General features: G+C 46.5%; 4 pseudogenes; 2 read left to right on the top strand and 2 right to left on the bottom strand.

Moving 5' to 3' along the window:
• The first annotated feature begins 53170 nt into the window (after nt 1-53170).
• LOC134390210 (ski oncogene-like) lies at nt 53171-87894 on the top strand (annotated as a pseudogene).
• A 1599-nt stretch (nt 87895-89493) lies between these two features.
• Nucleotides 89494-99828, bottom strand: LOC134390209 (mortality factor 4-like protein 2; annotated as a pseudogene).
• A 15218-nt stretch (nt 99829-115046) lies between these two features.
• On the bottom strand, nt 115047-135404 carry LOC134390208 (transport and Golgi organization protein 1 homolog; annotated as a pseudogene).
• On the top strand, nt 131250-132032 carry LOC134390877 (Parkinson disease protein 7 homolog; annotated as a pseudogene).
• Nucleotides 135405-144179: the final 8775 nt, after the last annotated feature.

Genomic DNA, 144179 nt, shown 5'->3' with positions numbered 1-144179 from the left:
TTTGAGTTCCTCATATTTCTGGATATTAATTCCTCATCTGATGTATAGTTTGTAAATTCATTCTCCCATTCTGTAGGTTGTCTTTTCAAATGATTCCAAAAAAGTGAAACAGGCCATTCTCCCAAACTCATTCTATGAGGCCAGCCTCACCTTGATAACAAAATCAGACAAAGATACAACAAAAAAAAGAGAAAACAGGCCAATTTCCTTGATGAACAAAGATGCAAAGATTCTCAGTAAAATATTACCAAATAGAATACAACAGTACATTAAAAATATTATATGCCATGATCAAATGGGACTCATCCCAGGGATGCAAGTATGGTTCAACATATGCAAGTCAATAAATATGATACATCATGTCAGCAAAATCAAGGATGAAAACCGTACAATTATCACAATAGATGTAGAAAAAGGATTTGATGATGTTCAATATCCTTTTATGATAAAGACTCTTAACAAATTAGGTACAGAAGGAAAGTATCTCAACACAATAAAAGCCGTATATGACAAACCCACTGCCAATATTATCTTGAGTGGGGAAAAGCTGAAAGCTTTTCCTATAAGAACAGGAACAAGACAAGGATGCCCACTCTCACCACTACTATTTAACGTAGTATCGGAAGTACTAGCCAGAGCAATCAGGCAAGAGAAATAAATAAAGGGCATCCAGATAGGAAAAGAAGAGAAACTGTCCCTGTTTGCAGATGACATGATCTCATATGTAGAAAAACCTAAAGATTCTACCAAAAAACTCTTAGAACTGCTAAACAAATTCAGTAAATTTGTTTAATACAAAATCAATGTACAAAAATCAGTAGTATATTTATACTCCAATAACAAACTAGCAGAAAACGAAATCAAGAAAGCAGGCCCATTTATAACAGTCACCAAAAAAAAAAAAAACCTAAGAATAAATTTACCCTCCAGTGTCTTTTAACTTTGTGATGAAGTAAACGTGTGGAAATGAATATTAGGAGAAGATTATAGGGGGACAAGCAATAATGTTTCCTATTGCATAGGAAAACACAGGCATAAAATTTTGTAAATTCTAATATAGTATATAGCCTAATTATCTTTTTTCTTCCAGACAATGGCTCATCATGACAGTAGAGAGAATTTAAAGATGGGACAACAGCCTGAGAAAATTTAACTCATCGAGTGTGTCGGCCTGGATCACAGACCACTCTGCCCTGTCCTGTACAGGTCCTGAGTCAGGGAGTCGAAAGAAAAACTGAGCAGCCGGCGGCAAAGTGGACATGCTTTATTCTTCAGCTGTGAGCTCTGCCGACCAGCAGTTCAGAGCCGCTGCCTTCCACACTGAAGACTACACACCGGTGGCAACGAGCCAAGGGGTACACAGGGGTGCATGCACACTAACTCTGCTCTTACATAACTTTACAAAGGATGTGCTGAATCATACTCAGCTGGACATGAGGCGAGAGGGCCTGACTGAGCTAACTCCGTTTCCCTCACACAGAGTCATTTAAGAAGTTTTAGTTTATGAAGTAATTCCTAGCAGCACTATCATCTTCAAGAAATGTGAACTGAGCACTATGAAGAGCATTTATTTTCAATACTGAAGATATGAAATACATGAGACAATTCGTGGTCTAGGCAGACTTGCATTGCAGCTGGGAGACCAGCTGTACAGGAGAGTTGGTAGTCAGGGAAAGTTTTGCATGGAATGACAACTTGAAATGGGTACCGTTGGGCTGGACCACAGACCCTTCAACCCTATCCTGTGCAGGTCCTGAGCCAGGTAGTCAAAAGAAAAACCAAGCAGCTGCCAGCAAAGTGGACATGCTTTATTTTTAGTTGCGAGTTCCACCGGCTAGGGTTCAGAGCTGCTGCCTTCCATACCAAAAGGTACACACAAAAGCGGCAACAAACCAAGGGGTACACGGGCGTGCGTGTGCACTAACTCTACTCCTATGTCACTTGTTTGCAATGGATGCACTGAATCATACCCAGCAGGATATGAGGTGAGAGTGCTTGACTAAACTGACTCCATTTTCCTCACATGTGCGAAGCAAGTCTTGTAGTGGGAGCAAAGAGCGGACAGAGGGTCAGTATGGTAAAGAAGTCAGAATGTTAAGAACAACATGGACATTGTGAAGTGTTCATGTGAGAAAGAGAGAAATTTGGTGGAATCCAGACTGAAGCAGACAAGGAGTAATTATATAATGTATGCCAAGCTGAGGTCTAGGACAGGGGCAGGAAACCACCGCTGAGACCTCCTGTAGATAAAAGGCGGCATTTGGCTGAATCAGAGAGTCGAGGCAAGAACACTGAAAAAACCTCACTCCTGGGCTCTTGAGCATAGGGCTTCCCTAAGACTCAGAGTATGTCAGGCCAACAGAGAAATAATCCCCTCTGCTCCCACTATGTGCATAGCACAGAGTGACAAGCAACAGGTGTCTACGGACTGCTGAAAGTGAAGGGTGAAGGACTAACACTGAGAAAAAGCTCGTGCACCCAGCTCCTGGGCAATCATAGCTGACCTCTAGAGGAACGTGAAGCCTGTGGTCCACTGCAGGTAACTCTACCAACAACATAAGCCATACTCAGTTCAGCTCCTGACTAGATTAACAGCCTGATTAGCCTCCAATACTAACAGCCTGATACAAGATGAGGCTTGTACATTCCAGGAGTAAATGCTGTTTACTTCAGCTCTAAATTTCTGGACACAATTCTGGCATTCAATTAAAAATTACAAAGCACTTAAAATGCCAAAAGGAATAACCCATGGTCAAGAGACAAAACAACTGATGGATTAGACTCAGAGATGACACAGATGTTGAAATTATCAAACAGTGACTGTATTACTCAGCTGGGGCTGCCATAACAAAATACTGTAGAATGGGTGACTTACACAGCAGAAACTGACTTCTCATAGTTCTGAAAGCTGGAAGTCCAACTTCAAGGTGTCTGCCAGTTTGGCTCCTTGTAAGAGTGTCCTTTCTAGCTTGCAGAGAGCTGCCTTCTCACTGTTTTCATATGGTGGAGAGAGAGTGTTCTGGTGTCTCTTCCTCTTCTCATAAGGGCATCAGCCCTATTGGATTAGGTCCCACCCTTATGATCTCACTTAACCATAATCATTTCCTTACAGGCCCTGTATTCAAATACAGTCATACAGGGGATTGGTGCTTCACCATATGAATTTTTGGGGAACACAAATATTTAGACCATAACGGAGACATTAAATTATGTAACTGAAATGAAAATGGTTTTCAAATATCTAGTAAACAGGTTGACAGCATATCTGAATAGATATGAAATTTCAGCAGACAGAAGAAAACTAGAAGAAATCACCAAATTGTAGAAATACAAAGATGATATTAGAGATGAAGAATTTCTTTGATGGGCTCATCAAACAAGTTGATATAGCAGAGGGAAAAACCAGTGAACTTGAAGATAAGTCAATAGACATTATTCAAACTTAAAAACTAAAGGAATAAAGTGTGGGGGGGGCAAATTTCAGAGTATCTAAGAGCTGTGGAACAATATCAAATGGTCTAGTACATACGTACTTGGAATCCCAGAAGGAAAAAGAGGAAAAGTGGGTGAAGAAATAATGGATGAGAATTTCCCCCAAATGATGAAATACATCAAACCGAAGACCCAAGAAGCCCAGAGAACCCAGAGCAGGACAAATTAAAACCACAAAAAAAAAAAATACATAGTCACATTAGAGCTGAATTGCTGAAAATCAAGACAAAGAGAATAGTTTGAAGGTAGCCAGAAAAAAAGACACATTTTGCTCAGAGGGAGCATAAAGAATTAGAGCAGACTTCCTGTCAGAAAGTTTGCAAGGCAAAAGATAATGCAGGGTTGTTTTGCAAGTACTAAAACAAACACAAGACAGGCTGGAAATGCAGAGTTCTATGCTCAGTGAAAATGTCTTTCAAAAATGAAGGTGAAATAAATACCTTTAATCCCCCCCCAAAAAATAAATAAATAAAAGATGACAATTCACTGTCAGAAGTTCTGTGCTAAAAGAACTATTATTAAAGGAAGGTCTTCAGGAAAAAGGAATTTGATATGAGAGAAAATCTGGTTATATACAAAGAAATAAAAAATGGTAGAAACGAAGCTAAAGATAAAAGACATTTTATTTCTCATTTAAAATTCTAAAATATAATTATGTAAAGCAAAATAGTGACTCCGTTTTGTGGGAATTATAATATATAGAAAAATAATATATACTATAAAAATTATGAGGTAAGAATTTGGGACATATTATAAGTTTCTTATAGTAAATGTGAAGTAGTGTAATATATTTGAAAGTAGCCTGTGCTGTATTAAAGTTATATATTGTAAACCCTAGAGCAACCCTCTAAACATTTAAAAAAGAGGAATGACTAGTAAACAAATTATGGAGATAAAATAGAATCATAAAAATGCTCAGTTAATTTAAAAACAGGCAGAAAAGGGGGAAGGAATTAAGAATAGGTGAATCAAAAAGAAAATACCAAGAAGGTAGATTTAAATCTAAACATGTGAATTATCACCTTCAGTGTAAATGGTCTTAACATCACTATTAAAAGTGATATGGGATAAATAAAAAATGACTCAACTTGATTCTTTACATACAGTGACATAGAAATATTAAAAGTAAAATGATGGAAAGAGATATTATATGCTAACACTAAACAAAAGAAAGCTGGAGTGGTTATATTAATATTAGACAAAGTAGACTTCAGAACAAAAAATATTACCAGAACTAAAGAGGGATATCACAGCATGCTAAAGAGGTAAATTCATCAAGAAGACAAAACAATCCTAAATGTGTGTACATCTAACAGTAGGTCTTCAAAATACATGAAGGGAAGATGGACACACACCCAATTATAGTTGGAGACGTCAATACTCTCCTCTCAGCAATTGCTGGGAACAGACAGCAATTGCAGTGTCACAGAAGACTTGATGGCACAACAGTCAACTTAATTGACATTTATAGAACACTCCATATTCTCTACCCAAACCCTGAACACACTTTATTTTCAGATGAGCATGGGATAATTACCTTAATTAATAGTATTCTGAGTCATAAAACAAATCTCAACAAGGTAAACAGAATTGAAATCATAAAAAATATATTCTCTGACACCAATGGAATTAAAGTAGAAATCAACAACAAAAAGATGTTTGGACAATAGCTAAATATTTGGAAACTAAAAAAACACATTTCTAAATAGTACGGATTTAATGAGTGTGATACCCAGCTCAGCACCTTAAGAGCTGTTTGACCTTGAAAAAGTTTGTTCTCCTTATGAGAGAAAGGCATTCCTTGTAGGATTCAGTATGAGAATTAAATGAGAAAATGAGGGCTAACTATTTAGCACAGTGCCTGTCCCAACAAATGCTTGCTTTCTTTATTTTATTTTATTTTTTTTTAACAAAGCAAGTCACTACAGCCTCATAAACTGTTTGGTCAAGAACACATTTGTTCTTTGAAGTGTTAGGATTCCACTGGAAAAGTGTTCTCTGGTGGAGTAAATCTGGGAATTACCGGATTACCAAAGTGAAACAGATTACCGTGCCCCTGTGCCTTATGTCTCTTTGGGGGATTACAGTATGCAGATTCTAACACTTCTGTGTGCAGCAGCCCCTTTATGGCAGGACATGCACTAACATCTCACGGGACACAGTGCTGTCAGTAGTATGGTGCGTAAAGCATTGACCTAAAGGGTAGTATCCTAACAGTTCTAAAATGCTAGACATAAGATCTGTCACTGATTCAGGCTCTTTGGGCAACTGTTCAGGCTCTGTTTGCAACTCCAACTTCATCTGGGAGCTCCTCCTCCTCAAAGACACTGATAACGCAGGTGACAGAGGACAGTGAAATAAATATACAGCAGGAGAGACACGGGGGCCAGGTGCCCTGATTAAAGACAAAAGGTGAAAGTATAAAATACCTGTGACTACCACTCATCACCTGAAGACATGGAACCATTTGCAGGCACATTTTGAGGACTGGCCAGATTACCCTTAATTAAATTAATTAGTTAATTAAACTGAATTGGCCTTAACTTTTTATGCCAATAGAATTAACCACAATTAATTGCCAGTTCTGGGGAAAAAAACTGTTGAAAGACCAGTGAAACAACTTATCTAATTTATGTTTATGGTTCACTAATACACTTGAAATGTGAACTTTCAAAATGGAGTGATAAACATCAATAGTTATTTTAGAGAAAGCCATGAATATTATTTTGGACCTAACCCAGCAGTGCAGTAAATAGACATCCCAGGATGATATACTTCTATCAGGACGAAAAAGTACCTTATCCGAATTAGAACAGAAAATCATGGATCCCTAAGAAGAATGTTTTCATGAGAAAAGTAGGTTTAGTATAAGAAATGCTGTGATTAGGAAGCTTGGGAAACTATGATTAAGAGTCTTAGTGGCAAGGTGAAAGCACACGCTTGTTATGTTAACGATTGGAAAGCCAACTACAAGTCCTAGTAAAAATAAATTTATGCAAGTCATTTATAAATTGGACAAATATAAGTCCAATTAAGATGAGGAATAACTTTGAGCATATAAGCAAGTATTACTTTGAGCAATTAAAAAATTGATAATTGAAGGAATTTCTTTAGAATTATTCAGGGCTGTTTTTTTTTCCTTCCTCTCTATCTCTGTTTCTCTCTCCTTCTCTCCTCTTTCCCTCCCTTTTTCCTCCCTTACTTCTTTCCTTCCTTCATGTCTCTTTCTCTTTCTCTCTTTCTTCCCTTTTCTTCTTTCTCTTTCTTTCTTTCTCTTTCTTTTCTTTCAAAAGAACTATGCATATTTAATGTGTATAATGTGGTGAGTTTGGATACATGCGAACACCCATGATACCATCACCACAATCAGTATGATAAACATGTCCAACATCTTCCAAATCTTCCCTGTGTCCCTTTGGATTTTTGTTTATTTATTTATTTTTTTTTTGGTAAGAACACTTAACATGAGATCTACTTTCTTCTATATTGCCAACTGTTGGCATTATGTTGTACAGCTTTAATTTTTCTTATGACATTTTTAAAAACAATTGTGATAATTAGGAGGCTCCAGACACAAGGAAGGGCTGAGAAAGGGTTTGCTAGGGCTGAGGCAGAGGAGGGTTATGCACACTGGCTCAGATAGCTCTTCCCCAGGTTCTATGCTGCAGTGGATGCTGTGGTGTGCTGCTTGCACCTGTTTCTCAGCTGCTGGAAGTTCTGAGGGTTAACAGCTGCAGCTGAGTCCCCCTTCTGGTGATTGTTTTTACCTGAGGAGAGCCACCTCTTCTGAGGTTAGTTCCCATTCCTGGGGCAGCCTGTATCCAATGACTGTCATTGTGGGAATATAAACACCCAGCCTCCTTTTCCCAATTTTAGAAAACTTTGCAGGACAATCGTAGCTTTAGGTCTCTCAGTGGAATTGCATGAGGCCCTTGTTTTAGCAAATGAAGCTCAACCTTTCTCTCCGTCCATTCCTGCCTCCTTTACTCCCTCACAGTTATTGATCTAGAAAGGAATCTCCAGTAAACTTCCTGCCCTGCAATCTTCATCTCAGAGTCTGATTCTCAGAGAACCCAACCTGTGATACCTGCTAAAGACCTGAAGGTTGTTATTTTGGTGAAGAAGGTGGCTCACAATACTTTCTCCTGCAGATTGTTACTTCACTCAAAGACCTCAATGCATACAGGCTTCCCTGTTAGAAATCCTAGTAACTAAATCCAAACGCAGACACCAGATGAATGAAGGCTGGCCCTTTATATTTTAAAAGGCTCTAAATTTTATAGGAGGATACTTTTTTTTGCTTTTATTTTTTTATTTTAATTTATCAATATACACTGTAGTTGATATTCACGTCCCTTTACCAATTCCTCCGTACACTCCCCTCCCCCCATCAACATCATATCTGTTCACTTAACAAGTTCAAGGAATTATTGGATTGTTGTGTATTCTTCCCCGTTGCCCCATTTGTATGTTTATTTATTTTTATTAGCTCCCACATATAAGTGAGAATATACAGTATTTGTCTTTTGACTTTGGTAGTTGGCAAGAGGTACAGGTCTAGTTTCATTCTTTTACATATGGATACCCAGTTTTCCCAGCACCATTTACTAAAGAGGCAGCCACTTCCCCAGTGTGTAGTCTTGGTGCCTTTGTGGAAGATCTGATTGCTGTAGGTGTATGAGTTGATTTCTGGATTCTCTGTTCTGTTCCATTGGTCCATGTGTTTGTTTTTATGCCAGCACCATGCTGTTTTGGTTACTATAGCTTTGTAGTATAGTTTAAAGGCAGGTAGTGTTATGCCTCTGACTTTATTTATTATTTTTGCTCAGGATTGCTTTGGCTATTCATGGTCTTTTGTTGTTCCATATGAATATTAGAATTGTTTTTTCCATTTCTGAGAAGAATGCCATTGGAATTTTGATGGGGTTTGCATTGAATCTGTAGATCTCTTCAGGTAGTTTGGACATTTTCACAGTGTTAATTCTTCCAATCCAAGAGAGTGGGATTTCTTTCCCTCTTCTTGTGTCCTCTTTAATTTCTTTCAACAGTGGTTTGTTGTTCTCAGTGTAGAGATTTTTCACATCCTTGGTTAAATTTATTCCTTGGTAATATTTTTTCTTTTTGATGACTATTATAAATGTTCTAGCTTTCTTGTTTTCTGTTTCTGCTAGTTCATTGTTGGGGTATAAAAATGCTGCTGATTTTTGTGTATTGATTTTGTATCCTGCAACTTTGCTGAAATCATTTATCAACTCTAAGAGTTTTTTTTTTTTTTTTTTTTGTAGAGTCTTTAGGCTGTTCTATGTATAGGATCATGTCACCTGCAAATAGGGACAGTTTGACTTCAACTTTTCCAGTCTGGAAGCCCTGTATTTCCTTCTTTTCCCTAATTGCTCTGGCTAGTACCTCCAACATCATGTTGAATAGGAGTGGTGAAAGTGGGCATCCTTGTCTAGTTCTTGTTCTTAAGGGAAAAGCTTTCAACTTTTCCCCATTCGGGATGATATTGGCAGTGGGTTTGTCATATATGGCTATAATTGTGTTGAGACACTTTCCTTCTATACCCAATTTATAGAGAGTCGTTATCATGAAAGAATGTTGAATTTTGTCAAATGCTTTTTCAGCATTTATGATCATATGGTTTTTGTCTTTGATTTTTTTGATGTGGTGGATCGTATTTATTGAGTTGCATATGTTGAACAAATCTTGCATCCCTGGGATGAATCGCAGTTGATCGTGGTGTATAATTTTATGTTTGTGTTGCTGTATTCTATTAGCTAGTATATTATTGAGAATTTTTTCATCTGTATTCATCAAAGATATTGGCCTGCAGTTTTCATTTTTTGTTGTATCTTTGTCAGGCTTTGGTATCAGGGTTATGTTTGCCGCATAGAATGAGTTTGGCAGAATGGCCTCTTTTTCATTTTTTAGGAATAGTTTGTAGAGAATTGGTATTAATTCTTCTTTAAAGGTTTGTCAAAATTCTGCAGTGAAGCCATTCAGTGCTGGGCTTTTCTTTGTCGGGAGACTGCTGATTACAGCTTTGATCTCTTTGATTGCTATTGGTCTGTTCACATTTTCTGTGTCTTCTTGGTTCAGTCTTGGTAGTTTGTGTGTGTCCAGAAATTTATCCATTCCCTCGGGATTTTCAAATTTGTTTTCATATGGTTGTTTATAGTAGTCTCTAATGATTCCTTGTATTTCTGAGGTATCCCTTGTAATATCACCTTTTCCATTTCTAATTGTTGTTATTTGTGTCTTCTCTCTTCTTTTGATAGTTAGCCTTGCTAATGGCTTGTCAACTTTATTTTTCTTCTCAAAAAAACAACTTTTTGTTTCATTGATCTTTTGTATCATTTTTTGGGTTTCTATTTCATTTAGTTCTGCTCTGATCTTAATCATTTTTTTCCATCTACTCACGTTAGGTTTGGATTGTTCTTGTTTCTCTAGTTCTTTAAGGCGAAGTGTTAGGTGTTTACTTGCGATCTTTCCATTCTCCTGAAGTAAGTTCTGCTTTTGCAGTATCCCACAGGTTTTGGTATGCTGTTTCATCATTTTCATTAATTTCAATAAATTTTTTGATTTCCTATTTAATTTCTTCTTGAACCTGTATGTTATTAAGTAGAATGTTGTTTAATTTCCATGTGTTCGTATAGTCCAGAGTTTCATTTTTTTGATTTCTAGTTTTAACCCATAATAATCTACAAAGTACATGGAATAATTGCAATTTTTTTGAATTTGTTGAGACTCGCTTTGTGACCTAACATGTGGTCTGTCCTGTAGAATGTTCTGTGTGATGATGAGAAGAATGAACATTCTGAGGTTGTTGGATGAAATGTTCTGTAGATGTCTGTCTTGTCCAATTGGTCTAAAGTCAGTTAGTTTGTGTTTCTCTGCTGATTTTTTGCCTAGATGATCTGTCCAATGTTGAGAGTCGGGTGTTCAGGTCCCTTGCTATTACGGAAATAATGTCTATCTCTTTCTTCAGTCTAACAGTGTTTGCTTTATATATCTGGCTGCTCTGATGTCGTGTGAATATATATTTATGAATATATCCTTATGTCTTCTTGCTGGATAGACCCTTTTATCATTATGTAGTGGCCTTCTTTATCTTTCTTCATGGTTTTCAGTTTACAGTCTATCTTACCTGATATAAGAATAGGTACTCCAGATCATTTTCTGTTTCTGTTTGCATGGTGTATCTTTTTCTATCCTTTCACTCTTCATCTGAGGTGAATCTCTTGAAGACAGCACATTGTTTGAGCATGCCAGACAGAAAAAAGGGGCCAAACTTACCCTCTTATCAGGAGCCCACTCCTGAGATAACTAACCCACTCTTGCAATAATGGCATTATTAATAATCACCTCTTGAAGGTCCCAACTCCCAATATATTACATAGGCAATTAAATTTTAAATGAGTTTGGGAGGAGACATTCAAACCATAGCACCCACTTTGCCAATTTATTCAACAGAATAAAGGAAAATTACCAAATTAGCACAGGTTCATTGTAATATGCGAAATAATCCAAAAAGGTGTACAAAAAAAGCTAGTAATCTACTACCCAATACCCTCAAATCCTATCATGAAGAAATAATCAGTGTTAAAATTCAGATGCGTATACTCTTCAAGGTCTTTCTTAATGCTCATAAAGCCCACACAAACATATATAACTTGTGTAAGTTTTCTACTCTTAACACGGGTTCTTACTATATAATATTCTCTACCTTGTACTTTTTTCCCCTAAAAATGCACCATGGGCTTCCCTCCAGATGAGTAGATGTCTCTAACCTCTCTGTCCAATACAGTAGCCACTAGCCGTATATGGCTACTGAGTACTTGAAATGTAGTGAAGTCTGATTTCTAGGACTTAGTGTGTGAATAAAACGAGTGTAAAATATCTCATTAATAATTTTGTTGAGTGTAGGTTGAAGTAAAGTATTTTGGATCTATTGAATTAAATGCAATATACTATAAAAATAGATTTCACCTGTTTCCTCTTAAAGATTTTAAATTAAAAAAAAGTAAAGCTTCTAGAAGATTTAAAATTACTTGTGTTAACATTTGTGTTTGAAACACTGCTCCAGCCCAGTCCTTAAATAGGCAAACTGTATTTCAAAGAACTTCATATAAACATTAGTTAAGTTTTGGGATCTATTTCTACAGCAGAAGTATTCTGTTCGAAACTCTTCTGGTGGAGAATTGCTTATCTGACTATTATAGTGTATAAAAGTAGCTGTTTTTCTTGAAAACCACACCAAAGCAGTCACAGCTAATGAAAAATATCTATTTCTATATGAATATTAAGCGACCAGCAAAATCACTGAACTATGCCTGTTGTACTAGCAATTCCCCTGAGTCTTGTTCTTTTTGAATAGCTGTTATGTCTGCAAATAATTTTGCAGAGTTGCATGTATTCATTGTTGAGGCTGGACCTGGCTAGAGCAGGTGAGCTTGGAAGGCTTCAGGGAGGTTTTAAATTTGATGTAGGGTTTATTGTAAATAGCAAGGATATTCTAGGAGGGGCAATAAACTGCAGGTTTCATGAATAAGCTGTGCAGTATCTGTAGCATCTTCCTTTCATGTAGAATAAACCATATTTTGGAATCAGAGATCTTGGGATGGAATTTGGCACCAGACATGTAAAAGCTGTGAGATCCTGTGTAAGCCATTTAACCTCTGTGAGCCTTGGATTTTTTTCTCATTGGGTAAAATGAAGTAAAATGACCCCCATATACTACTCTTTCCTTCCATGCCATGATGTCTGTTAAAGTTGATGGGAGAAGCTAATAATTTGAAATGAGTAAACTAAGACATTAAATTATTTTAGTTTATTTTATTAAAAGTGCAGTCCTTTTTTATAAATATGCAACAATAATAATGTCATAAATATGTGCATCATCTTTACTTCACATAAGCTGCATTGTGTTCCTAGTTCTTCTCTCATTTCCCTCTATGGATACATTAGGTCTCGTGTCACAGATGCAGATGACTCAGACTTGCTCATTGTTGTATCATTAGTAGTGGAGATAGGTCTAGGTTCTTAGTCCTGTCCTTAATTTGGTTCCTTGTTGTTTAAAATATAGTTTCACATTGTTTTGTAATACCTTCAAGCCTTTTCCATGCATTTTAGTGACTAAATCCATCCAAGAAGGAAAACCATTTTAGGAGTGGAAAATCTGGGTGATATGTGTCTTGGACATAACATTTGGCTGTATCATAGGGAAATATTTATAAGCAGGATATTCCTCTGATAATGACTATAACAGCAGGTCTCACATTCATTGGCAGGGATCTTCTTTGGTGGATTCTGGCTGCCCCTGTGCAGTGGGCCTCACTCTTAGGCTCCAGTGTCTATCTGTGATGCCGTAGGCCAGAGGAAAAGTGGAGTTACTCCATGGCCAGCAGACAGCGTCAGCCTAGTGATTCCTGATTTGGGTTTAGCTGATTGCTCAGAGTTAATGAGCTTGTTGCAAAGCGTCTGTCAGTCACTGCAACAGGGTTGGGTGATTTCCACCAAGCAGGCCAGGGAAAGTTCAAAGCTACAGACCAAGCATCCCAGGGAGAAATGAAAAAGCAAGCAGAGAGATGTCAGAGATTCTGGTTGGGGCAAAAAGCTTGTGCACAAGCACATGTGTGTGTGTGTGTGTGTGTGTGTGTGTGTGTGTGTGTGTGTGTGTGTGTGTGTGTGTCTCCCCAGAAATGCTCAGGTTACCCTTGGCTACCAGGCAAAGGCCACCCTACTCTTTCAGGTTATGTCTCAGAGCCCATCTAATCTTCCAAGAAGAAATTGAGCTGTCAAAGCTCTGATAATCCTGGGGTTGACTGTACTTTCCCAGAGTTTCACATTATTCATTTCCAGAAAGTAATTTTAGTTAATTGCCTGTGGTCTTTTTGAATGAGGCATTTTAAGAAATAGGAGAAAATTGAAAGAGTTGACTCACCATCAAAATATATCCCTTCTGAATGCTCCTAAGGGCAGTGCATCTGCCAATGAGGGATGGAAACTTGTTGGGTTTTTTGTCTCTGGAGGTTTTTAATACATGGCTAGACAACCATCTTTCTTGGCCCATTTAGTTGGATGCCTCCCTGGGACAGGAGTATCAATGACCTTGTGGTCTCTTCCAGTACTGACTTTTTTAATGATTGGATGGAAGATTCATGAGACTATATTAGGCTGAAGATTTTACCTGTCCTGCCTGTCTGCTTTAATATTTGTCCAATGCTTCTTAATTTTGTCTCTCCAAGCATATTTCAAATTCTTTGAAGTCTGGGGTGCTGCCCTGTACTACTTTCATGTTCTCCATAGAAGAGAGAGAGGGTGGGATAACTTTTAGATCAAGGTTCTAGAGGAGATGGTGTCCAGGGAGATGGGAGTAAGGTCCCAGGTGGAAGGTTGACTATTAATGGGAGTGGGGGAAGAATAACACCTCTTCTGAGTTCAGAGGGAAGGAATCTAAATAGCTGTGGCTGTATGCTATGGGCTAAATGCGTGTGACTCTCCCCCACCCCCCATTCATACATTGAAGCCCTAACCACCAGTGCAGCTGTACTTGGAATAAGGAGTTAATTACGATTAAATGATGTTATAAGGATGGAGCCCTGATCCCGTAGGATCATTGTCCTTATAAGAATTGACACTAGAAAGCTCTCTCTTTCTCTCTCTGTGTGCACATGTATGGAAGAAAAGCCATGTGAGGACACAGTGAGAAGGCAGCCATCTCTACAGGCCAGGAAGTGGGTCCTCATCAGAAATTGACCCCTGCTGGAGTCTTGATCTTGGAATTTCCAGCCTTCAGAACTGTGAGAAAGTAAATTTCTGTTGTTTAAGCCACACAGTTTATGGTATTTTGTTATGGCAGCCCTAGCAGAATAATATACTGTACATAAGTTAACAGGTAGGCATTAGAAAAGATGAGGGAGGCCACACTTCATAACCTCAGTTTTATTGGTAAAGCATGAGGCAAGATTATCTGTGGGAAAAAAAGGAACCTAAAGGCTGAGTGGGCAACAGATGATGAACATTTGGAATAATTATCTCAGGAGATGGAAGAGGGTGCTGACCAAGGACAAGTGAAAGGTTTGTGGGGTATTGCCCAAGGCTCAGATGAATTAGGAAGCCATGTATATGCAGTGAGCCAACCCTGTGAGCTGCTGGGTTTTAGTCAGCCGCGTGTAGCTGGTGGATGTAGGGATGGAGAAAGGGGATTGGAGCATTGACTCAAGACTGGGAGTTTTCCTGAGCAATATGGTAGAAAAATAGGGATGCAGTATAATCAAGATCAGCAGACATATGAGATTTCAAATAACCCATCCGCGGACATAGCCTTGGTCGGGAAGGAATAGTGCTGCTGGTTGTGACAAATTAGAGAAGCCAAGAAACTGGAATACTCTGTGAGGCCGGGGGCAAGTGTAGCAGGAATAAGGAGGTGAGAGAGAACTCAGAACACAGGAGAATATTGCCAAAGAGTAGAATATCAGGGTTCAAGAATTTTGGGTGATGACAAAGCCCAGGGTGTGGCCATGAGGACGGGTGGATCAGACGCAGTGGAGTAACTGTGAGTAGAGCTAGGGAGACCCATGAATTTCAAGGTGTCATCATTGGAAGGATCATCACATGAGTGAGTGGTTTATCTTCATGGATGTGCGTATCTTCTAGTTGGTAAAGAGTGGGAGTGGGAGGAAGGATTGTGAAGAAGGTTTTGTAGAACTGTGATGGAGGGTTTCTTAAGCCAGATCTGGGGAGTCAGGTCAGACTTTTAAGGGAATGATAGCTAACATGAGCCCCAAAGGACGAGTGAGGGTAGCCAGAGGAGGCAGAAGCAGAGCAGGGAAGAGAGAGAGAAGAGGGGATCGTTCCAGGGAGAAGAGTGGAATGCTTGATGGATCAATGCTTCACGAAGTGCCTAGGTTCATGAAATGAAAGCTAGCCTGCAGGTGCAGAGCCTGTTATTAAATAACGTGGTCTATAGCTTAGTAATCCTCTCCACTTACAGCAGCCTTATTATTGTTATTATTATTATTATTAAAGCTATAAAAAAAATTAGCTCAGGTTCCTGGGGGCTGCAATTCCCATTCTCACATTCACAAACGATTGTGAAACTGTCCAGGGTGTGGAAGGAGAGGTAGTTTCCCAGGACCTGTCTTCCTCACACACTGCAAGACTTACCCCTCTCTGTCCAGACTCATTTTCAATTACAGAGCAAGTGTAGTTTTATTCTACATGGCTTACTTGAAAAAAAAATAGACACGGACTGGCAAAGCGGAGGAGAATTTACAGGGGAGGGTGGGTAATGATGGTGGGCACACACCCAAGGGCACTTGTACTTTGACGAGATGCAAATGAGGGTGTTATTAATATGTGCAAATGTTCATGTGCAGAAAGTAGATTAAGAGAAAAGAAAAGCACTCAGAGTAGAAAGCCAAAATGTCTGCAAGGAAAAAAGAAACTTATCAAGGAAGCCAACTCTATTTCAACCACACACCCTGGCTTATCAATTATTTCCAAGGAGATTTAGCTAACCGACACATCGGACTTGGAACCCATGTTCCCTTTTCCACTTCATTCTCACTGTGAGAAGGGCTGACGTGGAGCAGCGTGAGGAGCCCAGGCTTTGCATCGAGGTGGATCTGCGCCTACATCCTGGCTCTGTCGCACTGCTGGTGAAAGAAAAAAATTGAGTCAGAGGGCAGATGTGAGGATTGGAAATTATGTACATAAAGTACTTAGAACAATACCTAATACATAAGGTACGATGACTGCTGCTGTGACCAGCACTCTGCTCCACAGACGGATCTGCATGATGGAGGGAATGCCCACGAGGCATATTGGACAGTGTGTGCTGCGCTCTTAAGAACTTCTTGCCTCAAAAAATAAGTCAGAATGTCAGGGGCACCTCTGCAGTGCTGCAGACAGGGCCCCAGTTCCTCTGGGAGGCTAAGAGGCGTTTGTCAGTGAGCTTGTCTATATGTGTGTGTTTGTGTGGACAGAGTCTCGGACGGACGGGAAGTTGACTGGGAGGCTGAGAGCGGGTCCTTTCCTTTCAAATGACAGTTCAGAAGTCTAACCCTGTAGGACTTTTCTCAGACGGACTTAGAGAAATAATCCAAGCAGTGCACAGATGCCGCTGGGATTCCTTTTTCAGAGGGAAAGTAGTGACTCTGGCAGAATCCCCAGCTCTTTCTCTGAGGAGGGGCTGGGGAAGGAATGGTGTCGCAGTGGCTGGCATGAGGGCTGTGGCCTGCTGGAAGGGAGATTAAGTGCTGGTTCTCCGTGTAAGGGCCCACGTGTTACAAGTCTGGAGCGGGCTCCACTGTTCGCCTCCTGGTTTAATCCCCGGCACCTGTCCAGCTGCGTGGGGTAAGGCTTCTGGTTCTAATTGTGCACCTGTCCCGAGATACCAGGGAGCTTCCGCCTTCCCGCCTGATAAATGAGTTAAGGATGTTTAGACTTGGCTGTTTGCATAGCCTCTAGAGAATACGTTTTACAATGTATAATCCCTGTTTTGATGCCCCTGGAAATAAAGCAAATTTGATGTATTAGAAAATCTTTATGAATTAGTGTCATTAGGATATATATTAGGATATACCAGGGATAAAGCCAAAATAGAGAAGGTAAGGTCAATGTTGGCTTGGTGATTTTAGAACTGGGAAGCACGATGTCCAGGAGAAGTTCCTCCCTCCCCCCTCCAGTAACACGGTTAAACTTCTAGGGGGGCTGGCTGGTTAGCTCAGTTGATTCGAGTGTGGTGGTGATAAAACCAAGGTCCCTGTACTGGTTAGCCACTAAAAACAAAAAAAAGAACAAAACAAACTTCTAGGAAAATCACCTGGGAAATCTGCAGGCTTGTCTTCTTTGGACTCCTAAGGATAGACCTTCATCTGCTTGGTCTAAGTGAAGGAAGACTGCCTGTGAGCAGACGGATTGATTAGGTAACTGCTAGTCCCAAACTGTAAATTTTGAAGTCCACATTAGAAAATAGAGCTACACATTTTAAGCAAAGTATTTCAAAATATTTAGATGAGCAGATATCTGGAGTTTGCAACTAGGAAAGTATTTATTTTGTCCTATTCTGCTTAAGTGAACCTGGCTCATATTGGCAAATGCATGCTGGCAATTGACAAGATGCTCCCCACAGGTATTGGTTGACCCTGGGGATTTTATCTTGGTTGAGTGACATCTCTGTTTGGGCCACTACCTTTATTCCATTGCTGGCTAAAGCCTCAGGATTGACAGTCTGGTTTTGACATCCATTTCCAACTGGCCCTGACACACTCCCACCCTCTGAGGACGTGGTACCTGAGTTTCCTCACTGGCCTCACCACTGTAATTTTCTCCTGTTGATAGCCCCCCATCCTGGGCCCCAGGGAACTGGGCGAAGGACTGCCTGGCACCTTGTCCCATGGAGCTCTACTCTGTTGGAGGAGAGAGAGTTGTATTAATCTTTTAATATCTCTTAAGGGAAGAACACAGAAAATTCATAATACCTATGACTGTTTCCTAAAACAAGGGCATTCATCTCCTTTATAGACTTTAGGAAACAAAACTATACTTGCAATTCTGCAAATTGCATTTAAACTTGCAAAATATTGCATATCAAGCTAGAGAGGTGGGTTCAGCAAACCTACCTTCAAAGCTAACAGTTCTTTTTTTTTTTTTTTTTTTTTCTATACCTAGCTGTGATTTATTAATTGGATAGATTAATTCAGGGCACAAAGTTTCTGATATTCCAGGGAATTAGGTCGCAGTCTCTGTGAGGTGATCAATGTATATGGTTTGCTATGGTCTGAATATTTTTTTTTTTTAATTTTATTTTGTCGATATACATTGTAGCTGATTAATGCTCCCCATCACCAAAACCTCCCTCCCTTCTCCCTCCCCCCCTCCCCCCCAACCATATCCTTTCTGTTTGTTTGTTGTATCAACTTCAAATAATTGTGGTTGTTATATCTTCTTACCCCCCCCCCGGTTAGTGTGTGTGTATGTGTGTGTGTGAATTTATATATTAATTTTTAGCTCCCACCAATAAGTGAGAACATGTGGTATTTCTCTTTCTGTGCCTGACTTGTTTCACTTAATATAATTCTCTCGAGGTCCATCCATGTTGTTGCAAATGGCAGTATTTCATTCGTTTTTATAGCTGAGTAGTATTCCATTGTGTAGATGTACCACATTTTCCGTATCCACTCATCTGATGATGGGCATTTGGGCTGGTTCCAACTCTTGGCTATTGTAAAGAGTGCTGCGATGAACATTGGGGAACAGGTACACCTTCGACTTGATGATTTCCATTCCTCTGGGTATATTCCCAACAGTGGGATGGCTGGGTCGTATGGTAGATCTATTTGCAATTGTTTAAGGAACCTCCATACCATTTTCCATAGAGGCTGCACCATTTTGCAGTCCCACCAACAATGTATGAGAGTTCCTTTTTCTCCGCAGCCTCGCCAGCATTTATCGTTCATAGTCTTTTGGATTTTAGCCATCCTAACTGGGGTTAGATGGTATCTCAATGTGGTTTTGATTTGCATTTCCCGGATGCTGAGTGATGTTGAGCATTTTTTCATATGTCTGTTGGCCATTTGGATATCTTCCTTAGAGAAATGCCTACTTAGCTCTTTTGCCCATTTTTTAATTGGGTTGCTTGTTTTCTTCTTGTAAAGTTGTTTGAGTTCCTTATATATTCTGGATATTAATCCTTTGTCAGATGTATATTTTGCAAATATTTTCTCCCACTCTGTTGGTTGTCTTTTAACTCTTTTAATTGTTTCTTTGGCTGTGCAGAAGCTTTTTAGTTTGATATAATCCCATTTGTTTATTTTTCCTTTGGTTGCCCGTGCTTTTGGGGTCGTATTCATGAAGTCTGTGCCCAGTCCTATTTCCTGAAGTGTTTCCCCTATGTTTTCTTTAAGAAGTTTTATTGTCTCAGGGTGTATATTTAAATCCTTAATCCATTTTGAGTTGATTTTAGTATATGGTGAGAGGTATGGATCTAGTTTCATTCTCCTGCATATCGATATCCAGTTATCCCAGCACCACTTGCTGAAGAGGCAGTCCCTTCCCCAGTGAATAGGCTTGGTGCCTTTGTCAAAGATCAGATGGCAGTAAGTGTGTGGGTTGATTTCTGGATTCTCTATTCTATTCCATTGGTCAGTGTGTCTGTTTTTATGCCAGTACCATACTGTTTTGGTTATCATACCTTTGTAGTATAGCTTAAAGTCAGGTAGTGTTATGCCTCCAGCTTTATTTTTTTTGCTCAGCATTGCTTTGGCTATTCGTGGTCTTTTATTGTTCCATATAAATGTCTGAATAGTTTTTTCCATTTCTGAGAAAAATGTCTTTGGAATTTTGATGGGGATTGCATTGAATTTGTATATCACTTTGGGTAGTATGGACATTTTCACTATGTTGATTCTTCCAATCCAAGAGCATGGAATATCTTTCCATCTTCTTGTATCCTCTCTAATTTCTCTCAGCAGTGGTTTGTAGTTCTCATTATAGAGATTTTTCACATCCTTGGTTAACTCAATTCCTAAGTATTTTATTTTTTTGGTGGCTATTGTAAATGGGCAGGCTTTCTTGATTTCTCGTTCTGCATGTTCACTATTAGAGAAAAGAAATGCTACTGATTTTTGTGTGTTGATTTTGTATCCTGCTACTGTGCTGAAATCATTTATCAATTCCAAGAGTTTTTTTGTAGAGGTTTTAGGCTGTTCGATATATAGGATCATGTCATCTGCAAACAGGGACAGTTTGACTTCATCTTTTCCAATCTGGATGCCCTTTATTTCCTTCTCTTCTCTGATTGCTCTGGCTAGTACTTCCAACACTATGTTGAATAGGAGTGGTGAGAGTGGGCATCCTTGTCTGGTGCCTGTTCTTAAAGGAAAAGCTTTCAGCTTTTCCCCATTCAGGATGATATTGGCAGTGGGTTTGTCATATATGGCTTTAATTATGTTGAGATACTTTCCCTGTATACCTAACTTATAGAGGGTCTTTGTCATGAATGAGTGCTGAACTTTATCAAATGCTTTTTCAGCATCTATAGAGATGATCATATGGTCCTTGTGTTTGAGTTTATTAATATGGTGTATCACATTTATTGATTTGCGTATGTTGAACCAACCTTGCATCCCTGGGATGAATCCCACTTGATCGTGATGAATAATTTTTCGTATGTGTTGCTGTATTCTGTTTGCTAGTATTTTAGTGAGGATTTTTGCATCTATATTCATCAAGGATATCGGCCTGTAGTTTTCTTTTTTGGTTATATCTTTACCTGGTTTTGGTATCAGCATGATGTTTGCTTCATAGAATGAGTTTGGGAGATTTGCGTCCGTTTCAATCTTTTGGAATAGTTTGTAAAGAATCGGTGTCAATTCCTCTTTGAATGTTTGGTAAAATTCTGCTGTGAATCCATCTGGTCCTGGGCTTTTCTTTGTTGGGAGCCTTCTGATAACAGCTTCAATCTCCTTTATTGTTATTGGTCTGTTCAAATTTTCTACGTCTTCACGGTTCAGTTTTGGGAGCTTGTGTGTGTCCAGAAATTTATCCATTTCCTCCAGATTTTCAAATTTGTTGGCGTATAGTTGTTTATAGTAGTCTCGAATGATTCCTTGTATTTCAGATGAATCAGTTGTAATATCGCCTTTTTCATTTCTAACTTTTGTTATTTGAGTCTTCTCTCTTCTTTTTTTTGTTAGCCATGCTAATGGTTTGTCAATTTTATTTATCTTTTCAAAAAACCAACTTTTTGATTCGTTGATCTTTTGAATTGTTTTTTGGTTTTCAATTTCATTCAGTTCTGCTCTGATCTTAATGATTTCTTTCCGTCTGCTAACTTTAGGATTGGATTGTTCTTGTTTTTCTAGTTCTTTAAGGTGAAGTGTTAGGTTGTTCACTTGCCATCTTTCCATTCTTCTGAAGTGAGCATTTAATGCAATAAATTTTCCCCTCAATACTGCTTTTGCAGTATCCCACAGGTTTTGGTATGATGTATCATTGTTTTCATTAGTTTCAATAAACTTTTTGATTTCCTGCTTGATTTCTTCTTGGACCCATATGTCATTAAGTAGAATGCTGTTTAATTTCCATGTGTTTGTATAGTTTCCAGAGTTTTGTTTGTTATTAATTTCTAGTTTTAATCCATTGTGGTCTGAGAAGATACATGGGATAATTCCAATTTTTTTGAATTTATTGAGACTTGATTTGTGACCTAATATGTGATCTATCTTGGAGAATGATCCATGTGCTTATGAGAAGAATGAATATTCTGAGGTTGTTGGGTGGAATGTTCTGTAGATATCTGCCAATTCCAATTGGTCTAGAGTCTTGTTTAGATCTTGTGTTTCTCTACTGATTCTTTGCCTAGATGATCTGTCTAATATTGACAGTGGAGTGTTCAGGTCCCCTGCTATTATGGTATTAGTGTCTATTTCCTTCTTTAGGTCTAATAGAGTTTGTTTTATAAATCTGGCTGCTCCAACATTGGGTGCGTACATATTTATGATTGTTATGTCTTCTTGATGGATCAGTCCTTTTATCATTAAGTAGTGTCCCTCATTGTCTCTTTTTATGGTTTTTAGTTTAAAGTCTATTTTGTCAGATATAAGAATAGCCACTCCAGCTCGTTTTTCTTTTCTGTTTGCATGGTAAATCTTTTTCCATCCTTTCACTCTTAGTCTGTGTGAATCTTTATGGGTGAGGTGGGTCTCTTGTAGGCAGCATATAGTTGGGTCCTGCTTTTTGATCCAGTCAGCCAGTCTGTGTCTTTTGATTGGGGAATTTAAGCCTTTAACATTAAGAGTTGTTATTGAAAGGTGTTGATTTATTCTTAGCATTTTATTGGTTGTTTGGTTGTCTTAGGTGTCTTTTGTTCCTTGCTTTCTGATTTACTGTTTGGTTTCTTTGTTTGTTGGTTCCTTAGGTTGTAGATAGTGTTTTTGTTAGCTTGTTTTCTCTTCATGAATGCCATTTTTATTGTACTAGCGGGTTTAGATTTTTCTTAGGTTTTTATGGCAGTGGTAGTTATTTTTCAGGAACCAAACCCAGTACTCCCTTGAGGATTTCTTGTAAGGGTGGTCTTGTGGTAGTGAACTCCCGCAGTTTTTGTTTGTCTGAGAAATATACTATTTGCCCCTCATTTCAGAAGGATAGCCTTGCAGGGTAGAGTATTCTTGGCTGGCAATCTTTGTCTTTTAGTATTTTGAAAATATCATCCCATTCCTTTCTAGCTTTTAGGGTTTGTGATGAAAAGTCTGATGTTAACCTGATTGGGGCTCCCTTATAGGTGATTTGACGCTTCTCTCTTGCAGCTTTTAAGATTCTCTCTTTGTATCTGAGTTTTGCCAATTTGACTATGACATGTCTTGGAGAAGGCCTTTTTGGGTTGAATACGTTTGGAGATCGTTGAGCTTCCTGGATCTGAAGATCTGTGATTTTTCCTATACCTGGGAAGTTTTCTGCCACTATTTTGTTGAATATGTTTTCAATGGAATCTCCATTTTCCTCCCCTTCTGGAATACCCATGACTCGGATATTTGAGCGCTTGAGGTTGTCTGATATCTCTCTCAGATTTTCTTCCATGTCCTTGATTCTTTTTTCTTTCTTTTTGTCTGCTTGTGTTATTTCACACAGCCCATCTTCAAGTTCAGAGGTTCTCTCTTCAACTTCGACAAGCCTGCTGGTTAAACTCTCCGTTGTGTTTTTTATTTCGCTGAATACCTTCTTCAGTTCAGCAAGTTCTGCTACATTTTTTTTCAGGACATTGATTTCCTTGTATATTTCCTCTTTCAGATCCTGTATACTTTTCCTTATTTCATCATGATGTCTAGCTGAGTTTTCTTGTATCTCATTCAGTTTCCTTAGAATTATCACTCGAAATTCCTTGTCAGTTATTTCAAGGGCTTCTTGTTCTATAGGATCTAGAGTATGAGATTTATTAACTTTTGGTGGTGTACTTTCTTGATTTTTTGTATTTCTGGTGTCTTTTTTTTGATGTTTATTCATTGTGGCAGGAGGTTTCACAGTCCACCGGTTTAAGACTAATGACTAACTAGGATGTTGCTGTGGTTGCAAATTTGGTATGGCTCCCGCCGTGACTGCTCAGTTGGCCTCTAGTGTCTTGTGTGTGTGGTTGCCTCGGGTCTTGGGCTTCTCCGGGGATCCACCTTTCTGGTCAGCTTGTACTCTGCTGGGCTGGTGGATCACGTACCACAGGGTGTGTGATCTCTGTTGAGCTTTCACTTTCTGTACAGGACTTCTCCCCGTTCCGTGTGCTCTGGCCCAGGCTGTTAGATCGTGCAGTGGCGACCCCACCGGGTGTGTGGTTTCTGTCGAGTCTCCGCCTCCCTGGCCGCACATCTCCCCCCTCTGTGCACACTGTGCTGGGTTGGGGCGTGTCTTCTGCACCCCTCATCTATCAGCTGGGCCTTCAAGACCCTGCTCAGCACCGCCTCGCCCAGGAAGTCTACCAGGTTTCTGCTAGGCACAGACGACCGGTCTCTCTGGGTGCCTTTGTAGCACTGTGTAGATCTTTCTTGGTTCTTGTTCACCTCTGTATCCCCCCGGTATAAACCGAGTCTAGTGCCCGCCTGCAGCCTGCTCTCCGGCAGGTTCAAGCGGACCTGGGAACTCTCCTACCACACTATTCCCAACCAGAAACTCGTTAGGCTTTTTTCCAAACTGGTGGTCGCAGAGATGGTATCTGCCTCCCAGTAACAGGAAGTTTACCGGGGCCGGAGTCCAGGGTGTGGTGGAGTGACAGTCGGCCCGCCCGTACTTCCTAGCCCTCACAAAACTGGTCGGGACGCCCCACACCCCCAGCCCTGCCAGAGAACCGCGGAGGGAGTGGGAGAGGAGGCCGGCCCGCAGGGTCCGGAAAGCCCCGCGCCAAGCCAAGCAAATGGGCTCAGTCAAAAGCTAACAGTTCTAATGATAAGTCCTTTTAATTGAAAATTTAGCTTGTGCAAGAGGTATACAAACACACACTTGGACTTTACTAATTCATCACAGACATAAACCTTTTGCAAATATAACATGGCATCTAACTTTTTGTTGTCCATTGACTGGGCCTTGAAGAAGTGGGAAATTCTGGAATCAGTCTCTTTTCACTGTAGGAGTTCACTGCAGGATATTACTGCAATCTCATTTGTAGAAAAGAAAAACCTGTTTCACTAAGTTCTAATCCTGATTATTCTGCTTGCCAAAAATGAATATGGTAATAGGACTTGTGCTATGCCTGTGAATCAATCAGTCGATTGGTCATCACCATCATGTCATTGAAACTTTATGTCATATCCCAGAGATCACAAAATACTGTTAGGTGAGTGTTCTTGTTTGATTCTCCTGACAATATCAGAAGCAGACAAATCAGGCATCATTTATCCCCGTTTTGCAGATAAGTAAACTGTGGTGCAGGGAGGTTGAGACTTGCTTGAGTTCTCACAGCTAGAAAATGTCCTGGTTTAGACTAGAAATGAGCTCTTTGAAATCAGAGAATGTCCTTTTGCGGCTGTGCCATTCTGCATTGGAAGTGCATGCAGTAACGATGCAGAGTCCTGCCAAGTGCTTTCTAACGCTGATAAATCATCACACTAAGTGCTCTAGATCCATTCAGCATTGTTATCTCTTCACCTGCTGATTGTGGGCTAGACTCTCCAGAGAGGGGATCCAGCCTGATAACACTGAGAATCCCTTGGTCATGCCCTATCTTGTGGTGGTAGGAGTTTATCTGTTCTGATGTGAAGCCATGAGCTACCCCAGCCAGGAGATGGAGACTACAGGACCATCGTTTATCATGCAGCTTGATTGCGGCTTTATATGGCCCCATAGACTAGTGTCCACAGCTAATGATTGTACAATGAAAACATTTCCAGGGAAATTAAGCCACCACAGGCAAAAGGGGAAAATGCGTTTACAAATAATGGGGACACGATAGTGATGATGATAATGATGATGGTGATGATGGCACAGTTTTCTACATCTTTTACTCCACACCAGGGATGATAAAACATGGCATTTTATTACCTGCTGATGCTCACAGCCCCTTAAAAAGAAGTATGCAAATGGCTGGAAAGAGCCCTGAGCTGGCAGCCATCAGTCTTCTGGTTCTCCTTGCCAAGTGTCTTCAGCTGTAACCATAAGCATCTGTCCCTCACATGCTCCTCTACTTTGCCTGGCTTTCCCCATCTGTAAAATGGGGATGATTTTGCCTAAATCTTATCCTCTATCACAGAATGAACCAGACTGCAGATGTGGAGAGCCTGAATGAAGTACATCACACAACAGATACAGCAAAGATCTCTGACTACTTGGGCACACGAGAGGGAATATTTGGAAGATATCACCAGCTGGTATTTCATAGGATTTCATTTTCACATGATTCTTCCTTTTTTGCCTCAAACTATCATACCTTCCTGCCTTTTTCACATCAGGCAGTGGAGGCTCATGCTCAGGCCATGTCACTGGTGGAAAAGGCAGACTTCCATGTGGCTTCTGACTCTGGAATACCTGCCCTTTTCCCTGCATGGTACTCCTCCTCTCATGTAACGTCCAGGTTAGGTCTTGGGTTTTACTCCAGTCTAAGTACTCTGTGTTTTGGCCAACTGCTTGGGTGTTTTATTTCTGCTGTTGCCCTACAGTTTTGGGAAAGTTTATTTCCCACTTTTTTGGGGGGGTGGGTGGGAGGAATGGCTCTTTGATTGGGGTTTGAGCCCCTGCACTAGGCAGAGACACAGACCTAAGATGCTCCTACCGGAGATGATTAACACTGCCAAGCACAGAGTCTCTAGTGCTAGTTCATGACAGACATAATAAAGGCACCTAGGAGCCCACCATATCCTTAGGTGAGAGGTGAGGAGTAAGCAAGTGTTGGCTCATGACACCCGAGCCTTTGGGTGCACCACTGTCATTCATCACAGTATCGTTATACTGAGAAAAACTTAGAAATCTAAATGTCCATCAATAGAAGATATGTTAATATTTTCATAGCATTGTTGAGAGGCTTGAACATTAAATACTATAAGGCACTTAGAGTGATGCCTGGCACATAATAAATGCTCGATAAATGTTAGCTATTATTAGTTTTGGAATTTTAATTTAAAAAGAATACTTACATTTGAGTTTTGCCAGAACCATATGTCTGTAAATAGAATAATTTCAGGGCTTTATTTCTGGGTCCATCCTCACTTGAGCCTAAGTGAGAGGTGGCAACAGACCTAGGCTCAATGTGCTGCTTGTCTCTTTCCCCTTTGCCACCACAGATGGGAGCTGTTTTGTGTCTTAGTAAGGTAGAAGATGTCATGAAGGCCAGGTGGATGGCATTTTCAAAATGTTTGTATCAGATTGAGGAACAACTGATAAAGTATGATAAATAATATTGGGCCAGGTTCCCGGCACAGAGCTTCAAAAACTCTCAGAACTTCCTGGAGGGGAGCCTGGATGTTCTCCGTAGCTGAAGGTCCCCCAGCATGTAAGAGGCCAAGCTGGAATTCAACACTCTCTACATCTGGCTTTTTCCCTGGTGAGGCTGGATTTCTTTCCTCTTGAGGAGTTCTAGTCATGCTCTTCACCCATTTTTCCATTGCCATTTTTTTATTGACTAAATAGACCCCTTCCTCCAGTCTTACTTTGCAAATACTTGTTTCTTCAAGTCTTAACCCTGTCTGGTCTTGGAAGTGCTGTTGACATGAATCCGTGGCTCTTTGTGGTTTCTTCCTTTGCATTTAAGCCAAGCCCCTCAGCCCCCATGTCCCTGGATTTTTATAGGACAAGACTGCAAGAGCCATGTATGCCCAGGGGTTTCCCTGCCCTTCTCTTGGGCTTGATCCTGACTTGGGGTGGGAACCTTGAATTCAGCCACAAAAAGTATGATGAGAAGCCACCTGGAAGGAGGTGGCCGGGTTGTGTTCTAGTCAGGGACGTGCCCATGGCAGCCTCTTGGCTGTGGTCCCATCACAGGCTCTGTGCCTTCCTTGATCTGTGGCCTACTTCGTGCTCGTGGTGGGTGTCCCAGAGGTACTGTGTCTTGGCCTTGTGCTGTGACTCTGAGCAGGTGCCAGGATGTCAGCTTCATCAGCCACAGGTTGAGGCTGATTGTGGGGCTGACTGAGGAGGAGCATTGTCAGAGTGAGAGCACTGTCCCTGGACACTCCAGTGGTTGCCTGTCCCTAGCTCCTCACCCCCCTCCTATCCCCCCCACCCATGACGGTGGCAAAGTGCATGTTGAGCATACCCTCCAGCCACTCTGGGGCCAGTGCACCCTGTCTCTGGAGAGGGTGGGTGGTGGGTGGGCCCGAGAGCCGGGGGGGCAGCATGGTGAAGGGCAGGGCCCTGGGGTATCAAGGCTGCCCTCCATGGCCAGAGGTTCTCAGCGTGGCCCAGGACACGCCTTCTTGGTCCCACCAGACTCCTCCATCTGTGCTGGGGGCCATGTCTGAACAAGCCCCCCAGGGGATTCTGGTGCCCACTCAGCTTGAGAACGTGTTCATCGTGGAGACTTCCTTTCTGAAAGCTGACATCAAAAGCCCACCTGCAGGGTGGCCAAGAGATGACAGAGGCTCCGCGATGGATATCAAGGTGGGGCATGGGCCATTCCCCATGTCGCTGACCTGCCTATGGCAGAAGTCCCTTCACGTCAGATGGACAAACCCATCAGGTGTTTCTGTATCAATAAATGGCCAGGGCAGGCCAGTCTCTCTTAGGAAAACCACACCACTTGAACCCAAAAAGAAAAGGCACAGAGACAGGCGTCCCTGCTGGGCAGAACTGCCCACGGTCCTCCACAAGAGGCAGAGGAACAGAAGCTGGCAGAGATGGGTGGCTTGGGGCTGAGAATTTGTTTTCTTGATGTAGAGGGATGGAGCCCCACTGTGGAGAGAGAGATTCACTCACCTGAGCTCAGGGCCACAGACCCGGGAAGCGCCATGGGCCCCCAAGGTGCTTGGGAGGGTGTGGTGCTGAGGTGGTGGCCGGCCAGGGCGGCAGGAAGAAACCCACCCAAGGCCTGCGATCAGTGCCCTGGGCAGGTGGGAAGCTCTGCCCAAGACACGGGCCCAGAACTTGCTGGAGGCCATGTGGTTGGCATCCTGTCACAGCAAGCGTCTCTCACACACAACTGCTGGGGGACATGCACCCACTGAGTGGCCGAGTCTACAGAGCTATAAGCAGCGATCTTGTGTCCACTCCTCAGCCACGCCATGTCTCAGCTCCCAGGCTTCCTGCCACACTCCTTGTGCCAGAGATGGAGCCCTGCTGCCCCAGCAGCATCTAAGTGGCCCACGGAGCCCCGCTCTCCTGTCGGCACTGCTCTGCATTCTTCCTGTGGCTCCTGTAGCCTGTCTGTGCAGCCACCACAGCCCTTGAGTTCCTTTCCCCAGACCATGGCTGGAGGATCCCCATGTACACTTGTTGGAGCTGGTGCCAACTCTGGTGACCTTCAGCTGCGTTCTCAGTAGGGGCAGACCCCAATCAGTGCACTCTGAAGTCCCCAAGGCCACGCAGCCCATCCTTAGGGCCAGCTCCCCTCCACATGTTTCCTCCAAGGCTGCCAGATGTTATAAGATCAGACCCAAATCATCTTGTCCAGGGGTTTCCAGGCAGTGTCCCTCGGGTAGGGGGCCCTCTGGCATTCCTTCACACCCTGCCACACAACGAAAAGGCTGGTTTTGGCCTGATCTGTTTTGCGCACCGAGCTGCCTCTCAGATGCATCCAAGCCCTGTGCTGTGGAGGGGCTGGTGTGGCTGCAGGACAGCGGGGGCTCAGCCCGAGACCATACACCAGCTTCTGAAGGTGAACGGGGCCTCAGAGCTGCTGGCATCCCAACAAGTGCCCCAGGCCTCCCTGTGTCAAGGAGACAAATCGCAGGCTCTGGTCCTCGGGGTACTCATCAACCGGCCTCTCTTCCCAACTGCACAGGTGATCGATGTTATTGGAAAATACATGGTTTGTTAAATCCAGTATTTAACAGTCCCGTCACATCTACAAATAAAACGGTTCTCTGGATGGCAGAAGACACTCAGGCTCTGAGATCTTCTTGCTGTGTGGTCCCTGCAAACTTATCCTCTCCATGAGCTCAGGTGGGCAGCAGGGTCTTGAACAACATTTCAACTTGGAATCCAGCTGTTAAACCAGACCCTCCCATGGCCAGTGTACCTCATTGCCCTGGGCCCCACCCCGGCCATTACATATGTCCCTGTTGCTTGGATCCCAGAGCACTCCTCCGAGGACACAGGACTTGTATCCACCAGCCTGACGACGCCACGGCCGCAGCCTCAGGGGTGAGAGTTCCGATGAGGGAGCACAGTCTCTCCTTTACAATCAAATGGAAGAACATGCTAGAAACATTCCAGGCAGGCCGAGACCTGGGCCTCACTACATGACACCGACTTTGGAAAAATTGAGACACTTTGCCAACCCTTCATGCCACTGCTTAAAAAGCTCAAAACAGGAAATTTTTCCTCTGAAACATCTTCAGGAGTCTCTTTTTAGGCTGTCTAGAAGTGCAATCGGTTGGAAGATAACAGGCCCCCTTAGAACGGGGAAGAGGGGCTGGGTGGCTCTGAAGGAATCTCAGGAGCTTCTGCCAAGAAAACGAATTTCCCTCCAGGGCTCCCAACAGTATCTTCGGCCCTGGGTTTCTTTTCACAGGCAAAAATCAAGAAGAAAGCTTTCACTGCTCCGGCAGATTGGCAAGCGCGTCAGCATTTGGAGCTTACTGCGATCTCGAAGCTTCAGTGAGAGGTGTGTGAGAGCAGAGGCTCCACCTGGTGGGCTACTGCAGGTTCTCCAGCACTGCGGGAGGCTCGGCGTGACCAGGCACGCGTTGGCAACTGGCCCGGCTGTGGACATTGTACTACCTACACCACCAAGCCCCACTTACACCAGCTGTGGCTTCTCCTGCGTCCACAGGACCCCACCTGGGCACAGCCGCCACCTCGCCCAAACCAGCCCACCCTCCTCTCCTACCAACTTCCCCCAGCTGTCTGGGTACAGAGCGCAGATGGGTGGGGGGTTGCTGGGCTCACCCACAACACCGGGCTCTTAAGGGCTTGGTTCCGATAAAATGTCACATTTTGGAGGAGCCTAATTGACTTGTCTGGGGATTTCATCTCTACAGGTGAACATGGTTAAACATCTTCCTGTACTAGTTTGATCGTTTTGTGTTTTTGTTTTGATTTTCTTTATGCTGTCCTTAGCTGCTGGTTTTGGAATCCATCCCCTTCTCCCTCCCGGGCTGTTTTGGCCACAAGACCAGGGATTTAGGGCATGACTTAGGTACACAGCCTCCTGGCCTTGTGAAATCTGAAACCTGCTGCCCGTTAATTGATGACATGTTGAGAACTGACCCCTTCATTCATGATGTCCTGACCCCCACGCCCATGTCCTTGGCTGTGTCTCCCAGCAAGAAGGCCTCAGCAGGAGGGTCAACAACTCATGGAACCAGGTGGCCCAGCAAGCCACGAGGTCCACACTCTGGGCATTTGGGTTTAACTTCTTAGCAAAATTGGGTTCTGTCCCCCTTACTTAAAAAAAATATATATATTGGATTTTAAAGCCATTCATTTTGAAAACCTACAACCCACCACCCGGAAGGTGTTTGTGTGGCCACTTAAACAGCAACCGGAGCAGGGAACCCCAGCCTGCCTTGGCACGGCAGGCCATCTCTGGGCCTCGGATGCTGGACACCACCAGCTACCTGGAGTGTCAGGGCAGTCCAGGTTTAGAGCTCCCTGCCCTCCTCCTGTGGGTGTGCTGGCCCCAGATGGTGGAAAGCAGGTAGACCCCCAAACCTGTGACAGCAGGAGCCACCCGGACAATCGCATGGTCAGTGCACTCTGCCAGCTTTCTACATGTGAAATATGACTTTAAAAGTCCAAAGTTGAGCTTGGACACCCTCTTTGCCTTCTACACTCGGATGTATGTGGTTTCCAAACAGGGCTGGGGTGGTTCTGGCACATGGGGCAGCTCTGCAGGGCCGGTGCCCCCTCCTCAGAAGGCTGCTCCTTGGCACTGGGGGTCCCACAGGGATCTAGCATGGGGAGTCGTTCTGGGGACCAGGCAGGGGACCCCGGACACCCCTTGGCCCTGCAGAGTAGCCGGTAAGAACTTCCCATGGTGCCCGGGCCGGTGGAAAAGGCATCCAGGGAAAGGTCTTGGGTCCGACGGTGAAGACCTCAGGGGGCACTGCTGGCTCCTAGCCTCGTCCCGGCTCCTGCGAAGCAGGGGGTCGTAGGGTGGTGCCCAGCAGCACCCCGCTCCTCCCCGGCCTGAAGACCCACCCAGGCCACCCCAGGGGCCCCAGAGGATGCACCTGGCCGGGGAAGGCGGGCAACGGCTGGTCGTCCAGGGTCAGATCTGCGCCCACCAAGCGCAGCAGCCCGGCCCACGGGTGCTCACGCTCGCCGCCGCCCTCCTGGAGGAACCAGGGCCCGCGGCGCCAGGGGACCTGGGGCTGCATGGAGGGATCGAGCCGGGGCGGATGTCAGCAGGGCGGGAGCGCGCTGGGGGGGGGGTGTCAGGGCGTCGGGAGCGCGCTCGGGGGCGGAGCGCGCCGGGGCGGTCAGGGAGGCGGGGGCGGTCAGGGAGGCGGGGGCGGGCACGGCGCGCTGCGGGAAGCGGGTGGGAGCGTGAAGCGCTCGGCCGGTGTCGCCTACTCCCCGGAGGCCCCTCCAGCGGCGCCGCCGCCCCACCCGGCCCCGAGGGCAGCCTCCGGCGGCTCAGCCTCGCCGCCTGCATCCGCCTGAGCGCGTCCGGCGAAGTGGGGCCCCCGACCCCGCCCGCCACACGCGATGCCATAACCCCGCCCACAGGGGGACCCGCCTCCCGCTTTGGAGACACCGTGTCAGGTGTCCTGACTCCAGCCTTTGGGGAAACTGAGGATGGGGTTTCTTCCTCCTACGCAGAGGTGGACGGGGGTGCGGGAGCCCCATCTTCCAGCTGAGGGGGAGGGTGGTGGGACAGGCCTGAGCCCGCTGTGTCGCCTCATTAATCCCGGGTGTCGGGCTCACCCGGCCCTGCTGCCCCTGGCTGCGCTGCACAGTTCCGTGCCTCAGTTTCCAGCTCTGTAGACGGGGCTGTCCTTCCCAGGAGGACTCCACCAGCAGGCAAAGCACCTAAATCACTTAGGGTCGCCTTTGCCACCACATTTCCCTACACAGTTCCTTACACAGTTCCCTTAAATAAGAAAGTAAAGGGACAGAGTGGACGTGACTAACCAGGGCCCAGGGGTCCTGCCTAGGAGAGGGGACGGGACCTTGGGGGCTGGGAAGCGGCTTCCCTGAAATCCCATTTCCTGCCTGGGCCCCAGCGCTCTGCCAAGCCACTTCACAGTCGACCACTTGGTGGCAGCAGATGCCCAGGCACCCTCCTGCAGCTCTGGGCTGTGTCCAGTACCCCAGGGCCCACCATCCCCACTCCCCTGCAGGCACGCTTGGTCCCTGGGTGACCCCCACCCCCACTGGGACTGGGGTCTGCAGGGCACGGATGGTAGCCAGCTCCTCTCCATGGGCCCCCTCACCTCCCTTGCCCCAGCAGCTCCTGCAGGACACCCCACCAACCTTGGCCCCTTTCCCCGCCTCCCTCACCAAGCCCGGGGTCATGCACGCGCGTTCTTTCCAGCACTCTAGCATGGGCCAGACCCTGAGCCAAGGCCACTTGAGTGGCCCGCCATCCTACAAGGGGCCCCGGCCTGGAGGTGGGAGGTCGGTGTCCAGGGTAGGGGGCAGGGCAGGGTGCGGACTGATGGGGTCGTTTGTTCCCCGGAGACCTCAAGAGTGTGAGCAGGTTTATTCACCAAACATTGCCTGAGTGTCTACCTGTGCTGTGGAGACCCCTAGCAGGATGAGATGGCTTCTCCATCCCCAGAACCCACCCAACTAAGCTCCACCAAGTAAGTGCTGCCCAGGCAGATCAGAAAGGGCTGCCGTGGCCAAGGTGGCCTGGAGGGACCTAGAGGAGGCAACCTGAGACTAGGCCTGCTCCGAGGTGAGGGAAGCCCAGGTGGGGGTCTCCAGGTCCCTGCAGTGTCAGCCCCGTGTCTGGCACATTGTAGGTGCCAGCTGACCAAGGACGCCCCAACGGCCTGTGTCCAGGTTTCCCTACACAACCCCTGCTGGCCCTGGATTCAGCCTCGAAGCTTCAGGGCCTCTCCTGGGAATGTCACCATGCTTCTGCAAGGTGGCCTTGGGACGTCCGAGAGCACTGGCACCCACCTTCCAAGGCAGGAGGAAAGCTCGCAAGGACTGGAGTGTTTGCTCGGCTCCCAGGGCCGTGCTGGGGAGCTGTGTCCTTGCCCCTTGCTCTCCTTTTCTCCCTCTGCTGCCCCCCACCCACTTTCCTGTCCCTCACATGGCCTCATGATCCTGTGCCAGCCCATCAGGCCACAAGATGCAATGCCAGCCTGCCATGGACTGGCCTCTGGAGATGGGCTCCAAGTCCCTGGCCCTGCTCTTGCGCTGTGCTGTGTCTCCCCGGCAGGGCTTGGCAGCCCCTGGAGGAGAGATGGACGGTGCCCAGCAGGAACGTAGGAGGGACACCTGTGTGTGCAGCTGCTGCTCCTGAACAGGGGCTTTTCTGGATGGGAGGACCCAACCCCTTCCCTGCACTGGGAACCTGAACACAGGAGCTTTCCTGGAGTCTTCAGCATCCTGGCCCTTCCCATCCCCCAATCCCCCACACAAGTGTCCCAGCCACTTGGCCCAAGAGGGGCAGAGCGAGGTGGGAGCAGGGAGGAGTCTCAAGTGGCCAGGACCCAGGACGACCAGGCTGACCCGAAGGCTGACCCAGAAAGGCTGAGGGCTCCTTAGGGAGCTCTCACCACAGGGGCCCCGAGGCCAGGGAGGCGGGGCGTGGACGGTGGGGCACCCCACTCTCCTTGAGCCTTAGCCACCAGGGGAGAGGGGCCCAGACCCCAGGCCAGGTCTACACCAGCCGGCAGAACAGAAGGCCTGTGGGCCTGTGTTCTGGAGACACAGAGCCAGCAAAATGTGTAAAAATCATCCTTTTGGGAGCTGGTTTCATCTGCTGCTCAGGATTAATCCCCCTTCCTCCCCCATCACCACTGGAGAGAGTGGGGGTGGGGGCCCCTGTAACCTACAGCCTGGAACGCTCACACAGAGAATGGCGCTGGGTGACCCCTGCTCCCGGCACGAGGCAGGTGCCCACACTTGTCAGGGAGCCTCTGCCCAAGCCCCCCCTGCGGGTGATTTCCATGATGGCTGCCCGCCTGGGTCTGCACAGGACTGTCCACTCTGAGCCCCCCAGGAAGGGGACACGGGAGCACATGGACCTCCGACAAACCCACTGTCTCCCAGTTGTGCTGTGTTATCAGCAAGACAAGGTCACGGTCATGGTGGTGGAGGTTTAAAAGCTGAACTTGCTGAAAGGCCTTGCTCTTTCCAAACTATCTGCTGAGGTGACGGAGCATTTAGCTGTATTGGAAAATACTTTCTGGTTGGGACTGACGCTTGCATTGTGGAAACCAGTTTTTTATGAGCCAAAATTGATGTTTACAAAAGAATATTTCAGCCTTTTGGAGGAGGCACCCCTCGGGCGAAGGTGAAAGTGCTCAGGTGGCCAGGGTGTCAGAGCCCCTGCACCTGCAGACTGGCCCAGCTGCGAGGCCACCTTACTCTCCTCGGTTTCATCCACCATTAGATGTTTGTGGGTGACGAATCGGACCTGCCCCTCCCCCCAAGGACCCAGTTGCAGAAATGAAGTGAGGTCTGCCAGCCAGCAGATCAAGGTCCATCGTCTCCCATACCTTCCACTGCCAGGGAACAACCGTCTCATTAACGGCGTCCTTGGAGTGGTGTTAGTGGGCTCCTCGCTGCCACAGGGGCACGGTTTGTCTCTGTCCAGTGCTGATTCCCTGGGGTCCCTGCGAGGGTCCTGATCGGCCTCCATACAGGGCAAGGGCCGGTCAGTCACCCATCTGGCAAAACCTGTCAGCCAGACCCCAGCCCAGAGCTATCAGAAGTATCAAGCCCCCTGTGGTTTCCCCACATCCTCCTTTGGTTTCCCGGGGCTTGGTTCTGCCATTGGGCCACCCTGCAAATTGGGTCAGGAAAGCAGCGGAGCCCTAAGGCTGGCAGCGCAGACTTCCAGCTTCCACGTGAACCCATGGTGGGCAGGCATGCTCGCAACACTGGGCTACCGCCACTGTCATCCTGTGGCAGAATGGCACAGCATCCATGCGGGGTGCCCTGGTGGTGCCCGCTTGCTGGGCACGACCGGCCTCCGCCAGAGCGGCTCCTGACACAGCCAGACCGCGGGCTGTGCGCAGCCACACCTGCCGCCTGTGTGTGCCAAGCGGAGAGGCTGCCTGGAGCCAGGTGCGGGGGCATTTACAGGGTGTGGGAGTGCCAGGCAGATGGACTGTGTTGAGACAGTTGCCTAGGAGACCACAGCATCCCCCAGGCATCAGAGTGGGCATCCGGGGGCAGGAGTGAGGGCACACTACGGCATCCCCGGGCATCCAAAGCCTCCTCGTGGCCTGGGGGCAGTCATGGCCTGGACCTGCCAGTGGTCAGCAGGCTAGAGCTAGCAGTGGGGCACAGCCTCCAGCCCCAACTTCAAGAGCCCAGAAGCAAAGGGACAGCCGGGGAGGGTGACTGGCCTGGTAGAGACAGTGGCCCCATTTCCATGCCCCTGTCCCAGCCACAGCACCCCTCCTGGACACATCCCAATGTGACCACCTCTCTCAGTGGTCCTCACACAGTCCAGGAGTCCCATCACTCCTGCTCAGACCCTCCCACACCCATTCTCCATCCCAGTGTCTCCAGCTCAGGACCTCTGTCCTTGTAGCCCCCCCCCCACCGAGTGGCAGGCTCTGACCCTCGGCCCTGCTCTGATGTCCACTCCCCAGCCTCTCTCTGCATCTGCTGCCCTGCTGGGTTCTCCTCCAGCACGCGTGGGACCTGCAGGGCTTGGATGTCAGTTTACCTTTCTAGGAGGGCAGTTCCCAGAGCCACATGGGGTTCCTGGCACAGAAAAGCCAGTGGCCAATCCTCGGGGTGAGCGGGACAGGGGAGGACATGGAGACCCCTCAGGATGCCTCTCTTGTGGGAAAATAAGTGAAGCAGAAACCAAGCTTTGGTATTGTTGTGGGTTGAATAGTCAAAATGTCAAAACACTTCCCAAAGTTCATGTCCGCCACGCACCTGTAAGAGTGACCATATCCGGAAATAGGGTCTTTCCAGATGTCATCAAATTAAGATGAGGCCATACTGGGATAGGTTTGCCCCTAAATTTAATATGACATTAAAAAATGGAAATTTGGATAGAGAGACATGGTGAGGAGGCCACGTGAAGATGGAGGCAGAGATTGGAGCGATGCGACCACAAGCCAGGAAATGCCACAGGCCACCAGAAGCTGGAAGAGGCAGGAAGTGTCCTCCCTTAGAGCCTTTGGAGGGAGCACGGCCCTCCCAACACGTTGAACTCAGACTTCTAGCTACCAGAACTGTGAGAGAATAAATTTCTGTTGCTTTAAGCCCCCCAGGTTGTGGTCACTTGTTACAGCAGCCCCAGGAGACTCATACGGTGGGCCCTTGGGCCTTTCTGAGCTATCCTGCAACTTGAAAACACTGAACAGTTTGGGTGGGTGGAGCTGAGCATCGTGAGCCCTGGGGTCTCATCCTGCTAACCCCCTCATCACCCCCCCCAAAAAAGCTGAGAAAGCCTCTACCATCACCACAAAGCTCTTTCCTCAGAGCTGGGAGGGGATGGCAGATCCTTGACCATCCAGGAAATCCTCTGTGGGTCAAGAGGGTGGTCAGGAGCCCTCCTCTGGACTTGCTAAGGAAAGTGGTTTCTCGGCTCCAGTGGAGTCAGCTTTGCCCCCAATCCAGTGCCTTTTTACAGGGAATTTTCTGGCTGGAGGAGGCCCTTGAAATCCTGAGATGCCAGCTGGTCCCTGCACCTTGTAGGCCCCGACCAGCCAGGCAGGGCACAGGTTTCCCACAGCACTTGTAGCAGAAGAACCGTGTGTGGCTTACCATGCAGGTGGCATAGCCGGCTGGGAGCTTTGGGCTCCGTCCCTGCTGCGCTGTGTTCACCTTTTGGAACGTCCTGCAGAGAGCTTCACACAGGAGTTGGCACCGTCAAAACGGCCCCATCACAGCTCCCCGCAAGGCGGGCAGCTGGACTCTGTACATGGCTTGGAGGGTCAGGGACACTCGCACAATCAGCAACCTATCAGGCTTGAAGGCACATTCCAGAAGGATCCAGAACACCCATGGGTAGAGAAGCGAGAAGGCGTGCCTGGGGACTGTGACTTGTGTTTGTTCATCTGGTAGAATTGTTAAGTTTTAGAGAAAATGACCTGAAAGATACCCACTCTGTTTCTCTTTTCCGCCCACGTGCTCCCTTGTGAACTGTCTGGAGAGCCAGGCTCAGGGACGTGTCAGCGAGCCTGGGCCTGCATAAGCCCTTTGACCTTGGCCTGTTCACCCTCCTGCACACCCTCGTCACCTCTTTCTTCCCTGGCGTCGAGAAGGAGGTGCCCTCTGTTCCTCCAGCTATGCCCCTCACCTGTGCCACTCTGGACCCCCATCACCAGAAGCCCAGCAGAGTGTCACCCCCACTTCTGTGTGAGCAATTTCTGACCTCGTGGCAAGCGGGAGGGCTGAAGTGGAAGGCACTCACCCTCTGTCCTGGGGCCATACTCCGGGCTGGCTGGTGACTGGCCCACAGCACTGGGTGTCTCCCTGGAGCGAGACCCTGGGCCTCAAAGCCCTCCCCCAGCCCTTTCCCCCAGGTCAGAGGGCAGCCCAGAGTCCTGAGGCCTTCAGGCCCACTGGAGCAGTGACTGATGCCTGGCCGAATCTCTGAACAGGCCTCATGCTGCTGCCCACCTGCAGCCCAAGGTGGGGCCAATACGTGGATGGAATCAGGACAGGCCAGAGGGCAGTGTCCACCACAGGAAGCTGCCCCAAGTCCCCTCGGGCCACTGCACCTCCCCTCCTGCTGCCTCCTTCTCCCCAGGCTTCTCCTTAGCACAGACTCTCCTAACTCATCTCCCCAGTGAGGCCCACACCACACTCATGGCCGCCCTGCCCAGGCCTGGTCACGGCTGAGCTGGGTGTCCCTGGCAGTGACCATATGTGCAAGTCACCCTGGCTGCAGCCAGCTCGGCCCAGCATGGTCACACTCTCTCTGGTCAGCCTGAGGCTGATCTGTCCACCCCTTCAGGGAGGGTGGGCACCTGGGGTCTGAGCAGCCCCTCACTCCCCAGCTGGCTGGTGCCCCCAATGGCCCTACCAGGGGTAGTGGTGGAAGCAGGTCCCTGATCTCAGAACCACAGCAGATGCAGGCTGTGTCTGCGGCCTGAGCAGCTGGACAATGCCAGGACAGGGCTGGCGGCTGGGCCTGTCCTCTCTGAGCTACCTCCCGAATGCCCTGTCCTGTGGCTAGCCCTGGTGCCAACCATCTGTAGAGAGGCCAGCTGAGGCCCAAGGCACCTGCCCACTTGCCATAAGTCACATGACAGTGAGTGGCCAAGCTGGACTTGAACCCCGGACTTCTGTGTTGCTGCCAGAGCTGGAGGGCTTGCCAACTTAGTGTCAACCAGTGGCCTCCTGCTGGGGATTGGGTCAGAGAGTAAAGTAAGTGCCTGGCTCTCTGAACACGCTGGGGTGACTTCTCCAGCCTGGGAGTCCCAGCCCAAGGTTGGGCAGCTGGTGAGGCCGACTCGTGACATCCAGGGTCCCCATGTACCCCACAGGCTGCCTCCCAAGCTGTGGAAAGGCCCTTGCTGTCCCCTGGAGATCCTTAGGCAGAAAGCTGTCCTCGCCTTTACTCTGCTCCCATGCCTCACCACTCCCACAGACAGCCACCCAGCAACCCCAACTCTCCATGGTCCATCAGCCCTGTGGCCAGCATGTGTGGTCAGTGTCCCTTGGTGTCTCCAGGACTGGGTGTCTGACATGCCACCTGTCCTGCCAGCAGCTCTGGCTGCAGCTGCAGTCCTGGCACAGCCTGAATAGGCTCCCAGAGGCCGCCCTTGAATCTCCCCCACCCACCTCCTTTGAGGGTTCTGTCCCCCTTGTGACCGTGCCCTGGGTACAGTCAGTTCCCCCACATAGCAGCTTCTCTTCTCACACAGCGAACCCCCACATAGCAGCTTCTCTTCTCACACAGTGAAAGTGTCTGGCTGCAGCCGGCGGGGAGGACCAGGAAAAAGCACCCCCCGCCAAATGGACAGGGGCGTGGAGATCCGGGTTCACCCAGGGAGGGCTTCAGTCGGGCCCCCAGCCCCCCACCCCAGCCCAGCGGCTGCCCACCCTCCCGTGCATCAGGGAGGTGCTAGGCACTTGGCAGGGTGACAGCTGGGGTGAGTGCCCTTGTCCGCACTGCCCAGCGCTTCCGGAGCAGTGGGCGATGGACGGTGCTAAACATCCCCGAGGATGCCCTGCGGGGTGGGGTCCTGCGGGAAGGGGCGCTGAGCTGCGCGGCCTCAGCTTTTCCGCGCAGGTCCCCTGCGGGCGCTGCTTTCTGTCAGCTGCTCAGGGTCCGAGCTGCGCCCTGAGGCACCCTCCGCCCCGACATGCCCTCACTCCCAGCCTTTGTCCCTTTGCCGCCCCGTCTTCCCGGGCGCCCCCACGCCCCGCCCCCTCCTCCCTGTTGTCCCCACGCCCCACCCGTCCTCTCCTCCCTCTGTCCCCGCCCCTGCCGCTCACAACCTCTCCGCCTGCGTCCGGGGCCACCCGCCTGCCTCGCGCCCTTCTCTGCACACCCCCCCGCCCCCCGTCCTTGCACCGCGACCTCGGGCCTCTAATCCGTCCAGGTCCCCAGAGCAGAGCCTGACGAGCTCGCTCCCTCTGCGACTTCCATGCGGGAAGTGCTTCTGGGGCGCCGGCCCAGTGGAGGCAGGAAGCCACAGAAGTCGTTTTGAACATATAGCAGCCTCCTAGGAAAGGTGGAGGGAAGGAGGTGAGACTAATCCCAACGATCCGCATTTCGTTTTAACCAGCTTGTCCGACGTGGTACGTCCGTGTGCAAATTTCGAGCGTGTGATCGCGCGCTCTTTGGTTCACACTAGGCCTCTGCGATCCAGTGCGTGTCTTGCAGGGAGAGCACATTTCAGGTCCTCGGTGGCTGTGTGGCCATGAACTGGGTGGTGCTGGGGGACCAGAAAGGACGAGCGGACTCCGGCCTCTGTGTCTCCTGCAGCGCGTTGTCTTCCATGGGGACACTTTCTGCCACATCGAGTCTGCGGAATGCAGGGAGTCTTTCCTTGACTGTCCCAAAAAATGCCACGTTAACGATCATGGGGATTCTGTGAAGGGCAGCAGGAGACCCTGAGCCCCAGCCTTTTGCGCCTCACCTGTCAGTACACCTGGTCCCTAGGACCTGAAAAGGCTTTCCTGCAGGGACGATGAGAGGCGCCTGGCTCTGGTTTCTCTCTTCCTTTCCATCCTGACCTGAGAGCCAGTGCTCAGAGGCAGGGTCAGAAACTCAGGACTTGGCCTGCAGGTGCTCTGCCAGTCACGCTCCAGTTGGGAGCAGGGTGTCCCTGGATCAGGGCACTTTCATCCCAATTGTCTGTGGAAGGCAATTAATGGCTGATTTTCCCCTTGAGAAACACAGTGTGAGGGGGCAGGAGAGGCCACAAGAGGTATCCCATCCCAGAGACCCTGTCTCTAAAGGGCCACAGTCTGGGGTCCCCCTGAGTCTCCTGCCACACTGCACGGCCCCAATCAAAGGCACCTTTTGGAGGGAATAGACTTACTTTGTCCTGGCCCTTTGCCCAGCCCATGAAAGCGTCACTCTTGTGGGTTCATGAATTCAAAAGCTGTGACACAGACACTGCCTGTCCTGGCTGGGAAGTTTAAAATGAAGTTTAACTCTAGAGAAAGAAGAGTTATAGAGCACAGATAGCAGATGTGGGAAAGCCTTCCTCTGAGCATCTTCCATCCAGTGCCTGTGCCTCGGTGAGTCTGAGGCTCTCAAGCCCCGAGTATCCCCTCCCCTGGGTGAGAACCCCCACTCCGCCAGCTGCTGGGCCCCAGGCTCGTACCCGAGAGTCCCAGCTAGCCAACTTCTGCCCTTCCTTCAGTGCAGATGATATGCGCCCCACCTCCCAGCCCAGAAGTGGTGGTAGATTGTTTTGCCCAAGAGCAAATCAGGAAAAACCTGCAAGGTTAGGGGAGGGGTGGGTGGGATTTTTTCCTGGCCTGATGGAGTCAGAGGCATAGGTTCCAGGGCTAGGTTCTTGTGCGGTAACTGGGCAGGCTCCAGGTGGCATGGGGACCCAGGGCTGCCTTTCCCCCTTGGTCCTTTAGGGCAGGCCTGCCCCACTGATCCCTTTGGCCTTCTCGGGCGTGGTCTGGTCAACTCCTGGAGCTGGAGGGAGGAGGTGCTGGAAGACAGTCGAAGCTCTCCTCTCATTCCAGAAAGCTGCTCACAGGTCATCCAGGGAGTCAGGGATGGAGGCAGAAGAGCTCAGTGCTCCTGCCTCGGCTCAGCTTCCTCCTCCCTCTGCGCTGCATGGTGGCTGCCCCACCTGGCGCCCACATATGTCAAGATGGGCCAGCACTGGAGATGCCCGGGGAAGCAGACACTGCCCCAGAAGTGGCCGTGCTTCCCACAGTGGGTGAGGTACACTGGCCAGGGCACCGCACAGTGGGCACGTGGTGGTCGACCCTGCAGGCACTGACCCCCTGGGTGGCAGGGGCTTGTGCTGCCTGCAGCATCTGTGTGGGGACAGCCCTGTTCTGGCTCCAGTCCTGGACTCCCCCCACCCTGCTGGGCTGGGACCTCATCCCTGCTCCAGCATCATGGGTTTTTCCTGCCTTGGAGCTGCAGGCGGGGCCGTTCGGTTAACAACCATGTGTGTACGTGTGTGTACGCGTGCGTGCATGTGTATGTGTGTGGGTCGTGTTCTCTGACCCATAGCTGGCTCCCAAGGCTCCTCCTTCACCCAGGGTGGTTCCTGCAGGGGAAACCAAGGCTTGGGGGCTCAGCCACATGCTCGCTGTGTGCCTGCCAGCTGGTCAGCCTAGGAGGTCCCTCTCCTGGGATGCGGGAGTCCTGTGGCCCTAGGCCCAGGCTTCTTGGGCATCCAGGAGCTTGGCTACACAGGGACCATGGCCCTGAGGTCCCAGGCCTGAGCCATCCCTCGAGCCCCGCCTCTGTGCAGTGCCCCACCCCGCCTTTCTTCCTCTCAACTTTGCCCTCTCCCCCTTCCTCCCCCTGCCCCCCTTCTGGCAAGCAGATTGCAATCCAAGCTCGCTGTGAACTTCTCCCCTGCAGTTGTCCGCCAGCCCTTCCAAGTTAAATATTACTTGTGGAGATGGAGCCCGTGGCAGCGCCCGGCCCGGAGGTGGACCGTTCTGTGGAAGTTGTGGGCTGGGGGAGGAGGCCGAGCCTGCAGCCACCAAGGACGCTCCCTGTCGCGTCTGTGGGGCAGCCGGTGGGTGCGGGGCAACCTGGGCACCTGGAGCCCAGACGGGGATCCTCCAGCCTCTCCCCTTGTCCTTTGAAGTCGTCACTGTGCCTGTTTACTTAACCCCCATGCTTTGGCCAGAGTGGATAGGGCCATGGGCAGCAGGTTCCTGGGCAGGGTGGGAAGGGGCCAGCCAGGATCCCCAGAGGGGCTTGGGCTGGGCCAGGTGACGCCCCCCTCAGCCAGTCACTCCAGCCCTGTGCCAGGCTGGGGGCGGGACTGGGAACAAAATGTTCAGAAAAATAGCCTTGTCTGTTTTGAATCGATTCCTCTTATCTGGCTCTCAGTTTTCCTGGCAGGGAAGTGGAGGCATGGGGAAACAGTCTGTGCACCTACCTCAGGGAAGCCCCTACAGCTGGGGGAGGCATGAGGGCCCTGCCTCCACTCGCCCCACCCGGCAGCTGCTCGACCCCAGCCTATCAGCAATGGGCTGAAGCTTATGGGGTTTCTCAGGTTTAGAGCTGTGCCCACCCAAGCCCTGGTCCCCCAGGGGAGCAAAGCTGGGGATTAATGACAAACAGGCCTGTGTCATCTGTCCACCCTCCTGCCACCCTCCCAGCATCTTGTTCCCCACCCCGCTACATGGGCCCTGAAGGGACCAAGATGTGCTCCTGCCTTAGGAGCTTTGCACCTGTGGTTGGTTCCTTCTGCTGGGAATGCTCACCCCTCACCTATTTTGGGACTTTCCTCAAATGGACCTTGTAGGGAGATACCCCCCACTCGGCACCCCACCTGCCTCACCCTGGTCTATTCCTCTTAAGAGCACAGACCCCGCACAACATGGAACACGTGAAAATGTAATTTTTCATTGTCTCCCGTGAAACTGTAAGCTCTTAAGAACCGGAACACTTTTCTGCTTCTCTTTGTGCTTGTCGTAGGCAGGCACTCCATAAACTCGGTGGTGGAAATCATGTCCTCATTCATGCCTGCGGTGGGGTCTCACACCCACAGGCACCCACTGCCCCTCAGGCCACAACCCCTCAGCCTGCACCAGGACCCCTGCCTGGTCAGGACACACCTGGCTGACCAGAGCTCAGGCCAGGGGCTTCCTGAGGGGACCAGTGGGGACTTAAGGTCAGGAGGGCAGAGCTAGGCAGGGGCGGGGGCAGTACCAGGAGCCTGAGCCAGCCTACGAAACCCTGGGTAGAAGGGCAGGAGCACAGAGGCACACAGAGTCCAAGGGGGCTGCCTGTGGGTGCTGCTGGGGGGCGGCCACCCACTCCCTCTTGGGCTGCGAGCCCATTCATCCATGAACTTCACACCCTCAAGGGGCAGCCTCCCTCCCACTCTCATTCACAGTACATAGGACCCTGGAGCCTCCCTCCCGCCTTCTGTCCAGTCAGAACTTGTTGGAGTAGGTACTTAATTGGAAAAGCCATTTCCACATCCCTGCTATAGCCACATTCACTTCAGGGGGCACAGCCGCCTGCCCTGGGCACCAGACTCTCACAGGGCCTCTGTCCAGCTGGGCCCTCTCTGGAGGGGCCTCTCCCAGCACTTCACACCTGAAACACAGCCTTAGGCCAGGGGGCTCCTGGGGCGGGGCTGGCCGGAAAGGCCCCTTGCGCACCTGGTGTGTGGCTGGGTCTGCATGGGGCTCTGGAGATGGGCCGCTCACCTGCCTGCCCCGTGCCCAGACCTGCATGCATGGCTGCCAGTGTCAGACAGGGGCGAGTTGGGGCTTTGTACCTGAAATCAAGTGGGGGGCAGGAATGTGAGCTGCGAAGCCACCTTCATTCCATATCATTTCTGGAGCACAGGCATCGGCCAGTCGGCAGCTAGGGAGGATTGCTGAGCGCCCTCTTTTCCCACATGGGTGCTGACAGGACAGAGTGGGACCTTGGCCTTGTCCCGGCCTGCGCCAGGGGCTGCAGCCCCTCCCAGGGCCCCCACAGCCCTGCCTCTCCCCCTGCTCTCCTACCCCAGTGCCTGTTTTCAGCGCTGAGGCTGGGTGGAGGAGGGGCTAAGGTTTATTTAGTCCCAGGCCCTGCAGGGCGATTGGGAGGAGCAAGCCCTGCTTAGGGAGCAGGACCCAGCATCCTACCAGGCAAGGTGGCAGGTCTCAGCAAGCCCAGGGGCTGGGGATGCTGGCTCCAAGGGGCTCCTCAGCTGCCGGCCACAGTGAGGGATGCAGAGTGTTCTAAGCAGCCTTGTCCATCCTGCAAGGCACTGCCAAGTCTCCTTGTTCATTTCGGCACATGTCTGAGTCCACAGCAAAATATGCACTGGGGGTGGGGTTCTTTTCCTGGAAGGGGACTCAGGGAGCAGGTAGCTCACCCTCCCTCCCCCTTGTGGTCACAGGTGGCCTTTCAGCCCTGAGTATCCCCATTCTTGGTTTGGGCTGAGGGCAGACCTCAGGCTGCCCTTATGGGAACAGCTGGGTAAAGTGTGGTTCCAGTGGAGACACAGGCTGGTGATCACTGCAGGAGGCCTGGACATGGGCTTAGGGGCTACGGCCCCATGTCAGTTCCAGATGCCTCATCAGGACCAAGGTGTGGCACAGGGCCCTGCAGAGACCCCTTGCCCAAGCTGGGGACTAGAGCCACGCGACCTGTGGCAGGCCTAGGCCCTGTGGCTGGGGTGTTCTGACAGCCTCACCTGAGGGGGCTGGGTGCCCACAGCTGCTGCAGCAGGTGCCTAGGCAGACACCACATCAGCTGCGTCCTCCAGGTCCTTGGGCCCCTGTCACTGTCATTGCCTCTCTTGGGAACGAGTTTCTGATGCGGGGGAAACATGGGGTTTCCCAGGCCAGACAGGTGCTGGCCTGTACCTTCCTTCTCCGGCGCTGTGGTATGTGGCGGCTCTAAAGGGCCGCCGGCATGGCAGGGATCCTGGAGGGGGAGGATGGTCGCTTGGCCCCTAGAAACACCGTGTATATAACTGTGTACATATCCCTTCAGCTGCATCCCATGTGGGTCTTCTGTGTCTTCATGGGTCCCCCCTCAGTTCCAGGCCACAGAAATGGAGCAGGAGATCTGAGGGTCCTGGGCTGCTTTCCCTAGATGGTCAAGTCCTTGGAGGAGCCCCGCAGCCAGGAGGGGCCCTCTGGGCTGGTGCCGCTTCTGGGAAACAAGATACTGTTCCAGCATCTGTGGGGGCTCCTCTCCCCCAAGTAGGAACTTCACGGGGAAGGGAGACCTCTGTTCTGACCAGAGTGAGGTGTACTTGCTTCTTTCTCTAGAGAGCACAAGTCCTGAGTGAAATGTCACCGGGCTCAGGACCCAAGGATGACCCAGGTGCCCTCAGATGGGCCTAGAGCATGGAGGGCAGTGGGGGGGAGCACCAATCAATCCAAGAGGCAATAAAAGCCCATCCAGGGGAGGGCGGCTGTCTCCAGGACAGCAGCAAGCATTGCCTTGGGCAGCCTGGGAGCCCCTTACTTCCTTCATGCCTGTGGCAAGGTGGGGCTGGGTCTCTGCTCCTGCTCCCACAGTACTGAGACCTGGGATATCTGCAAAGAGCTGCGGTCCCTCCTCTTCTGCAGACACCATTGTCCTTGGGGCAGTGGGAGCACTGGGGTCTCTCCTCTCGTGCCCAGGCCTCCCTTGGCTTGCGGTGGTCTGTGGTTAAAGAGGGGAAAGGGAGCTCCATGTAAGGGAGCTCACTCCCCCAAGAAATAGCTCTCATGCCTTATGTAATGACTGAGCTCACTCGAGGGCCTGCCAGAAATGACGCGGAGAGCAGGAGGGGGCCTGCTCGGGAAACCAAGTGCGGCTCAGATTTACAAGCCGGCTGGGCCCTGCCTTGAAGCAAGAGGGGCCCGGGGCCGTACAGCGGTACAAGGCGATCAGAGCACACACCTGGGTCCTCATGGGGGCAGGGGGACAAGGAGGGGCATGAGGGCAGCGAGGGCCGGTGGGGCTGTGCTGTGGCTGAGCCTGGGGAGTGGGCATGGCTGGCTGCTGGGCAGTTCATTCAGCACGCGTGTGTCTGGCCAAGCAGGCCACAGTCCTGGGTCCATCCTTGCCTCCCAAGCCAGGCACCACAGGACCAGGATGCCACAGAAAGGGGCCCCTCCTGAGTCACCCAAGACCCTCTGGGAGCAGCTCTGCGGTGGGCTGGCAGAGCGCCCTTTCCCCGCAGCGCCCACTGCCTGCTGCCCGCTGCCCCTCCATTCACCGGACACCCAGCTGGGAACCAGAATGAGGCCCGTGGCTGCCTGGACTCCCCTTCCTCTCTTCCTTCATTGGAGACCCAGCCCCAACCACTGCTCCGCCTCTGCTTCCCTGGGGCACATGCAGTGTCCCCCGCCACCGTGCCAGGCCCCAACCCCAGGGCCAACCCAGAACCCCCGTCTCCTGGGAAGACCACAGGTTCAGAGAGTGGAAGGTGCTCCAGAGAGGCTTTGTCAGGGGCTGCGGGGCAGTTCTTGGGGCCTGAGTGCGCAGTGGGGGGTCCTTAGGGTAGTACCCACAGCCATGTGGGCACCATCCTGCCAATGCTGTGTGGGTGGGCTGCCCAGCCTGAAGATACCTGGCTGGCCAGTGGCTGGGCCTGGGGAATGTGCCTCACCTCGTCCATCTATTCACACAGATTTAATGAGACTCTACTTGGTGCTCGCCACCAGGCAGGCCAGCCGACCCTGACAGGCAGAGTGAGGGGGCCACCAGGCAGGAGGAGGCCAGCCCCATGCCTGGGTCACTGGCCCGGGCAGTGAGCATGGCCAGAGGCCAGATCTGCAGAGGTCAGCAGCCTCTGGGAAGGGTCTTGGACTATGCTCTAAAGGCTCAGGCAGGAGAGAGAGAAGCCCGCTGCCCCTCCATCCACTGGACGCCCAGCCGGGAACTGGATTGAGGCCTGTGGCCAACTGAGGGGGTCAAGCATTGTGCTCGGAGCCCAGCATGGGGCAGACCCTGTGCTCAGGAAGTGTGGCTGGAGGAGCTGTGGGTCCAGGAGAGGGGAGGTGGACCATGTCCTGCTGACAAGGGGGAGGGGTGAGCATGGGAGAGTGGTAGGTAGCAGGGGACGAGGGGCAGAGGCTTCCACAGAGGGCTTGTCTGGGAGTGGAAGGTTGGATTCCCTCCGGATAACAGGAAGGTGGATGTCACTGGCTCCTGAGAGATAAAGTGGGTGTCTGGAGGGCAGGACCTGCATGGAGGGGACCACCAAGCCACTGGGGTCTGGCCCTCACAGCTCACCCTGCCCTGTGCCCTCTCAGCAGAGCCCACCTGTCTGTGCCCTGCAGCAGGTTGTTGGGCCTCACCTGGGCTCCCACTGCCTACCATCCAGTGACGTGGGCAGGTCCCGGGTGCCCTGAGCCTTGGCATGCTCTGGTATGACACAGGGACAGTGATACCACCTGTCTCAGTACCGTGAGGGGGAAATAAGCCCTAGCACTGATGCTTGTGACATACGAATTTCTCCTCTTCTTACCAACAGCGTCACAGCCTCCGGCCTCCGGAAGGTGCTGTGGGCAGTGGCACTCCACTTTTAATGGCGCTGGCTGAAACCCTCATGTGGGCAGGGACAGTGCTGTGCTCAGCGCTGTGTGCTGTGCTTGGAGGATACTAGTGATGACCAGGCCCTGGCTGGGTCCCCAGCTCCCCTCCCCCACTGAAGCCTCCATGGCCCCCCATCCCTTGCGTTTTTCCATGTGATCTCTTTAGCCAAGTCAGGACTAGACCCCACGGGGATGAGGCGGCCTCCCTGTTATCGGCATGGTATGGCCGCGGCCCCAGGTGGGCCATGGCCAGCACAGTGCACATTCCAGAGCAGCACAGGATGCTTTGGGGGACAGGGTCCGGTGGGCAGGGGTGGGACCTCAGGGCAGGGCGCCCACACAGGCTCTCTTCTCAGCTCAGCATGCAGCTAGCTCCTCCAGGCTGGGCCTGGAGGGAGTGTCCCACCCACCGTCTACAGGTGGGGGCAAGTCCCAAGGGACAGGCTGTGGGCTGCTCAGGGGGGACCCCTGGGGGGATCAGGGCCATGTGCCCCTCCCTCACTCATGCTCATTCCTGCTGCTGCGGCACCCTCAGCCCTCAAGCTTGGTCCCCTGTGCTGGCAGGGCAGGTGTCTCCTGCAGGGGAAGGGGTCCAAGAGCCAGCCTTGCCTCCCCAACCTGGGGCCTGGGCCAGGCCACATTGCACCCTGGGAGTGGGCCTGGAGGTAGGGTTGGGTGACCATCTGGCTTCCAGGACTGCCCAATGTGATGCCCAGGCCCTCAGATGCCAGGTGGCTTCATCGCTACCCCACCCAGCTTTGTCCAGCAGCTGAGGCCGGGCCTGGGTCCTTTGGACACATCTTGTCATTCTCTGAGCCCTTCCTTATTTCACGTCCTATACTCTCTCTCCCTGCCCCAGCCCTGGGATCAGCTTTTTCTCCAAAGGTTTCTTTCAGAAGAGAATGGAATTCAGAAGCCAAAATCTGGGTTTTTGCTGTGCTCACTGCTGTTAGGGGTCCCTCCTCTCAGGGCCTCTCTGTGACAGAGCTAGGTACACACATCTGTGCAACACACACATTTACATCTGTAGTTCTGTTTATAAAACCTAACATTTCTGAGATCACATAGGTATTGCTAATTCTAATCCAACACCGCACGGTCCTTTCCATATTTTAAATTCTCACCTCTAACAGTGAGAAACCTGACTCTTGTTGCCCTAAAACACTTCCTGGTTTGGTCAAACCTCCCTCCACGCACCACACACACATAATCCATCTCCCTGCTCCAGTGGATGTCCCCTCACCCCCTTGGGCTCTGACCTCTTGCTCAGGGCTGCCCCCTGGGGATGGCTCTGAGCCTGTCTCCAGGTGCCTGGGGAGGTAAGAGGCTTTGCATCTTACCCCAGAGGGCCTGGCTTCCCTTCCCGTCCCTCCCTCACTCCCTCAGACCCTACTTCTACTTCCTGGGACTGCCTCGCAGATAATTTACTTGCACTCAGATCTGTCTCGGTCTGCTTTGCAGGGAACCTAAAACAAGGCAAAAGTCTTTTCTAGGTTTCATCAAGTTTGTTTCTTGAGTAACTTTTTTTTCAAATTTGAAGTTTTAAAACAGTCACTCAGCACTTTCCTGACAATGGAAGTTCATCCGTGACTGCTACTAGGCTTTTCTTTCTGATCCCCAATGAAGGAGGGGTGGCATGGCAGCGTGGGGACAGCAGGACAGGGTGGAGCAGAGCTGGTCTGCGGTGGGGAAGCTGTGTGTGTTGGGGCTGGTCTGATGCCCATAGTACATTTCTCCAGCTGGGCCTCTGAGCTCCCTGACAAGTAGGGGTACCTCTTTGAGTGCTGGCACCCTCATCTCTCGGTCCTGAGGGCTGTCCATCCCATCTCCAGGCTGCTGGCTTCTTGAGGTTGGAGTCTCAACTACAAGGCCAGCCCCCAGGGGTCCTTCCCTGCCTAAAGCCAGCTCCAGACCACTCTTGCCTCCCCAGGGATGGGATGGTACTGCTCCTACACTAGCGTCATCAGTCTCCCACACAGGAATGGAAGCTGCACAGGGCAGGGCTCCTCTCCTTCTGCTGTTCTGGCGCCCAGCTCAGAGCCTGCAGGGGTAGGAGCTCCACACATGCATGCTTATCCAACAAGGGGACAACCATGCCCAGCTGCCCAACCCATCTGTGTGCCAAGGGCCAGGGAGTGAGCAGGAGGGCCTGGCACGGGGGTCCCTACCCCTGCCTAAATGTGGGGGCTCCTCTGGATAGGCACCAAGCCCATCCCACCCCACTCCCTGAAGTGGCTGTGCCTGTGGCCTGGACCCTCCACGGACTGGCATGGTAGCCTGGCCCAGTGGGCTGGCCCATGGCATGAGTGGGCGACTGGCCAGACCAGCTGTTGGAAGGGGGTGGGAGGGAGGAAGGCCAGCAGGTGGGAACCCCCACTGGGCTCAGGGAGAAAGCAGGGTCCTGCCAGCTCTGCCTAGGCACAGCAGCTCTGGTCTTTGGTGGGGTGGGGTGGCCTACTCTGGAAACTCCATTTTTTGGGGAGGAGGCTTGGAAGTCCAATGAGGGCAGAGGTAGCTTCAGAGGCCAGCCGAAGGCCCTCCCTGCTTCCTAGGGCCCTTCGCCGCCCCTGTCCACAGTACTTTCACCCTCCTGCACACTCCTGCCTGTTTTGCTGGGGAAAGTGTTGTCACCTCATCTGGGCCCTGCAAAGCCAGAGGCACAGATGGAAGCGGAGCATCTGAGTGGACACTGCCCATGCTGGGGGCCATGCTCGGAGCCCTGTCCAGAACTCCTGCTTGGCCAGAAAAGCAAGAGAAATTCCTCCCTTGATTGGAGACACTTCTCAGCTGTCTTAGGTTCTCCAGACACCTTCTTTGGTTGTACAGAATTCAAATCCAGATGGAAGGAAATGACTCCTTCAGGTGCAATCTTACCTTTTTCTGGGTTCCAAAATGTGGGCCAATAAGACCATCTCTAGGAAAACAAATAAGTCCTTTTTCTTTGTTTTTTAAGCATTTGTTTTAAGGTAATACTCTTCTTGGCCTGTCTTCTTACGTGGGAACAAATACAGATGCTCCTGGTGGGGGCTGCCGATGGTGGGGGCCAGCAAGTGAAAGGAAGAGTGGGCGGGACAGCAGGGGCTGTGATCACAAGGAGGGACAACCCCCCAGGGCACTGGCCAGTAGGGACCAGGGAGAGGGCTCACGTGTCTGTGGCGGGAGCAATCATGTTTTCAAACACCCTGAACCTCAAGCCCTTCCTGGGGTGGTCGCTGCCGCTCGACATCTGCCCCTGTCTCGGGGGCGACCCGAGGCCTGCACAGACTGGCTCCCCAGGGCAGGAGCTGTGCACCAGGGGTGCTGGTTTGGGGCCGGTTCCAGCCTCCACTGGGGAAGAAAGGAACAGAAGGTCACGAGATGAAGGTCACCCAGGACAGCTTCAATACCCCTGTCCTGTGAGAAAGTGCCATGCCCAGCTCGCTGGACTGCCCACCTGCATCAGGTTGAGCCAGCTGGGGCTGTGCCCCCCATTCGAGTCCCCACTCCCTGGGCGTCTGCTGAGTGCTGCCTTTCTCTGGGGGCCCCTGGTCTTCTCCCTCCGGCCCTTCCGGGAGCGTGTCTCACCCACAACACAGCCAGTGTCCAAGGGACAGACAGTGGCCTCTCAGTCCGGCCACGAGCCCAGCAGACGTGCAAGCCGCTCCCGGCCCTGGAGGCTGCGAGGTGAGGGCACGCCAGCTGCGCCCCGGGCTCGCAGGCCTTCCAGCGAGCGGGCCGGTTGGCGGCTCAGAGAGGTGGGGCCGTCAACCCAAGGCCCGAGCCCCTAGCCCGGGCGGCGGGGAGGGTCACACCGCGAACGGACCGCGGGGTCACGGTGTGGTCAGTGCTGCCGGCCAGCAGTGCTGGGGCTGGGGGCTGCGCCTCGCTGCGTCCTGTGGGGGTGTCCCAGGTCACCTGCCTGATGTCTGTCTCCTAACGTGTGGAATCCCCTCGCCGTGGTGCGGGGCGCGCCGGCCCCGGGGACCCTGAGCCGTGGGGCGGAGGCTGCGCTGACCGCCCCGCCCGCCGCTCCGCTGGTCTGCGGTTGTGGCGGGGCCCTATGGGTTTCTGGCCTGGGCGGCGGTGGCGGGACGGGCGCCTTCCCAGCCGCGCAGGAAGCGGCCCCCGTCGGAAGGTGGACCCTGGTCGCCGCCGCCGCAGCTGCCGCCTCCGCCAAGTGGCCTTCGGGCGGGCGGGGCCGAGCGGGGCCGAGCCCGGGCGGGGGAGCGCGCGCTGCTGGAGGAGCGGGGCCGGGAGCGGGACACTTTCTTGGCCGGCGCTTGGCTGAGGCGGACGCGCGGCAACAAACGGCTCAGGCACCGGGCGGCGGCGGCGTGAGCTCAGCGCCGGGCGCTCAGTCCGCCGGAGCGAGCCGCCGGGAGGATGTACGCCGAGCGCACCGAGCCCCGCGCCGCCGCCGAGCTCTGAGGGCCGCAGGCCAGAGGCGCCTCCGCCGCTCCGGAAACTGCGCGGGCGGGCGGGCGCGGAGCTGGCGGGAGCGACCGCGGCCGGCCAGAGCCGCCGGGACGAGCCGGGCGGGCGCCGCGCGGTGGGAGGAGCGGGGCGGCGGCGGCGGAGGCGGCCCCGCGCCCACGCCCTCGCTCCTCCCGGACCACTCGGCCTCGGCCACCGGGGAGATTCGCGCCTCGCGGCGCCGGCACCTGCGCGGCACCCCCTCCACCGCGAGTCCCAGGCCCGCGACCGTTGGCGTTGGCCGTTGGCGGCGCGCGCAGGGTCATGTCCCGCGTCTAGAGCGCGGGGGGCGCGCGGGGTCCGGGCGGCCCCGGCGGCAGGCGCGGCGAGGGGCGTGTGGATGTGGGGTCGGCTCTGGCGGCGCCGGGCTCCAGCGGCGGGACCCTTTCGCCCCGCCCGCCTTCCCCTTCGCGCCCCCGGGCGAGGCTGAGGGCACGACCGTGATCGGCCGGAAGCCGGCGGCGGGAGGCGGCTAGGATCGGGGTCGCGGGCGCCGCCGGGGGGCGTGGCACGCGGGAGCAGGAGCGGCCCCGGGAACCGGAGCGCACCATGGAGGCGGCGGCGGGCGGTCGCGGCGGGCGGTCGCGGCGGCTTCCAACCGCACCCGGGGGTGCAGAAGACGGTGGAGCAGTTCCTCCTAAGCTCCATGAGCTCGCTGGGCGGCCCGGCTGCCTTCTCGGCGCGCTGTGCCCAGGAGGCCTACAAGAAGGAGAGCGCCAAGGAGGCGGCCGCCGAGCCGCCGCCCGTGCTGCACCTGCCCGCAATCCAGCCGCCGCCGCCCATGCTGCCCGGGCCCTTTTTCATGCCGTCCAACCGCTCCACCGAGCGCTGCGAGACCATGCTGGAGGGCGAGACCATCTCGTGCTTTGTGGTGGGCGGAGAGAAGCGCCTGTGCCTGCTGCAGATGCTCAACTCTGTGCTGCGCGACTTCTCATTGCAGATCAACTCGGTGTGCGATGAGCTGCACATGTACTGCTGGCGCTGCACGGCTGACCAGCTGGAGATCCTCAAAGTCATGGGCATCCTGCTCTTCTCAGCGCCCTCCTGCGGGCTCATCACCAAGACGGACGCTGAGCGCCTGTGCAACGCGCTGCTCTACATTGGCGCCTACCCGCTGCCCTGCAAGAAGGAGCTGGCCGCCAGCCTGGCTCTGGGCCTGGAGCTCAGCGAGCGCAGCGTCCGCGTATACCATGAGTGCTTCGGCAAGTGCAAGGGGCTGCTGGTGCGTGCACCAGCAGCCCAAGCGCCGCCTGCATTCAGTGCCTCGACTGCCGCCTCGTGTACCCGCCGCACAAGTTCGTGGTGCACTCGCACAAGCCTTGGAGAACCGGACCTGCCACTGGGGCTTCGACTTGGCCAAGTGGCGAGCCTACCTCCTGCTGAGCCAGGACTACACGGGGAAGGAGGAGCAGGCTCGTCTGGGCCGCTGCCGGGACGACGTGAAGGAGAAGTTCGACTATGGCAACAAGTACAAGCGGAGGGTGCCCCGGGTGAGTGTTCCCAGGCCTGGGAGCTGGGCAGGCCACACCCGGTGTGAGGGGCCCTCCTGCGCCAGGGGCTCCAGTCTCCCAAGGCTGGCACCTGTGTTACTTACTGCCTTACCCCACGTCTTAGGGTTTTGTTTTGTTTTAAGGAGATTCAGGGCAGCACCAGTGTCCCCATCAACAGGGCCAGATGGCCTGGTTGGAAGGCCCTCTTGCCTGACCACCATGACAAGCCTGCATAGGGGCTGGAGGCCTGGCCTGGTGGGTGGAAAAGCCCCTCTGAGGCCCACAGCCATTGCTTGGATAGGCCGGGAGGGTGCTTGAGAGAGAAGCCTGCCCCATACTCAGCAAATTCGATCTGGCTGGACCCACCCAGGCCTCGAGCCACAGCCCAGGCCTTCTTTGGGGTGTCCAGATGGGTTGGGGTGAAGGTTGCTCCCTCACTCCAGAAGGCTCCCAGATTGCAGACAGAGGGGTGCCTGCCCTTGGTCCCCAGGAGACAGTTTTGGCAAGGCGGTGCCGGGTTTCCCTGTTTGTGCCTTGAAGTCTTGGGACACAGACACAAAAATGAAGCCAGGTGTCCGGGCTGCAGGGGCAGGGGGCCGAGACTTGGTGACTCCAGCCCTGGGCCTGCCAGGGAGCAAGTCCCAGAGTCCCTGGGCAGAGTCGAGGGCGAGGGCCACTGGGCTCCCAGCTTGGGGCCTGATCAGCGGGCAGTGTTGGAGTTACTGGCGCCTGCGATTGGTTTTGGACTTGCCCAAATCGTTTCCTTCTCTGCCTTTCTGAAATGCAAAAGGGCGCCAAGTGGAAGGGTCCTGGCCATGGCTCTGTTGTTTGCCAGGCGGAGGATCTGTGGGATCCGGCTTGGACAGCTTGTGGCCCACTAGATGCTGAAACCGGTCACTGGGGGTCCTCAGGGACTTTCTGTTGCACGCTCCCCCAAAGTATTTGTAACTTTTCTTTTACACGTCTAGGTTTATTAAATTGCACACACACAGTGCTGCATTGGCTCAGCTATTTTGGGGAGGCCTGATTAATTCAGCTATTGCATCAAACTTTTTTTTTCTAAATCTGTGAATAGATGCTCCAGCCTGGTTTTCTCTGGGCACCCCTCCAGTGGAGTGTCAGAGCTGTGGGAGGAGGGGCTGCAGAACTGAGGGACTGTCGCCTCTGCTTGGAGGGGGCTGCATGCGTGTGTGCATCTGTGTGTGTGCAGTGGTGTTTCTGTCCTGGGCTAGGCCAGTTCCCCAGTGGCCACTGTGTGCAGACCCATGGGGGATGGGTGAGGATGCTGGTGGCCATTTCTTTCAGGTGGGGAGGTGGTTGTGGGTGGACATGATAGGTGCTCCCAGTGAGCCGAGGGCCTTTCTGTTTGGGGTGCCCACACCCTCGCCAACTCCTGTGGCCAGAGGAAGCCAGTGTGCTCCCCAGGGACTGTGGTGAGGAGCCCGGGCGGACCGTGGCACTGGTCGTCGGCGAGGCCCGAGCTGCTGGGAAACGTTCATGTTACCGATCTCCAGCGTGTTGAACAGGGGATCTTGTCTGAGCAGGGTGTGTTTTGTTTTTGTCCGAGTTTGGGTCATGTGTGTGTTTGTGGTCTTTTTGTCTTCCTGGGCTTTGCAGGGGCCCGGTGGAGTGGCCAGCAGAGCCTTTTTGTCATAGCTGCTGTAGAGTGGAGCCCAGGACTGGCCTCTCCTTCCCTTGCAGCAGGCCCTGTGATTCTGGGTGAGGGGTCCTCCGGCTCAGGGTAGGCCTGGCCAGAGCTTGCGGCCCAGGTGCCCCTTGAGGGGAAGGTAGGACGTCCCCAAGATATGGTCCTAGAGACAGACCAGGCCTCCACTTGGGTCACCTTGGCAGATGGTTTGGAGAGGCCTTTCTCTCTCAGTGCCTTCTCTAGCACGGCTTTGAAATCCACTTTACTGATTAAAAAGACATTCCCTGAGTGGTGAGTGTGAGTGACTGGGGTGTCGATGCCTGAGTGGCAGTCCCAGCCCTGCCCTCACAATGGTGGCGTGGACTGGGTCCCTGCACATTTGCCAGGTCCTGCATGCTTTCCTGAGGAGGGACCAGACGGCCACTGTCCACTCCTTGTGGGGTGCTCGGGCTCCCAGCCTCGCCTCTCTTTAAGTTCTCGATGGTGCAGCGGCTGGGCTCCCCTTGCTCAGTGACCATGCCATTGGGAGTTCTGAGCTGTGTGGTCCCCTTTAAATCTCCCTCTACAGCAGTGTGCTTGTCTCTGTAAATGCCAGGGGCATCACGTGAAAAGGGGGTGGCTCTCTCAAGGTGGGTGTGGACCCATGGCTGCCCAGACCCCACTGGTCCTAGGAGGAGTGGCCTGGGAGAACCCCCCGAGCCCCACCCATAGCCCCACTGCTGATCTCCTTTGGGCCCTCCTAGTTGCCTCTTGACAGCTTAATGGGATATGTTTTGATTTCTTCACTTCTTTTGTAGCTTATTTTAATATTTTTGATCTATGGAGGATGAGGGCAGAAGGAACAAAAAACGTCCTGGAACTCTCTTTGCAGGGGACGCTGCTTCCAGCAGGCCTTTGGGCTCTGCTGAGTGGGAGTGAGCCTTCTGGTTGTTTGTGTGAGGCGAGGTGTGGGCTGGGTCTCCTGCTAGGGTGGACTCGGTGATTTTCCCAGTTTCTCTGGAACCCTGATTACCTCTGCCCACCCTGCTTTGCGGGCAGGCCTGGTTGTGGTGCAGTCGTGGTTCCTGTGGTCATCCCAGTGTGGAACTGGGTGGGAGGCAGGGCTCCAGCTTTGAGCCCTGGGGAGGCCCTGTGCAGGCAGGAGGCTGTGCCCAAGGCCTGGCATGTCAGTGGTGCTGTGACAGTGTGAGGGGTTGGCAGTCTTCCTTGGTCGTGTCTCCCTAATGTCATAGGGGGCTCAGAGGAAGTGTTCACTGCTGTCCCGGCTTCCTGCTGGTGTAGCTTGGATGACCATGTGCACTACCTGGGAGTGCCGTAAGTCACCTCTTAGAGATTCCTATGGCTGTTGTCATTGGGGGCTATCTGCAGTGAGCCAGCCCAGCTCTGGAACCTGGGGTGTTGGTCTCACATCTCCACTCTGTCCCTTGCTGTGTGACCTTGAGCGAGTTGCCTAGCTTCTCTGTGTTTCAGTTTCCTCATGTGTAATCTGGGGACTAATGTTTTATTGATCTTGGGTGTTTAACGTGTTGAGTGTCAGAGGTGGGGTCTGTACGGGTCATTGCTGCTTGGAACACATGGCAAAGAGACAGGAGCCTTTACCTCTCCATCCTTCCCTTTTCTTTGGCCTGGTCAACTCTGTCCCTTTCTCTTGGGTTGTCTGATGGGTGTTGCAGGAAATTGGACTAAATCTTTTCATTGGCATAGATTGCTGTCAGTCAGAAAAGTAGACAAATGGTGGCAGTTTGAGCTGCCGCTTGGCCCGCTGCCTGGGACACGGCTTCTTGTCCCACAGAGCGTCTCGCTGGGTAGCCAAGCACTTCCTTTCAGGCTGACGACAAGGTGGCACGTTGCCTCCCTCGGCCAGAGCAGTCTCCACCGCTTCTGTGTTTGACAAACAGGCTCCTAACTACTGTGTGTGGTTTTGAATGTCCTCGTGAGTGAAGAATATCTGTTGTTACATTATTTCACCTCTGTCTCCAGATGCCTGAGGTCTTCGAGGGGTCTGTTTGAATTGCTTGTATGTGTGACCAATGTCAGTCCGTGGTGCATGGACCCGTGCGCAGCAGGCATGGCGGTGTGGATTGTCTGAGTTCCTGACAATTGGTAACTTTTTCTGGCCAGCCTCAGTGAGCATTGAGTCTTGAAGAGAGCATTGAATGACTGAATCTTTTAGGTACAGAGGCCAGGAAAGGGTTCTGGACGCAGGAGCCCACTCTGAGTAAGTTGTATTTTGCTCTTTTAAGCTGAAATTCCTACAGGAAGCGGTGGTACTGGGAACTGGGAATGCTGGAAATAGCCTGCTTATTCCAGGACCCCTCTTTGGTGCAGTGGCGGACATCCTCAGGTCTGGGGGGTGCTTCAGAGGGTGGGCTGTCCCTTTGCCTCTGGCCTCCTTTTGGAGAAGTGTATTTACTGTGAGGGTGTTTTGCTGCAGGTTTTCGTGGGGTGCAGCGCTGATTTCCCAGCTTCCGATGCTTGGCTCAGACAGCAGGCTGTCTTCTCGGCGATGCTCTGCAGTCTGGCTCCTGGATGAGCCCCCGCCCGTGCACAAGGATGGGGTCCGCGGGTCTGGTCTGATCACCAGGGCAAGGGCTGCAGCACGAAGGCTGGTAGGGTCTTTCCAGACGGGGGAAACGGCAGCCTGAGAGCCAGCTCTGGCTTCTTCCTATGGCCAGAGCCAGTCCTGCAGTGAGGGGAGCTGGGGGCCCTGCCTGTCCCGCCTGTGCCCTTCGCTGGCCTCTGCTGGGTGCAGAGCCTCACACAGCTCGTTCTCTGGGCACGGTCCATTGCCCCATCCATCTGACTGTCTGTCCTGCTGGTTTCCAGGATCCCCTGGGAGCTGGGCTGGGTGCCTTGCCTTCTGGGGTCAGCAAGATCACTGAGTAGCTCCCCTGCTGCTCCTTGGGTGCCACAGTCAGCATGGGGCTTTGGAGAGTAAGGTCGCTGACTGTGCGGCGTCTGTTTTTCCACCTCCCTGAAGCCAGTTTGTGTAATGTCTGTCTGAAACGTCAGGGAGACAGACAGGGTATGGCGCGTGAGGAAGTTTGGGTGAAATGTAAGCCGAGCCCCACCCTGGAGCCGGGCGTGGGGGGCAGCCCCAGCCCAGGTTGAGCCCTGCGCCCAGGGGGGCCTGGGGGGAGGTGGCAGCAGGTCCGGGGCCTGCACCCTGGCCATCTGGAAGGAGGTGTCCGCAGCCTGGCGGCTGGGCTTTCTGCGGCAATGTGTCTCTTTCTAAGGATTGCAAAAGTTTAGGGAGGATTTCTCCACTAGAAGGATTATGCAAGTTTCAAGTGAAATGTTTTTTAAAAGTTTCTTTGTTTTGAGTCAAAATACAGAGGCTGAGTTATTTCCTTAAGATCTGGGACAGCTGAGAAAGAAGAATGTCCCGCTCTTCCTCATCCTCTCGGCACTAGGGCTCGTGGAGCTGGGGACCGACCGGAGACAGGCCTAGGTTTTCACCGTCACACCTCCCTCCCAACTGCTGCTGGGGGTAGTTGTCAGGTGGGGGCTCCATCCCACCCTGGCCATCACCTGTCATGTCCCTGGGGACACTTTATTGCCTGTGTAAGCCTGGCCGAGGTCTACCCCTACCTTTGCACCTGGCCTCAGGGCAGCTTGGTTCCTTGTCTGGTGACTGGGTGCTGCTCTGGCCACCTTTCTCCTTGCTCTCTGTTGTGGGTAACTCAGGTCACCCTCAGGAAGTACTTGGCACGTCCTGGGGGCCGGCGCGTAGTAAGCGATAGCTCTTAGAGCTGCTTTTTTGTGAATACGGAGACAGTTCCCGAAGAGCTCTGCTTTCCGGAGCCTGTTTGTTTGTTGCACTGTACGGTACCTGATGCTTTTCCAGGAGGCCTCGCTGGGGGAACGGGGTCTGGGGGTCCCCCAGCTCCAGGCTCATCACCACTTGCATCTGCTTACTTACTGAAATGAAGGACCAAGACTTGGGTGTGAATTTTTCGTGAGACTTGTGGGTGACAGTAGTAAAACCTAGGAGAAGGCCCAGCGTGGACGCAGCACCCATGCCGTTCACACCCTCAGGGGACTTGGTGGCACCCGGCACCTGTAACCTGCAGCATGTCCTACCCTGCGTGGAATGAGTTATTTAATGAGTCACGTGGCATCGGGAGGCTGATTTTTATTATGTCGTGGGTGCGACTTTCCCGGTAGGCACCCCGTGTGTGCTGGGGTCAGGGGCTTCTCTGTGTGGCGCAATGTGCTGGGGCTTCCTGGTGGGGCTGCTGCAGAGTCAGGGCGGCTTGGCCTGGGAAGCTTGCAAGGAATTGCACCTGATCCTTCTCATCCAGAGAGCCTGAGCCTTTCTCGGACAGCAGTTTGTTCTTGCACTCTTGTCAGTGATCCCATGGCCCGAGGCTCCTCAGCATGGCAGTGGGCTGGCACCGTCGCTGCCCTGCCACTCACAGCCCACCCTCGGCTCTCTGGCTCTAACAGTTGTGGTGGGTCCCAGCTGACTGGATCGTGTTGGGCCTCTGTGTCCTGGACATGCTTTTCTCTGTGCCACCCTGACAGGTTCGTGGCCCTGCCCACCTCCTGTGCCCCAGCACTGGTTGTGCCCCTGGGCTCCCCCTTCCCTGCCCATCCCTGACACCCAAGGGTGGTGCTCCTTGGTCTGTGGCGTGTCCAGCCCCACAGCTCCCCTCTTCAGAAGTGGCGAGAGCCAGGGTGCCAGGGTGAGGGACTCATGCTTGTTTGTTGAAGGTGAGCATTGGGTCTGGACTCTGACCCCTGGCTTGAGTGTGAGGGGGAGTGTGCCGGACAGGGTGGGGGCAGCCTGGCCCCCTGCACAAGCTGTGGGTAGCACACGCGACCACATGTGGTGCAGAGTTTGTGCATTTCCTGAAGCCCCTAGGGCTTGCTTCCATGCGTCCCCCCGGACCGGCAGTAACCAAAAGAGGGTCACGCCTGGAACCTGTGTTGTCAGAATTCGGGGCTGCATCAAGGTCTCTGTGCCAAAGAGGCTGCAGGGGGTCCTGCTGTCTCCCCTTCGTCTCTCCCTCCAAAGGTGTGCCCTGCTGGGGCATTCTGTGTACCTGGGTGGGGGTGGGGGTTTTGCAGAGCCCGCCGCAGGCTAATCAGCCTTTCTGGGGAGGGGGCCTGGGTGGAAGATGCCCAGGACCTCCATCCTGGTGTAACTGGACACTTGGGAGGTGGGGACCCAGGGCCGTTGCCTAGGGCCTGAGGCACTGTTGGCCCCATCTTTACTCTGCCTCACCTGCTGCCTCCCCTTCTGGGAGTTACAACCTGTGTTGCCCAAACCGTTAAAAAAATTATACTCCCAAGTTGAATGATATGCAAATGTAGTCAATTAAGCGAGAGGATTTTAATTAGCAGTTTCAGTTCATGTGTGAAGTGCCTTGCCTTAATTACTTGACAGTTTTGTTGTAAATTTCCTAAGTGTTTTTTTGCAGAACTATCAAAACTGTGATTTTTTTTTTAAAAAACATTCTTGTATGCAAAAAGTGTTGCCTAGCTGCCTGACCCTCGTGGATTTTGTCTCAATTTATAAAGCTTTTTGAACTATGAAAACAAGGTGAGCCCCATGGGCTCCCTTGTGGTGGCTCTGTGAGTTCAGCTGCGATCTGTGTTTTGCCGTGCACAGGCTGGTGGGGGGGCTTGCTGGTGGGGGTCTTGGGCTCCCTGCATGGAGAACATGCAGAACTTTCCTCCCAGGTTGGATCTGGGCAGCTACTGGCAGTGCCTTGCCCCAGGGTCGGAAGACCTGCAGAGGAGTCAGGAAGGTGGGGCCCCTGAGGGCCAGCAGTCACAGATGTCAGGCTGGGGGACCTACACGGGTGGGCACGGGCACACCCCTGGCATCCCTGAGGCCTGCTGTTGTGGCTGGATGTTTGTTTGCACTGCCTTGGGGGTTCACGGTTTAGTTTTTGAGAGGCGAGAATTCCTGATCTCGAAGTTCCTTTCCTGATCACCGAGAGCCTTTGTCCCCGTTGGCTTGAACCAGAGGCAGTTTCCACAGCACTGGGGTTGGGTAAGACCTGCCTGTGTCCAGGCTCTGCCCACTGGTGCCCTTTTCAACCACTGGCTGGGCCCCTGCCCTCTCTGCCAGGATGTCCCAGTGTGAACAGGAGGTTGGTGCAAATTGTTATTTCAGCTGGATTCAGAATATGCTTTAATTTGCTTGTTCTTAAAGTTGTCTCCTGTGTGGGGCAGGGGGTCCTGTATGATTTTTAGTGTCCCATGTTTACTTGCCTGATTAAGCTTGATGTCTCTGGTATAGACAAGTTTTTAACAATTTAAACATTTTTATTTGGGTTGTGATTTATTTGGTGACTTACTCAGCTCTGAATGAGGACTGGATCTGTTTTCTCTCAGGCATGTCTGTGATGTCCTGTGCCCTCCTTTTCTCTATGAGGCATGCTCCCCTGGGGCATAGGAAAGAGGCCTAGGACCCAGCAGGATAGCCCCATGAAGTGGACGGCTGTTTCTGGAGTTCCGTCCTGTTTGTCCGGCCCAGGCTTCTGGGATCTCGGCCTTTGGGAGGGTGAAATGGCCATGGGGGTGTGTAACGCACAGGAGGAGAAGTGGATGGAGGGAGTGAGGGAGGGAGGGCAAGCGAGCAAGGTCCTGGAGCAGTGGGGGAGGGGCTGTACCCAGAGCGTGCTCATGTCCTGGGGGGAGGTCCCATCTGCGCCTTTCCGAATAGCCTCGAGAAATGTGGCCTTGGTTGGCTTGGCTGGCTAGATGGGAATGTGTTTGCGACACTAAATTTTCAAAAGCAAATGGCAGGTGAAGAGCTGGAGGTGGGTGGCCGCTTGGCTCACCTGCCTAGGCTGATGTGTAGGTGGTGGCTGCAGGGCTGAACTCACAGGCTGTCCCCCAGGCAGGGCTTCCTGGGCTGCTGAGATCCACAGTAAAAGAAACCAAGTGGATTTTAAGATGTGAAGCTCTCTTCAGCCTGAAGGGACTGCTCAGTAGTAAAAGTGCACTTGGGGCTGTGGGATGCGAGGCTGCCCTGACGGCCCCCCCCCGCAGCTGTAACCCACCTGAGGAGCCGCAGTGAGACTCTGCATCATGGGGGAGGAGTGTGCCATCTTGTTTCCATGGTCAGGTAAAAGGCAGGAGTGAACCACAACTATTTCCCTGGAAACGTTTGAAGCCAGGGTGGAGGCTGCCCACGTGTGTGTTCCAGCCCTGCCACCACAACTCCCTTCCTGCCCTCCAGCAAGGGTGGCCCTGCCCTGGCCTCGGCGCCTGGGGCTGCAGTGAGGCCTTATGGTCTGGACCCTGTGGTGCCTGGCCACCCCAGGGTCCCACGCAGGGCCTCAGGAGGGCTTTGCGGAGCTCTGTGGCTGTGCTGCACACTTGGCCTCTCTGTTTTCTGCTGAGACTTCAAAGCTCATGGGAGCAGAAGACCAGGAGGCCGTGAGTCTGGAGAGGCAGGGCTAGCCAGGTCCCTCTCCACTCCCCGCACTTCCCCACGGGCCGGTAGGGAACGTTTCCTTTCACTGTCTTTGTGACTGTGGGTCTTAAACTTGTCCGTGCACTTATATAAAAACAGTTTTATGTGGAAGATTTCAAGCTTACCCCAAAGTAGAGAGACTAGCTTAGTGCACCCCATGTACCCAGTTCCGCAGTTATCAGCACTCTTACTAATTTGTTTCATCTTTCTTCCTCCTTTTTTTTTTTTTTTTTTTGCAAAGGGTCTAGGTTTTTAAAGCAAATCCCAGGCATCATCTGATTTCATATTTAAGTGTTTTAATATCTATGTTAATGGATATGGAATTAGAAAAAGTCATAACCATGACACCATTAAGATGCCCGACAACATGAGTGGAATTCCTTAGCGACAGCCTGCGTTCAGGTCCCTCCTGTCTCAGAAAGGGTCTGTGCTACTGCTTTTCAGAATCCAGGGACAACATCGCGTGTGGTTGACGGATCTACTGTGTTTGCATCTGTGTGCATGTCTGTGTGTGTCTTTGTGTGTGTGTTTGCATGTGTGTCCGTGTGCATGTCTGTGAGTACTTGCCCGTGCATGTATGCGTGTACTTTTATCTATGTGAACATATCTGTGTGTACATGTCTGTATGCATGTATGTCTGCATTCATGTTTGCATGTGTATGTGTGTGCATGTCTGTGTGTGTCTGCCTGTGTATATGTGCGTGTACTTGTTTGCACATATCTGTGTGCATGTATGTCTGCATTCATATGTGTGCTTGTGTGTCTGTGTGTGTGCATCTGCCTGTGTGTGTACTTGTGTCAGTGTGCACTTCTTTGTGCATGCATTCACTAGTGCCTTTGTGCATGTGTGTGTCTGTGTGCATGTCTGCCTGTGTACATATGTGTGTACCTATGTCTGTGTGCACGTGTGCCTGCATTCACATGCATTTGTGCATGTGTGTGCACATGTGTCTGTGTGCATGTCTATGTATATGTGTACTTGTGTCTGTGTGCGCACATCTGTGCGCATGTGTCTGTGTGCACACTTCTGCGTGCATGCATGTCTTCATTCACACGTTTATGTGTGTGCCTATGTGCTTGTCTGCCTCTGTGTGTGTGTGTGTGTGTGTGTGTATGTGTGTGTGTTTGTGTGTGGTGCTGTGATGGGCTTGTATGGACAGTCCCAAGGGCTGTCCTGAACATGGCAGAGGTGACATTTTTTCCTGTTGAGAGGCAGCAGGGGTGGGAGAGGGCAGAGTATGGTCATCAGATCTGCTGGCCTTGGAGCCCGATTCTCCCCCTTGTGGAGGGACAGCCTCCTCGCCTGGTGTTGGGACCAGGTGTGCCCATCAGCGCAGCCACCAGCACCCACCAGGTTCTCTGGAAGTGGAAGTGGTGAGCCCTTGTAAATGTATGAGCTTTTCCCTGTACACATGTCATCAGAAAAGCAGTTGGCACATGGTTCGCTGAAGGATCCTCAAATGGTAGAGAAAAGGGCAGAGTAGAGTGGCCAGTCCCTGTGGTACTGCCCTCACCTTAATCTCCACCACACTGACTGGAAGTGTTTTTCTTGACTGGGTTTTCCCTTACTTACCCCATTTTACAGTCTGCCTTTCCCCTGAGTGCAATATTGAAAGTACTTTCCTCTCTTGCTAGGTTTTCTATAGGAATATTGTTCATTCTTCAGGAGATAAGCGAAAATAGCACATGATGACAGCATTCAAGTGGTACAGAAGGCCATGAGAGAAAAACAGAGATGCAGCACGGGTGATGTTGTTCTCGGTTACTGCAGGTGGATGCGGCATGCTGTTCTGTGCCTGTCCTTCCTGCTTCCTGTCTTTTGGGGTATCAGTGGCGCTGGGTGCTGCCTTTGGCTGTCCACATGGTATTTCTGAGTGTTTGCTGGTGTTGAGGGTTCTGGAGTTTCTCTAGTGTCTAGGGCATATGCTATTTTTTGTTACTGTAAGTGGTGCTTCAGGGCTTGTCTTAACAAACGTGCACCATAGGAGCTTCCTTATGCAACACGCACCAGCAGGAAATGTCATGTACTCTGCAGATCAGCTGCTTTGTCCCTGCCCTGTTAAGAGAGGCAGCATACCCCTGTTTCTGTCTTCCTGTGCCCCTGCAGGATCTCCATCCCAGGAGCCTCCCTTCCCTGTGTCTGCCCTGTGGGGCAGCAGGGTGGTCGCCAAGCTGTGTCCCAGGATCCCTAGTCTTTGGTGCTTGTCTGTGCAGGGCCCTCTTACTCGGCGCTGTCATCAGTCTGGCTGGATCCCTGTCATTGCTGTGTGGCTTTGCTGCATCCCTGTTCTTGTGTAGGTGGACATTTGGGCTTCCAGTGTGGGTGGCTCAGTATAAGTGTGTAGAGGGTTGTTGGGTACATCTTGGTGCATGCGTGTGCACGAGCTGCATGTGTATGTGGACCATGGGACTAGGAGTAAAATGGCTTGATCAGAGGGTGTGTAGATCACACCAGGCTGTCTTCGGAAATGTCCCTGTCCTGCCTTCCCCTTTGTCATGTGACACCGGGCATGGTGAGTTTCTTGCAGATCTGGCAGGTCAGAGGGATGCCCGCTTGTCACCCTTCTGTTTGTTTACGTTGGACGCGCACTTACACAGACACAACTTACGCCTGGATGGATTTCTTTTGCATCTTAAATCATGTGGGTTGACCACGTTTGTGCTTAAGTCTTTGTGCACATTCTGATCACTTATATAATAGGTCCTGAGGTCCCCAAGAGGCAGGGCCATTTCAAAGACTGTCAGTTTTACGTATTACCAAAACTTTTTTCTAAATGGTGTGCCAATTTACACACCCACAGAACTGTAAAGAAACTACCCATTTTCCCACCTCCTTAAGGTCCTGTTATTTAGAATAGCTTTGTTAGTTTGGCAGGTGGAAAGTCACATTGAGTTGTATTTCTTTGCTTTCTAGTGGGATCGACCATTTTGTTATTTTTAGTGCTCTTTTCTGTAATTTGCCTTGTGCATGTTATTTTGTTGTTGTTGTTGTGGCAAAATAGACATAACGTAAAATTTACCATTTTAACCATTTTTAAATACACTTCAGTGGCATTAAGCACATTCACTCTGCTGTGCAACCATCACTGCCATCCATCTCCAGAACTCTTCGTCTTCCCAAACACGATCTCCGACTGCATTGAACAACAGCTCCCTGTCTCCCTCCCCGAGTCCTGGCAACCTCTTTCTGCTGTCAGTCTCTGTGGATTTGACTCCTCTTGGGACCTCACATGAGTAGTATCAAATGGTACTTGTTGCTTTGTTTCTGGCTTATTTCACTGAGCATAGCATCCTCAAGATTCACCCGTGTTGTAGCATGTGTCAGAATTTCCTCCTTTTTTGAGTCTGAATAATAATTCCGTTGTATGTGTGGTGCACATCTTGCTTACCCACTCATCTGTGGGTGGACACTGGGCCGCTTCCATGTTGTAGCTGCTGTGACTATGCTCCTGAGAGCACGGGTGCGCAAATAGCTCCTTGAGACCCTGCTTTCAGTTCTTTTGAGTATAGACCCAGAAGTGAATTGCTGGATAATGTGGTAGTTCTATTTTTAACTTTTTGAGAAACTGCCAGACCGTTTTCTGCAGCGGCACCCTGTTTTGCACTCCTGCCAGCCGTGCACGGGGCTCTCACTCCTCCACGTCCTGCCCATGTCGTTATCTTCTGTCTTCCTGATGGTAGCTATCCTGTGGGTATGAGGTGGTGTCTCCCTGTGGCTTTGATATGCATTTCCCTGTTGAGCATCTTTCCATGTGCTCATGGGCCATCTGTGTGTCTTCTTTGGGAGCTCTGTCCAAGTCCTTTGCCCATTTTGAATTGGGCTATGTGGATCCATTTTTTTGGTTGTAGTTCTCTCTGTTCTGGGCATTCATCGCTTCTCACTGTCATAAGTGAGTGTCTCCACTGTTGTAAGTGACCTTCTCCTGGTGCATCTGCTGAACGTACCTGGTTTGGCTGCTCTCTGTTACTGGTGGGCTGCCCGCAGGTCTCTGCTGTGGTATGTTGGGAGGCAGAAACGTCTTGGTGCCAGAATCTTCTTCATAAGAGGAGACCCTGCACATGATAGTGCCCAGGGCTGCCTGTGAGTTTTCTGTCCCCCTGTGCTGGGCAGGGACTGTGCCTGGAATTGCCAGGTGCTCAGCGAGAGGGTTCCTGCCCCATGAAGAGGTGACAGCAGCCTGCTGGGATGGAGGCTGTGAGAGTCATGGTGGGAGTGAGTCTCTGAGTGGAAGTGTGGCCTTGAAGCACAACAACAAGCAGGCCTGGGTGTGGACACTGTTTTCTTTCAGAGCTCCTGCTGTGTGCCTGGCCTGTGACAGCCACGAGAGAGAACGTGCTGGTGGGCCTGGGGTCCAGTCTGGTGGTCTGGAGACCCTGCCTTGCCCACTGTGCCTGGACTGCCTTTGCCTCTTGGGGAGGCCTGTGTCAAAGCTGTGTGTGTGTGTGTGTGTGTGTGTGTGTGCACGTGTGCGCACATGTGTGTGCAGGTGTGCACAGCTGGAGAGGGCAGGGCCTGGACAGATGGCTGTCTCAGCCTGGGGCCAGGGAAAGGCGGCAGGAGGGCTTCAGGTTCCAGGTGGGCCTGGTACTGATTTCACTTCTCACTCTTCAGTCTGCCTTCTGCCAGACTTGGAGAAAGTTCTTCAGGAAGAGATGGGCTCACCGAGAGTGAGACTTCTCGCCACATGGAGGCCTGCACTCCTTCCTCCTCCTTAATCTCTCTGCCAAAGGTGGGCTGCGTTTACCCAAGGCAAGGTGTTGGTGTCCTGGTAGCTCCTTGAAATGTCTCCCTGGCATGGGGTGCAGCTGCCAGGCAGGAGGGACATCCCTTCCCTGGCCACTCAGAGTGGGGACAACCCACTGGCTAGACCTCGACATTCTGTGGAGAGTGGGAAGAGGGGAGCCCCGGGGCCTGCTCCCTGCCCCAGCACTGCGCTTTCTCCTTCCTGGACTCCAGAGGTGCTTGGGGCGTGCACAACTGACCTATGGCCAAGTCCAGTCTTTCTGTGGGAAAGAGGTGACCCCAACCCTGGCCCCCCTACCCACCCGCTGCCGCTGCCTGGTGTTGGTGTTGGCATCTCCCTGATGGTCTAGCTTGCCTCCGTCACCTGGGCCTGTAGGCTAGGGCCCTTTTTCATCATGTGTTCAGCTGTATGACTCTGTTGGTTCCCGGGAGGCTGTTGGTGAGCATGTTGTGTGAGTGACTGTGGATCTGAGACTTGTAGAGTATGCTTGTGGGACCTTGTGTGGAACAGCCACGTCCCTTCCCTGCAGCCCAACAGGCTAGGCCAGCTCCCTGTCCAGGCAATGAGGCCTCGAGGATTGGGGGGTGGAACCTGGGGCCTGGACAGTCACCTCGGCCAGAATGGGCGGTGCCCATGCTGCCCGCTTCCCCGTCCTCGGGGTTACACTGAGAGCAAGGTGGTGTGTGGAGAACCAGCTTGGAGACCCCTGATTCCGTCTGCTGTTGCTGGGGCTGAAAGCTTGGGAGAGACAGACTCAGTGGGAAGGGTTATGGCACCAGCATTGTAGATGGACTCTGAGCTGCAGTATCCCTGGAGCCTTCCCATCCTTCTGCCACTGTTGTCTAGGCCCACAGGCAATTTGTATTTGTCCATTACTGCACTAGAGAGTTGACCTGGAATTTGAGATCTGTTTATAGTGGGCCAGGGTTTGTTGCAGTTGAGAGAATTTGGAATTTTGGGAGTTGAATGTCATAATGCTGTTTTGGTCTGCGTGAGTTTTGGCTGCTTGCTTCAGAGAAACCGCTAAACACAGCTTGGATGTTAATGGCGCTCATTGTCCTGTACAAGCTGAAACAGGCTTGGGGCAGCCTCGAGTTACACCGGGGCTGTCCCTGGGGCCTGACGTCCACTCAGAGGTGTGCTTTGCCACCCCAGGTGTGCTGCGGTCAATGGCTGATGGGGGAGCAGAAATGAACCTGTGTGCAAGCCTGCTGCCTCTCTTTGGGTTAGGACTTGATGTTTGGAGAAATCTTCAGATGTATGGTAATGTGAGAATCAAGCAGCGTGGCGGCCCTGTTCACCGTGATGCACCATCGCCGATGCTTGCCATGTTGGCTTCCTGTCTCCATGTGAGAGGTCTTGTAGTTTTTTGCAGATCCTTTGAGAACATGTTTCGGTTCTTCTCTCAAGCTCTTCTGAGTGAATCTCTTAAAAGCTAGGGCATTGTGGTCACCATATCTGGGAAGCTGACCCCATGACCACCTGTGGCTGGGCTGCAGCCATCAGCCTGCTTGCCTGCTGTCCCAGTCCTTTTCCACTGCTTACTTCTGCCCAAGCCCTGCCTTGCAGTGCAGCCGATGACTCTCCTGAGCCCTGTTGTACCTGGGCAGTCCCTCAGCTGCCCTTTGTCCTTCACGATGCTCGCACATTTGAAGGGCACCGGGGGCCGTCGTGTGGAGCACCTCCAGCCTGGCTGTGCCCAGTGGTCCTTGGTTGGATGCACGGGAGGCGTTTTGGGTAGGAGCCTGGCATCCATGCATTATCTTCAGGAGCCTTATCCCTCGGTAATTAATGAGTAATCCACAGGAAGACTTTAGAACCTGTAATGTTTCTGGCCCTGTGAACTTGCTCCCTGTGGGTTCAGGGTCCTCTGGGGATTCTGCCGGGCTCGGCCTTGGAGACTGTGGTGTTTTCCTCCTTGGCTGTAGAGCGCTTCCTCTCCTCTCCTGCCTCTTGCTGGTTGGTATCACTGTGGACCCTTCTTTTTAAAGCATCACCAGTACGATCTGTTCTTGTCATTATTTTGATGCCTAAATTGTCATTTTGGCTGTTTGCTGGTGTCAGTCCTCGCTGGTGTCTTTTTTGAGAGCGAGCAGAGCTTTCCCTGCAGTCCCTCGGGCACCCTCACGTCTCATGGCAGTGCCGTGTGGCTTGTTGTTCCTGACCCGCAGGACCTGGTATGTAGATTTGTGGACACCCTTCAGCCAGAGCTGTGTGATGAGCAGATACCCACCGGCAAGTGGACGGCATGTGTGTCTATGGTGCCAGGCAGCTGAGGTGCCACATGTCACTGGCAAAGCCCAGTTTATCTGACAGATTCTCAAGTCTCAATCACAAAGTTGTGCCTGCACAAGACGGCTTTTCTAGAAAAATGAGCAGCAAGGCATTTTTCTGCACATGAACATTGGCCATTTTTCCAGGCCTCATTGTCATTGATCATTTACAACCGAACACCTTCCTCTCTTTGCTGGACTCCCTCTCTGCTCCTTGGCTGTGGGCACAGCATGGCGAGTGCAGCTTATCTGGCCCTTTCTCCGGAGGCCTCCCTGCTGTTGTGCCCCATTGACATTTCACTGTCCCTGGCAGTGTCTGTGCCCAGACAGGCCGAGGCACGCGGGGACTCATGCTCCTCTTGCTGTGCTTTGCGCACCTGACTGCGAGGCCTCCCGAGGTCCTCCCCCAGGGTTGTGTGGCCCCATCTGGGTGAGTGGGGTCGGAGGGAGAAAAGCGGACTGGGGTGGATGGTGGCTCCTTCAGATACTGAGGACTGAAAACTCTCCTTTCTTGTCCAGTTTTAAACCTTATCCTACCTTTAATTTTTGGAAGTCCTATGAGGTAATGACTAGCTCAGTTCATTTCCAGCTGCTCTAGGAAAAGCAGGAAAGTCTTGAGTGGAGTGGCTGTTGTTGTACGATGGGGCTCAACTTTGGCAAAGCTGATGGGTCCTTTAGGCCCCACAGGGCTCCTGAGCTGGTGCCTGTGGCAGCTGGGGGCTGCCCATGTCCCGGAGGTCCTGGTGCTGGGCTGCACTCCCCTTTCTGGGATCATCCTGGGCCCGTGGTCCTATCTGGCATTCCCTGAAGGGTCCCCACAGGGTTCTGTGTTTTCTCCCTACTGCAGGCTTTTGTCTGCTGGAGCTGCTGACCTCAAAGCAAAGCCATGACTTTAAACCTCAAGTGACTCAGTGATCAGGGCCAAAGAGAGGATGGAGCTTGGAGAAGTGAATGGCTGTCTAATGTGGTCCTCCAGAGAGTCAGGCCGGCATCCCCACAACCGTTCCTGAGCTCGGGTGTGGGCTCTTCCTTTGGACCAGCGCCAGGCAGGTGTCAGCTTGTCTGGAAGAGCCTCCAGGGGTTCCAGTTCATCAGCAGAAGGCTGGAAATTTTGAGCATTACACAAAGGAAGTGAGGATTACTGATGTGGAATCAATATTTTATGACGTGAGTCACGCCTTGTGAATATAGCTCTCCACACACTGCCTCCGTGATCTGAATCCAAAACACCCAGACTTGGGCTGGAACCACCATCTCTAACACCAGCCACCACATTTAACAAAAGTGGGTGTCATGGGGGAGAAGCCTGGAGGCTCCAAAGGTCTGGGGAGTCTGGAGTCATCCTTAAAGAGGTGTCCTGAGAGTCATCTTTTTATTTTAATTTTGATGTATCCCTTTGTTTGTTTACACCCAGGGAGCGGCCCGTCCAGGCCTTCTTGGGGGTAAAGGAGCATGTGAGCCCAGGTCTGTCCTCAGACAGGCACTGTGAGGAAACAGTGTACAGAGCACACACGTGTTCTCTCAACACCCCCCCCCCCCATGTACATGCACGTCCCAGAGGCTGCTGGCGTCCCCGGGGCTTCGCTTCTCTTCTTGAGGACATGTTCCCTGCACAGGTGCATTTATTTGTAAATTAGCCACATGCTCCCTACTGCTAGCAGTTAGAAATGGTACGAAGCAAAGGAAAAAACATCACTTTGAGAGGACTAGGAGGCAAGAACTGGCTGATGCTTTCTAGTGAGTCTGTGTGCCGCCTCTGATGTCCCTGTCCACTGTATCTGCAGAGGCCTGGGGAGGCAAGGCCACGCACCCCTCCGTACGGACCTGGCACGAGGCCCACGTGTACGTATGCTCTTTGTGCTCCATGCAGGAGCAGAGGAGGTTGTGTGATTCTGAGACCTGTCTGAAGACATCCATGTTGATGGATATGGTGAGGAGTCTGCTGGGGTGGCAGCGTAAGCAAAGGCCTTGCTGGGGGTTCAGCTCTGGTGGCTCATGGACACCTAGGTACAGGGTGCTGCCCATGGAGCTCTCATTGCAGGAGTAGAAAGTTCTGTGTTCTAGATGCTCATCTCATGAGATAAAAAACCTCATGACAGCATGCCTATCATCTTCCTGCGGGCACCCTGCTGAGCTGTCAGCATCTGCTTTGGTGGAAGAACTGTTCCCTGGCTGCAGCCTTGCCCTTGTAGCAGGAGGAGGAGGCGAGGGCCGTGCAGCCTTTCAAGGCCGTGGTTCTCAGCCAGTGTTCAGGGCTCAAGTGCTCGAGCGTCCTTATGGGTGCTCAGGTGTCCCAAGCTGCACCACATTGTTCTCTGTCAGAATCGTTGCTGCAGGTGCTCCTGGCAGGTTCACAGTTATGACAGTCTGGGCTGGTGCTGCCCCTGCGAAGTGTTGGGCACACATAGGAATTGCTGTTCACCTGGAGACATTGATTCTGAAGGGTCTAGGAGGCCTCTGTGTGGAGGATGTGATGGCCTGCCTGGGTGCACCTGCTGGAAATGCTGGCCTGGGCCTGCGTCCCCCACATTGGAGCTGACCAAGGGGCAGGACGACTTGGCTCTGCCCTCCTCCCTGTGGCCTCCCGTGTTGTTATGCCCTGTCCCTTGAGCCGCCCTGCAGCTGCCTCAGTTCTGCCTGATTCTAGGAATTGCTGACTGTGAAAGCTGAAGATCCTATTTTGATGTTGATTTGGCTGCATTTCCTCTTCATTTACTCAGAATTCACTCTGGACATATTGAAATTGCAGCCCACTGGCTGTTGGTCTGTCCTCGTGCACATGTGATCGGTATGTTGCCTGCCTGGTGCGGTGCCTGTGCATAGGTGAAGTGGAACTGGCTGTGGGAGCTGACTTGGAATCTTATTTATTCTTGACGACATCACAGTTGGCTAGGCTGTTTGGATGTGACTCTGGGCATTTGCGATAGGACAGTACAGGCCATCAACACATTCACTTGATGCATGTGGCCCCTCTGCTGCATACCTGTGGGGTCCCTACGGTCTCAGTGAGCTCTAGGTGGTTTTTGAGAATGGAGACAAGAGACCAAGATGGTAGTTCTTTTCCTCTAGATGCCTGTGCCATCCAGTTGGGCACAGGGGGCCTTCAGGTGATGGCAGCCTGGTGCTGCCCAGCAGTGTCACCTCTCAGTTGTGTGATGCTTGGTTCGGACTGGCTGCCCCACCCTGCATACCCAGTAGTCAAGTTCAGGCCACTTCTCCTTTTGTTTGGTCTGTCATACCATTATACGGGGTTTCTTCTTCTCTTTTGTAGTCATTTAAGGAATCCATGGACAGTAGCTAGAGTCAGAGTGCCAGAAGTCAAATGAAAACATGCAGGTGTCCCCATCCTGTCCTCCCCAAGTCAGCTACAGGCAGGTACTTTTCCATTCTTGCTGAGTATTCTTCTGTCAACCCCATGTCACTGAGGGACCAGCACGGTGCTGTTTGACCTTCAGTTCAGCTGTTCAGAGCTCCCACATGCCAACATCACTGCATCTCCAGTTTTGATAAATCCATTCTTTCTGCTGATTACTAGGACTCAGTGGCATCTTCTCCTATCATTTCCTGTGTGGGCCACTGTGTGTCCTGACCTCATTGCCTTCTGGGCCACTCTGTGTCCTGACTTCATTTCCTGTCTGCACCACGGTGTGTCCTGACCTCATTTCCATCTAGACCATGATGTGTCCTAACCTCATTTCCTGTCTAGACCACTCTGTTCTGACCTCATTTCCTGTCTGGGCCACTGTGTGTCCTGACTTCATTTCCTATGTGGACCGTGATGTGTCCTGATCTCATTTTCCATCTAGACCATGGTGTGTCCTAACCTCATTTCCTGTTGAGACTACTGGGTATTCTGACCTTCTAGACCACTGTGTGTCCTGACCTCATTTCCTTCTGGGCCACTGCACGTCCTGACCTCATTTCCTGTCTGCACCACAGTGTGTCCTGACCTCATTTCCTATCTATGTGTGTCCTGACCTCGTTTCCTTCTGGACCACTGTGTGTCCTGACCTCATTTCCTGTCCAGAGCAGTGTGTGTCCTGATCTCATTTCCTGTCTAGATACTGCTATATGTCCTGACCTCATTTCCTGTCTAGACACCACTGTGTGTCCTGCCCTCATTTCCTGTTGGGAACACTCTGCCCTGAAGTTGCGTGTCTGACCTTATTTCCTCTCCACTTTGTGTTATGGAGTTGGTCCTCATGCTTTTGCTCACTTGCTTGGCTTTCTCAGGATCTCTGGCTACGTGCTTGCTCTGGCGCTATTCCCTGCCTCTTTGCACAATTGTTTGTGTGATCCAGCAGCCACATGGCCTGCTGGTCCCCTCCGCCTGCCCTCTTGTTGCTAGTTGCTGCTCCTGGGTTTTTCTTTGCCCTTGGTGTCTCTGGGCCTCTGCCAAGTGTGGGGTTCCAGGAGCCCCCCTCCAGGGTTCATTCCCTCATCTGAATGACCACAGCATGTGTGTGAACAGGCGCCTGGGAGGTTGGTACTTTGGATCTTGCACAGCTGAATGTTTAATTTTCCACCCTGTGGTTTTTGGTTTAAGAGCAGGATGTTCAGTTGACCTTGCTCTCAGCATTTTGCCTCCAGTGTCCTAGTGGAGAATTCCAATACCCTCTGATTCTGGCCATGGCATGTAACCTGCCTCTGTCCTGTGGGAGCTTTCAGGACCTTCTCTTGATCCCCGTGTCTGACCTTTAGGCCAGGCGATTTTGGTCCTGTGCTGGGCACCCACTGGGCCCAGGGGGCTCATGCCCCCATTTTCAGGATCGTGTTAGTGGCGCTTCTTTGCTGTTCTGTTCCTCTGTTTTCCTTTGGAGCCCCTCCTGGCTGGATTGTGTTCCACTTGGATGGCTGGTCCTCTAACTGCCATAGCTGCCCTGCTTTCTCCCTCTGTGTGTTAGTTTCTGTGATGTCTTTTTAGTTTCTAAGATGTCCTTTTTTGTTCTTTGTGTATTTTGTAAAAGCCCCCACCTGCTTTGTTTTTGAATGCATGTCTTGCCTGTTACTGCCACAGCTATTAATGATGTTTATATTGACAGTGTCTTCTGTGGGTTCTCCTGAATTCTCTTCTCTGGTTGGTTTCAGACCTTGGCTTTAAAGGGGCAGCTTTCCCTGGGTTGGCAATTCTTGACGGGTCACGTCAGAACTGAAATGCTGTTGGGCAGCAGGGGGGCAGCAAGGCCCCAGGGAGCCCCTCCCCCCAACTGTTGCCCATGCAGACTTGCAGACCAGTCCCTGATTTCACTCCCTGGAAACTTCCTTTCCACCTCCTGTGGTAGCTGCGTCTTTGCTCCCTGGACTCTTCTGCATGGTTCTCTGGCCCCTGCCTCTGCAGCGGCTCAGCCCCAGCCTCCTCCCCACTGCCTCCTGCCCTGTGTATGCTACAGGTCAAGACTGTTCCTCCTCCATTGAAGAGCAGGGCTTTTGTGATTTTTGAGAGGAGAAGGGGATTGAAGTGTTTTCGTTCTTCCATCTTGAAACTGCTTTTCTTTCCTCATGATGCTTTTGAGTTATTATATCTTCTTGACATGTTTCACTGGATTTGAAGGTTTTTAGGTAAGTGTTTGCATTTTAAGCATTGAGGAAGAGAGGGCATAAAGAACGGCTTTAAAAAGGAAAATACGCTTTCTCTCTGCTCCACCATTTTCACAATGCGATAACCTGCCATCACTGTCACCACCACCAAGACATTCACCAGCTGTGTTTCCCTGGACTTTGGACTTCCTAGCCTCTGAAATTGTAAGCAATAGTTTTTGTATTTTTAAAAATAAAATAAAATTTAAAAGAAGGAAAATACAGTAAGGCCAATTATTTGTGACTTTAGCCAGAAGTAATCCTCAGATCATCAGGTTTTATTTTCTTGGAGTGTCCTACTTATTTCATGCTAGTGTGGGTGTGTGCATGCATGTGTGTGTGTACATGCAGGACTCATGGTCCTTGAATCCTTACATTCAGTGTCTGCAGCATAGTATAGTCTTGACTGATGTTTGAAGGAATGACCAAGATACTCCAATTCTGAGATTTTAAGGTTTAATCATCCCCACGGCATGATTAAACAATGAATTCTGTTGAGTGACACAGAGTCAAGGAAGAACGTGAGGTGAAGCATTTGGGGTTGCTTTTTGCAAAGGTTTGAAACTCTGGTCAGTCCAGAAGTGGAAGGAACACCAGCCGTTAGTAATGGAGGTTGCTCAGTGAGGCTCATCCCCTCCCTCCTTTTTCACTGCCCCCACCCCCACCCCCATGAGTGTTTTTGACTTCTGTTTTTTAATCCAGACTTCCCACGGCCCAGTGTTTCTACTGGGAGTGTGGTCTGTAGCTTTTAGCTGCTGAGAGTTTGCCTAAGCTTTGTTCCTTTTGGGTTTTGGATGAGTCCATCATTCTGCAGGTTTTCTGGACCAGTGAGTCAAACTGGGGCTTTGGAATCATGGGGTACCTTCTTAAACAACATGTTTCTGGGTCCTGTTCCCAGAGCTTTGACTCCCAGGTCTGAGAATGCGCATTTATAACAAAACCCAGGTGATGTGGCTGCTGCTGCTGCTCCAGGAACCCCAGATCTACAGCTCCGCCAACTGTGGCTGTGCGCCAAATCCAGCTCCCACCTGTTTTTGTGAATAAAGTTTTATTGACACACGAATGTGCCCATAATTGCACGTGTTGTCTATGGCTGCTTTTGCACTACAGCAGCAGACTGAGTAGTTGTGAGATCACACGGCCTGAAAAGCCAAAAATATTCATTATTTGGCTCTTCCAAGAAAAGCTTGAAGATTCCTGATCTAGAGAAAGAAATGGTTGTAATGCCGTGCTGCACAATTTTTGTGAAACTTTCTGGGATGGAAAAGGATATATTTGGGGTAACCACAGAAAAAATGGTGGTCTTACGTTGCTAGTTCACATTTGTGTTGACCTGTGGAGATTGTTTAAAGCAAGAGAACAAACAAATCCTAGAATACAAAGGGTGTAGTTGGGATAATTGCTGTATGGTTGTTTTTTAAAGCAGCTTTTTTGAGGTATAATTAAAATATGGTAAATTCATGTATTTAAAGCAGTTTGGTAACTTTCGATGTGTGTATGCACTTGTGAAACAATCACTGCTTGGACATCATGAACTTATCCATCATCCAGAAGTGTCTTCAACCCGTAGTGGGCACCCTGCCTGCCCCACCCTTGCTCAGGCAGCCACAGAAACTTCCCTACAGCTTTATGTAAATGAAATCATACGATGTGTTCTTTTTTTGGTCTGGCTTCTCTCACAGTGTAGTTATGTTGAGACTCTCCTGTGTGGTTGCGTGTCGGTAGCTCTTCCTTCTAACGGCTGGGTAGTGCTCCCTCATGTGGATGCCGCACACGATTTATCTGCTCACCCGTTGGGACATTGGGTTATTGCCAGTTCCTGACTATTACACAGAGAGGTGCTATGAACATTCATGTGCAAGTTCTAGTGGTGACATAACAAGTTTTGTTCTCTTGGATAGATACCTAGGTGTGGAATGGCTGGATAATACATTGTGTTCATGATTAACTTTTTAGAAACTGCAGAACTGTCTTCCAAAGTGGTTACACCATTTCACGTTCCCACCGGCAGTGTAGCTCCTCCACATCCTCGCCAGCATGTGGTGTGGTCAGTCTTTGCAATTTAGACATTCTCATAGGTGTGTAGTGGTATCTCCTTGTAGTTTTAATTTGCATTTACCTAACGATGCTGAGCATCTTTTTATGTGCTTATTTGCCATCCATACATCTTTGGTGAAGTGTCTGCTCAAATTTTTACCCACTGATTTAAATTGTGTTGTTGTCTTGTTGAGTTTTACATTCTTTATATATTCTGGATATAAGTCTTTTTTTCACATTTATACTTTGCAAAGACTTTCTCCCTGTCTGGCTGTTTTCTTAACAGTGTCTTATGAAGAATAGAATTTTAAAATTTTTATCTAGTCCAATTTTTCAGTTTGTACTTTTGGATTGGACTTTGGTTTCCTAGCTGAGAAAACCTTCCTTAAATCAAGGTCACAAAGATTATCTCCTGTTTTCTGTTAGAAATTTTATACCTTTAAGCTTTAATTCTGTGACCCATTTTGAGTTAATTATTGTGAATGTTGCAAAGTGTGGATCCAAGTTCATTTATCTTTTGCATAGGGTGTTCAGTGTTTCAGCACCATTTGCTATGAAGGTCATTCCTCCACTGGATTGTCTTTGTGCCTTTGTCAAAACTCAGCTCTCCATGTGTGAGTTCAGTTGATCTATTTGTATCAAAACCCACAGTTTTTAATCCCTGTAGCTTTATATCAGTTCTTAAAGTTAGCTAACATTGGCTCTCTAACTTTTGTTTCTCACAGTTGTTATGGCTATGCTAGGTCCTCTGCATTTCCATATGAATTTTAGAATCAGTTTGTTAATTTTCATGAGAAAAATCTCGCTGAAATTTTGTTTGTGATTGCACTGGCTCTGTAGATCAATTTGGGAAGAACAGACATCTAAACAATATTGAGTTTTGCAAACCATGATTATAGTACTGCTCTCCACTTGGGTTGTTTTAAATTTCTCTCAGTGATGTTTTGTAGTTTTCAGTGCACAGTTCTTTCATATCTTTTGTCAGACTTTTTGATTTATTTGTTTCCTTTTTTTTGTTATTGTTACAGTATTGTTTTAAAAATTCTGTTCCTGATTATAAGTTGCCAGTACAGTTGACTTTTGTGTATTGAACCTGCAGCCTGCAACCTTGCTGAACTCACTTAGTTTTAGTGGTTTGAAGATTCCATCAGATTTCTACATAGATGATTATGTCATCTTCAAATTAAGACAGTTTTGTTTTTTTCTTTTCAATCTGGATGCCTTTTTTCTTGCCTGACTGTACCAGCTGGAACCTCCAGAATGGCGCTAAATAGAATGGGGAGGACATGCAGTCCCCACTACTGATATGATGTTACTTGTTGGGTTTTTGTCAGCCCTTTACTAGGCTGAGGAGGTCCCTAGAATTCTATTTCTAGTAGTTTACTTTAATCAGGAATGGGCTTTGGGTTTTGTTAAATGCTTTTTCTGCATTCATTGAGATGACTAATATGGTGAATATCTTTCTTTTTTGGTTTATTAATATGGTGAATTATATTCACTGATTTTAAGTGTTAAGCCAACCTTTCATTCCTGGGATAAACTCCCTCTTAGTCATGATGAATCGTTCTTTTAGAATATTGTTGAATTTCATTTGCTAAAATGTTGTTTAGAATTTTTGCATTTCTGTTCACGAGGGGCAGTGATTGGTCTGTATCTCATTTTGCTGTGTTTTGTTTTTCCCCATGTAATGTCTTTGGTTTTGGTATCAGAATAATGCTGGCCTTATAGAATGATTTGGGAAGTATTCCCTCGTCTTAAATTTTCTCAAAGAATTACTATTTCTTTTTAAAATGTTTGGTCTAACTTACCATGGAAGCCTACTTGGGCCAAGTGTGTTTTTTGTGGAAGGTTTTTAACTCTGCTGGCATAGGCTGACAGGTTGTCTGCTGTTTATTGAGTTTGAGTTGCTAGTTTGTGTTACTCAAGTAATTTGCCCAACTTGTCTAAGTTGTTTAATTAATTGGCATAAGGTTGTTCATAGTATTCCTCTATTCATTTAATAGCCTAGAAATCAGTAGTGATGCCACGCCTCACATTCCTGATGCTGGTATTTCTCTCTCTCTTTTTTCCCCCAGATCTATCTGTCTAGAAGTTTATCAATTTTATTATTGTTCTTCTCAAAGAGCCAGCTTTTTGTTTCATTGATTGTCAGTATTATTTTTTATGTTTTCTCTTATTTATTTACATCTTGGTCTTTATGATTTCCTTTGGCTTACTTTGGGTTGAATTTTCCCTTTTTCTAGTTAAGCTGGAAGCTGAATCATTTATTTGGAGTCTTTTTTTTCCAATGTAAGCATTCAGTGCTTTGAGTTTTCTCCTAAGTCTTGTTTTAGTGGTATCCCACAAATTCTTTTTTTTTTTTTTTTTTTTAAAGATGACCGGTAAGGGGATTTTAACCCTTGACTTGGTGTTGTCAGCACCACGCTCAGCCAGTGAGCGAACCGGCCATCCGTATATGGGATCCGAACCCGGGGCCTTGGCGCTAGCAGCACCGCACTCTACCGAGTGAGCCACGGGTCGGCCCGGTATCCCACAAATTCTGATATGTTGTTTTTATTTTTATTCAGTTCATAATAATTGACTTTTGATCTCTTCTTTCATGTGTGGGTTATTTAAAAGTTTGTTATTTAGTTTTCAAACCTTTGGGATTTTTCCAGAGATATTTCTGTTACTTATTTCTAATTGAATTTCATTGTAGTGAGAGAACTTCCTTTGTATGATATGAGTCTTTTTGAATTTGTTGAGACCTGTTCTATGACCCAAAGCATGGTCTATCTCAGTAAATATTCTGTGTGCACTTGAGAAGAATGTGTATTCTCCCATTGTTGGGGGGAGTGTTATAGAAATGTTGATGAGGTCAAGTTGTTGACAGTGTTTCAAATCTGCTATATCTTTGCTGGTTTTCTGTCCACTGCTCTGTCCGTTACTTAGGGAAGGGTGCTTACATCTATTCCACCTGTAGATTTGTCTCCTTGCTGTTCTGTCAGTTCTTGCTTCATGTGTTCTGTAGCTTTGTTATTAGGTGCATCAGAGTGTATAGTTTTTGTTGTTGTTGTTGTTGTTGTTGTCATTTTCTTTTTTGGTTCTTTGACTCTTATCATAAAATGTCTCCCATTGTCTCTGGTTAATATTTTTTGCTCTGAAATCTACTTTGTCTGATATTAGTATTTTAATAGCTTTGTTTTGACTATTGTTAGCATGGTATTTTTATTCCACTTTTTTACTTTTAATCTGTCTGTGTCCTTATATTTAAAATGAGGTGTTTTTTTTGTAGGCCACATATGGCTTTTTAAATCCAATCTGACAATCTTTGCCTTTTAATTGGGGTGTTCACTCCAGTCACATTTAATGTGATTATTGATAAGATTCGGTTTGAGTCTTTTGTCTTGTCGGTTATTTTCTGTTTGTCCCATCTGTTCTTCTTTCCTTTTTGAATGATTTCCCTTTTCTTTTGGATTAATCAAATACTTTCTATCTTCGTGATTTCTCTAGGGCTGACTGATAACACCTTTATACTTATTGCGTTTAACTTACCATGGCCTACCTTCAAATGATAGTATAGCACTTCTTCTGTAGTATAGGAACTTTGCTATAGGATATTTCCGTTCTCCCCTCCTTGCTTCCTGTTATCATGCAGTTTACTTTTAAATATGTTATAAGCTTGTAATGCATTGTTATTGTTTATGATTAAACAACAATCTTTTAAAGGGACTTTAGTGAAAAACAATCTTGTATATTTACCAATTAGTTATCAATTCTGCTACTTTTTATTCCTTTTCTTGATATAGAATTCCATCTGGTATTGTTTTTCTTCTGACTGAAGGATATCCTTTAACGTTCCTTGTAGTGCAAGTCTGCTGGTAATGAATTGTAGCTTTTTTTTTTTTTTTTTAAAGTTTCAGAACTTTAATTAAAGATGCTGCTCCACTATCTTTTTGCTTGTGTTGTTTCCAAAGAGAAATCTGCTCACGACCTTTTGTTCCTCTTTACATAGCATGTCTTCCCTTAAGATTTTCTCTTTGTCACTTTTTTCAGCCACTTGATCATGATGCACACCGTAGTTTTCTTCATGTTTCATGTGTTTGGGGTTTACTGAACATTTGGGGTTTACAGTTTTTGTTACGTCTGGGAAATTTTTGGCCATGATTTCTAAAGATGTTTTTTCTACTCCCTGTCTCCTCTGGGCCCCCCAGTTACCCATATGTTGGGCCTTTTGAAGTACCGCAGTACCCGGCTCACAGTGCTCTTTTCCACCTTTTGGGTTCTTTTTTGTGTGTTTGTTTTTGGATAGTTTATTACTGTGTATTCAAGTCCACACATCTCTTTTGCTGTGTCTACTTTGCCGTTAATCCTACTTAGTGCATTTTTCATCTCATGAATTGTAGTTTTCATCTCCAGAAGTTTGAATTGGGACTCGATCATATCTTTCACGTCTCTATTCAGCTTTTTAAACATGCAGAATACAGCTGTAATAACAGTTCCAATGTCCTCTGTGAGTTCTTTTGTCTGTGACAGTTCTGGTCAGTTTCAATTGAGCAATGGTTCTCCTCACTACAGTTCGTATTTTCCTGCTTTTTGGATGCCAGACATTTTGAAATTTACCTGTTTGGGTGCTGAATGTTTTTGTGTTTCTTTATATCTTCTTGAGCTTTGTTCTGAGGTGCAGTTAAGTTAGTTGGAGACATTTTGACCCTCCTGGGTCTATCTTTAGCTTTCTTAGGTGGTTCCAGAGCAGGGTTCATTCTAGGGCTAGTTTTTTTTTTTTGTCATTTTCGTGACCGGCACTCAGCTAGTGAGTGCACTGGCCATTCCCATATAGGATCTGTACCCTCGGCGGGAGCATCGCTGTGCTCCCAGCGCCGCACTCTCCCGAGAGCGCCACGGGCTCGGCCCTCAAGGGTTAGTTTTTACCCACCACTGAGGCAAGGCTCTTTTGAGTTCTCTACCACTTCCACAGGAATTTTGGGGTTTTCTTGTCTGCCCAATGGGCACTGGGGCCACTGCCAGCTGGATGTGAACCCCAGGCCTATTCCTTGTGGTCCTCTCAGTGACTGGTGGAGTTTCCTCACTCATATGCCCTTATCTGGTTCTGCTGAATTCTCGGGGGGCCCTGTGGACCCGGGGCTCCCCCTGTGCCATGCTTTTCTCTCTGCTGCTCCTTCCTTTGAACTCCAGGGGTCCACTGGGTCCCTTCTAGATCCTCTCACTGCCAGGAAACTCTCTCAGGCAGTGAGCTGGGGGGTGGAGGGCTCAGCGGGGTTGTCTGTCTCTTGGGGATCACCATGCTTTGCCACCTGATGCCCAGATTCTCGAGGGCCGTTGCCTCCTGTGTCTGGGTTTTCACTGTTCCAGGTGGGAGGGTGGTGGGTGCCCGTAGCTCTAACTTGGCTGCAAGTGGGCCCTCTCATCACAGTGTGGTTTTTGCCACATCTGTTAATGACTTCCAGCTTCTCTAAGCAGGCACCCTCTTCATAAACTACATCGGAGAGATGGGACAAAAAAAAAAAACAAACAGCGGCGTTGCTGCCGCTTTGTCTGGGCTGACCTGCGGAGCACAGAGGCTTTCCTCCCCAGGCCATGGCTGTGGTCGTGCGCTTGTTGCTCAGTCACTCTAGGACTGAAAGCTGCAAAAAGTAAGAATAACTTGAGACTTTGAGATGACAGGTCTTTGGGAGTGTCTCGAGTTCAGGGGGAATGTAAGCAAATCGTGCTCTGTGGTGACAGACTTGAAAAGCTGCTGAATTGTGCTGACTGGCATATCCATTGTGAGAAGATGTGTTTCCTTTTGAAATAATTTTGGCTACATTGGGTTCATTTTGTGTGCATCTTCATTACCGCCTTTTCATTTCCATCGGGAGCAACGGCGAACATAGTGCACTGATTTTGACTATTTAGACTTGGGACCGCATCAAGCTGGTGCCGTGCAGCTCTGCAGTGAGGTTGATGTCCCCGCACTCTCAGGAACATCTGTGTGAGTGGGCGATGCTGGCCGTTAGGAAGGGGGACTGCCACGTGCCACTCAGAATTCAGCTTGAGCTGAGAGAAGATTGAATGTTTTGTTTGTCTGCAAAATTTTCAGGCAGTCTGATCCCTTTAAGAGTGAGGAAGGGGCATGTTCATGGTGCTGTTCCGGCTGGAGCAGAGCAGTGAGAACGGCCTGTACCTTCTCATGTTGTCTTGAGAGAAACTCTTCCCTGTTAAATATCCCATTTGTTCTAGGGACTTCCTCTAGGGCAGAAGGCCTGGTGGATGACTTTGGGATTTGGCCAGGTTTGAGGGTAGTGCCGGGGGGTGTGGGCCATGAGGGTTTTGGGGACCATGCATTCAGTGCTGCGTTCCATTTTCATCTAAAGCCAGGTGGTGGCTGGGCACCGGGAGAGGATGGTTCAGAGGAGGGCAGTGCCTGAGAGGCTCTCAGTGTTGCCATTCCCACTCCCGAGCCTGCTTTCTGGGATACAGCCAGCTGCAGAGAACATGGCTGCCCTGGTGGCCTGGTGTCTTGGGTGGTGGGTTGACTCCATGGGCTTTCTGCTTCCAGACCATTTCAGGACAGAGGTCTGTGGTGATGTTGCCTGTGAGTAGGTTCAAGTGAATGGAAGCACCCTGCATCTCCTGGGAGACATGCTAGAAGGTCCAGGTCACAGCTTGAACCCAAGGCTGGCTCTGATGGGAGGCTGGAGAACTTTCCAGCAGCCTGGAGCCCTTCACTCTGTGGCTGCCCCGGTGGCTGTGGCTGCCTGGGCATCGGACAGAGGTCTTGCAGGACAGGTGGCGGCCACCCCCTGTGAATGTCACATTCCCACGGGCCAGGGCTCAGGACCATTGTGAGAGTCCTACATGGAGCTGGTGCTTGCGTTCTGGAATTGATCTCACTCCACAGCCTTGGGCAAGATGCCTCCAGGTCATGAAGCTGTGGCATAGAGCATGTCATGTGGCAGGACCCTCACCGATGGGCCTCTGTGTTGCTGCTGTTGTGTGGGGCTTTCCTGGTGGCCATTGAGACCTTTGTGCTGCCGCCCAGTGTGCATGTTTCTCACCCCTCAGATTCCTCCTTGGAGGCCCCTAGACAAGCTGTGGTCAGGTGTGGAGTGAGGGGCTAGGGCTCTGGAGGTGGGCCAGGGGTGGATCGAGCCACGCATCCTTGGCCACAGGATGCACCCAAGTGTGGAATAAAGTGCTTTGAATGTGGGAGTGGAGAGGAGACGGTGGCAGTGTCACTGCTCCTGAGGGGCGTTTTGCTTCCTGCCAAGGTGCTTTGCTGTACTTGTGGTTGACGGACAAGTGGCCTCTCGACACGGGCTTCTTGAAAAGGGGGCTTCTCAGTGTTTCCCCTAGAGCTCACACACCACCTGGCAAGGTGCATCCAGGTGGACAGGGACTCATCGGCCTCCCCAGGCAGTGCTGAGCTAACTGCACGGCAGCCACAGGGCCGTGTTTTGTTTGGTTCTGGGGCTTGCGGTGGGTTTCTTTTCTCTAGCCAAGTGGAGAGTTTTACCTAATTTTCTTCCTTGGCACAGGTGAGACTTCCAGTATCCCTCTGGCTCATGAGGGCTGCGCAGCAGAGGCATGAGAGGCTGTGAGCACAGCTGAAGAGCAGCTGCAGCAGGAGGGGTGTGGAGACTGGTGGGGCAGTGTGGCAGGGCCTGGGAGCCCCTACTGCTGTGTTGTGATGTCGTTCTGCACATTCAGCTCCAGGAGGGAGGGAAGGGCCTTGTCGTGGCCATGCCTTGGGTAGAGTGAGCGGGATGGTGACAGTGGATTTTGCAGGTACACGAGTGTAAACTTAGACCTGGGGGCACGGATGCCCTGCATCCCAGGCCTGGCTCAGCTGTCTGTGGCCTTTCCTCAAGTGAAGCCATGTTGCAGGTGGTGTCGTCTGTGTTTAAAGGATGTGACGATGTCTTGTTCGTTGGTCATGATAATGAGCTTTGCTGCCCTAAAGCATGGCACTCATGAGGGGTGGGGGCCTCGTGGTGGGCTGAAGGTGCTTTGCTGATAAAAATAAGCTCTGGGGAAGCAGCCTCCATGGCCGGTCCTGGACACAGTCCTCCTTCCTTCCTTGCCTGTGGCGCCTGTGCTAGCCCTGGGATGGGCTCATGTATGGTCCTGTGCACAGAATCCTCATCTTCCAGCTCCCTCCCATGGTGGTCCTGGGGTCTGGGGCAGCCCCAGGATGGTGCCCAAGATGCAGCCCTGCTGACCTGAAGCGTCCTGTGTTGATCCATTGTGGGCCCGGGGGCGTGGCCACAGGTCCTGGGCTTTGTCCTCTTTATGAGAGGTCAGGTGGTCACAGTGGGTGGGCGATGAGGGGCCTGCAGTTCCTGGGGTGCCATCTGGTGATTGTAAAACGGGCAATACACATTTTTGGAGGGGGGAATGGTAGGGGAAAAGCTGCAGATGGTCAGGAGGCTGCCCTACCCTGCTTCCTAGGCAGACACCTCTGTGACCTTTCTCTGGGTGTCTGTTCCCAAGGTGAAAAGTTCAGGCTGTCCTGTCTCCCCAGAGGGGCCAGAGGTGGGACAGGAACACAGGGGCTGGATCTGGCCGGACAATCCTCACTTCCCTTCCTTTTCGTATCCTGTCCTGGGGGGCGGGGTACAGACAGTGTGATTGTCGAAGTCCCAGCTGGTATTTTGCAGGACTCTCCAGTTGGGCCAGCCATGGGACAGACAAGTTCGCTGGAGTGCCTCTCCATATCAAGAGCACCTTTCCCCATCCTGGGCTGGTATAGGCTGGATTGGGTGCCCACATCACAGGGTGGGCATCCCCGTGTGAATGAACTGACCTGATGGCCCCAGCAAGCACCTGACCCTGGGCTGGGGCTGTGGGTACACTGCAGGGCCCTTGAGGACTGGAGGGTCATGCCCTTCAGCACACCCAGCACTTGGGTCACCCGATGGGAGTGAGGGCATTTGTGAGCCAAGGCGGGCTTTGTGCTAGCTTGGGTAATGGGGGACTGTGGGTGCCCAGGACAGTCCCTGAGAAGAACAGACCCCGCACTTTCCAGCCAGGCTGGTCATCACCGCTGCCCCCCCCTGCCCCAGCAGCACCTTCCCCGGTGGCTCCAGGTGCTCAGGAGCATGTGTTCTCAGGTGCTTGTTGAACAGAGGAAACTTGGCACCTGTCCACAGAAGTCCATTGTGGTTAGGAGCTGTGGGAAGATGGTGGCCTCCCCTGCTGGGAGTTGGCTCTGCCCTGTTGCCCGAGCCTGACGGAGGGGCTGTGTGGCATCTGTCTTGGACTTAGTGAGCATGTGACTGTTGTACGTTCCCTTTTTGAGCTTTCCTTTTAAGAGGACCTATTTAAGGTCCCATCACGCACACAGTTTGCAGTTGCGAGGTTAAAGTCTGAGGTTAATGGCACATTTTGGGAGGAACACCAGAAGGCTGCTCCTCACGGGGGCTTTGTGTGGGCCACCTTGACCCGGGCTGACGCCAGGCGCTCACCATTTATGCTCAGCTGCTCTCGCCCATGAAAACCTTTGTCCCTTTGAGCCCTGCCAGCACCTGGGGCCCCTTGCTGTCCCCGCAGGCCTTCCCTGGGCAGAGATTGTGGCCCTTCTGCCCTAGAGCAGCTTCTAGTGGTCAAGGGCGCCCCTTTCACCCCTTCCCTCACATCCAGGCCAATTGCTGAAGGACCAGGAGGCTTCTGACAACATTTGTGCTGATGGTTCAAGAGGCTGACACCCCGGGGAGGCCCGGCTGGTGGTGTTTCCAGAAAGTGGCTTTTCAAGGCATACCTGGTCCCTTAAACAAGAGGCAGGGTGCTGGGACGGGAAGGGTGGCCCATGATTGCTGTTTCTTTCATTCCTTTTTCTCCACAGGGTGCTCTCTTCCCGGGCAGGTGCAGGGGCTGCTGAGCTGAGGGTCATGGGGCCCCCACCTGCTTGTCACCCTCTCCTGGCTCTTGCCCTGCAAAGGGACCAGTTAAAAAGGTCACTGCTCTGATTTTCATTGCTGCGTCTTGTGTTCTCACGACCTCTTGTCTTGCACACTGACGGGTGGGACTGGAGCTTCAAGGAGGGCCCCGGCCTTTCATGGGATTAAAAAGCTACTGAAAGGTCTGAATGGTGAGCCACCAAGGTTAAATGTTACAGTAGCACAAAATAGTGCTAAAAATCAAGCAAAAATACACATGCATCTCCAAGTTTAAGGTGAACAGGGACCAGAGCTACTGGAGACTGTGCCACCTCCTTAAACAAGTGATTCGGAAAGCAGTGGGAAGAGGGCCTTTTCCACATGATGTCCGAAGGGGCGGCTGTGGCTCTGCATCTGCACTCGCCAGCGGTGTGTGGGTCCCCTTTCCACAGACCCACACAAGGCCCCTTTCCCAGCCGAGGCACGGGGAAGCCCTTTGTGACTTTTTTACATAATAGAGAGTGAGTTGGTTCATATTTTTGCATTGTAATTGGCCAAAAAGCCCTTAAATACAACCATGTCTTGTAAATGTTGTCTTTAATGTAATTGTACGTTTTATCAGAACCCAAACTTTCCTGTTGCTACTCCAGTATTCTGTTGGTGTGCATGTGAATCTAGTTTCTTTTTCCCTTTTCCCTTCTTTGCATGTGCTGGCCTGTTCCTCTGGACCCTGGAGCAGGTAAGATATTTCGCTCCTATGAAGCCCTCCCATGCCCCCATGTGCCGCTGAGCCTTTCTGCCGCTGGAGCTAGATGCTGGGGGTGTGCGTCTACCCAGGGAGATGGTCAGGGGGCAGGAACGCCAGGTCTTAAATCAGGAAAACTGTCCTGACAGTAGTAAAAATAACCAGCTGCCCTGAAAGAGCACCTGAAAACACAGGCTCTTTGCCTTCTCCATAAAGACATTTTTTATGTCGCCACCAGTATTCAAATTGCAAATGTCACAGGGCTCTTTCTTTCTGAGATGACCCCACAGCCATTTGGCCCTTTATCTTGGTAACAGATGAGGGAGGTCTGTTTGGTGGTGCTCGAGCCCCACCTGGGGCAGCCTCAGGCGCGGGAAGCTCTGCCTCTCCTGTTGTCGGTGCTGCTGCTGGCCTCCCCGCTCTGTCCTGCCTGGCACTGGGTCCTGGGAAGTGTGCATGGGGAGAGTCTCTGTTCTCTGGTCCCACGTCCTGCTTGGCACGTCCCTCTGCAGCTGGTGCCTGGGACCTCAGCAGAAAGGGGGCACTCCTTCCAGGGTACTTGCGAGCCCAGGGCCGGGGACAGATGGTGCGGCTCCCATCCTCGCTCTTCTGCCTATGGTGGTGACAAAGCCCCAGCCCTGCTTCCTCTCATGAACTTGAGCCCTTGTATGTCCATGACCCCAGTCTTCAGGATGGCGTCTTCAGTGCCTGAGTGGGGTGACACAAATGTGGGGTTCCCAGGTTGGGTGACTGGCAAGCAGACTGTGAGAATATCCAGGGGGAAGTGACAAATCCATGGTGAGATTGCAGGTCCTGGTTGGGGCTTGGCCAGGACCATGGGCCCTCCTGGCTTGCATTAGCGGATCTTGCCCGTGTGGAGGGCCAGGAACCCTGCCGCTGGTCCGTGGAGGCCATGTCCTGCCTGGCGCTGCATGGTCAGGGGCCCCGGTGGGCTCACTATGCCTCACTGACCACACCAGTGCGTTTTGCCATGATACTGAGGCTCCTGAAGTCGGGTTTCTAGGCAGTGCTGGCGCCTCGTGCACATGTGGTCACTGGCTGGTTGTGGTTGGGATGCTGCCTTACCTGACCCTCAGCCCACACTCTGGGAGAAAGCCTGTCAGAATCTTGGGCTGGCACCATGGGCTCTGGCCCCTGGTCTCAGTGGCTGCCATGTTCCCTACATGCCACAGCGAGCACCTTTGCACATGCGTGAATCTGATCAGGCTGCGTCCCTGACGTGGGCTTGGGGTCAAGTTGGTGCATGTGCAGGTGGGTAGGGGGCATCCACCTGCACCGGGCAGCATCACCTCTAGAAGATGCCTGTAGAGGTCAAGGGTTTGGACCCCAGTACCCGCCAGGCACAGCTCTTCAAAACCCTGTTACTGTTGTGTTAATTAGGTGACTAATGTTGTCATTCGCTGGAGGTTGTGGGCTGGGTATGTTCCATCTTCCAAGGCCGGCCATCTTCTTCTGACTGTGGCCTCTCCAAGTGACAGTGACAGTGAGTGAAACTTGTGTCTGCGAATGGAAGGGAAAAGCAAGAGGACTGTCAAAGGTTATCAATGGAGATGACTCCTGATTAATAAAGAAGCCACACCACACACACTGTGATGTCCCTCTAAGGCAGTCACTCCCTCCATTCACCACAGTAGCTCTTCATTTCCATATTTAAAATGCGGAGAATAAAAAGGAATGAAAAATCTATTCTCACTATGTTCACTTCAAACAAAAATGACTGGTTAATGTACCGAGAAGCTGTCATTACTGCTTTTGTGAAGGGTAGTTGTGAAGTAACAACTCCACAGAGATTTCTCAGCCTACAAATTGTGACTGTACATTTCTGAAATTGTCTGCCAAATAAACGGCATTTAGTAAAAAAAAAAAAAAGAAGAAGAAGAAATACTTCTCATGAGTTAGATCGTTTAATTTTCCCAGGCCACTATAAACAGTGATCATACATCTGACAGGAAAGGGAAGACTGCTAGAGCCAAATGCACAAGAGACAAGAGAAACAATAGCTAACATCTTTCTAAAAGTGTAAAAACTAAATCGCCCGCTGAAGACAGCTCTAAATTTACAGCATAATAAAATCCAAGCAGTAACTAATTAAAAAAAAAATACTACTGCATTTCTTTAGAACTCCAAATACATTTCCCCTTTCAAATGTTATAAATGGTGATGGGATTTTCAGACCAGTCCACAAAATCATCCATGGTATCTCATCATTACTACAGTATCTGAACACCACTTACAATAATGCTGTTCCAGGAAAATGCATTCAGAAAATTCCAACATGGAAAGAAATGGCTATTTCTCTACTGTCACAGCCTAGCTAATGAGAGAGTAAGCTTCCTTTGTTCCCTTCCACCCAAACTAAAAGTCACATTGGGACCAGGCTTCAAAAAGGCAAATGCTAAGGCTGGGAAGCAACAGGACAAAGAGACTACATAACATTGTGCAAATCAAAACAGGTGTTAGGGTTTTTATAAATGGGAGAGAGAAGAGTAGGAAATATAAAATGTTTTCACCTTTTCCCCTTCTGTTCACACTTTTATTCTCCCCTTTTCCTTTTATCTGAGGAAAAACCTCATGAGGTTGGAGAATCCAGGCAAAAGAAATCCTTCTTTTAGGAGTGATTTTACAATCAATTGGGCAAGGAGAGGAAACTTATTAACAATAATATGTCCAATGTAATATAATTAAGAAATTAATAAAACAATACAGTACACAGTTTTAGAAAGAATTGCATTCAGTGCTTTTGGACACTTTAACTGTTAAGTTTCAAATGAAAACTTTTCATTTGCACAGTTCATTTACACAGAATAATTTCCCCCAATTATGTGAAACAAGTGTGAAGCAGAACGACATACAGTACAATAAAAATATGTAGGAGTATACACACATATACATACATATATATGTCTGAAAGTCAAATTCTGTACAGAAAAAAAGGATAAAAAAATTTAATAGTGTCTGAAAATTATATAATCTGCATTTCCAAATAAGATATTTTCTGAGCACATCATCAAATCAGAAAATCTGGCAAACACTTGTATATGTAAGGGGAAAAAACTGAAAAATTACTTCATCTCGTAGATATGAGAATTTTTATCCTTCTATTGTATTTCCTTGCAGCATTTTTTCTGTGTGTGTGTGTGTACATATGTGTTTTATATAACACACAGCTTACCTGTACTTTAAAGTCTTGGTTTCTGCTTTTTTCCACTTCACGTTAAATTGAGAGCACTTTCTGTGCTCCAATGTCTTTGAAATATGTAAAGCCACCTTATATCCCATTATATGGATATACAATAATTTAACAATTCCCCTACCATAGGGATCATTTAGGTTGTGACAGGTTTTCAGTCTAATAAGTACTTTTCCACTGAATGCCCTTGTATATGATCTTTAATGCATGATTGGAAGTTTCTTTAGGACAGATAATTAGACATGATATTATACTATATAAAAGGATATGACCATTTGTAAGGCTTCTTATACATATCACTAAACGACTTTTCAGAGTGGCTGTATGAATTCCCAATTCTAATAGTGCATACGTGCACCCTCCTCATTCTTAATCTTTAGGTTTTGATAAAAAGGATTCATAAATAGAACTTTTCCAATTGAGTTTATACATGTTATCTTATTCACTTAAGTCTAAAAGACAAATTTTAGAACACTATTTTATGAAGTTAGCTTGAAGTATAATCATTAATTTGCACTTATGTTACTGAAAAAGAAGCAAATAAAAGGGCCAGTGATTATAAAACATCCCTTGCATTTATGAGTTAAAGTATAAATTAATTTACTCACAACAAGGACAGTTCTCCAGAAGAATATACCAAATGAAACAATTCCCAAGAATGCTGTTACAAGTACAGGTTCCCATGGCAGTCCAAAGAAATCTGGCCCAGGCTGAACATCATCATGCAATGTAGCAACAACCTGAAATAGACATATTAGAAATAATGGGAAGCCTTAAAGAAATTTGCAATAATGCAGTCAGAAAGAGTCAGCCATAGAAATTCTATTGCAAAATCCACCAGATAACAACCCCCTCAAAAAGCTTCAATAGTTCTTACTGCTTCAAGAAAGACAGGATGTTGGCAGTCTCATTTCTTGTTTGACTTGTAGTGTTTTTAAATATTACCAGTCTAAACGTCTTTAAGTTGGGCATATATTTCCAGTTAACAGAGACCCTGCCACATCATTTTGTCCAACACATAGCTAGAGTCCCTCTGGATCATACTTTTCTCTTGGTTAATTGGATCTTATTACTTTAAAAAAAAAAAACGTAAGACAAAAAATTTAAATGTAGTATAAGTAATCAAGTTTCATGGCTGCAAATAAAACCAATATGATGGTAATGGATGTCTTATTCCTCTAAAAATTTAAACTTTAATTTTGGTCTACTCTTATGTAACAAGGACACATGCTAAATCAGATAGCTCATGGTAACTGGTCTAGATAATCCCTGAATTTAAGTGTCTTTAAAACTTGGTGCCTTAATTTAAAATGTTTCCTGGGAGATAGTCCATTGAACACCTGCCAGCTGCACACTGTTTTTGCTGCCTTCTACAAGTACCCGAGTTAACTACCATACTGACTCCATCCCTCAACAGTGCCAGGGGCCACTGGGAAAAGACACGCTGGCTCTCAGTGTTTGGATAGTGGCTTTAAAGATAACACAGCACCTGCCACTTCTAACTGTTCTGTAAGAAATGAGCAAGTGATGACACTTCAAGTACATTCCCACTAGCCTCCCTAAACAGCACAGCAACATCCTGCATGCCTCAGGCCTGACATACTCCATTTCCTTGGCCAGGCCGGTCAGGGCACCCACTCCACTCAGAACTCATCCACCCACCTGCCAGAACTGGGGTCCCTCCGTGGGAACGGGGATCGTCATCTCCAGCAGCTTGGCTGTGAGGGCTGTGTACAGCACTGACAGGGGTCCCCAAAGCGCCCTGTCCGACGTGGCAACAGAAGGCACAATGGCAGCGACTGCCAACATCACGTATGGACAGGTAGGGGGTGAGACGCTTCCCTGCTGAACGGCACAGGACTTGTCTCCTTCACTGCCTCTTCTCACGGTGACTGTCTCGCTCAAGGCACAGAACTCGTCTTTTTCATCATCTCCTCTCATGGAGACCATCCTTCTTACAGCATAGGACTCATCTCCTTCACCTTCTCCTCTCATGGATACCATCCAGCCCAAGGCACAGGGCTTGTCTCCTTCACCATCTCCTTTAATGGAGACCATCTGGCTCACAGAGTAGACTGAAATCCGTCTGTCCCCTGGCCGGCTCTTCGGCCACTGAACACTGAGAACACTGTAACCATGGGGATGATAGTGAACACTGTGCACAAGTCAGATGGCGCTTCGTGGGCGGGGTCTTCGTGGGCAGCCAAGCGGAAGCATTCAAGCAGGGGGAGGTGAAGAATGGGGCTCACTCACCGTAGGAGCTAAGTGAATTTCTATGTCGCATGCGTTGGGACATCCTAATTATGTCTCAAACTCTAGGAGCAACAAGGGAAGAGATTTGTAAAGTTGATTATTTAAATATAGAAGACCTTGCCCAGTCCCCCACCCCAAAAATTGCAAAATAAGCAAAATTTGACGGTGACAACCTGAGAAAATATATTTGTAACAAATTAAAAGGGATTAATATTTCTAAAATATAAAAAGCTTCACAAATAGAGAAGAAAGTGGCCAGCAAACCTATGGAAAAATGGGCTGAAAGAATGAACGGATCTGGGAAAAGAAATATAAATAGCTTGTAGACATATGGAAACACACTCTGCCCTGTTCATAATAAAAGAAATACAAATAAAGCCTACACTGAGACACCATTTCTCACTTACCTTGGCAAGATCCAAATATCTGATAACATGTGAGGATACTTCAAAAAGTATGTGGAAAAACAGAATTAAAAGATAATACGAATCTTTCCATAAGCTTTTTGATATACCTTGTACTCTGCTGGTGAGTGAATGTGGTGAAAATAGCCACTCTCATGCATTGCTGATCACTATGCAAAATGATACAACCCCTATGAATGGGAATTTTGCAACATCGCCCTAAGTTAAGTGTGTATTTACACATTGACTCAACAATCCCAATTCTAAAGCTCTATCTCAAAGATATTGGAGAACAACGGATGTTGAAAACATATATGCACAAAACTATGTTACTCCAGTTTTATTTATAGTAACAAGAGTGGAAATAAAATGTCCATCAATAAAAGAGACATTGAATAAACCAAAGAATACTGTGCAGCTATAAAAAAGAAACAAAATAATTTTTTATACTGCTTTATATAAAATATGGTTTCCAGAATATTAAACAACAAAACAAAACGTGGCACTTGGTATAATCAGTCTTTCAAATTTTAGCTATTCTAATAAATGTGTAGTGGTAACTCATTGTTGTTTAAATTGGACAATTAATGATGCTGAGCATTTTAAAATGTGCTTCTTTGCTACCCACAAATCTTTGGTAAAGTGTTTATTTTACTGGGTTATGTTTTTCTGGGCTTTTTTCTCAAATGAGCTTTAAGAGTTCTTTATATATTTTGGATACAAGTCCTTTATTAAGCAGATGCTCTGTAGTGAATTTTTCCCAGTCTGTGGTTTGTATTTATTGTTTACTTTGAAAAGTGTTTGTTTTGATAAAGTCCAAATTATCAACTTTCACTTTCATGAATCATGCTTCTGATGTCAAATCTAAGAAATCTTTGCCTAACCCAAGTTCAACAGAAATTTTCTCTTGTTTTTCCTACAAGTTTTATAGTTTTAGGTTTTACATTAAAGTCTATAACCCATTTTGAATGAGTTTATGAATATGACACGAGGTATGGGTGATTGTTTGCACAGAAAGAGCCAATAGTTCCATTTGTTGAAAAGACATTCTTTTCTCCATTTAATTTTCTTTCCACCTTTGTCAGAAGTTCATTGCCAGATATGTGTGGATCTATTTCTGGATTCTCTATTCTGTTTCAATGATCTATTTGTCAGCTGTCCTGATTACTTATAAAGTCTTGAAATTATGTAATGTTTGGTCTACTCTAGGACCTTTCTATTTTCCATAAGAACTGTAGAATCAGCTTCACATTTTTTTTTGGTCTTTTTTGTGACCAGTACTCAGCCAGTGAGTTCACTGGCCATTCCTATATAGGATCCAAACCAGCGGCGGGAGCGTCTCTGTGCTCCCAGCGCCGCACTCTCCTGAATGCGCCACGGGCTCGGCCCCACATTTTTTATAAAAAACAACAACAACAAAATCCTGCTGGGATTTTGAATGGGATTATGTTGATTCTAGTGATCAAACTGGATAACTGACAGCTTAACAATATATTTAGTCTTCTGAATTATAAACAAGATATATTTCTCTATAAATTTTGGTCTTCCTTAATTTCAGTAGTATTGTATAACTTTCAATGTATATGTCTTACATGTTTTTTGACATACTTATCTTTAGGTACTGCATTCTTCTTATACTGTTGTACTTGGAAATTTCTTAAAATTTCAGTTCCCAATTGTTTATTGCTAGTATATAGAAATAAAATTGCTTTAGATTTAAATCTTTTTCTGGCAACTTTACAAAACTCCTTTATTAGCTCTAGGAGCTTTTTTATAGGTCACACCAGATTTTATGCATAGATGTTCATGTTTTCTGCAAATAAACAATTCTTCCTTCCCAATCTTGATGCATTTTATTTCTTTTTCTTACCTTAATATACTGGCTCTTGCCTTACTGAACCTCAGCATGATGTCTAATAGATGTGATGAGAGTAGACATCCATGTTTTGCTTTCTGATTGTGGGGAAAAGCATTCAATCATTCACCATTAAATATGATATTATTGTAAGATTTTCATAGAGCCTATTTAAGTTCTCTTCTATTCCTAGTTTGTTGACTTTCTTTTTCCAGCAGTAATGCGTGTTGGATTATTTTTTCAAATTCTTTTTCTGTGTCTATTGAGCTGTACATATGGGTTGTCTTTTCTAAGTTTGTGATCATGGTGAATTACACTGATTTTTTTGTCTTTTTTTTTTTTTTTTTGCAGCTGCTTGGTACAGGGCTCTGAACCCTTGACCTCAGTGTTATAACAACATGCTTTAACTAACTGAACTAACTGGCTAGCCAGTTTAATTTATTTTTAATTTAGACACATTTGTACATATTTATGGAGCAGTGTGATGTTTAATACATGTATAAAATACGTAATCAAATTATGGTAATTAGCACCTCAGACATTTATCATTTCTTTGAGGTGAGAGCATTCAAATTCTAGCTATTTTGAAATATATAATATATTACTGTTAACTAGAGTCACCCTACTGTGTAATGGAACAGTAGAACTTATTCCTCCTATCTAACTGTAACTTTTGAAATGTTAGATGAAACTTGTATTCTTGGGATAAACCCTATGTGGTCATAATGTATTTTCCTTTTTATATATTGTTAAATTTGATCTGCTAAAATTTTGTTTAGACTTTTTGTTCCTATGTTCATGAGAAATACTAGTCTGTGTTTTTTTTTTCTTGTTTGTCTTGATTTCATATCATAACACTGGTTTCACTTAGATACGAAGTATTTTCTGTTCTTCAATTTTCTAGAAGGGTTTGTGTAGAATTAGTATTATTTCTTCCTTATAGGTTTAATACAATTTACCAGTGAAGCCATATGCGCTGGAGCTTTCTTTGTGGAAAAGTTTTTAAGTAAGAATTCAATTTGTTTTATACTTACAAGTTTACTGAGGACACCTATTTCTACTTGAGTGAGCGTTTGAAGATTGTGTATTAGATGGAATTTCTTCATCTAAATTGTCAAGTTAATTGGCCTAAGTTGTTCGTAGCGTTCCCTTGTTATCATTGAATATCGGTAGAACCTACGGTGATGCTCCTCAGTGACTGCTGATATTGGTAATCTGTGTCACCTCTCCTTTTCCGGATCACTTTGGCTAGAAGTTGATCAATTTTATTACTCTCAAAGAACCAGCTTTTGGTTTCGTTGATTTTCTCTATTTTCCTTTTGTTTTCTATTCCATTGACTTATGCTCTTATCTGTATTATTTCCTTTCTTCTCCTTACTTGGGAATCACTTTATGCTTCTTTTTCTAGTTTGCTTTGGTGAAAACTGAGGTCACTGATTTGAGACTTTCTTTTTTCCTAATATAGGTAGTGCTATAAATTTCCAAGCAGTGCTTTAGTGGCATTGTACAAATTTGACATGTTGTGTTTTCACTCTCATTCAGCTCAAAATACTAATTTCCCCATTGACTTTAACTCATAAGTTATTTAAAGTGTATCATTTAGTTTCCAAATATTTGAGGATTTTCCAGATTTTCCCATTATTGATTTCTTTTTTTTTTTTCTTTTTTCGTGACCGGCACTCAGCCAGTGAGTGCACCGGCCATTCCTATATAGGATCCGAACCCGCGGCCGCTGGGAGCGTTGCCGCGCTCCCAGCGCAGCACCCTCCTGAGTGCGCCACAGGCTCGGCCCTCCCATTATTGATTTCTAATTTAATTTTGTTATGGTCACAGAACATACTTAGTATGCTTTGAATCCTTTCACATTTATTGAGACCTGTTCTATGGCCAGAATATGGTTTATTTTGGTAAAAGCTCCATGTACACTAAAAAGAATACGCATTCCGGTCTTCTATACATGTCAATAATATTAAGATGTTTGATGATGTTCACACCTTCTAGATCCTTACTCATTTTCTATTTATTTGTTCTATTATTGAGAGGTGAGTATTGAAGTCTCTAATTATAATTGTAAATTTATTTTTTACTGGTAGTTCTATCAATTTTTACTTCATGTATTTTGGTTTTTTGCTGCTTTGAAATTTAGAAACAAATTTTATTTAAGATCTGAAATACAATTGCTAAAATATCAATTTTTCCACAAAAACTTGGTTACACAATGATGCATTGACTCTATCATGTTAGAATGTGCATTAGAATCAAATACAAAAACCATTAAACAAACCACCATCCTTCAGCAACTTAAACAAAGATAGTATACCTAAGAAATAGCATAGATGGACTTGCAGATAGGATGGGCTGTTTCACTTCAAGCACCATTAATAAAAAAGAGCACAATTGCATGGGTTTTCAAGTATATACATTAAGTTGAATCATTTGGCACTAGGAATCAGGGTAGTAACTGGGATTAATCGTGCATTAATTAGCATGATTGATCAGGACATTAAATCAGTAGCATTAACACATATAGGAAATTGTGTAGTGTCAAAGGGATAGAACCACCAGCGTTCAAGGAATATGGTCAACTAGGCTAGGCAACAAAATGTTTTACTGAATGTTTATTCTTTGGCGAATTACTGCATACACTAGCAACTTTGAAATGAGAAAAAAAGCTTGCAATCCTTGTGGAATTCTTTGCCAGATATTTTTGGAATTCATGCAAATAGCCCAACAATAACACAAGGCTCTTCTCATCAAGGGGTGTATATGCCAACATTGCTCCGATTCCTGCAAATAATCTCAGTAGTTGTGGCGCTCTGTAAAACTATGACATTGGTGCATCAGGGTGAGCTGAGAGGATTGCAGCATACTGGAGCCTCTCAAATTTGTCAAGCAGCTGAGTGCCAACATCACGTTGAAATATTCTTTTATTCCTGCCACATTTCATTAACTGCATATTCCTTACTATTGATGTTTCCCTGTGATTTCTTGCAATTCACATACTCTTCCAGAATGGCATATGTGTTTCTCTTAGGAGTTGAAAGAGCTGCTTCTGCCTCGTAACTAAGTCCCAGTCCTCAACAAGCCATGGTTTTAATTCTTCAAGAATCTTCACTTTAACTTCCACCCTGTTCTTAAATACCAGTTCACTTTCAACAGTATGGTGCACATGGGCCCTTTTCTTCCGAGGGGGCTGAAGTGCTTCACTGGCACTGCCACTATCTCCATTTCCATGAGTCTTCTGTTTTTTTTTTTTGTCTTCCTAATGGATCCTGAAGGGAGGTTCTGTGCTGAACGACCCCCACCATCATCCTGGGAGAGCTGGTTCAAGATTCTTCTGCTGTGGACCAGCTGTCTTCTTTCCTGAACAGGCCCCTCTCATCTTACTTCTCTGAGTGTTGCTTCTAGTTGGTTTTTTGAAGTTGTTTTCTTCCACAAATTGTTGTCCATGAGTTTGAGAACCCTGCTTTCTGGAACTCATTCAACCCTGTATTTATTCCAACCAACAATCTTCCTTCTTTTCCTTCCAAGAACGCCTAGTGAGTTCCCAGATGGACTCTTATAGATCTTCTGGGATGGTCTCGAAGGATGAAGTAGGAGACATAACCTGGCAAGGAAAGCAGGTTCTGCAAAGATGAAGAACTTTTGTGAAATCATCCAAGATTCTGCAATCAGGGACGGTTCTGCAATCAAGATCCAATCTGATCCTTACTGTACAGCAAACTTAGCTTTTCTGATGGTGACCTGAAATCCAGTTCTTCCCAGCAGCTGATGTGTGATCTCTGCTGTTCCTACAACTGCCATAGCCTGCTTCATGTATTTTGAAGGTCTATTATTAGGAGCACAAACATTTAGAATTGTTATATTGTCTTATTTCACTGACTCCTTAAAGAAATAACTTTCTTTATCCCTGGTAATATACTTTGCTCTGGAATCTCCTTTGTCTGGTTTAATATAGTCACTCCAGCTTTCAATGGACTAGTATGAGTGTGGGATATGTTTTTTTATTTGAAGGGTGATCCTGGTAGACATGTAGTTGGGTCATGCTTCTTTACCCAACCTGACAATCTCTGCCTTTTAATTGGGGTATTTAGACAATTTCCACTTACTGTGATTATTGATATGGTTAAGTTTAAACTCAGCATCACCTTTTCTTCCATTTATCCCATTTGTTCTCTGTTCCCTTTTCCCTCTTATTCTGCCTTCCTTTGGATCAGTTGAGTCTTTTTAAAGATTCTAATTTTTTCCTTTGTGGGCTTATTAGCTATAACTTCCTGTATTGTTATTTTGTGGTTGTTTTAGGTTTTATGGTATATACATCTTTAACTTAATCATAGTCCTCCTTCAAATGACACTGCACTACTTCATGTCTATAATAAGAACTTGATTGTGGAATATACTATATAGAGTATATGTACTTCACAGGGCCTGGTTTTCCAAAGCCTTGCAGTTTCATATATTGACCTTGCAAGGACAGGAAATTTTACTCAGGGTATAATTCTCTGTTGCAAGATAAGGATTGTGGCACAGCAGTTTGCTGTCTCAAAAGACAGACTAGTTACTGATGGTTATGTAAAGATACTGAGAGATTGCTGTTAAGAAGGAATGTTTGCTAAGATCAAACTTGTTGCTAGGACCACTTACTTGTCTACTGGAATGTCATCTGGCTTGTTTTACTGAAAGTTACCAGCCTATACTGTAAACTATAACCCCACCTATGTCTCTTCCTGTAACTTCCTGGTCTGGAAAATAAATGCAGGAAGAGAACCCCATGTCAGTGTTAATTTCCCAAGGAAGGGATGCCTCTCTCTTGAGGGTCCCAAAGATAGATTAACCAATTTGGGGCCTCTCACTGTGCAGTAGAGATGGTCTTTGAGTAATCCTTTGCATCTCCGTCACCCAGGGGAAGTGAGGTGACAATTCTGTGTGGGCGAAGCAACACAAAGCAACACTTGATGATAGTTAATACCATTTCCCCCCCGCCTCTGACCTTTATACTATGGGCATATGTTTTACTTTTACATATTTTCTAAATCCCATATACAGTGATATTTATTTAATATGAAAATGGTTTTGTATATTTACCCATGTGGTCCTCATTTCCGGCATTCTTCACTCCTTTGTGTAGCTCCATAACCTCCATCTTTTGTTATTTCCCTTATGCCTAAAGAACTTCCTTTAACATTTCTTGTTTCTTGGTGACTGCCCCATATGTCCTTTAAAATTTCTTATGGCGAGTGTGCTACGGAATTGTTTCCGCTCTGAGATGTTGTAATAGTCTTTGTCTCAACTTTGGTTTTGAAAGATATTTCACTGGGTATGATACTTTAGGTCAATAATATCGTTCTTCAAATATACTAAAGATACTACTCCACTGTATTCTCTCATGCCTTGTTTATGATGAGAAATCCAAAGTAATCCTTATCTTAGTTCCTCTCTATGTAAAATGTCTTTCTTCTTTGGCTGTTTTTGAGATTGCTCTTTATCACTTGTTTTGAGCAATCTGATTATGATAAACCTTGGTGTAGTTTTCTTCATGCGTCTTGTGCTTGGGTTTCATTGAGCTTCTTAGATCTATGGGTTTATAGTTTTCATAAATTTGGAAGTCTTTCAGCAATTTTTCCTTCAAATATTTTTCTGAGTACTTTTTGTCTCCTCTTCTACAGGGATCCCAGTTACATGTAGGTTGGATTCCATATCCAGCCACAATAGCTTTATAGGTACTGTCTCTACTCTCCAGTTACATTTAGTTGCTTAAAAGTGTCCCACAGCTCTGACTTCCAGTAATTTTGTCATACTCTTGAGCTGATCAGTACTCTGATGAATGAAGGGGACTCTTAATGGATCTCCAGAGTTTTCTCGGCCTGTAGCTCTCTCCTCCTGGTTCTCCATCCTGTGAATTCCAGCTGCCCTCTTCTCCATGGACTCTGAACACCCTGTCAGCTCAGGGTGTCCACTGGCTCCACTTGGTTCTTCCCTTCTGTGTCACAGCCTGGGAACGTTCTTAACACTGTAAGCTGGGACAACTGTACTGACAGCATTTTTTCCTTATCGTTCAGACATTACTGTCCTTTGTTGCCTGATGTCCAGTGGCTGAAAAAATGTTATTTTATTTATTTTGCCTGGTATTTTCTTTTTAGTAGTTTCATTTGGGAGGGTAAAGCCAGTAGTTGTAAAGCTATCATGGCTGGATATGGAGATCATTTGCTTATTTTTAAATTAATTTTAAAAGTTACCTATAGGGAAGGGTTAGAACAGACTGAATGGAACTGGGACAAAAGCTAGAGTTTTCCAAATACACCTTGCTTTACAAATTGACTTTGGATGCTGTGAACATCTTAGATAATTATTAAACAAACAAACAAAAACCTTTAAAAGCAGGCTCTAAAACTTGAAAGAAAAGTGAAACCACCTGTGTATCAAGTTGGTAGCAAGACCACATAAAAGAGTGTTTTTCAAACTCACCCTAATGGGATATATCTTAAAGACAAAGGAACTGCTAAACAGTCTTAAAATACTTTCAATCATGTACTGTTTGTGGTAGTGTTGATATGTGTATTTTTAATACTCATATGACTATTGTAAAATAAGGTAAATATATGTTGATGTCATTGAAAACTGGGATTTCCATCATCAGAGGAAAAACAAACGTTAGATGAAAGAAAAATCTCTCTGGCATCCTGAATTTTGATTGGAAGTAACCATATGACATTCTGATGAATATTCACATAAAACCCCCCACATATTTCCTAGCTTTGTCCTCTGAAAAGGCCTAGAAATGATGGCCAACTCAAAAGCAATAAGCAATCTCAGCACCAGAATGTAGTCTCTAAATACAATTATCCGTTAAAAGGAACAAGGGCTCTTTAGAGAAACAGTTCCTTCAAGATCTTGGTAGGAAATGTCCAAGATGAGCTGTGATCATCTTGTCATACTAGGAGGCAAGGAAGGTTACAATGACCAGTAGATGGTGACAAAAAAGGTCCCAAGAGCCAAGCTGAGGAGCCTCGCAGTAGCCAAAGATGAGAGAAATTGAGCATCACTAAGAATAATCAATATCCTTGATTGGACTGAAACACACCAAATATTTTAAAATCTATAACATCAAAATGAACATAAGAGAAAACAAACAAAAACCACCCTTTGGGCATCACTGGATAATGCTGGAAAGACAACTCATTGTTTTGAAAACCGTTTAAGTTAAGAAAAAATCATAATTACCCTGCCTTAACTATACATACCAAATCTCAGTGTAAAGAATAGTTGATCGTAGTTTCTCTTTGTAGAAGTGTCCCAGACTTTAAATGAAGAAGGAACAATACAACGAGACTATCATCATTTTGCAGCCTGTAATATAGTGACAGGTTTAGTTAATGTCACCGACGATGACTGAGATCAGAAAAAAAATAAAATAAAAGAGCAACACCCAGATGTTAAATGTTTCCTGATTCTTGTCAAACAAAATTGGATTTGCATCTAACTACTTTCAATCCTCCGACTGAAAGTGACTAGAAAACTTGATAAAATATATGAAAAGAACTGTTTTTCAGATAGAGAACAGGCAGCACACACCTGTCATCCATGAGTTAAAGAAAACAAATAGGCAAGCCCTGCGACCACCCAGCTTTCTCCCTGGAGGCACTTTCTAGACCTCTGTGCAGGGAGGGGAAACGCAGGCAGAATACATCATTCCCACTGTGGAGGCGGCAATCAGAGTTTGGGGAGACTAAGGTACCTGAAATACACAGGGAAAGGCACCAGAAAGATAGGAATACAAAGGAACAGAGTTTCAGACTTCTGCAAGGGGTTCTCCTTCAGTTCTGGGCTGAATTTTAAGCAATACCTGTGTAGGGTAATTATTTATATCAATAGGTACATTTTAATTATATGTAATTCATATCTGATTAAAGTTGAGTTAAGATACTTATCAATCTATTACAACATCAGGACCTCAGAAGGATCCTAATTTGAACAAGAACAATTTTTAAAAGGAGAGCATGATGGTTACCAATATTATGAATATATTTAATACCACTTAGCTGCACACTTCAAAATGGTTAAGAGAGTAAATTTTATGGCAGGAAAAAAAGGAGGAAAAGGGATTTTAAATGTGCCAAATATCGGGTGATATTAAGGAATTATTGTTAAGTTGGGTGATGGGCCCATGGCTTCTGTGCTTTAGCATGTTTGAAATGTCCCATGATAAGATGCTAAAAAAAGTAAGACATAACTTCAAATGTTTAAGGGTTCCCTATGTAAAAAGGGAATTAGATTCTAAAGAGGAAATCATGTGGAAGAAAATTTGGAGTCAATATAAGAATGAACTAGCCAGCAGAGGAGTGCGTAGCCTTGGAATGTAGGTGGCTCTACCAGGAACTGCTGATGCACAGAACTAAAAATCACTTGTCAGGGCTGGAGTAGAAGAAATAACTGCAACTAGTGAGAAGTTGGACTAGTAGCCTTCTGAGACCTCTTACGTAAGGTTTCACTAAATATTGATCAATGAATCTGAACTCTGGTGCAGGTTTCCCAATCACACCAGCATCCCATTACTCCCTAAGCCCTGTCGAGTAATTATCTACACGATCTATTGGACATTTAAGATAAACTATTTCCCATATTCTTCACATTTTCCGGTTTTCGTAGATATTTGCTAAGACATTTTCTTAAGCCTTTCAAAAATCAGAATTATGCTTTATACCTCTTGGAATCTTTTGTTACTAGCACGATGTCTTGTACATATTGGGCCATCAAAATCCTTTTTTGACAATCCCTTTCACATCAGCATCTGTAACACGGAGCCAGCACTTCTATCTTACGATTCATGGCTGTGTCTTCCCTTGTCACCCCCAATCACAGAGGTGTCCTACAACGGATCGTGTCACACAGGCCTACAAGAGGGCACTGTTCATATCTAGACATACAATAAAAAAGAATCTTCCCCACATCTGGAGGTGGTTAACTTTTTCAAGTGATGACGATTCATTCTGATAATTAAATTCTGAGTTCTGAGACTGCCTCCATCACTGAAGATTTCATCATGCTAACTGCATGGATCACACACACCTTCATCCAGGCGGCTGCTACCACCACGACCATGGAGAAAATTGAAAAATGATTTGATTTTTTCTCCATCTTACTTATCTTGGTCGTCTTTCTCCTGAATTCCCCAGGTATTCAATGTTTTTACGCTGCCCTCTAACCCTCCAAGTGGGAGTCAGGTGAACGGGATCCTGTGAAATTCCAGGCACTGCACCACACTTAACATTGTCTAATCATTGAGTTTGCAGAACAACTGCAGTAGGGTTTGTCTTCATTTTTCAGATGAGGAAGCTGAGGTTCAAAGTTTCGTGATTTGGCCAAACTTCTAAATGATGGCTTTGGGATTGGAAACCAGATCATCCTGGTTCAAAACCCATGCATTTTATAGAACGATAACAGCAACTACAAAAAACAAAAACCCCCTTCCCTACAGAAATCTTGCAATAATAGAACCTAGAGGAAAATACTCTACATTTGTTGAAAATGACACTTTCTTCACAGCCCTAAAGGCAACTTAGCCTTCAACTTCTGAAAGCTTGTACATTTCCATAATTTACTAACAAAATGTCCAATTTCCGCAATTACCACAAGGGGGAGCTAAATCCTTAAAAGCTTAGATAAACTTCTAAACAGATTAAATGCCTCATTTGGGTCATGACTCTCTTCAGAAAGATCAATCTGAATAAACATTCTGCCATAAATGACTCTTTCTAAGAAACACATCTGACCAATCCCTTTCCCACTTAAAATGAGTGGCCTAATGCCACTCTTCACGGCACACATGACTCACCCTGCCTCTCTTCACAGACCATCCCCCTCTGGTCCCACACACTACCACCACCAACCACCCACGTTCCCCTGGCTTCATCAAGTAACCTCGTCTTCAGGCCTCCATTTCTCTGAACATGTAATTTCCTGTCTGGCTGAATGCTGCCCCCGTCTCCCTCCCCCAGCCCTTCTATTCAACAGCAAACTACATGTCAAACTGCCATTTGACTCTGCTTCAAGCCTGTCTCAGCATCGTCCCACCACAATGAACCAATTTATTCAATATACTGTTCTACCTTCAGGTAAATACTTCTTTCTGCCTGTATCATATTATGTTTCAAGTGATTGTCTTTATCTCCCAGCGAGACTGAAAGATCCCTGAGGGGAAGAACCATTTCTTACACGTGTGCCCAGCCCTGGCAAGCAGCAAATCCTCCTCTTGTGCTGAACTAGGAACCCATCAAAGCCATGCACCTATGGCTCATTTCAGGGGCTATCTTCAAAGGATCAGTAGCATTTTCATAAAGACATTTTAAGGTCTTTAGCTCATGCTCAAAATCAACTTAAAAACTGTAATAATCAACATTCTACTGTGTTTATAAGAAACTTTATGTGTCAAACTTGCTCTCTTAGTTAAATAAATCCATGTATGAAAATAGTGAAAGAATTGTGTTTTTCAAAGGTGTAACACTTGCTGGCTCTTCAGCATTTGTCTCTAGTTGCTTTCTTGCATCAACAGCAGTGACAGGACTGCCTTCTATTGTTAGTGCCTTCTATTGTTAGCCGTATAATTGAGGGGAAAAACAAGTATTTTATTTTACACTTTAGAAGAAGGATTCTCTTCAGTTTAAATATTTACTGAGTATGCAGTAAGTATTAGTTACTGTGCCTTGAATAAGTGTTTCTCATAAAGACAATTACACAGAGGAAAAATCTTCAGAATCCCCATTATAGCCTTCATACCCTTTAATTATAAAATGAACATATCTCTTTTGGGAAAATATAGGAAAATGGTCAGGGCCCCTCAAATGTTCAGAATCTTGCTGAGCATTTGATGTAATTATGCACGTGCACCCAGGTATTCCTTGGTTATTGTCCAATGTAATTGCATATGTGCATCCAGTTGTCCTGGGTTACGGACTGAAGTATAAAGGACGAGTGGCTCTGATCCACGGGACCCCCACCCCCAGAATGCCCCTGAGGGGCCAGGGGGAGGCTGCTACTGCTGCTGGAGGCTGTTGCTGCCAGTGCCCCTGGGATGCCCTGAGAGACGACCACCGCTGCTGCTGTAACCTGCTGCTGCTACTGCTGAGGACTGAGCTCGTGTCGTCTGCCAATGGCTCCTGGGATCTTTGCCAATTACCTAGCATGGACCTGCATGTGAGGGGTCTATGACCCAGTCTGTACAATGGGTTTGAATGGTCTGAGCCCTAGCCCTGACAATACAAATGGAAACTTAATATAACTAAAATAATGAAATGTTTTGGCTTTAATCAGGAAATGCCTAGCCATACAATTAGTGTAGCTATTGCCTCAACCCAACAACTGGCATAGTTGTGTAGCTTTACAATCTCCAACCCACCCTACCCCCCACCAGTCCCCCATCAACTCCCTGGCAACACAACTACTATGGGAACAATAGGAGTATTTACTCATGGGAATTGAGAAAATAAGAATTTTAAGCTTTCTCCATATAGACAGTCACATTCAACAAACAATTGTTTAGTGCTGGTGAAGCAAATTAGTAAAAACTTCAGAAAAACGAGGAGTGAAAAAGAGTGCGTCCTGGCTTGCAGATGTAGGCAGAATGCACTCGTGCTCAGCACAGGGTCTGGCACCCGGCAGGGTGTGCAGTAAGTGTCCTCTCAGTGAACGAATGGCAGCTGCATAAAAGAGAAGAGGGTAAATGCCAAGAGAGACCAAAGGGAATCGCTTACAGGGCAGAGAACTGGCTCCGGCCTCTGAGGAAGAGGTAGATACTTACACCTGAAAGTATCTCCATGTGAGGAGGCGGTGGGTGCGTGGATTTTGGTATGTCTTATATGGGCCTGGAGCATGTCTTACAAACAGCTAGGAGTCCAAAATGCTGATCAATTAGTGAGAGGTAGGACTAGTTGCCTCTAAGGTCCCTCCCAACCCAAAGGTCCCTTCCACCCACTATGGATCTATGAAACCTCTTGTGAAGTTTTCCCAATTAAGTCAGCACCTCAGTGCCTGCAATGCACGGAGAAGCATTTAGGAAGACTTGCCTGTGAAGGTTACTGATGTTATTTTGTGGTGGGACTTAAAAGATAGGGCAAAGAATTTGTTAAATCTGGAAGCAGAATTTTGCCTAATCCGGAAAGTTTCTGAGCAAGAGATTAACAAGTCTTAATATGCATAGCTCATCTTCAGCAGCAGAACATTTCAAGTAAAACAGTTTAGAAGTAGAGAGTATTATATATGAATGCAATGTCCTCTAGAACATGGGTCGGCCTCTGTGATGTCATTCCTTTGCAAATTAGCTTCATTCCTTTCCCTGCTGTGACCTCCTATACTTTGTGTGTGTGCCAGGGGTGGGCAGGTGTCAGCCCAGTGCTTCCCAGCCCTGCAGTGTCACTGGGTAATGCTGCACCTGTGCTCAGAGATCAGAACCTCTAAAAACACAAAAAACAGTAACGATGTCATCATGCCACCATACTGGACAGACAAAATAACACAATCAGCTGTTCTCTGATTCACTGGTTAAATGTGAGCTATGCAAGCATTAGAAAGCTGTTGATAGCATTATTGGGTTTCTAAAAAAATATTTTAAACTTTCTCATCTCCCACTGGATGTTTACTGTGTGCTGCAATGACAAATGACAGCCTACAATGGACTGTCACATGCTGCAAAGTTCTGACTGCTTCCTATGAGCACATAGTATACAGATACCTGGACCCTTCCCTGTATTTTAAAGTTTGTTCTTTTTTTTTTTTTTTGGTTTTACCATGTCTAGGTAGCAAATCAGAAAAAGAACTGTACTACATTGTATCCTATTTATGGAAAAGGGGGTTAAGGTGGACAAAAAACACAGAATCGTTGAGTTTTAGAGCAGTGGTTCTCAAACTCTAACTAGAATCAGGCAAGAACTTGCTGAAGGGCTTGTTAGACACAGACTGCTGGTTCCCATCACCAGAGTTTCTGATGCTATTGTTTTGGTTGAAAACTACTATTTGAGAGTATAAGTCCTTTTAAGAATAATACTTTAGATTAAAATGTTCTACACAGGTTAGTAATAGCCAAACATTGGTTTGTAGGTTAGTTATGACCCCTGGCCTCTCCTATTTTTTATTTCCACCTTTTAGACGGAGTCACAGATCCTTCAAACCCATCCTGTGCAGACAGGGCACAGACCCCTCATATGCAGGTCGTGAGCTAGGTAACTGGAAAGACCCTGGGAGCCATTGGCAAGGATGACATGCTTTATTCAGATGCGAGCTCAGCCCCTGAAGGATCAGAGCCATTGTCTTTTATATTAGAGTCAGATAGCCAATTAACACATGGGTGCGAGTCAGATAGCCAAGGAACACTTTGGTGCACATGTGCAGTTAACGTATTTACAACAGACATGCTGTTGTGGTCAGCCAGGTACGAGGTGAGCGAGCCTGACCAGTCTGTCTCGACTTTCCTCACACCATCTTTTTAAACTCCTGCCTTTCTCTCAATTAGCTCTGGGATCTCTTAAAAAAAAAAAAAAACACCTCTTATGTATCTGCATTATCTTCCCCTCTATTTCCCACCTTTGACTACAAATCTCCTAGAAGGTTTTCTCTATGAAGTGCCTCTACTTTGTGGAGAAAAATGAGCACGTTTTACCTGGGTCTAAGTTGTTCTCAGTATCTGGCATCTGTGATACCTCTGAGGCTCCTGTGTCATCAGTTGTTGGCTGATCCAAGTTGCTGAGCGCTGCAGTTCCCTGCATACTAAGGTCTTCTTTACTCTCTTGTGGGAGATATTCACATGGTGATTGCTTCTCTACAGGGAGGGAAGAGGAGAGTGCAGCAGGCTAGCACATCTTGACACCACCTGTGCAGCCCATCTGCACCTCAAGCCCACCCCCACCTCAGCATTCTCTCCTGCACGCCCACCATGCAGGGCCATCCCATGGAGCCCAGCTGGGCAGGAAATAGGAGTTTCTGTTTCTTTTATTCCACTTCAAGGATGACTAATCTACATAATACAACTTACAAAGAAGCCTGTATTCCCTAGTATTACATAAATAAATAGATTTATAGTAGGGACTTCAATAATTTAACTCCCCTTGGAAAACCAACATATATGCACACAAATAAATGTGTAGAAGGGAACTTCAATCAAGAGCAAAAGTGTGAAATGCCTCTTCTATTCAGAGTAATACAGAATTTCATGCACAGTTACGCTTGTCTCACAGAGCTAGTACAGAGGAAGGCATTCCACACGAAGCAGGTGGCTGAAGTGTCTTTCAAATATTCTCAAAGTATCTCAAGGAGCCAAAAGAGTACAACCATCCCTTTCCCGAAGACACTCAAGACTTGGTGCAAGGTGATCCATGGCAAAGACAAATTTCTTTGCAGCCTCACAATTTACCCTGAAAACTCATTTGAATTTTTTATTCCCACCCAAAATATATCTGCTTTGATTAAATGCAAAAATGTTTTCCTCCCCTAATTCTTAGGAATAACTGGCATCCTGGGGAGATATGTTTTTCTGAGGCTTTATGTCTTCCTGTTACTCTAACTTATATCTTCAGTTCAAATACCTCCATTTGAAAAGCCTGGGTACAAAGAATAGTGTATGGAACGAGGAATCAGAAAGTTTATATCAGGATACTGCCTTGGGATCAATTCAGCAAATGTTTACTGAATGACTTCTACGTGTCAAGGGCTGTGTTAGGAGGCTCCTCATACTGGTTCCACCCTTGATTATTTGGATGCAGGAGCCCTAGTTTAACTGGAGAAAGTGACTGCTGCCAAGAGGCACAAAAGAACATGACATCCACAAAAGACGAGCTTTGGGGGAAATGCAGGAACTCAGGCAAGGCTCGGTTAGTGTGCAGGTAACTTGAATAAGAAATTGTATTCACTGAAGCCCTTTCAGAATTTTACATGATATCTGTACTTTGTTAACAAGTGCAACTGTTACATCATTTTCTTATTTATGTCTTTCTCTTTAGCTTTCTATAAAGTTTCATATTGAAACGCTAATCAGTCTCAACTGTCCAGGAAAAGTAAGAAATTCTTCTCCATACTCCAGCCTAAACAAAAGAAGGCAGGAAGGAACATGTGGTCCCGTGTGTGGTCTCTGTCCTTCACGCACCCTGGAAAGGTGAACAGAGCTTTATGGAGAAGGTATGAGGCACTTCAGCGACCCCTTTCCCCACCTTCTTCTCCAGGCCTGCTCTATGAGGCCACAGGCAGGTACTTTACCTTCCATGGGTCTGCCCCAGCCCTCCTCTAGGGGTGGTGCCATTACCAGTGGGGCAGTCTCGTCCACTGTAGAGTGCTGGTACCTGACCAAATAGATAAGGTCTTGAATGTCATCTAGCACCACAGCCTCTTCAAATATATTATTTCCCTTCATTCCCAGATCTCTGTTCTTGGACACACGTGTATCGAGCATGTTCTCTGCTACGTTCAGAATTTGCAACTCAGAAGCACGGAAGACTTTATCTCGGACTTTTTCCACATTGTCTGGCAGGCTCTCCCGCTGTGCTGACTTCAGTTTTAATGACATTTCTTGTAGCAAGGCTTCCAGCTCACGGACATCGAAGTACTTCTGGAACCGCTGCAAGCACTGCTCTTCTTTAAAGAACCGGCTTATTATACGCAAGTCCTCCCTATGGTCACTGTGCTGATGTATGTGTACATCTACAGGTGTATGTGGAGTCCAGTGGGACAGGTCATCTTCAAGTTCTTCAGAAACAGACCCCTGCTATTCTGTGTCCATGAATTTCTCTATATCCTCGTGGTCCTCTTTTAAGAGTTCTCCCCCAGGCTTCTCTGCAACCCCGAGAGGATCCTGTGGGTTGTCTTTCTTCAGATCATCTCTATTCCTAAATGCTTTGCCTTGCTCTGGAGTCCTAGTTTTCTCCTTGTTCGGGAAATCAGTTATGTCAGATGGATTCTGTACTTTCTTATCTACCAGAGGGCTCTCTTCTTTTCCCACCACCATAACGCCTGGGTCCCTGCCTATTGTGTCTACTCCTTCGGCCATGGGTTCACCTTTTTCTTTTAGTATCCCAAATCATACTGGTTTCTTGTTTGTTTTCTTCAGTTTCCAGCTCAGGATTAATGGTTCCTAAAATTGTTCTTTCGGCGACTTCCACATTTATGTCTGCCTGCCTGTCTTGAGTCCCAGGGCTCTTCTCTCTAGACTGTTTTGCAGTGACAGCATTTTCATCTTCCAGTAGCTCTTCAGGGGGATAGTCATCCTCTGCTGCTTCTGGATTTTCCGCATGGAAACCTGGCCCTCGTGCGCTGTCAGTCTGGTCTGCCTCCCGCGTGCCGGAGGAGTCCTCGCTGATCTCTGCCGCAGCGGCCTCGTCTTCTCACTCACACCCTTGCTGCCTGCAGCGGCCACAGCTCTTCCTCGTTGCTCGGAAAGACTTCTTCCCGGAGAGGGAGCCTCTGCTTTCTGTTCTCTCGGCAAACAGATTTTATCTGCAAAGGAGAATCTAGGCTGATTTTGAGTTTTAAGAAATACTTGCTCTTTAAATTCCTCATGTTGATGCTCCCTGAAGGCATGTGTGGTTCTGGTTCACTTACCAAAACATTCACTTCTGCCACACTGTCTCTGGATGCATTATGTGGACTATCTCCCAAAAGTGGCACAATGTCCAAGGATTCCCATTTAATCTTTTTTTCATTCATTTGATTCCCCACCGTGTTATGTACAGATCCACTCTCTGAGCCACCTTCCAAAATCTGCTCCCCAGGCTTTTCTCCGTGGAGTGTGCCTTCTGAGATATGAATAGCTGCTCCTTTCTGGTCATTTTCTCTGTCAACGGATGTGGATTTTAACATGTGTCTATGCTTTTCAGCAGCTAATAAAGAGTCAAGGTTACTGTCTGGAATAGAGCTGTGCACAGCCATCTCTTCCTGCCTCTCATTGTCTAATTCATTCTCACTTTGTACGAGGCCCTTCTCAGGTTCTTGAACTTCCCTCCTTTTGCCTCTAATGTGAAAGTTCAGTGTCCACTTCTGGGTCTTCCCATTATATCTTTCAGGGACTTCTACAATCAAAAGACCTTCTTGTACATTTTCAGGGTCAGTATAATCTATGGCTGATCTTGGTGTCTCCTGTTTGCTATTCAGGATGAATGAATCATCATCTTCCTTTTCTTCCTCTGAAGAAGGACTCTCTAAATCCATCACACCTGTTTTCTCTTCACCTCCCGTGACAATAGAGAATATAGTATCCCCCAAGTTGTTAGTATATTTTTATCACCCTTTTTGATGGCAGGAGGCAGAGTTATCTCAACCTTATCCTCTCCATTTGAATTCTGTTCTTTCTATGTTGAATATTTCTCAACTCCAGACTTCACTGGAGTTTTCATATAATCTTCACTTGTAAAGATTAGTAATGGTAGCTCATCAAAGTTTTCTTCATTCTTATCTTCTTTTGCAAATGTGTAATACTCAGCATCCAATTCCTCATCAAAATTATCTTCTAAACAAGTAACAAGTCTGCTTGTCTCATCGTCAGATACAAGTGCATCAGCAGTTGAGCCAAATTTCGTTTTCAAGTCCATAGTCATGTCCTTTTGCAAAAGTTTATAAGCATCAATCTTTTCCTGTTCACTGGAAACCTGAAAGGTATTGCTGGTTTTGTTGTTTTCACTTTGTTTAAATTTAATTGACCTTGCAGCATTTCTTCAAGAAGTTCAAACAAAGACTGCTCTCCCTTAGCATCACCCATTTGACTGTTTGCATGTTTCTCCTCAGCTATAAACCATTCCTTGAGATCATTAGTGTTTTCTAGAAACACACTTGTTTTCCCCTGAGTCAGCTTCTTCTGGTTTAGGTTCAGGTTCATTTTCCTTAGATACTTCAGGAGTGTTTTCCACATGCACATGCAGAGAAGTTTTTTCTACAGCTTTCTCAGAAACTCCAGTTGCAGAATTGTATAATTCCAAAACCACTAAAAGTTCTTCTACATTATAATTCTCATAATTGTCTCTTCCCCATCAAAACAAACAAAATCTGTCTCCTGTAAGGGAAAGAAAAACATTGATGTGTCACTAACCAAGTGGCACAAGAGCAAACTCCTACCATGCTACTGACAGACATAACTCCAAGTTCATTTTGGGTCTAGAGGGGCGCCTGTGTCAACCTCGAGTGATGACTACTCTCAGGCAGTGGGGGGACAGGAGGCTGGAGTCCACTTTCCCACCCAAGTAGTACTCTTGGCTTTGCTTCATTCTCTCTACCCCAGGTAAGTAATGATTCATGTGGCTGGTGCGTTTGCTCGGCCCCATCCCTGTGTTGTGTTTTGGACCTGCCAGAGGGAATTCACAGGTGACTTATAGGTTGAATCCTTAGCAGTAAGCAACAGGGAGTGTGCTGCCAAGTCACCATCTTTAGTTCTGAAGAGTTTGATTTACATGTTCCCCAAATGTCACAAGTATCATAATAATCAAATGAAACAGACACTTGGGAAATATTAATAAAACAAATCTTTATTAACTATTAATACAGAGAACTTCAGCAAGAGGGGAGATAAAGTTTACTGATCTTTAGTTAAACATTTTTAGCATAACAGTATTATAAACACCTTGTTATGTATTTATCTGGTGCATACTAAAAAGAGAATAATGGAAATACATGTTCTTAAAGCATTTCCACAGGAAATGTTTTTATATTTATGACATTCTAAATTATTTATCAGAAATAAAGTACTCTCTTGGGCCAAGAGAGCCAAAAGGTGTAAATGGTGTGTGTCCTGGTCCAAATCCCCGAGGGTCAAAAGGCAGGTCCCATCTTCCAGGTGGAACGCCTGGTGCATATTCTCTTCAGTCTAGTGGTGGACACATACGAGGACCTGGAAAACAAACATTCAGTCATGTAAAAATACCTAGGAATATATCTAAATTAAGATGATTCCAGGTACATTAACATATTCTCTAATTTCTCACAACCTTAGAACGTCAACTGGTGGCATCCCGGTTTTATAGATGAGGCAAACTGAGACTCAGCATTTTTAAGTTACATGCCTTTGGCCAGCCAGCCACCAAGGAGCATGGGCAGGATTTAAACATGGCTCTACCTAGCTCCACACCTGCATTCTTTCCACTATACAGTCTTGCCATCTTTTTCTCATAAGAGCTCAATTTGTACTTGGACATACCATAATACCATACCAAAAGTGACAGATTATGAAATAGGGCTTCCCTGCAACAAAGAAATTTTGATAAAGGAAACTCCATTGTGTACTACTGTAAAAATTCATGCAATAGCTCAGCATAGAACTAACAAACACCATCAAATTCAAGGTGCTTGCTCTGCTGGAGAAGACCTTCTAGCTTCAGCAATGAAAATCAGCAACATTCACTGGATAGCTATTACATCCTACCTTCTCTTTCAAAATTCCTCATCTATTCCCAAGTGAGGAGTGAGGCTTTAACCTTTCCTTCTTTTGTGTTCTGTGACCCATTTCTTATGCTTCTGTTATGGGTGATCACAAGCTTTATGTTGTAGAATCTATGTGTCTGTGACCTACAGGACATCTTGAGTTAAGGGATGTGTCTTAACCACCTTTCTATCCATTGCAGAGCCTGGTACATAGCCATGGGTGTTTAATATACAGCTTCAGAAATCAGATATCTGTCTATCAATAGCTCCTTTTCTTTTCTAGATGAGATAGTTACTGCCATCTTAGTACAGAGAGACTGTGGAGCACTCCATGTGTCCTAAGAACTTGAGCCAAAATTGAAATGTACTCAGTCAGCTTTATCCTTGTATTGCAAAGCCCTGCAATAGCAACTGTTTTAGCGAGGAACAGAGAGAAAAGATGAATATGCTTTACAAGTCAGTTACTACTATTCAAATCATCATACCGAATGGTGGAGGAAATGGCCGAGGCCAGAAAGGCCCGCAGAGGAGAGGAGGTGGTCCATATCGAATGGGTGGTGGGATGGGGCCTCCAACGAGGGAGCTCATGGGGGGCACCCCCGGAAAACGAGGTGGGGGGCCTTTAGGAGCCATATTAACCTGCAGAATAGAAGCAATTCAAGTTTTGAAAATACTTCGGTAAGACAGACAAAAGCACCAACACCAGTAAAAGGTAAAACCCAAAGAAGCAGATGTCAGACACCTGTCCAAAGAACAGAATCAGTGCAACAAAATTCTATCCCTCCCCCGTTTGTTCTCACTGACAGCTTAGAGAGGTTATAGGGATGCCACAGGAGTGAACGGTCTCACTGTAAGCGTATTACTGTTTGTGTCTGCGAATGGAAGGGAAAAGCTGGAGGACTGTCAAAGATTATCAATGGAGATGACTCTTGATTAATGAAGAAGCCACACCACACACACTGTGATGTCCCTCTAAGGCAGTCATTCCCTCCATTCACCACAATAGCTCTTTATTTTCATATTAAGAATGCAGAGAATAAAAAGGAATGAAAAATCCTTTCTCTACACATGTCCTAATAGCTACTAGTCAGAGTACCTTCAGAAGGGCTTTCGTATATCTTGAATTCTCAGAACTCTAAATCTCTAAGTATGAACATCTTATTTTCATTATGGGAGAACAGAGTTTTAGATAATTTGCTGAAGGTCCCCCAGCATGGAAGAGGCCAAGCTGGAATTCAATACCAGGTTTGCCTCCAAGCCCTTGCTCTTTCCACCTCTGCTTCTCATCTCTAACAAAGGGGTCTCTACTCTCTCTAAAGTCTTCCACCTCAAAGGGCTTTTGGGTCTAACCCAAGCTTCCCTTGGATAAAGAGATCTCTCAAGAGATATGTGTTCCTGGAGTCCTGCCCTGGAACTCAGAAGTATCTTCCAACAGAAACAATGTTATATATACAATTAGGCAGGCACAGCTCTAATATTTACCTTCATTCATTAGAAATACTATATATTATAAGATACTGACTAATCATTTCCTATGGTAAACTGGGTTGGAAACTCTAAATATTTAAACTTCTTTGATTTCAACATAGAGAAGCACTATGAGGTATGATCAGAAGACTTACCAGCTATAACAGCAACAGAAGTAACAAGAGAATACAGTTATGTGAACATAATTTAAAGCCATTGCTGGGAACGGAATCAACAGGTAATTACAGATTTTCACTACTATTTCACTTGCAGCAAACATTCTTCTGTTATCAATCTGTAATTTCAGATCATTCAAAGTAGGCTTTGCCAGGGCTGGCCCGTGGTTCAATTGAGAGGGTGTGGTGCTGATAACACGAAGGCCGTGGGTTCGGATCCCTATGTAGGGATGGCCGGTTAGCTCACTTGGAGAGCGTGGTGCTGACAACACCAAGTAAAGGGTTAAGATCCCCTTACCAGTCATCTTTATCAGCACCGCACTCTCCTGAGTGAGCCACGGGCCGGCCCTCCTTACCAGTCATCTTTTAAAAAAAAAAACCAAAAAGCATAGTGGGCTTTGCCTAGCGTAGAAGTGGAGAAATTTTTAAATAGCAGTCTTCCAAATGAAAATATAAGAACTATGGGTTTTGCAACTTAAAATGAATTTACTTTGCCTAAGAGCATTCAACACTGAATCACACAATATAGTTGAAATGATGAGTTTTCACATTTTTAAAGGTAATTACAATTATAGCAGATGCTCTGAACAGGTTGTCTAACCAAAACAGGCAAGTGGAGAAAAAAACAGCCAACCAACTAGTCAGATTTCAGCAACATTCCCAAATCAAGGACAAGAGTGAGATCAGTACTGCAGTGCAATTTAAAGCCAGGTATATTAGTACTCCTCATATCCTTTCCAGAAATACACCAAGAAAAAGCCCAGTCCAGTCCTCGACCTCTATGTACTTACTGCTCCTGGATGCTCAGCCAAGGAAGTAATGCTGGGAACTGAAGGGCCTTCAGGCTCTTGGGGAACAGTTTGCTTTTTAAAAAATAAACAGTAGAACACACAAAGAGCAGATGAGGCAAAGAGAGAGTGCTGTAGGAAAAGCTGAATGTTCCTGAAATACCTAATTGTAATTCACCACAGCTGTAGCATTTACCTTGCCCCCGTCCGTCACCTTAGAAGGGGAAGAGCTTCTTGAGTTGCTGTTTATCATGGCAGCTGGACCAGATCCTGGGTCTGTGAAAGGCCAGAGTATTTATTTAGACTGATTTTGACTTGTATACTGTGAAAAAATCCTCCACTCACCTTCCACCATGACTTTAGACTCTTTGAACACACTTAGGTCTCTTACCAGAGGCAGAGGGTTTCCCAGACACCTCAGAAGACCATTAGAATGAGACAGAGGCCTGTCCACTGACCCTTGAGAAAGAGATAACTGAGCTCTTGAATGTATTTTTTCAGAAGAAATAAACCAATTGTGGACAGACCTGGGTTCAACTCTAGATAGAAAGTGGCATTAGAAATGGGTCTCCCAATACAATTAAGGGAAATCACTTGTAATTTATGCACGGGCTTAAAGAATTAAAATAAGAACGGTTGTGGATTGAAATAACAGCAATAAACCCTGCACATTAGTAGCACTGGTCCTGTACTTCATTTAAGCTTGATACAATTCTATAGGCTTCTTTGTTTCACTATATAATTGGACCTCAATATCTTACCTAGCATTATAGACATATTTAGGATTTTTAAAACAAACGTACAGTATTTCAGATTATAGTGATGATATATAGAAGTATATATCCTCCATAAACTATAAAGTTTTAAGGCTAGTTTTATAATATTCAGGAGAGGAACCTCAAATTTAAAGATGTAGGGTGTTACTTCCCAGTAAAAAGTTAAAAGAAACAAAAAACAAGAAAAGGACCTCCACAGAAATAATAAATAAATGCTTTCTGTTCTAAAGTAGATCTTGCAGTAGACTATCCACCAACACAAATGAAGAAATTTGCTTCTGTCTACTGGATCAACCCAAAATTCTAAAATGTTATTTGCATTAGAAATCTTGAATAAGAGGGAAAGAGCACTGTTGAAAAGTTTATTTCAAGGTCACATGTGAATGCTCACCAAATTCTCTTCTAGGCATATCTCTTGGGTTGAGCGTATCGGAGAGAGGCCTCCTGGGTGGCTGTGCTGCCAGTGGAGGGGAGCATTGTCCACCACTCACAGGGGATGGGCCAAACGAGCCGTTGTGGCTCAGAGGACCTGAAGAAGACAGTGTCTTGTTACCACGTTAAGACCTTTTTTTTCTTTGGTAAGTTCTTGGAATTATTTCGAGGACATCATAATTATTACACACAAAAGAAAAAGTAATTTATATACACTTTACACCAAAAACCAGAATGCTGCTTTTTACGAAATGTTTCCCACCTCTCCGTGGAGGGTTTTGTGTGTTTGGTCTTCCTGGCATTGGTTTTACAGTCACAGGCTCTTCTTTCAGCAGTGCCACCTTCTGAGTTATTTCCAATAATCTTGAATATAGAGAAAGAATGGACTTAAATGTGAAATAGAAATCAATTCCTTATTAGAGACCACATAGTACAGCCTTTAAAAAACTAAACTGCATTAAAAATAGAGATATCAAAATCACTGACTTGTGTCTCAGGTCAGCGGCTTCCCTTTTCTCTTCAGCTATAGCCCTTTCTGCATCGCGAATTCTTATCTGTTAGCGAAAATATATTTAAATTCAGTTGTGGTAGATTACACACAAAGTAAAGGAAAGAAAGAAAAGCTTACCCAGTTAGCATGCACTTTTTTCTCCTGAGCAGCAATCTGAAAACATACATCAAAAAATATGTTTTGGAACTCATTATAATAGCCATTAGAACAGTCTGTATTCAATACCAAAAAATTCTGCAACTGTAGGGCAGTATAATTATTACCTGATCTTTAAATGAGCACTCTGATTTCTGCAATTCTTCCTCCATTTCTTCAATTCTGCGCCTAAGAATTACACTTGTTTTTACCAGTTAAAGCACAACTGGATAAAAATTCAAACATCCTGGCCACATTCCCAATACTCTTAAGAACTGTACCCTAAAAGACTTCATCCATACATATAAAAACATATTTACATGGTTATATAAATAGAGTACAAGAATGTTGAAAGCTAATGCTACATAATTTCCTTATTATTTAATGGCTAGAAATTCTTAGTCGATGGAGATTATGAGTTGATAAATTATAGTTTCCTTATATGTTCTTCAATATGTTCCCAAATAATCCTTTTAATATCTTCTTTGATAAAGCTTTTTTACCCCCTTATCAGAAAACTTCCAAGAATTATGACTACTGCATCTATCAAATGGCACAGTAACTTTAATCGCTTTTGATACATCCTATAACAAATTGGTCTCTTATAGAATCACTGCAATATATACTCCCCTCTCCCCCAAACTGTTTGCATTAACCAAGTTCCCTTACATACAGTTTTGCCAGCACTGGGTATAAAATTTAGTTTTTCTCTTGTGAGAACTGAAGGTATTCATGCCCACTGGCATTTATGCTTCTGTACAATTATTCTCTTCTACACAATGTAAAGATGGTTATAAAAAAACTAACACTAGTTTCATTAGCCACTGACACCACCTTTAGAAGCTGAACTCACTTGTAAGTTTTTACTTCCTCTGCGGCCAAAACCACCTTCTCATCTGCAGTTGACAGCTGCTGCTCTCTTTCTTTCCGCTCATACTCTTCTTCACTCAATTTCCTAAGATAAAATGGGTTGTCAAGTGAAAGTGTTTCTCTTTCTTCCCAGCAGTCTAGCTGAAATCTCTATTCAAATGTCACTTCCCATCCTACTCCCAAAAATACACAGACATACAGAGTCTAAGAAGGAATTCAAACCTGCCATTTAGGGATAAAAATCAAACTATGGCCTGTTTGAGAATCACCTGCATTTTCTAACTCATAATTCTCTGCTCAATAATGAACGAAACAGATGTAAAAACACAGTGGGCAATCTCTTGTGCTGGACATGAAGAAAGCTCACGTTACTTCAGTGTGGAGACCCAGCTGAATCAACCGAGCATAGCTAAGCTTATTTGGGATAAGCAAGGGAGAATTACTTCTCTTACTTCTACCATGGAAAGACCACTAGTTACTTTTCTTATTTTGTTATGGATGAACTGTTTCTGAAACCAAGACATGATAAAGGTAGTCAGCGAAAGAGCCCTTGGAACATGTCATGTAACTGTGCAATTAACGGGAGAACATTTTCACATGTCAGGTGTGGAACTCCTACTACCTACTTCGATGGAATCATGATTAAGGAAAGAGGCCAATCTGAGTATTGGCAATGTTTATTGAACAGAAAAAAAATCCAAATGGTCAGGGTGATATCTACTAGAAACTGGTTTCAACCTAATAACCTTCAAGTTCATGATTTCAATCTAGTATAACATAGATTGTAAAGGGAGCAACATTTAATGATTTAAAAATGCCCTTTTATAGTAACCCTTGTACTTCTTTACCCATAGTTCTGATTCATGATATTTAAATTGAAACTTAACTTTCTATGAATCAGAAGCAAAATTAGAAGAGCTATAGTAAAAAAAGTTTCCTAACACCAAAGAAAAAGGTTTACGTATTTTTTTATAACTGCTCATTCAGTACTTTAGGAAATATTTTACGTGTGGCTATAATACAGCAGTCACCTTGTAAGGTGCTAAGATAAAAGTATGGGTGAAGTACTATACCCACATTAAAAAAAAAGGAGCTCACAGTTTAATATGTAAAAGATATATATAAGAACTGAACAATCCCTCCCTAACTCTGGTTTAGTAAGAAATGTGAAAAAACTGAGACTTGAAGAAAGACCAGAGAGAATTTTGCTTCCAATAGTGGATGAGTTAGTCTGAGAACAATGAGAAAATCTTGACAAAAATAGAAAGAATGTGCTTGAAGGCATCAGAGAGCTGATAAGGCATGAAAGGTACATGTGTATGGCCAAGATCCTGTAGGAAAAAGAATCTCACAATTACAAGTAAGACTGGCATTTTAAGCCACTCTTCCCCTAGGTTCATCCACACATTGAAGACAGTGCAGAGAGATAAGGAGGCTGAACAAAGCTTCCAACAGGTCTCTGGTTCAAATAAAAAAGAGGTGGAGTTCTGGGCTGCTGGAGATGGAGGAACTCTATTAAAAGCCCTGGGCTTTGAGCTGAGAGTAGAAAGTGCTGGATATGTGGAATATTAAACTGGTAATACACTGTCCTTTGAAGAAACTATGACATTTCTGAATGACCTTAACTGCTGACTGGATTATTTGATGATGACTTGCTAGAAATAACCTCAAATATTTCCGGTGGGAAGATCACACCCTCCTAGGCCTCAAATTTCCTTTATCATTATCATAACTGTCACTCAATCTAAACTGGGCAGACACTCCACAAGACAAGACAGTGTGATCAAAATCTAAAATAAAAGAGAAATGGACTCAACGGCTTCTCATAATGGAATTAGTTTTACACAGATTTTTAAAATTATTGTGCCTTACATATTCAAGGAAGTGAAAATGAAGATCAAGAATTTCAGCAGTGGATTAGAAATTATAAAATGAATAATAGTAATTGAAATTAAGAACTCAATGACTGACTTTAGCAGCAGGTTTCATAACTGAAGTGATATTTTAGTACTTTGGAAGACAGGTCTAAAGAAAACATCCAGAATGAAGCAAATTGAGAATGCAGGAGATAGAGGAAATAATTTTTACAAAGCCTGACATGTTTAATTGGTATCTCAGGAGAAGACAAACTGAGGCAAAATTAATACAGAAAAAAAAAATACCTCCAAATTCAAGAGGTGTTCATCATCCAAGCAGCATAAATGGAAAAGAGAGACAGAGAAAGGGGAAAAATGAAAACCCCACTCTTGGGCACCTCCCCATAAAACTGCTGAAAACCAAAAAGAAGTATGACTGAAGGTGCTAGGACAGGGGTGAAACATTTGAAAGAGGGGAAATAAGAATGATAACAGATTCCTCAGGGAAACTTTAAAACCAGAAAATAAGCAATTGGTTATCTTTAAAGTGCTGAAATTCAATAACTGAAAAATTCTAGAGGCAGCAGAAAGATATTTAAAAATGGAATCAAAATAAAGACATCTGATACAAAGGTAAACTCATCGAATCTGTTACTAAAGGATGTTCCAGTAGAATGAAAGTGATCCCAAATGTAAGACCAAAGATGTAGGTGAATAAAGAACTACAGGGACAATAAATATGTGTGTAAATTGAATGAACACTGCAGGACAGCACCGTGAAAGACAAAAAAGTCTTGTGGAGTTTGAGGTATACAGAATATTAATATACACTAGCACAAAAGCACCTAAGTCGGGAAGGAAATAAAGCCCAGAAAGAGGTAAATCTATTAATTTATGTCAGACTTTTTGATAAGTCTGGGATATAATTTTGTGGTCTTTTAAGCTATGGTCACGTGTCAGTTAATGGGGATACATTCTGATAAATGCATTGCTAAGTGATTTCATCACTGTGTAAACACCAGACTGTGTACGTACACAAACCTAAATGCTATAGCCTACTACACATCTATAATCTGTGGGCCTACCATCATACATGTGGTGCATCATTGACCAAAATGTCATTACAAGATGAGCAAGATGACCTGTAACTAACTACCAAGCTTAGACAAGGGAAGAGAATAATTTAAAATGTTCAAACAATTCAAGAGGAAGAAGAAAAGAAACACAGTACAAACCAACAAACGGAAAGCAAATACCAATATGTAGATTTAAACTCAAACACATATTTAACAGTTACTCATTTATAAGAATAAAATGAGTACTCACCCAGTGTCTATGGCTATTTATGCCACCACTCCCTCCAGAAAAGATTTTAAGGAGCATAAACATTTGAGTAAGCAGGAGATTGGCTGGTGGAAATAGTGTTAGAATACAGTTTTGCTACGGACAAAACCACACACATGACGACAAGGAGGCATGGAGTGGTATGAAGGGACTGTACTGTGTGTGGCTGTAGGTCAGGAAGCATCCGAAGGAGCTACAGGAAATGGACCTGGAGAGGCAGCTCGGGGCCATGTAAGGGGAGCACCCTCTATACCTGCTGAGGAGTCCAACATGGATACTGAAGAGAATGGGGTATCCTTGACAGAGTTTAGGCACATAATGAAATGGACCCACTTGTATTTTAGAATATACACTCTTGGAGCTTCAAGAAAATTGATCAGAGTGTGGAGGAAGTTGCATAAGAAAGGGAGACTGAAGACAGGTGATTAGTTAGGGGACTGGCAGAAAAGATGACATGTGCCTGAACTAACATAGTGGCTTTGAGAGAGGACAGTAGAATACAGACCAGACATGGTGACTGAAAGGAGGCTGGAGGAGCTGAATAAAATAGTGCCACAGTGCCCGAGTCCTGAAGAAAAACTGTCACTTACATGATTCACACTACTATTAGGGCAGAGACATGCTTATTCTTAGAAAAGGTAATAAAAGAGGAATGTTTCTCTCAAGTGGGCCAGGTTGTTAGAGCTGGCCTGAACAAAATTCAGAAATTTAAATTGGTTACTTGATGAGCGCAGAATTAGAGAAAGTTAACGGTGTGCTTTCAGTGTTTAATGGCATCAGGCAGTACAAGCACTTTTTAAGAAGTTAGCTTTATTCAGCAATACAGGCCTTCTCCCAGACTGAGTAAAGTGTAAGAGTAAACACAAATAGCAATGCCACAGACAAGCTATTTTTAGGAATTCAAATATTTTTGTGGAGAAAAACCACAAAATTGACTACAAAAATACATCTTTCGAGAGATACTTAGCTCCAAATTTGAGATGTATATTTCAAAAGTTTAATAGCTAAATATACACACCAAACAGATATTTCTGTATTCAAAACTCCTAACATCCTTACCATAATTACATCATGATTAGTCTGAATATTTGATTTTATTAATTCCGTTACTTTCAGTAACTATATATTCCTTTGAAGTTCTTATTCTACAAAAAACATGTTGTACAAATCACCTGGAATTTGAAGAGACTATATCAATAGCTAGTAAAAGAAATGTAAGACTAATCAGAATTACATAACTGACCACAAAGAAAGGCCAATGGAGGAAGTGGTGGACTACAGACAGGGTGTGCATCTGCAGAAATGAAGCACGTGTGCAGCAGCAGCCGCTGCTACCAGTAAACCGCGCCCCTCACATGAATTACAGTCAACAATTCCTGATGGCTGGTCAGAACAGAAAGAAAAATGCAAGTTCTGGGGAAAAAAATGCAAAGAAGGAAAGACAACACATACCAATCACAGGTGGAAAAAACCATAAATAATCTTTAAGATAAAATTATCTACATTAGTATACACATTTAGTCATGACAATTGTGTTAACAACTAACAATGAAAATCTTACTTATGCAGAGCCATCTCATTCTGCTGGTATAGTTCACTCAAAATCTCCACTTTCTGTCTCAGGGTATTACATTCATCCTCCAGTCCAGCTTTGGCAGACTGCAGTGAACTGCAGTCCTTTTCTAATTGCTTTATTCCATCTGTAAAGGATAAAACAGTTGAGCTCTATGTGTGTGCACAAGGACTTCAGAACGTGGTTGAGAAGGCGGTGCCGACAGGGGTGAGAAGGGCAAAGCAGAAAGCCATTCCTCGTCTTCCCAATGATATTTTGTATCTTTCCAATATGTGGTGCTTTCTTTTCAAGAAGCAACCTACCTTGCAGGTTCCATTTTGTGGACATGGAGGCTCTTAGCTTAAATTGTAAGAGTTTTAGATCTTCTTCAACTACTGATATTGTAGTTTGTGTCTAAAATGTGCACAAGAGAGAAGTATTCTTAAAAGTGAGTCATCGTTAGTATTCACAAGCACTTATGGGACTCTATAAAAAGTATTATACCTGAGAGACGCCCATCATCTGCTTAATTCGAGTTTTCATTTCCCCATTTTGATTACCTAAAAAACAGAAGGTTTTAATTGCTTTTTCTTCCCTTGCTTTTTTAACTAACATTTTCTTGACTTCCTCAAAACTACAAAATTATCGTGTTCAAATACTAAAAGAAAAAAGCAAATTAACCAACAAAACTAATGAGACTAATTGACTTTTAAGAGAGACATATAATTAAAAAGTAAATTCCTAGTATGTACAATAAAAATGTTATCCATGCTGTTTTTGAGCAAGAGGATATATCTGAGATGAAGCTCTGTCTTCTGTCTCAGATCTCTGCTTGGGTAAGTGTCTTATTTTAGAAAGAGTCACTCCTCTGTTCTCCCCCAGAATCTGTTATCAGGTGTGGTTTAAAACAACCACTAATGCAAGTAGTAGCCAACTTGGAAACTGTGTTTAGAAACATTTTCTTCATCAGCAAACACTGCTACACTTTAGCCTCCACTGTCACAGCCTAAGTTAGTTTATAGCTCCAACCACCTTAGTACTCTTAAAACTGGTTGTAAGCCTTAAAACCGCACAGCTACACAGATGAGTATTAAAATCATATGCCATCTCTCTGAAGCTGAGAAACAAGTTTCTCCTATTGCATGTGTTCAATACTTAGAGGTATAAAACATGACCCATACAGTTCTAATGCATATCAACTAGTTCTCAATGGGATGGAAAAAAAGTTCAGTGTTCTTTGCATTCCAATTGCTATATCACACCCAGCAAACCACCTCTGCCCAATGCAAATAGACCTATATAGAAATCTAATGATATGTTTCTATGACTGTAAAGCTTAAGAGGAAATTCTGCCAGCGGAGAAGCAGCATCAGTGTACTAAATTAAAGACAGGAAGGCAACAAGGGGTCCAACTTCCTGAGACTGATCTTACCTCCCACCTCTGCATTTGCTAATTCATCTGACTCCTTTCCTCCTTTATTTTGACTCTCAGATTCAGACTCATACTCTAACTGATTCAACTGTGTAATGCAATTAGTCAAAGCCTAGAAAAGAAGCAAAAGGGGATCCGTAAGAGCCTCTCAAATTTAATCCAGCAAATTTCATGAGAATTCATGAGAATTAAGCATGTATTCATGAGAATGAACTTACATTAATATTATCATCTTTGTGAGTAAGAGCTACTTGTAAATCTTTCTGAGACTTCTTAAAGGATTTGATTTGCTCACTGAGTTCATCATGTGATTTACTCCAGTCTCTGATTTCCTGCTGCAACTGAAAGGTCAAACATGTGAATTCCCACAGGTTAGGGCTTTTGCACTGAAGACATGAGAACTATGTGAATGAGACTGGGAAGTAAGAAACTAAGGCCCTCCCTGACCTGTCACTATAGGTTAAAACCCTTGCAAAAGGAAAGTGGAGAGTGGTCTTAACGTTCAGAGCTATAGCATGAACACCAGATCTGTCAAGGAAGTTGATCCAGTTCACTGCATCCTTCAGAAAATTGGGGCCAATTCAAATAACTCACTTCCGGTAGGAATGGAAGAGCATGTCCTATCGTCTCCCAAGTCCAGACTCTTGATTATGTAACCTTCCCTTGGCCAATGAAGCAGTTAAGTAGTCGAAGAAGGGTTAAAAAATACCTACTTCTTTGGTCTAAAAAGCCAATCTATTACACCTTTGAAGCTACTCAATTTAGTCGTTGGTTAATGTTTGATAAGACAAAGTCTAAACACTCTGATCATAAATTGTACAGAACAGGAGCTCTGGAACAGATAAGAATGTAGACATGCACTCAGTTCTGGAAGCAGAGTTTTAACTTTGCATATCCAGGTACAGAATTCTGCATGCTCATTTCATTACCTTAAAAACCAATCTGAGAAAAAATATTCATGAGGTAATGGTATTTGGTTGTCTAGAGTACATGACCTAAGATATCCATTATTTTTTTTTACCTGCTCTTTCTTCTTCTTAAGCCTAGCATTTTCTTCTTGAACCCGGTGGCATTCAGACTTCATCTTCTCTTCACTAAGCTTATCTTCTTTAAGAGCAATTTGAACCTAATGTGAAAACATTCCTATCAGTGAATTAATTCGAAAGGACAAGCACGTTACAATTTCCCAACCAGAAATAACGTAGTTTTCATTTTCTGCATATTTCAGCACACATCACAGTTTTGCTCCTCAACAAAACTAAAACATAGTATAACTATTCCGTAGGAATTGTAGTCAGCTTTACCTCTGCAAATTCTGAAGCGTTCATGGAGATAAGATTGTTTAACTTCTCTATAGATTTCCTGTTTTCTAATATCTGCCATGTAGAAACAGAATACAAAACATATATTAGAATTTTGGTAGAAAGATCAGAATATGTGCCAAAAAGAAGAAACAATAACAAAACTTATCCCTCTGCCATCCTGTATGTTTCAGGTAAAAGCATGTGAACCAATTTTGGCATAGAGGAAAAATCAAGAACTTAAAGAGGAACCATAATTGAGTGCACAAACATTTCATGACATCCACAACCTTCCTGGTTAAGAGATAATGTACTAGATGACCAGACAGAAAGGTGAAAGCAAAGAAAATGAACAAACTTTCAAGTAAACCAATTGAAATCAGTCATTTTTTTCTAATGGCAGAGAAAACAAACAAACAAAGAAACAAACCCAAGAACACTTTAAAAATTCTCTTGCCTGAATTAAAAATGGCAGGATTTGAGGGAGATAAGATAAATTTCACATACAGAAGAAATTCCAAACAATTTATGAAGATACTGTCTCTTCAAGGAGGTGGGGCATAACTCTCCCCTCTTGGACTGTGGGTAACTTCCTTCCAAAGAGTCCAGTATATGAAAGGTGGAAAAAGAGTAATTTCATAACAGAAAAACTTGGCAAGACTACCTTTGCTAGGTGGTCAAGCTCAACTGGGTGTATGACATACAGGAAGGCTCTCTACTGTCTTTGCAACTTTCATGTAATTCTAAAACTAAAGTAAAAAGTTTACTGAAAAAGCACTTACAGAACCAAATGTAAGGACTGTTACAGTTATCACAGTTACAGTTTCTTGGTTGCTCTACATGCTTCAGAGGACAGAACCAAGTAATATGAAAATTACACAGAGCTGAGGACAAAAATACTTCCACAAAACCACTTTAAATTATATTAGTCCTTAAAATTCCTCAAAAATGGACAGAAGTAGGTTCAACTTCTCTGACTCCCACTCTTACTTTAGATAACAGCATGGAAAATATCGTGTTCAGCTCATGCAGTATACAAAATATTTAAAAGTGTTACACTACAGTAACACTTAGCAGCAAAACTCTTACCAAGTCCTGATTCCTGACAGTATGTTCTCTCTCATGTTCTAACATAACACGAAGACTTTTAGCTGTGTCATCCAGAATTTTACTAGTTTTTTCAAGTGTCTTGATTTTATCCTACAAAAAAAGATATTAAGGTTGGTAATAATTACTCATTACTTTTACTTCTGTTTTCAGAATGTAATCCCAAGAAGGTAATTTTACCTTATATTTAATCGCTTCATCACGAAGAATCATATTTTGTTTCTTGGTTTCTTGAATATATTTCTTTGATTCCTTGATCTATATAAAATAAAGCATTCAGAATAAAAAATATAAGTTATAGTTCTACCAAAACTTATTTCCAAATAAGTGACCCCTTCCAGAACGAAGCAGTGCTTTACACATATGATGACTGCTTAAGATCTGAATGGTTGGTAGCAAATAATAAGAAAATATGATTTAACAATAGTATAATAACTAAATTTATAGTAACTGTAAAACAGGCAGAAATAATTCAAGCGGGAACAATGGGGAACAAAACTAAAAAAATCATTATACCTTCTGTTCATAGTCTGACAACTTTTGAACAAGTTCTCTATTTTCTCTTGTGATGTTTTTCACCTTGTCAGAAATCTGCTGTTCAGTGACTAAAAAGGGGGCAAAAATCAATACGTCACTAAATAAAATTGTTACCCAATATATTAGCAGCAAAGACATGTTATTTGGCACTATGAGGAAAAATTACTTCTTTTCAAAAGTTTTATGACTTTTTAAAGAGCAATCTGTAGTTTACAGCAATAAGGATATAAAAATATTATTAAAATTTAAGAAAAGTATTCTTATAATAGAATGGTTATTTAAATGAGATTCTAGTTTAAATATATTTCAAAAATGGGAAATATAGTAAAACGTTATAGCTTGATGTTCCTTTCTGCATGAAGAACATTTCTTCTCAGAAAATGGGATCCCTTCAAATACATGTTATTTACAAAAAGAAACAGAATGAAAATGCAAATATATTGATTGATATTTCTATTCCTCAAATTATCTAGTTTAATAAATGTTTCATGTATTGTTTAAATCATTAGCACAGGAACGTTGTTCACCTGTAAAAAATCTGCATTGCATCAACATTTAAAGTCAGGCTGCCCCAAATTAAACTACTCATCTTCTCTCTAGTCCCACAATTAACTCATCCTCATCTCCTCTCCATTGGTATCATCACCATCTACTCCATCATCCAACCTAGCAACTCAGGAAAACTAAAACTTTCGGGAGCTAATAAGTCAATCAGACATAAGAAGTCATTATATCTACTTCTAGCTTGTATAAAACTCATGACAAACACCAATACAGAGGAAACACTACCAAAGATAAAATAAGTCTAAAATTTTACCTTGATAAACTCTACTCTTTACCTGGAAGAGAGAGAAATAAAATTAAATTTGATGTTAAACATTTTATTAATAAAAATATATAGTTCGTAATATAACGGTGAAAAATCATAACCAAGTGAGAGTTTAATAATGGTTTGACTCAGCCTAATGAATTCATAGGATTAAAAAAAAGAAAAGGTTAGAAAGAATTTCAAATATCATTGGTGGCGATACTTCATAAATAGTCTCGATAGACAAAAGCACTAAGGTAAATATACCTTGCAGCTAAAGATATGTTTATATATCTATTACATGAGCACCAATTTTACAAAATGAACACAATTTTAGAACAGAAAAGACTAATATTTCATAATATCCTAATGCTTATTTACCTAAAATCATTTATTTAATAACCCAAAATAGTCAAGATGAGGTCTAGAAACAATGATTGTTCAAAAAGAGTCTGAGGAAACAAAATTAAAGGTATAATCTTTGTACTAAGATATGCCTCTTTCATTCAACAGAAAACATCTTTGAAATCTTATTCAAAGTTGGCTGTTGGCTGAATTTAGAAATACTTCTGGGCGTGTGGTCCCTTTCAGTCAGGTTTGGGTCTTTAAAAATATGATTTAAAAATATTACCGGACCTTGAAAAAGAGCTCTGGTTATCCTGGCTAAAAGAGCAGAGGAAATGGAGACAGTCATCCCTGTAGATGTCATGAGATGAGTTGGGATTAAGGTCACCATTGCACATCTGGCTGGAAAAGACCCCGTACAGTGTAGCCATGATGTTGTCATTTGTCCTGATGCCAGTCTTGAAGGTGCCAAAAAAACAAGGACCATATAATGTGGTGGTTCTCCAGGAGGTAATCTGGGTGCACAGAATTTATCTGACTCTGCTGCTGGGAAAGAGACACTGAAGGAACAAGAAAAGAGGAAGGGCCTCATAGCTGCCATCTGTGCAGGTCCTATTGCTCTGTTGGCCCATGAAGTAGGTTTTGAAAGCAAAGTTACAACATAGCCACTTGCTAAAAACAAAATGATAAATGGAAGTCATTACAGCCATTCAGACTCGTGTGGAAAAGGACAGCCTGATTCTTACAAGCCGAGGTCCTGGGACCGGCTTTGAGTTTATTCCTGCTATTGTCAAGGTGCTGAGCAGCAAGGAGGTGGCTGATCAAGTGAAGGCTCCACTTGTTCTTAAAGATTAGAGCAAAAGAAGTTGATGGTGAGTTAGAGAAATAGGCCTTATAATCCATTCTCTCTGTGTTCACTTCAAACAAAAAATGACTGGTTAATGTGCTGAGAAGCTGTCATAACTGCTTTTGTGAAGTGTAGATGTGAAGTAACAACTCCACAGAGATTTCTCAGCCTACAAATTGTCTGTACATTTCTGACCATTGTCTGCCAAATAAACAGGGCATTTAGACACACACAAAAAAAATCTCATGAGTTAGATCGTTTAATTTTCCCAGGCCACTATAAACAGTGATCATACATCTGAAAGGGAAGGGAAGACTGCTAGAGCAAAATGCAGAAGAGACAGAAAAATAACAGCTAACATCTTTCAAAACGGGCAAAAACTAAATCACCCCCTGAAGACAGCTCAAAATTTACAGGATAATAAAATCTAAGCAGTAACTAATTTTAAAAAATTACTACTATATTTCTTTAGAACTCCAAATACGTTTCTCCTTTCAAATGTTATAAATGGTGATGGGATTTTCAGACCAGTCCACAAAATCATCCATGGTATCTCATTATTAGTACAGTATCTAAACACCACTTACAAGAATGCTGTTCCAGGAAAATGCATTCAGAAAATTCCAACGTGGAAAGAAATGACTACTTCTCTACTGTCACAGCCTAGCTAATGAGAGAGTAAGCTTCCTTTGCTCCCTTTCAGCCAAACTAAAAGTTACGTAGGGCCCAGGTTTCCAAAAGGCAAATGCTAAGGCTGAGAAGCAACAGGACAAAGAGACTACATAACCTTGTGCAAATCAAAACAGGTGTTAAAGTTTTTATAAATGGGAGAGAGAAGAGTAGGAAATATAAAATGTTTTCACCTTTTCCCCTTCTGTTCACACTTTTATTCTCCCCTTTTCCTTTTATCTAAGGAAAAACCTCATGAGGCTAGAGAATCCAGGCAAAAGAAATCCTTCTTTTAGGAGTGATTTTACAATCAATTGGGCAAGGGGAGGAAACTTATTAACAATAATATGTTGAATGTAATATAGTTAAGAAATTAATAAAACAATACAGTACTCAGTTTGAGAAAGAATTGCATTCAATGCTTTTGGCCACTTTAACTGTTAAGTTTCAAATGAAAGCTTTTCATTTGCACAGTTCATTTACACAGAATAATTTCCCCCAATTATGTGAAACAAGTGTGAAGCAGAATGACATACAGTACAATAAAAAGTATGTAGGAGTATACACACATATACATACATATATATGTCTGAAAGTCAAATCCTGTACAGAAAAAAAGGATACAAAAGTTTAATAGTGTCTGAATATTATGTAACTTGTATTTCCAAATAAGATATTTTCTGAGCACATGATCAAATCAGAAAATCTGGCAAACACTTCTATATGTAAGGGGAAAAAACTGAAAATTTACTTCATCTCATAGATATAAGAATTTTTATCGTTCTATTGTATTTCCTTGCATTATTTTTTCTGGGTGGGTGCGAGTGTCCATATGTGTTTTATATAATGCACAGTTTACCTGTACTTTGACGTCTTGGTTTCTGCTTTTTTCCACTTCATGTTAAATTGTGAGCACTTTCGTCTCCTCAATGTCTTTGAAATATGTAAAGCCACCTTATATCCCATTATATGGATATACAATAATTTAACAATTCCCCTACCACAGGGATCATTTAGGTTGTGACAAGTTTTCACTCTAATAAGTTCTTTTCCACTGAATGCCCTTGTATTTGATCTTTAATGCATGATTGGTAATTTCTTTAGGACAGATAATTAGACATGATATTATATTATATAAAAGGATGTGACCATTTGTAAGGCCTCTTATACATATCACTAAATGACTTTTCAGAGTGGCTGTATGAATTCCCAATTCTACTAACAGTGCATATGTGCACCCTCCTCATTCTTAATCTTTAGGTTTTGATATAAGGGATTCATAAATTGAACTTTGCCACTTGAATTTATACACGTTATTTTGTGCGCGTAAGTCTAAAACAGAAAGATTACACTATTGTAGAAGGTTAGCTTGAACTATAATCATTAATTACCATTTATGTTACTGAAAAAGAAGCAAATAAAAGGGCCAGTGATTATAAAACATCCCTTGCATTTATGAGTTAAAGTATAAATTAATTTACTCACAACAAGGACAGTTCTCCAGAAGAATACACCAAATGAAACAATTCCCAGGAAGGCTGTTATAAGTACAGGTTCCCATGGCAGTCCATAGAAATCTGGCCCAGGCTGAACATCATCAGGCAATGTAGCAACAAACTGAAATAGACATATTAGAAATAATGGGAAGCCTTAAAGAAATTTGCAATAATGCAGTCAGAAAGAGTCAGCCATAGAAATTCTATGCCAAACTCCACCAGATAACTACCCCCCAAAAAGCTTCAATGGCTCTTACTGCTTCAAAAAAGACAAGATGTTGGCCGTCTCATTTCTCTTTTGACTAGTAGTGTTTTTAAGTATTACAAGTCTAAATGTCTTTAAGTTGATCATATATTTCCAGTTAGCAGAGACCCTGCCACATCATTTTGTCCAACACATGGCTAGAGTCCCTCTGGATCACACATTTTCTCTTGGTTAAGTGGTTTATGTTACTTAAAAAAACAAAAAGAAAAACAAAAAGAAACCCCACATAAGAGAAAAAATTTAAGTCCAGTGAAAGTAATCAACTTTCATGGCTGCAAATAAAACCAATATGATGGTAATGGATGTGTTATTCCTCTTAAAATTTAAACTTTAATTTTATTCTACTCTTACATAAAGAAGGACACATGCTAAGTCAGATAGCTCCTGGTAACTGGTCTAAATCAATCCTGAATTTAACTGTCTTCTATACAACTCGGCACCTTAATTTCAAATGTTTCCTGGGAGATAGTCCATCAAACGCCTGCCTGCTCCACACTGTTTTTGCTGCCCTCTACAAGTACCCGAGTTAACTACCATACTGACTCCATCCCCCAACAGTGCCAGTGGTTACTGGGAAAAGACCCACTGGCTCTCAGTGTTTGGATAGTGGCTTTAAACACAACACAGTGTCTGTCACTTCTAACTGTTCAGTAAGAAATGAGCAAGTGATGAAACTTGAAATACACTCCCACTAGCCTCCCTAAACAGCACAGCAACGTCCTGCCTGCCTCAGGCCTGACACGATCCATTTCCTTGGCCAGGTCGATCAGGGCACCCTCTCTGCTCAGAACTCGTCCACCCGCCTGCCAGAACTGGGGTCCCTCTGTGGGAACGGGGATGGTCACCTCCAGCAGCTTGGCTGTGAGGGTTGTATACAGCACTGTCAGGGGTCCCCAAAGTGTCCTGTCCAACGTGGCTACAGGAGGCACAATGGCAGGGACTGCCTCCATCACGTATGAACAGGCAGCGGGTGAGACGCTTCCCTGTGGAACAGCACACGACTCGTCTCCTCTAATGAAGACCGGCTCACAGAGGAGACTGAACTCAGTCTGCCCCGCGGCCAGCTCTTTGGCCACAGAACACTGAGAACCCTGTTACCATGGTGACGATAGTGAACACCGTGTACACCACGAGGGCGGGGCCTCTGTGGAAGGAACCAACCATGGAGCAGCGCGGGGGTGAGCGCGGCAGCCGAGCAGAAGCATCCAAGTGGGGGAGGCGACGAATGGGGTCTCCTGCCATAGCAGCTGCGAGGATGGGCGACACAAGGGGCCAGAGTTAGGCAGCAAGTGGGCTATCGGGAGAGGACCATGTGCCAGGGCCAGGGTACAGGAGGAAGGCAGGCCGCTAAAGCTGCCCAGAACTGGCCAATATGTCACAAAGTGCCGAGACCCCCGGCTGCCCTCCCGTCCGTACAGAAAAGGAGCCGCCGCGCCCTCCATCCTCTGCTGACTCTGTCTGCCCAAGCTCCAGCTGCTCACGCGGCCTCCCATTCTGGTGACACCCCTTTAAAAAGCCTATCCTGCCACAGTCATGCCATCATCACCACTATGTTAGTAGGTCCAGTCCTGGGTCCCACATTTTAAGGTTACTGACTCATGGAAAAGGACAGGGAGAATGAGTGGCCTGGAAATCACTCCAAAAGTTGATGATACTGGGCATATTTACACTGCAGAAAGAAAAACAAGTATTTGTAGATCTTTAAAGAGATGTCTTCGAGGTGAATATAAAGTTAATTCAGAAGAATGAGCATGAAGCAGGGAAATCCTAAGGAGAAGAGCAGTGAAGGGCACAGTGAGAGGGCAGAGCAAGTCCTGTCATTATTCAGTAGGGTACCAGCCCAAGGACACAGACCAACCACGGGATGGGACAGAAATCCAGAAACAGACCCCGCTGCAGTGGACATCTGTGATACAGTAAAAATCAGCTGAAGAAAAATAGGCTTTTTTCTTTTGACTGGTAAGAGGATTGTGACCCTTCGCACGGTGTTGTCTGCACCACGCTCAGCCAGCGAGTGCACCAGCCATCCCAGTATAAGATCTCAACCCATAGCCTCAGTGCTACCAGCGCCGCACTCTCCCAAGTGAGCCAGGGGGCTACCCAAAAAACAGACTTTTTAATATGTGGTATTGGCATATCTAGATAACCATATGGAAGTGATAAAATTGTTTTCTTCACTTGTAGAGTCAGAAACTCAACAGCAGGATGGGAGGGTCAGCAGGCATTTGTTATGTAAAAATATTGAGGAAACTGTTGTAGGAAAACACAGTATTTGCTAAGAACAAGCTTTTGTTGGTGGATCAACTTAACCTTCTGCAAATTGCATTATGGAATGTCACTTTGTTTTTTCACCTATGTTACCAGCTTCTATTGTTAAACTATACTTAACCATTACTCCACCTATGTTCCTTTTTTGTAACTTTCTGGCCTGGAGAATAAATACCGAGGCACAACCCCAGTTCAGGGTTAATTTCCCAAAGGAGGAATGCCTCTCTCTTGAGGTTTCCAGGAAATGAACTCCTTTGGGGTGTCTCACTGCTCAGAAGAGATGGGCTTTGAGTAATCCTTTTTGTATCTCCATCACCCTTTGTGAGGCAAAGCAACACTGAAAATGTATTTGTCCAGTAGGAAGATGTGTACAGGGAATAAAAGCAGCATCTCTCATGAGTCTGTAATTTCAGAAATGAAGAAATGGACTAGAGACTATGAGAACAGGAGCAGCTAAAAGATGCTGACCATGAAAAGGAGTGGAACTCTACTGCCTTTTCTCCTTTCCTTCTCCTCTAACCTGGCATCAGTAAAGAAAAGTGGATAAAAGTCCCATTTCTCCTATTTTTTTTTTAAAGTCTCATCTTTCTTTTTTTCCCTCCGTGTAGCTCCTTGCTATGGAATCCAGAAGTCAAGCTTTTTTTCTGCAGCTGCAGTTTCTTAATGACTGCTTAGCCTCTGAAGGTCTACTCATGGGCCTGTATTGGGTTGAATTGCGTCCTGTCAGGATTCATATGTTGTAGTCTGTCTCGGTCGTTTTATGTTGCTATGAGAGAATACCACAGACTGGGTAATGTATGAAGTAGAGACATTTATTTCTCACAGTTATGGAGGCTGAGAAGTCCAAGATCCAGGTGCTGGTATCTTGCGAGGGCCTTCTTGCTGTGTCATACTGTGGTAGGAGAGAGAAAGGACAAAAGAGCATGTATAAAACAAAGAAAGAGATTGGACTCACAGCCTCAGGCTCTTTTATAATTTGCATTAATCCATTCATGTGGGTGGAGCCCTCATGACCTAAACAGCTTTTAACAGTCCCACCTCTTAATACGATTATAATGACAGTTAAATTTCAACATGAGTTTTGGAGGGGCATTCAAATCATAGCATAGTCCGAGCCTGCAGTAACTCAGAATGCGAGCTCATTTAGAAATAGAGTCATTGAATATGTAATTAGTTAAGTTAGGATAAGGTCATATTGAGGTAGGGTGGGCCCCTAATCCAATATGCCTGGGAACTAAGAGCATATAATGGGGATAATGATAGCACCTACATTGTAGAGTATTTGGGAGGATTCAAAGAGTTCTTAGTATTTATTTATGCCAATTATTATTCTGTAGTCCTGGGGCCATTCAAAACCATGATGCTCTACCCCTGGACAAAACTTGGTTAATGTGCCTTGCAAAGATTTCAATTCACATGGGTTCAGAAAAGTAAAAGCCCTTCTAATTCATCACTTTGCCAGATCCCTCCAAACAGCAATTGTGATATGCTAATAGCTCCTTACTACAAGCTCACATTTATTAAAAAACAAATTCATGGATAAAGAACAGAAGTGTTAATGAATTTTTAAAGTCTGCTAGTTTGATGAACATTTAGGGCCATTAATAAATACATGGATTTCCATGGGAACATGCATGTACTTTGTCCTCTGCTATCCAAGCACTTAGCTGACACCATAGCAGGTTGTTACCAAAGCAGGAGTGTAGACAAGATTACAGGTGCTGAGGTTGACTGGTGATAACTTATTCAGGGGCTTTTCATAGGATTTTAAATACTCATCTGCCATTTTGTATGTATATTATAATATGCTGGAATATATTTGAAGAAGTTCTAAATCGATTGCTGTTTTTCAGAAAGGTGCAGCAATTTCAGCTTCTTTTCTTATTTATTAGGAGGGTTCTGATATCCAGGCCTACAGATGCTGCGGGATTTTGCTGAATAAAGTTAAGAAGTATTGATTCAGTCCTGCGTTGGAGATGAAGGACCCATTTCTGGAAGAACCTGGCTTTGGAAAAGAAACTGGCTCTTGCTGCATCAATTGGAAGATTGTTAGAGAGGACTGGCTATTTGACAATAGGGGTGTGTGTGTGTGTGTGTGTGTGTTGGTTTAAGTTTCCAAACTGACAAAATGACAGTGAAGTTACAGCAGACTGGGTGACTTTTTGGAAAGGGTCCCTATTCCTGCAGCCTCAGGACTGGGCCTGGCCTTATGTGGAGCTAGCAAGCCTGTCCTGTGGCTTTCTCACTCTTTTCTGTGTTCTTTTACTCGCATATTCTATAATGAGCATTTATACTCTTTCTGTCTTCTCTGTCCTTCCAACATTTTCTCCTGTACCTCAGCTGAATTCTAGAGGCAAAGGACCTTAGGATTTTCTCTCTCATTCCAAAACTTGCTCACCCTTAGTGTGAATTTTTAACCAGCTGATGTGCTTCCTCTCCTCGGAGTCATGTTGTTGAAGTGTGGTCTCTGATGGTCTACTCATGGGACCTGTTATGGTCCCATGAATGATGTTGCCCCCAAATTTATATGTTGTAGTCATAACCTGCAGTAATTCAGAACGTAACCTATTTTGGAAATAGGATTATTGAAGATGTAACCCTAATCCAATATGACTGGTGTCCTTATAAAAGGGTGAAATTTGGACACAGGCACACACAGAGGCAGAACCTCATGTGTATATGAAGGTAAAGACTGGGTGCTACATTTAAAAACCAAGGCCTGCAGGCAGATCATCAGAAGCCAGGAGAGACATGGAACAGATTCTCCCTCCCAGCCTTCAGGAGGAGCCAACCCTGCTGACACATTGACCTCAGACTTTTAGCCCCCAGAACTGGGAGACAATTATGCTGTTGTTCTAAGCCACCCATTTGAGGAACTTTGCCATGATAACTCTAGCAAGCTAATACAAATGCTATTTGCTATTGAAGCTGTCTTGGGCAGTTGGGTGTTGGGACAGGTATATGGAAGGGGGGTGGAGCCCCCACGTAAAAGCCGACAGTGAAGCTTAGATCTACTCATGCAATCTGGAAGCAGAATTCATCTTGGAATTTGCTCCAGCTCAGCTCCAGCTAAGCTAACACTATTTTGTGTGGTTCCTTAAGCCAGCTGGAGATTCTTCATCTGTCTCTGTTTTCCCCTGAGTGACAGGATGGCTAGGGGCTAGAGGACCATCAGATAGTAATTGTTTTTATCATCATGAGATGTCATTTCTCACATAACCTCTTGACATGGCACAGATGGGGGCTGTCTTGTTGATTCCTGGGCTACACCAAGTACCTTAAATTTATGAAATGTGTTCTTAGAGAGCACATAGTTTGTGGGGCCCAGTGCAAAATGAAAATGTGGGCTAGGGAAGGTGTGGTGGTGAAGTCAGTTCTTTCTTCCTGCATGCTCACTGTCCTAACCTGTGCCTGGATGTGCTTGGTACCTGGATTGAGGTGGACAACGTAAGTTTCCCTCAAGTCGCCTACTTCCTTTGATGGGAAGAGTGTTTCTGCTACTTTTATCTGTATACACAGGGCTCTCCTGCAGCCCATAGTCTTGTTACTCACCCCTGTCCCCCTCATGAAGGAGACCCTGGTAGAGAGCAGGAGGCTGGGAATGGCTTCTTCTGATTCAGTATAATTTGATCTATTATGTTTCTTCAGAGAATATTTGAAAGAGTTAGGAGGGAAGCAGATTAGAGCAGTTGAAAGAAAAATGATAGAAATTGCAAAAATAAAGCATAAAATCCTTAGATTTTCAGCTTTAGGATCTAGGAGGTCAAGGGTTTTCTATGCTTCCTTGTGGGTCATGAGCCCCAGCTGGCAACTGGGGGTCCCCTGGCTCCTTGCTTCTCTGCTTTCTCACCCACTGGGAGGCCTGTTTGGGTTCCTCTCACCCACCCTGGGAGTGTTTTCTTTGCTTAAACAGGGATGGGCAGTGCACCAGGAGGTGAGTGTTTTGGGGAAGGAGAGGCACTCACAGTTCTTCAGAGAGAACTTATGACTGTCAAAGTGGAAGATTAGGACTGGGCTCCTCTGAACACTGGGTTTTCATTCAAGGGAGGAGGGAGCTCTCTCTATTTGTGATTTTTTTCCAAGTTGCCTGGAAAGTGGGCTGAACTTTCCCCAATGTCATTGTTTTTGTTTCATGGGGTGAGTTGCACTCAGGGAGCACTGCTCTGTCCGAGGTGGGGTTTGTGCACCTCAGTCTCCTCTGCAGGACTCCGCCAGGGCTGCTCCCTTCTGAATCCCTCATCTGGGAAGAAGGGGGGGATTGGCAGACCACTGGAAAAACACCCCCACGCCCTTGTTGGGAAGAGTGGAGTGGGATGGGAAGAAGCCAGTGCCCAGGAGGATGGGGAACAGTGAGTGCTGTCATTGCTGCTCAGTGTCTGGCTGACCTGGCACAGTCTGAGGGTCCAGCAGGGCCCGTGGAAAAGGTGGGTCCTGCAGACTCTGTCGCAGTGCCTTATGGCTCCTGAGGTTAGGTCAGGCCTTCATGTCTTGGATTTATTTTCTTGAAAAGATAGAGTGACCGTGCAGAAGGAACTATGGCTGTAAATGGAAAGGAGCTACTTTTTTTTTCAGTGCTGCTTTTATTTTCACAGTTAATTATTTATTCATAAATCTTGCCTCAGAGATTTCATTTTGGCTCCCAAGTGATAAAAGCTCAAGGTCACAGGGGAAGAGTGTTTTCAAATGCTAAGTGTTCCTCCTGTTGTAAAATTTTTATTTCAGGAGCAGTGGGGCTCACTTGAAGGGTGATAACTTAATTTTAACTCCCAGATGAAATGTTGACTTTGTGCTGATGAGGGGACGGAAGATGGCGTGAATCAGCCTAATGAGGGCAGCTGAGCTGTCTCCACCCTGACATGGCAACCCTTCATTGTGGAATGACCCTAACAAAATGATGATGATGATGTGTATGTACGTGTGTGTGTGGGGGGGGGGGGGGCGGTGGTTGGGGGGGTAGGGCAGACGCTTCCAGGATGCTAAGCTGCTTCTGATTCCTGCCTCCATTGGAAACAAACAAAAAACATACCAGGGAAAAGCTCATTTTTTTCATATTCTGTTAGAAAGCTGCACATACAGGTCCAAGAGGAATTTTGCTGAAACATCCGTTGATAACAATGGCATCAAGAAATGCTGCATTTCCCCCTCATTGCACCACATGGACCACAGTCAATCGAAAAACGTGAAAATCACTTGAATGAGAGGAAAAGGTAACAGGTGAGATCCAAGCCATCTCTAACAATTAATTTTAGAATGGTTGATTTTTACGTCTTAAATATTACTTTTTTTGAATGGTTGCACATGAAATAACATTCCAAAGGCACCAAAAGTGAATCCTTTTCCTCTGCACCGTGTCACCTGTCCAGTTCCCACTTCCAGAGGCAGCCACTCAACAGTTGCATTGGTATTCTTCCACAAATACTCTATGCTCGTAGACCTTGCATACATATAGATCTTATAAAAATTAACTAATAGTAACATACTAGTAATTTTTAAAGGTTGTTCCATGTTGGTACAAATATCAGTTCTAACATTTTATGATGTTAGGAGCCCAGCATTCTGTGGCAGGATTGGATCTGGAGTGCAAAGCCCTTCATTTCTCCTCTCCTCCCTTCCTGCAGCCCCAGGTTATTTCCCTTTGCTCCTGAAGTACTCAGTGGAAAGAAAGACATTCTAAGTGTACTACATAGGGTATTGGCAGGATGCGGTGACAAAGGAACCCCAAGGTAGAACGGCTTAAATGAGAGAGAAGTTTATTTCTCTCTCACATCACAGCCCAGAGGAAAGTGGTCTAGGGCAGGTAGGGTGGGAATAATGTCCTCCGTATACAGCTTCCACCTCAGAGTCCAAGGCAGATGGTCAATGATTTTCCTTGCCCCAGCAAGAGGGAAAAAAATTGGGAAAGGGTTGGGGAAGTACAAGCACATTTCTCTCTATGGGCAGGACCTGTAGGTGGCACACATCACTCTGCTCACATCCTATTGACCACAGTTTATTCTAAGAGCTTCCCAGGATGCCCGCCTGAGACTTGGGAGTTCTGCTATTCAAGGAGGGAGAATGGGTGTTGGGGACCATAGCCTTCATTACAGCTGGATTTTCCCAGTTGGAGTTGGCTGTGGGAACCTGGCAATCCACAGGAAGATGTCTCCAGACTTCCCAAAAAAGGACAGGATGGTGTTCTGTTCTACAGCCTGGCTGCAGGACTAGGTCTCACCACAAATGGAAAAGGGAACATTGGAAAAAATGTAGAGGGCCTTTTTTGATGAGGAACCTTATAAGGCTTTGTGCCCAGGTGACATGGTTCCAGGCAGACACAACTAAACGTGCAGCTGTCCATCATTTCTTTATGGAACACACTGGTATCCTCCAGTGGAGAAAGGAATTTACATTCTAGTGGTAGAGAGAGACATAAACCAGACACTGTAGTAAGTTATAGAGCATGTTTGGGGAATGCTTGGAGATAAATAATGAGGAAGGGCAATAGGGAACAGTGGGGGTGGGGGGAGATTGTTGCAATTTCTAAAGAGCAGCCTAGAAAGGCCTCCCTGAGAAAGGGACATTTGTGCCATGACCGGAGGGTGTGAGGGTGTGAACTGTGCGGCTACCTGGAGGAAGCGCATTTGGGCAAAGGGAAGAGTGAACCTGAAGCACTGGAGGTGAGAACATGCCTGGGCATTTGCAGATGAGCAAGGAGGCCACTGTGGTTGGAGCAGAGTGGGTGAGGGGAGAGAGGGAAGCACGTGGCATGGGGCCTTGTAGGCCATTGTGAGGATTTTGCCTTTATGTAGAATGAGATGAGGAGGCAGTAGAGGCTGTTGTGGAGGGGTGACATGACCTGACTTACTTGAAGCATCTCTCCAGCCTTTATGTTGAAAACAGATCCTAGAAGGGCAAGTGCTATCGTGATTATGTAGGTGAGGGGTGATGATGATTTCATTTAGGAGACCTAGTAGGAACATTGCATTTAGAATATATTTTGAAGGTAGACCTGAAGTATGATGAAGGATTGGATACGGAGAGTCAGAAAAAGAGAGGGATCAAGGATGACTCTAGAGTTTTTGGCTTGAATGACTGAAGGATGGAGCTGCCAATCACTGACATACAGAAGATACAGGAGGAGAGGAGCTTGAAGGAAGATCAGGAGCTCAGGTTTTCCCATATTAGGCTTGAGATGGGTGTTGTATATCCAAGTGATATAATTTGAAACCCTAAAATTAGCTGTGCCTTTAGTCAGATACATCTCTTAAATTTTCCAGTTCTATGAGCCAATATAATTGTTTTCCAGGAGTTTTTATTTTTGCCTTAACTACTGTAGGCAAAATTCCTGGTTTGTTCGCTGTCTTATCTGGTCATCGGCTGCCTCTTTTTCGTGTCTGTCCTATAGAAGTTCACGTGACCATCCATGTCTCTCTGTATTGTCTGTCTTAGGTTATAATCCATGAAAAGGCAAGAGTTAAGAC

This window comes from Cynocephalus volans, chromosome 11 (genome assembly GCF_027409185.1).
Source record: "Cynocephalus volans isolate mCynVol1 chromosome 11, mCynVol1.pri, whole genome shotgun sequence".
Classification (NCBI taxonomy): Eukaryota; Metazoa; Chordata; class Mammalia; order Dermoptera; family Cynocephalidae; genus Cynocephalus; species Cynocephalus volans.
The sequence above is the reverse complement of the archived record's forward strand: the minus strand, read 5'-3'. Positions and strand labels throughout refer to the sequence as shown.